This window comes from Tiliqua scincoides, chromosome 3, assembly GCF_035046505.1.
Source record: "Tiliqua scincoides isolate rTilSci1 chromosome 3, rTilSci1.hap2, whole genome shotgun sequence".
NCBI lineage: Eukaryota > Metazoa > Chordata > Lepidosauria > Squamata > Scincidae > Tiliqua > Tiliqua scincoides.
This window is the reverse complement of record NC_089823.1, coordinates 75,502,768-75,633,393: the sequence shown is the minus strand read 5'-3', so window position 1 is coordinate 75,633,393 and position 130,626 is coordinate 75,502,768. Positions and strand designations below refer to the sequence as shown.

General features: G+C 42.8%; 2 protein-coding genes and 1 long non-coding RNA gene across 3 annotated transcripts; 1 reads left to right on the top strand and 2 right to left on the bottom strand.

The window, feature by feature from the left end:
• Positions 1-15,493: 15,493 nt before the first annotated feature.
• LOC136645646 (uncharacterized) lies at positions 15,494-17,748 on the bottom strand. Its single transcript, XR_010794152.1, has 4 exons — positions 17,679-17,748; positions 17,113-17,367; positions 16,236-16,307; positions 15,494-15,589 (listed from the first exon to the last, which is right to left on the bottom strand). It is a non-coding gene; the product is annotated as an uncharacterized lncRNA (long non-coding RNA).
• A 1,937-nt stretch (positions 17,749-19,685) lies between these two features.
• PDK3 (pyruvate dehydrogenase kinase 3) lies at positions 19,686-80,574 on the top strand. The gene is made up of 11 exons (XM_066619034.1): positions 19,686-19,973; positions 42,185-42,326; positions 44,105-44,176; positions 55,335-55,519; positions 61,613-61,702; positions 64,325-64,402; positions 65,187-65,263; positions 66,147-66,248; positions 67,951-68,061; positions 74,280-74,393; positions 74,765-80,574. Exons 1-11 carry the CDS (start codon positions 19,868-19,870, stop codon positions 74,906-74,908), a joined length of 1,221 nt encoding a protein of 406 aa, XP_066475131.1. The 5' UTR covers positions 19,686-19,867; the 3' UTR covers positions 74,909-80,574.
• A 21,197-nt stretch (positions 80,575-101,771) lies between these two features.
• Positions 101,772-130,361, bottom strand: PCYT1B (phosphate cytidylyltransferase 1B, choline). Its single transcript, XM_066621886.1, has 8 exons — positions 130,242-130,361; positions 117,064-117,163; positions 116,191-116,307; positions 113,737-113,888; positions 111,776-111,854; positions 107,316-107,458; positions 106,319-106,507; positions 101,772-101,984 (listed from the first exon to the last, which is right to left on the bottom strand). Exons 1-8 carry the CDS (start codon positions 130,359-130,361, stop codon positions 101,772-101,774), a joined length of 1,113 nt encoding a protein of 370 aa, XP_066477983.1.
• Between the last annotated feature and the right edge of the window lie 265 nt (positions 130,362-130,626).

The window sequence follows — 130,626 nt, the reverse complement described above, 5'->3', positions numbered from 1 at the left end:
TCAGACTACAAACGCATGCCGTCTATACAGATGAATGAGCCGCAATACAATTTTATTTGTTTTTCTTACTGTTTCTAATTCCAAGCAGAATATCTGGTCTAGCAGATTACAGCAACTAAAGACCACTGTTTTCTAAAAACAATCCTCTATTCTGTGATTAGCTGATGAGCTCAACCCAGTTGCTATTGAACAAGTCTTCATGTCATACACGGCAATGGCTAATCTATGATCCTGTTCTCCAAATGACCTCTGAGAGTTGAAAAGAAATCAGAGACCTTATGCACACTTAACTAGGAAGAAATTCCAATGAACCCAGTGGGACTTACTTCTGAGAAAACATATATAGGGTTGAGCTGTTAAGACACTGGGGTCAGAAGCATCTTTCTTGTTATAATTTGTTTTTAGGTTCTGCTCTTGACATTTGGTAGATTCCATATTTTATCCAAGGATACACAGGTAGGGACTCTTTATCTGCAGATTTGACTCTCCACATGTTCCAAATTCATGGATTGCCCCACTAAAAACCTCCAAAACGTGACTGGAACCTTGTTCAGGTTGCATCTGGGAGGTTTTCTGAGCCTCGGAGAGGCCACGCGCCAGTGCTCGGATTGCGTTTGGGGCTCCAGTGGGCCCCAAAACAGCAGATTTCATTATCCATTTTTTTTTTTTGTATCCATGGAGGGTCCAGGAACAGTTCACTCATGGATAATGAGGTCCCACTTGTATTACATATCTTCTGCAGTCCTTTAATTCCTTTACTGCTGCTAGTTTCACTGACTGGAAATAAATCTTGCACTACTCTAGTAATGTAAATTCAAGGCTGGTTTTGGGGAGATTGTTTTTAAATAGGGCTGAATCTTTTCCTTCCACTTGTGTAAGAGGGCTTGTGCAGGTGCTGTTGTGAGATGTCGGTTGTTTTATGTTCTGAAATTTTAATGGAATCCTGACTTGGCTTGGTGCTCATACAACACATTGCACAAAACACCACACATAAAGTTGCTGATATTTCCTTGCTGTACCACTTTTTTTAACATTGTGCAAACACAGGCAGAACAGCCCAATATGTTACCTTATTGCCATATAAACTCCTTAGGATACAACCCATTTTTTTTCTAGTTCATTGCACTTTATTAGAGAATAAATTGTTAACATGAACCCACAATATAATTGAGCTAACTCTTGGTCCTAAACATGTTTATGTAGACAAAACTCCATACTTCAGTAGATTTCAGTACATTTGAAGATTTCCTTCCAATCAATATAGTTGTTAGTATACATCCAATCCAATGCATGTTTACATAATGGGATGGTAGCATGATGGGATGTGATAGATGGTTTGGCACAATGAGAGAGTTCAGGGATAAAGGAGCTAATAAGCTGCCCGTCCTGGGGCATTCCATGTACAAATGCTTTTATGTGAATGCCCAAAGTCTCCGAGCAAAGATGGGAGAACTGGAATGTCTGGTGACTAGGGAAAACATTGACATAGTGGGCATAACGGAAACCTGGTGGAACGCGGAGAATCACTGTGATACCGCAATCCCGGGCTATAAACTCTACAGGAGGGACAGGGAGGGGCATGTTGGAGGTGGGGTGGCCATTTATGTAAAGGAAGGGATAGAATCCAGCAAAGTAGAGATTGAAGGTGGGTCCGACTCCATAGAATCTCTATGGGTTAAATTACCAGGCCTGAGGGGTGATGTAATACTGGGGGCGTACTATCGTCCTCCAGACCAGAAACTGGAAGGGGACCTTGAAATGAGGAAACAGATCAGGGAGGTGACAAGGAGGGACAGGGTTGTAATCATGGAGGACTTCAATTATCCTCATATTGACTGGGTCAATTTGTGTTCTGGTCACGAAAAGGAGACCGGATTCCTAGACATGCTAAATGACTGTGCCTTAGAGCAGCTAGTCATGGAGCCCACCAGAGGACAGGTGACTCTGGATTTAATATTGTGCAGTACTCAGGACCTGGTTAGAGATGTCAATGTTACTGAGCCATTGGGGAACAGTGATCATGCTGTGATTCATTTCGACATGCACATCGGGGAAAGAATACCCAGCAAAAACCCTTGACTTCCGACGAGTGGACTTCCCTCAAATGAGAAGGCTGGTTAGAAGGAGGTTGAAAGGGAAGGTAAAAAGAGTCCAATCTCTCCAGAGTGCATGGAGGCTGCTTAAAAAAACAGTAATAGAGGCACAGCGGAAGTGTATACCGCAAAGGAAGAAGGGCTCCACTAAGTCCAGGAGGGTGCCCGCATGGCTAACCAGCCAAGTTAGAGAGGCTGGAAGCTTCCTTCCGTAAATGGAAGTCTTGCCCTAATGAGAAGAATAAAAAGGAACATAAACTGTGGCAAAAGGGATGTAAGAAGGTGATACAGGAGGCCAAGAGAGACTATGAGGAACACATAGCCAGCAGCATTAAAGGGAATAATAAAAGCTTCTTCAAATATGTTAGAAGCAGGAAACCCGCCAGAGAAGCGGTTGGCCCTCTGGATGGTGAGGGAGGGAAAGGGGAGATAAAATGAGACTTAGAGATGGCAGAGAAATTGAATGAGTTCTTTGTATCTGTCTTCATGGCAGAAGACCTCGGGCAGATACCGCTGCCTGAACGGCCCCTCCTGACCAAGGAATTAAGTCAGATAGAGATTGAAAGAGAAGATGTTTCAGACCTCATTGATAAGTTAAAGATCAATAAGTCACCGGGCCCTGATGGCATCCACCCTAGAATTATTAAGGAATTGAAGAATGAAGTTGCTGATCTCTTGACTAAAATATGCAACTTGTCCCTCAAAATGGCCACAGTGCCAGAGGATTGGAGGATAGCAAATGTCACGCTGTTCTGCCAAATCCCAATCCACTGGACCTTGTGCCCACTTAAGGCTGATCAGTCCCCCTTGTGCAACTCACCAGTGCAGCAAGCAAAAGTCAGAGTCCAGTTCCAGTCCACAGATGCCAAGTAAACCAGTCCAATCAATTAGAGTTGCCAAATCAGTGTCCAGAGCCAATAAGCCAAGTTACAGTCCAAGGTCAGGTTCTAGGTAGGTCAGTCAAATCCGTCAGGGTATCCAAGTCCAAAGCCAAAGTCCAGTCACACCCCACAGTCAGATTCCAAATTCAATAAGCCAAGTCAGTCTCCTCTCCTACCTCCAACCTGCACTCCTTCAAAACCCACAAACCCTTTCTGCCTCAGGTGCTCCTTATATCCCTGAGGCCCCTATTGCCTTCCAGTGGCTGCAGCTGTGCAGCACACTCTGCTGGATGCCCAGACCTTACCCTTAAAGGGGCCACTGCTGACACCACATCTACCTCCTCACCAGTTCTTCTGCGATTCCAATACACACGCTAATCTTTAAAAAGGGAAAGAGGGGGGACCCAGGAAACTATAGGCCAGTCAGCCTAACATCTATACCAGGTAAGATGGTGGAATGCCTCATCAAAGATAGAATCTCAAAACACATAGACGAATAAGCCTTGCTGAGGGAGAATCAGCATGGCTTCTGTAAGGGTAAGTCTTGCCTCACAAGCTTTTTAGAATTATTTGAAAAGGTCAACAGGCATGTGGATGTGGGAGAACCAGTGGACATTATATATCTGGACTTTCAGAAGGCATTCGACACGGTCCTTCACCAAAGGCTACTGAAAAAAACTCCACAGTCAGGGAATTAGAGGACAGGTCCTCTCTTGGATTGAGACCTGGTTGAAGACCAGGAAACAGAGAGTGGGTGTCAATGGGCAATTTTCACAATGGTGAGAGGTGAAAAGCAGTGTGCCCCAAGGATCTGTCCTGGGACCAGTGCTCTTCAACCTCTTCATAAATGACCTGGAGACAGGGTTGAGCAGTGAGGTGGCTAAGTTTGCAGAGGACACCAAACTTTTCCGAGTGGTGAAGACCAGAAGTGATTGTGAGGAGCTCCAGAAGGATCTCTCCAAACTGGCAGAATCGGCAGCAAAATGGCAGATGCATTTCAATGTAAGTAAGTGTAAAGTCATGCACATTGGAACAAAAAATCAAAACTTCACATGTAGGCTAATAGGTTCTGAGCTGTCTGTGACAGATCAGGAGAGAGATCTTGAGGTGGTGGTGGACAAGTCGATGACAGTGTCGACCCAATGTGTGGCAGCAGTAAAGAAGGCCAATTCTATGCTTGGGATCATTAGAAAAAGTATTGAGAACAAAACAGCTAATATTATAATGCTGTTGTACAAATCGATGGTAAGGCCACACCTGGAGTATTGTGTCCAGTTCTGGTTGCCGCATCTCAAAAAGGATATAGTGGAAATGGAAAAGGTGCAAAAGAGGGCAACTAAGATGATTGCTGGGTTGTGTCACCTTCCTTACGAGGAAAGGCTACAGCGTTTGGGTCTCTTCAGCCTACAAAAGAGACGCCTGAGGGGGGACATGATTGAGACATACAAAGTTATGCATGGGAAGGATAAAGTGGATAGAGAGATGCTCTTTCCACTCTCACACAGCACCAGAACCAGGGGACATCCACTAAAGTTGAGTGTTGGGAGAGTTAGGACAGACAAAAGAAAATATTTCTTTACTCAGCATGTGGTCAGTCTGTGGAACTCCTTGCCACAGGATGTGGTGACCATATCTGGCCTGGATGCCTTTAAAAGGGGATTGGACAAGTTTCTGGAGGAAAAATCCATTATGGGTTACAAGCCATGATGTGTATATGCAACCTCCTGATTTTAGAAATGGGCTATGTCAGATGCAAGGGAGGGCACCGGGATGCAGGTCTCTTGTTATCTGGTGTGCTCCCTGGGGCATTTGGTGGGCCGCTGTGAGATACAGGAAGCTGGACTAGATAGGCCTATGGCCTAATCCAGTGGGGCTGTTCTTATGTTCTTATAAAAGTCCTACTGTTCTATGTGGGGCTAAGTTGTTTGTATAGGAATTCAGCCTTAATGGGGCAGAAAAAAAAATCCTGTTTTCATTTGTATGGATAAATGGTGATCCAGAGAGCACATATTATTTTTACAAATATGGACATCGTGGTGAAAAACACATTTTCACTTGAATCTTGAAATTACATATTTCAAATACAAAGGAGAATGTTTGAATTAATGTTATTCTTCCACGGATGAAAATGCACTGATCAGGAAAGATCAATTATTGTGAATTCTAGGTTTCTTTTGCTTATATATCTTTCCTGCAAAATCTACATGAATTTATTATTCTGATATATTTCATTTGTAGTTAAACAAATGTCACATTGGGAGCATCCCATTCAGGGTGACCAGATGCAATGGAGGACAGAGTGGCTATACCTTTAACCATTGCATAGAAGAGGGAATTTTGGCAGGTGCAGCTCACCATGAAAGTGCACCTGCCCAAATTTCCTCTTTTATAGAATGGTTAAGATATAGGTGCTGTATCCTCCATTGCATCTGGTCACCCTGATCCCATTGAATGGTCCCTTTCCTCTGCCTAATTATGGGACTAACAGAAGATGGGCAGACCAGTTCTATCCTCCTTGGTGCCACCGGTTACAGTGGTGCCAAAATGGCTACTGCTGTATCCAGTGGGTCAGGGAGGTGACCAGAGGTCTCCTTGGGGGAAGGGGACTTTCATCCCCTACCCCTGAGGAAAGCCCCAGGACCTGCAATGGGGCTACTTGAGTCAGTGCCAGCTGTTTTGCTGTGTAGACCTGCGAAGCCCCATGTTGGACTTTGCAGCCCGACACAGGGCATAGGATCCAGAGGAGGAGGCCTCCACAGGTCTCACCCCCCTCTCGGTCCAGTCCCTCCCCCTGCCCTGGAATGCCTCCTCCACACACTACTGTCTGGAAATGCTACTTACCACTAGAAGCTTATCGCGGAGGTCCTCTCAGCACTAAGGTCCAGTGGCAACTGACACTGGCCCAGCGCCAGAGCTCCTTCCCCCCTGGGTACCACAAATGTGCTTTATGGCACATTTGTGACACCCAGAGCTGGCGGTACACACGTTCCACCGGTGCTGATAATAGGATTGGGCCCTAAGATCCAAGGCCTTTGGTAATGGTGACATCGGTATAGCATCACTGGTCTAAAATGGCAACTTTTATCTAACCACATGAGAAATTTGTGTGGTCTTCTGCGCAATATAAATGGTCACTAGATGGCACACTAAATTCACCATTGTGGCTTTCTTGCCATTCCTACCTTGTTATTGTTTCCACCTTGCAAAACTGGCTTAGTTGATGAAGGTTAAAGGAAGTTAATACACATGGAGCCTTAATAAAGACTTGGATGTTTTTACTTGGTTTTGTTCTTTAACTGATAATTTGAAGGACCCTGATCAAGAATCAGCACTATTAGTTCTGCGCTCAAGAGCTGAACCATTGTGATGATAGTTAAAGAACTTTAAATCAGTTATTGTATTTCTTATTGTCCAGTAGGACAGCTCATTCCTATAGCCTCTTTACAAACCTGACATGTCAAATAGTCCTTGCTATTTGAGCTGAAATCTAGATAAGCTGTGATTTGCTTTAGGTAAAATAAGTTGGGATACACAAATGACACCATTTAACAGTTGACACCTGTTTTGAAGAGATACCTGTTTTGAACAGAATTTTCACTACCCAGTTTCCATGCTTCTCAGATGCAAGTTTTGAGCAGAGATCCAAAGCAAAATCTTGTTCAGCTTTGTGGACCAAGCATACAGTTGAATGCTTGTATAAATGCGAAAAAGAAAATATTTGTGATTTTGCTTTTTTTCTGAACTTCTGTTGCAAGGAAGACATGGGAACTTGAATAGTGGACTTTTGGAATTTACAGTTTAAGCCATTTCTGCCTAATGTTGCATATACGCAACAGGGATAAAAAGTGTACAACTTTTACAATGGGCAGAAATGGGTTAACATATTCCACATTGTCATATTTAGCATGTGTTATTGTAGTTGCATCAAAACTATACATATTTTGGAAACTAATGTCTATGAAACATTCAAATCCACTCCTGAATCTTCATATTAAAGTAACTACTTACTTATGTATTGTTTATGTGCCCAAAATAAAAATCAATAAGGCAGTGGCAGGGAGCACTCCCTTCTCCAGGAGAACCTGGAATGTTACATCATGACATCATGTAACATCATGATGTTACTGCCCCAGGTGCTGGGACAATGCATTACACCTCTATCGGGTGTCTACTTGGACTGAGCTAGTTGGTGCTAGTGCAGGTCCATGTGGACCTGCACTGCGGGATCAAGTCCAGGGAGGGGATTAGGCTTTGGAGGCTGCTAAGACTGCCAAATTCACCCCCTTCCCAGACATCACCCACCCATCCCCCTCCTATTCCACTCCTAACTCATTTCACCTGAACCCATCTCCATTCTGCCATCCCTCCCTCCTTCACCACCATCTAATTATGATAGGCAGGTAGCTTTGGATCCACTGACATAGCAGGAAGGCTCCGGCCTTCCCTCTAGCGTCCAGGCAGCACAATACTCAGCACATTACTGAAGTGCCTTTTACAACCAGCCTTTTACAACTGTTTTATGGCAGTCAGCCCCAGACAATGGCTGGACCCTTCAGATTGGGCCATAATAGGGATCTGAATGTAATCCTATGTGCACTTTCCTGAGAGTAAGCTCCATTGAGTAGAATGTGATTTATTTTTGAGTAAACATACATAGGATCGTGCTGTTTGTTGTTTTGATGGCAACAGACTGACAGCCCAATCCTCAGCTGCCCAGACACGTAGCTGCGATGGCACCAAAAATGGCTGCTGCCGCATCCTGCACCCCCAAGGCAGCTGCGGGCGGCACCTTGGGATAAGGGAACTTTCACCCCCTTCCCCCACGTAAAGAGAGTAGCCCTGCAATGATAAAAGCCTCCGTGCCATGTGGTGAGCCTGACACGGAGGCTTTGGATCCAGTGGAACAAAGCTCCACCGATCCACCTCCCGCCCTCCCCACTCCCACCCTCTGGCACACCTCCCCCCCGTCCTCTCCCCGCCTCCCGGTCATGCGTCCTCCCAGCCCTTTCCCCGCCCTCCACCCACCTCCCCCCTTCCTGGAACTCCTCCTCCTTGCCTCTACCCATGTCCCCGCTTTTCTTTCCTCTGCTCAGTGGTTCATGCAACTGCCGAGTGGCGGAGGCTGGGCACCTGCCCAGTGCTAGCCCAGCGCCAGCAAATGCTAGGCTACCACAGGCGCTTGCCCGGCGTTAGGGCTCGCAAATGTGCCTTATGGCATGTTTGCGACAGTGTGCACTTGTGCTAAACTGGCGTGCGGCACTCAGAATTGGGCTCTGACATAGCTTCTCCTTTAAATGTAGTTGTTATAGACATTGTTCCCCTGGGGGCTGGGGATAAGAATAGGCCCTCCGTTTGGCTGTACTTGTCGTAAGAGGTGACTAAACAGCCACCGGGTAGATGGGATTTGTTAGCCTGGGAAGGCAGCTCATCTGAGAGAAGGAAAACTCTGATCCCAAACCTCCACTGCCTTGTGGCTACATCCAGTTATGGAAAAGGCTTCAGGAGTCAACCTCGAGGCAAAATCCGGAGCCAGAGTCCCTGAGGCAGTTCATGGCTGAACACAGTCACGTTCTGGCAACTCCTGCGACGCCGCTGGAACCAACCGTATTGGCTTCTGCCTTTCCATTGGACCATTTCAGCGACGTGGAGAGGGGCGATTTGCTGCATGGGTAACAGTCTATCCTCCATATCTACTTTACCCAGGCTTCGCGCACTGGAGAGGACACTCTGTTCCAGAACCACCATTCAGAGCGTGATACCATAGTCTTCCGAGACTGAAGGATGCCAACAATATAGACATTGATGTAGGGGTAATTTGGACAGGTTTGTAGGAGTACCTGCTTTGCTGCAGGAGTCTCCACCCTTACTGCTTGCCCTGCATATGTTCACGAGAACATTTGTAGTGTCCCTATACATATACACAGCTAGTTGCTGGTTAAACGGGCAATAGTATCACAGACATTATCTTGGGTCAGTACCTGTGAGGTTAGTGGAACTTCCATCCCACAGGAAAATGTGAAATAGTTACAGCAAAGTAAACATTTTGTGTGGCTGTGCTTGCTCTGACCTTTCCCTGTTCAAACAGGAACTGTTTATTCTAGGATAAGCCAACACATTTCTAGTGAATTTCTTCTCAGAAGCTGCCATGTGTTATCTGAACTGAGTGAATGGGTAAAGTGTGAGAGAGAGAATGGGGCTATAAGCTTAGATGCTATGACTTGAGTGACAGCCCAATCCTATCCACACTTTCCTGGGAGTAAGCCTCATTGACTGTAATGGGACTTACTTCTGAGTAGATATGCATAGGATTGGGCTATAAGTCCCGCTAAATTTAGTGGAACCTATTACATTATAGTTATTATTAAGAATAAGAATATTTATGCACTACTTCTCAACAAAAAGTGTTCAAAAAAAGGTTTATTTTTGTAGAGCTTCAAATATTTATTGTTGTATGTTTTGGTTTTGTATAAATCTAGGAACTGTTTTTCTGACTAACACAAGGTTATCAAAGCAACTTGTAACAGAATAATAAAAACATCATAAAAACAATGATTAAAACTGTTAGAGTGGGTTCATGCGATTAAATGAAGGCCAAGAGATAACAGCTTCATCTTCAGAACAGAACCAAGCAAGGAAAACACAAGGCAAACACCCCTTGCTTTATACCTCTTAGCTCCACCCAGTTTCCTCATGATTGGTGCTGTTGAATCAGTCTCAGTACACCTGATTGGCAGGTTAAACTAGAGGGCTAATCGGACAGTAGGATCTCAATCCACCTCCTGATCGGCCAGCCATAAGACTGGGCGAATCGGTTATGCAGGATTTTGATCCTGCATAACTTATACATTAAACTTGCATGCATAACAAAACCATCAATAAATCATACTAAAGGACTACAAAAGCTAAAGCATGAATAATCAAAAGCCCTCAAAAGATTTGGTGGAATTCATAATTTCTAAGAAGCTTCTGAAGACTGCAGCAGTGTGGGCCTAATCGCCTAGAAAAGGGGGGGTCTAAACTTTTTGGCTGAAGGACTGCATCAGATATCTGGCACAATGTTGAGGGTTGGAAAAAAAATTAAATAAAAAATTTAAATAAATACATATGGAAGATTAATGAATGGGCTCAAATGTCCAGGATTTCTCCAAGCACCAACACGGCCCAAGAAATAAAGCACACACTTAAATGGACCCCCATTCCCTTACCCCACAAGCACAACTCCAGTTGTATTTGGTCAACTGGGCCAGAGGCTCTCAGGGGATCACGAGCTGGCCACAGGTTGGATAGAGGCTTGCTGCATCTGGCCCCTGGGCTGGAGTTTGGAGATCCCTGGCCTAAAAAAAGAGCTTCACAGTGCAGATGCCCTCACCATCCAAAAGCCATGTCCTCTTCTAGGAAGAGACTGATGGTGGTGGAATATAGAAGGCTAGTGTAGCATAATGACTAAGAAATGGAGCTATGACACTTACCTCTGCCATGAACTCATCAGGTGGCCTTAGAGCAGAGGTCTCCAAGGCCAAACTGGAGACTGCCCATACACTAAAAACTGGAAAAAACAGCAACCGGAGCTTACTGTTCTGCTGGGAAGCCTCATCTTCGTTCCCCATCTCACCCAAATCTTGTGCCTGCCAGCCGCGTCTGCTTGGAAATCTGGGTGGAATGCAGAAGCAGCTGGCTGGTGCGAGGTTTGGGGAAGATAGGGAATGAAGATAAGAGGCTCCTGTGCAGAATGGTAAGCTCTGTTCACACGCAGATTAGCATGGGCACTGGTCTGGGCTGTAGGCCGTAGTTTGGAGAGCTCTGCCTTAGATAATCCATTCCCTCTCCATCTCAGCTTCCCAGCTGCAACATAGGGGTGTGTAAGGGAGATGAAACTTGTGTGGATCGCAAAAATCTTGACCACCAACCCTATACAGTACTTCTTCTTTATAGAGTACCCGGCTAGCAATGGAAAGGCCTGACACCCCCCGCCCCATCCAGTCAGGTCTCCATAACATATAATCAGCCAAATGAAGTCTCCTAAGTTTTCAAACAGTTATTATATTTCAAATGCTGTGAAGATACTACCACTGCAACACCAATCACATCTAAACAGATAAAAATACCATCACATATCCACTATAAAATACTATCTGATATTAAATGCTATCGCATGTTATATTAACACCAGTCTGGTTCAGCCAGATGCTGCTTCAGATTTGAAAGCTAACCAAAGAGAACCAGATACTAAATTGTTAGAAAAAATAAGATCAATATCCAAAATAAAAAATGGTTTTCACACTGTTGACAATGGTTTCCTTCTGGGGCAGTTGGCTGAGTTGGGGCTTGCAGGTACTGTTTTGCAGTGGTTCCACTATCTTTGTTGACATGTCCCAGAAGGTTGTGCTGGGGGATGCCTGCTTGGCACCCCGACCTTTGGGACATGGGGTGCCACAGGGGTTAATCCTGTCTACCCAGGCTGTTTAATATCTTCATGAAACCTCTGCGAGAGGTCATCTGGGGATTTGGACAGGGATGCCATCAATATGCTGATGGATCTAGCTTTCTCTCCTTTCTGTCTAATCCTGGGGGACCCACCAAAATCTTGGAGCACTGCCTAGAGATGGTTGGAAACTAGATGTGGGTTAACAAGCTGAAATTCAATCTGTACAAAACAAAGGTCCCTTTGATTTGGAAATCTCAGTTGGTTGGACCTGGCCACAGCAGCCCATGCCTTGGTGACATCTCATTTAGATTACAGAAGGCACTCCATGTGGGGCTGCCCTGAAGACTGTCAGGAAATTGCAATTCATGCAGGATGCAGCACTCTGTGCGGTTACTGGGGATCAATGTTTGGAGTCTGTAGGACTGCTGCTTCAGTGGCTTCACTGGCTGCTGGTTTGTTTCTGAGCCTAATTCAAAGTGCTGGTTTTAGAGCCCTTTACGGATTAGGACTTGGGTACTTAAGGAACTGTTCCCTCAACTACACATGCCACCAGCCCTTATATGCTGGCTGGCCCCCTGAGATCTTCAGAGAGGACCTTTCTGCATGTGCTGCCCTGGTGGAAGTCAGGGGGGGCAGCACCAGAAGGAGACCCTTCTCTGTGGTGGCAGTTAAACTCTCTCGCTTGTAATTTAAGAACTTTCCCCTCCCTTGAGGTGTTCTGGCAGGAATTCAAAACTTTCTTGTTTGTGTTTGGGTTGTAGTTTGGTTTGTGATGGTTGGTGTTTTGTTGTCTTTACCACGGCTTATTGGCACCTTTTATCAATGTTATCTCTTATGAGCACCTTTTACTGTTGCTCTTATTGCCTTTTATTGTTTTCCAGCTTATTGCTGCCTTTTGCAATTTTATTGCTGCTCTGTTGGTTTCTGCTAGTTTTATTGTTTACTGCTTGAGGGCCCAATCCTATCCAACTTCCTAGTGCTGATGCACCTTTGCCAATGGGACATGCGCTGCATTTTGAGGTGGGAGTGTAGTCACGGACGTAAGGAACTGTTTGTTCCCTCACAAGGGGTTGCACTGCAACTGCATCAGCCCTGGAAAGTTGAATAGGATTGGATCCTTAGGGCACAATCCTTTCTAGCACTGACCTAGCTGCAGTGCATTCCCAAGGTAAAGTAACAAACATACCCGTGCTTTGAGGCCCCCTTGACTGCCTCCCCATTGCAGGATGCAGTGCACGCCACATTGGCATAGCTATGTCAGCGCTGGAAAGTTGGTTAGGATTCTGCCCTTAATGTTATTTATATTTTTTCATTATGATTGTATACTGTATTTATATATTTTGTTAGCTTCCTTGGGTGCCTGTACTCAGGGGGAAATGCAGAGTGTATATGTATTTATTAAATAATTTTTTTTAAAAAGTAAAAGCAACATCCCTTCATCTTGCTGGGGACTCCTGACGGACAGGTGACAGGCCAGCCTCATAGGATAAGGGCACAAAAAGCAGTATCTGTCCCTTTTTCTGCACTTTTGCAGAATTGCTACATTTTTCAGAGGTCTCTGCAAGGAATTCATCAGCACAGCTGAGAGTATAATTTTTTTACTCTCCTTAGTACCATACTACATTTGCTCTTTTCTATGTTTTGGGAAGATCTGTAAAGAAATACACGCTATCGCCCACTTAAGCTATTTTAGACGTCTTATTTTCAAAGCAAACATCATATCTTCTCAACTTTAATCCTCTGTTTTATTTGGAATAAAAAGAATTCTAAGCTTTCTGTAGTCTGTGAGGCAAAACTATTTCAAGTTGCATGTCAGCTGGATGTTTCAACTAGACATCGGGAGCACAGTGATTAAAAAACACTTCCATGTTGCGTTACCATTGAAAAGATGGCAGGAGGTGCATTTAAATTATACTGCTTAAAGGCTCTACAGCTCTTCTGTCTCCTCAGTAATGCTAATATTTATATTCCTGATGACTTTTTCCTGTTCTAGCAATTCCTTTCTTAGATAGAAATAATGCAAATCACTTAGCAAAATTATGCTTTTTAGTTAAGAAACTGTAATAGGAGACAAAAGAAGTGGACAGAGGGTGCTTTTAATACAGGAGGTTGAATGGTGAAGCTGCCTTCAATAACTGAATTCCATAAGGGGGAATCTACAGGTGGCACAGAGCCAGCACAGTTTCCTACACAGGGTAGGGCCTACTCATATAGGCATGTATCTGAATAGGCCCTGGTTCACATAGAAAGGCTCTAAGCACAGTTTTGGGGGGAGCATAATCCCATGGCTTTTCTTTGTCCTGCTGCATGTACAGTCTATAGCAGTGCTTCCCAAACATACCAGGCCAGCGACGCCCTGCTCCTGCCAGTTGCCAAACCCAGAAGTGCCAATGACACAACAACACGCAATGTGCTGATGTCATTGGCACTTACTTCCAGGTCTGCACCTGGAAAAAATCCTAAAAATCACCATGACTCCCCCATCCCCGGGGACAGTGGGGTAGGTCCATACAAAGTGCACACAGCCCTCAGCTCACAGAGGAGCTGGCAAGAGCTGGCCAGATTGATGCATCTGTGCTGTCACACAGGCTCAGTCTGGTCAGCCTTGTGCTTTTACTCCTGAGTGATAGTACTGTTCCAACTTACATTGTTTATGGGCAAACGTCTAGTGGAACCAGGATGTAAGTTGGGAACTACCTGTATATTTAAAGGTCATAGTATCAGAATAAAGGTTAGAGATAAAATTTTATCTGTTTTTATAGCAAACCATATATTTTTGTTTCTTTGGGCGCAATCCTAACTGGCAGTTATGCTGGCATAGGTGCCCCGGGAGGGTCACAAACGTGCCATAAAGCACATTTGTGCCTCCGTGGGAGGAAGCTGCGTCAGCGCATCTAGATGCGTTGACACAAGGCGGTTGGCAGAAGCCTCCGCAGCAGCTTCCTCCCCGCTGCTTGTGCCAGTGCACCCATGCTGACACAAGCGGCAAAGGTGTGGGGGGGGGGCAGGGAGGAGGTGGGAGGGGGGGCATTTCTGGGCAGGGGGAGGGCGGGAGATGGGCAACCCTGCGGGCAGGCGCACGGGGAGCCAGGGTCGGGGCTGGGACCCGGCGGTTATGCCAGATCCCAACACCTGTCCCTGGGGAGAACAGAGCAGCTTCAAGCCGCTCCGCTCTCCTCTAACTTGTGCCACCTCCAGAGGTGGCGCAAGTCCGAGGAGACCCATTGGGGCCAGCAGCCCTTACCCAGGGATAAAGGGAAGAGTTTCCCCTTGCCTCTGCTGGCCAGTAACCCGCTTTGGATGCAGTGCAAGCCGCCTGGTTTGCCTGCTCCAGCGCGGGTTTGGATTGCGCCCTGAGTGTTTTGTAAAACAGACTAGATGGATGAAACAACAATACCTGACCACGCTACCATAACTGGATAGATTCTGATTTAACTCTGTTTTATGCAGTGGTGATAATTTATGGGCAAGAATTTAGAGGGGGCTCATTCCTCAAGTACATAGTCAAATGAGGGCGCAATCCAAACCCCTTATGTCAGTGCTTTCCAGCACAGTGCTTTCCAGCACTGACATTAGGACAACGCAGCTCTGAGGTAAGGGAACAAACATTCTCTTACTTTGAGGAGGCTTCTGTGAGTGACACCCAGCTGCAGGATGCAGCACATGCCCCATTGGCACCGCTATGTCAGTGCTGGAAAGCACTGACATAAGGGGTCAGGATTGTGCCCAGAATGAAACAAATATATGTACAAGGACATAATAGCTCAAAAGTCTGCAACCGATAAAGGCAACACACAGCCCAATCCTATCCTGCACTGTACCAGTGCAGGTTTGGATGGAACATAACTCTGAGTAAGGCAATTTATGTCCTTGAGTACCCTAAGTAATGCCTGAGTAATGCCTCAGATATCACAATGGGGCTACTCAGATCTGTTGCAGTAACCCAATGTTACTAAGTGCAGGGAGGCTGGTCCCACCCCCTCCTTGCCCCACCCTGCCCACTGCCCCACCCTCCCCCACTCTTAAACACCCCCACACCACCCTCCCCAACCCCCTGCACTGACTGCCCTTGGCCAGTGCAACCTTACCTTGTTGGGGCAGCACAGAGGCTGGATGCAGCCTCTACAGACCAGTATGGCGGCCCATCTACTTTTCAGGACTGCACTCTCCGTTGATGTATTGCATATTGACTAAGCAACAAATCTGGATTAACAATACTTGACAATAAGAGGATAATATTCATACAATAATAATATCAAATGAATATGTGCAAGATGAATAATTATGCCAGAAGGACTTTTCCTATTTAGTTTACAGTACGAGTTACACTTACAGGCAACATCAGCAAAAATAATTTCTCTTGTATGCCACCAATACTTTTTTTTATATAAGGCTTGATTTAGTAATTCCTGGTTTTGCATATATATTGCAAAATCAGCAGATTAATTGTTAGCTCCAAATCCTTTTTTTAAAAAAGAAAGAACCAAAGGAAAAGGGGTTCTAGTCTGTACTGAGGCAGAGAGAAATAACAAATGATCCTTTTGGGCAGAGATTTGTCAACATATTTGATTCTGAAATGCACATGGAGCTGATGATGATTCTCCATGTTGATGGCTAATCCAAACAGAATAACAGGATCAGGTGCCCTAGCATGGGAAAGCACAAAACTAGAGACAGTGACAATAAATGCCTCTATTCATCAGAAGGTTTTCTGCCTAATCTTAACCCCCAACACCAGCACCAATGCAGCTATGCCAAAAAGGCGTGCATTGCATCCTATGGTGGGGAGGACAATCTAACAACCTATAGGAGATAAGTGAAACATTTTATACTTACCTCTTCGTAGACTGTCCAATTGCCAATGTGTCCTCTTGGACATATGCCACCTCGTATTTTGGTGGTGTATGTCTAAGGAGAAAAAAGGTGCAGGGAGGTTTTAAAAAGAGAGATAAGATCCAGCATGCACTCTTGTTGCCAGATCCAACCCTTCCTAACTCCTCCCTGCCCCGTCTCTTCCCCTTCCCCACCCAGAAACATCCATTGCCCTCCCACTCCCTCCCCAATCGCAGCCTGCCCCCACCACTGACTCACTTCACTTCCTGTTCAGACACTACAAATTGGGTAGCTTAAACAGGTTCTCAGTGGCCACCTGACAGTTATGGAATGTTCTCCCCTTGAAAACTCAACATACTGTAGTTTATATGTTTTTCAGAAGTGCTACAAAATCTTTGGGTTGGCTTGTTGGGGTGGGGTGGAGGTGACCTGATCGAAGTTTTGGCCTTTAGTATTGTGTTTAGACATCTAATACTGCAATCCTAACTTGCGCTGGAACAGGCAGACCAGCAGACCTGCATTGTATCCAGTGCAAGTTTGGAGCTGGAGTCCCACAGTCCTACAGCCAGAAATAATTCCCCTTTATCCCAGGTAACACTGCAGCAGCCTCAATGGGGCTACTCAAACCCGCGCCACCTATAGAGGTGGTACAAGTTTGAGCAGCCCAGAGCTGCCCGGGGCTGCCCAGGAACGGAGCTAGGATCCGGCATAAGTGCTGGATCCTGGCCCAAACGCCCGCTCCCTGCATGCCCACAGGCCCACTTGCTGCCCACCCTCCCCCACCTCGAAACACCTCCTCTCAGATTCTTTCCTGCCTTTCCCATGCCTCTCCCAAACCCCCCCTCCCCGTGCTGGCCTGTAAAGGATGACACAAACTTACCCATCCCAGGGCCTGCGGCAGCGCAGGAAAACCAGCGCATGTCCTTGCACTGCCCCCCCAACTCAACTTATGCCAGCCCAAGGGTGCTTTAGGATTGTGCCCTAATTATCTAAGCTCAGGTTTTATGGGAATGAAAGGCTGAGTTCCTCAATCCAGCACAGATCCATCCTGCCCCAGATACTGATTGAAGTAGTTGCCTCAGGTGGCAGATTAGCAGAAGCACATGACCCCTTCCACTTCTCCTTTTCCTGAGATCTGAAAAGATGGAAAGAGAGAAAAAACAGAAGTGTGGCAAAGAGGAATTTTTCTTCTCTATTCCCCTTTCTTTTTCAGCTCAGGGGAGAGGGAGCAGGAGGAGGAGGAGCTGGCACAATGCCAGGAAGGAAGGCAGCATTTGGTGTGTTGCTTTGGGTACTAGGAGATTTGAGTTGTTTTTGATACAGTAAAAAGCAATATCCACCCCTCTGTGGAGAGAACTACTGTGTGTGCATGCATGCAACACACTGCTGTGCAGTGAAGAAAAAAAAAGGACCCTGTTTCCGGAGACGGGACAATATGGGCATTACCTCATTTGGATTTCAATGCTGCAGTCTTATTCTGAACTGTAGTCACTGTTTTCCTGATCTTATTCATCCTGGAAAAGGGGAGGTCATATATCTCAATATATGAATACAAATAGACAGGCATAAGATACGTAATACAAGGGAAGGATATGAAAGATTTACAGTTCATTTATTACTATTTTATCTGAACTTCCCTCTCAGCAGCATCTTGCCAGTCTTTCAAGTATCATAAGAGTGAAAAAAAGAAGTAGATTTTAAAGTTGGGAAAACCTGAGGAATGACATTGTCTCCAGTCTCTGGAAAACACACAAGAAATATCTGCTGGAGGCTTTAACAATGTGTGCTTTTCCTAGCAGCGTTGCAGAGTATTGTTGAGAAAAATGAACACAGTAAAGACATAGCTTGTGAGACAGATGCTTCATGTTTCTAAGGGGTAGGCAACTGTATATAGTAGGTCCCTAGTACTGTATTTGTTTCTCTACTTTTTCCTCTAATTTTGCAAAATGCAGTTTTGAACTGTAATTCTTGGTGCAAGTCTTCTCTCTTCTCGCTTGCTGTTTCGCAGTATTGCTAAACTTTTCAAATGTAGTATTATTATTGCTATCCTCAACTGTTGAGAAATCTTAACTTGAAGAAGTTTGAGAGAAATTACAATTTAACAGCTGACATTTCTCAGGATGCTATGAACTAGACACAGAAGGTTTGACAAGACTTAGTGGTAAATGTTCAGCACATTCTCCTGGTGTTATGGTTTAAACCTACAATTTTGACATCACATTCAAACTTATTCCACCAAATGCCCACTGTCAGGCTACCATGTGCTTTAATAGTGCTCCAATCTTTCAAGAACGAATGATCTGAGAAAGAACTGTTGGAGTACTGCTGTTCCACCTCTTGGCCTTTGGTCTGTGGCAGTGGTCTCTAAACTGTTTGGTCAAAGGGCCGCATCAAATATCTGGCACAGTGTCAAGGGCCGGAAAAAAAATTAAGTATAAAATTTAAATAAATACATTAGATCTTGGATGAAATGAATAAATGAATGGGCTCAGATGTCCAGGATTTCTCCAAGCACCAACACAGTCCAAGAAATAAAGCACACATTTAAATGGACCCCCATTCCCCTACCCCAAAAGCACAATTCTGGTTGTGTTTGGTCAACTGGGCCAGAGGGGATCAGAGGCTGGCTGCTGCCCAGATAGAGGCTCTCTGCGGGCCGCATCTGGCCCCCAGACAGGGGTTTGGGGACCCCTGGTCTATGGGATGCTGCTGGGTTTCATCTTGTCCCCCATGCTTTTATCATCTACATCAGTGGTTCTCACAAATTTAGCTCCGGGACCCACTTTCTAGAATGAGAATATGTCATGATCGGAAGTGACATCATCAAGCAGGAACACTTTTCACAATTCTAGGCTGCAATCCTGCGCATACTTACCCACGAGTCAGTCCCATTGACTATCATTGTTAAAAGCTTATATATGGTAGCCTGTTCAAAGTACAGGTCTGTCACATTTCCCCAGGTGCAGTCACATGCCAGGGGAGCATCAAGTCTAATTAAGCTACTAAAAATAAAATATTGAAATGAATGGGGACCCACCTAAAATTGGCTTGCGACCCACAGTTTGAGAAACACTAATAGATGAACTCATTGGGCTTACTCCCAGGAGAGTGTGGCAGCACCCGTGCCCACACAGGAGGCGAGGAGCGCTGGGGGGGCGGGGGGCGGGCTCAGAACGCCCGTTTCGTCCCCTCCACGGCCGAATCCCGCCGTAGGCTGGGCGCGTGCGCAGAGCGCTGGGCATCAGGGCGACAACAGCCAGCGCCTGGGCAGTGGGCGGGCAGCCCGGAAAAGGAGGGCCGCGGCGTCGGCGTGCTCGCTGCCCAGTCAGAAGGCGTGCGGGGGTTCGGAGGGCGGGCGGTTGCTGGGCCGCCGGGGGATGCCAGCCGTCGTCGGGGCGGGAGGCAGGCAGAGGAACGTGCTTGGCCGCTTGGCGTGAGGGGCGGTAGCAGCAGCAGCTGCGAATGTCCCCGCCCCGCCCCCTCCGCTGCCTGCTTGGAGCTGGGCGGCCGTTGTGACAGTTGTGAGTGCCGCCCCTCCCCCCCCCGCTCTGCTGGTGAGCGTGAGCCTCCGCACGCGCCAGGCGGTTGCTGGGCCGGCCGTGAGTGGCGGGCGCGCGCGCGCTCTCCCCTCCGCCATGAGGCTGTGCGGGGCGCTACTGAAGAGCTCCATCCGCCAGCAGATCGAGTACTACTCGCGGTTCTCGCCGTCGCCGCTGTCCATCAAGCAGTTCCTCGACTTCGGTGAGTGGGGGCCGCCTGGGAGGCGCGACGCCCCCGCCCCGCGAGCGGGACCTGTCTTGTCTGCCGTGCTTCACCTGTGCGGGCGTGACGTCACGCTTCACCTGTGCGGGCGTGACGTCACACCCCGCGTGTCCTCCTGTGGGGGGGGCGTCGTGTGTCGAAAGCAGGTGGCCAGAGGAGGAAGCGGAGAGGCTCCTTGTGAGCATGTCTCTGGGGCCTCCTGGTGGGGAAGGCCTCCATGGAGGGCCAGGGCCAGCTGAGCACCAGTGGAGGAGGCTGGGCACCAGGGAATGGCAGTAGTGGGGGGAGACTCAGCACCTCTGACACCTGCAGCACAGGCAGCCCTTCAACAGGTGGGCCTTTCCACACCAGGGGAGTCTGGCAGTGAGCAGCATCCTTCCATCTTGTGCTGTCGGTGCGTCATGCTCCTGGTAGAGTCCCAGTAGAAAGCCCAGGTGAGGACAATTCAGGGAATACTTGGCTGGCTTCTTTGCCTCAGTTTCCTACCCGTTTCTGCCCAACCCACATGTGCACCCATTTGATCCCTGTTGTGCATATGCAGCATGGCATATATGCAACAGGCAACGGTGGACCTAGTGCTGGGCAAATGCCCTGGCTGCTGAGTCCATGCAATGCTAGGACCATGTGGGAAGACTCATTGAGGCTGGAAACTGTACTTCTGGTTTTCCCGCAAGCCTCAGAATGCTTCCCCAGCTGGTTTTATAGTCTCATGAGGCTCTGTCGTGCTTTGGAGGTGGGGGGTGGCATCACACTGGGGAACGGCTTTGCAGAGCTTTTCCCCAGAAGTGGGGTGGGGTAAGTCCACCACTGGCAACAGGGACCAAATGTTACAGCTGTGGGCTGAGCAAAAATAGGTTAAGGGCCCAATCCTGTCCAACTTTCCAGCACTGGTGCAGCCATGCCAATGGTACATGTGCAGCATCTTGTGGTGGTGGGGCAGTCTTGGAGGCCTCCTCAAGGCAAGGGAATGTTTGTTCCCCTACCACAGAGCTGCATTGTGCATCAGCACTGGAATGTTTAATAGGATTGGCCCTCAGTCTTTCCAAGGCAGTGCAGATGGGCTGTGTAGGTAGTCTCACGTCCAAGAGAGACTAGTAGAGACCAGATTCCTACCTCCTTAGCTTCAGCAAGATGACTGCATCATATGCTTCCAGACATGATGTTCTGGTTCTCTGCATCATGGAAGGTTGAGGATGTGCCATGGTCTTGTGTGCCCTCCCAACACTCTTTCCTTTTCCAAGTGTCTTCTAATCATAGTTTGCCACATGACCCAAACTAGGCAACAGTTGGTAAAACTGACTTCCATAAGATGGTTTGAATTAGGATTCCAGCTCCTGCTTTGTCAGCTGCTTAGTTCAGGTGTAATGGAAAAGTGTTGGTTAGAGGGAATTGGTATGTGAGCAGGGAAGATGGAGGGGGAGGAGGGAGCATGTGAGGCAAGCCCATGGCACATTCTCAGCTGTAGACTGGAGAATAATCTGTAACTCTGGCTTCATTCCTCCCTACAGGGACTATTATCCTAAAAGATATAAATTCTTAGTAGAAAACTGCTGCCATAGGGGTCCTCAGAAAACTATCATAGGGGAGAGATTTTTTGTTCATGTAGTAAAGTTGGGGAGAAACAATTGGGGTAACCTCATGAAAAGCCAATTTAGACCCAGTTTAACAATTTTTTTTTTTTGGACTGCAGTGTTTTTGCATTACTGAGACTGTGGTTTAATGTGATGGTCAGAAAATTTGTTCTCTGCATTGGTGGTATTTGGTGTAGCAAATAACCAAACCTCTTTCTATTATTGCACTATTCCCAAAAAGTAATGTCACTGTGCTTCTGTGCCCTTTTCAAACTTCTTTCTTGGTTTGTTTTTCTTCCTTCCTCTTTCATTAAAAGTGTTTTGTAATTCTCTTTGGTCCTGTTCCTGTCGCTACATGCCTTTTAGTGAAGCTCCTGTAAGTTGCTCCACAGGGCTACAAAAGCTTACTGGTATTCTTATTTTCTTCAGTATTCTGGATCTGCTATTTGTTTGATACACACAATCTTTTGTGCATGCCTATTATACTTTAATGGCCAAATGAGACAGTAGTACCAAACTGAAGTCTGAAAAATTGTCAGCAGATGTAACCTTGGCAATAGCAGGGTTACCTAAATGCAGAGTTTGCTTAGATTACAATTTAGACATGATCTTGAACCATCTGCCTAAGTCCACAATCTTGAAGATGTGGTTGGCTGGTGCAAGTCCCTTGTGCTGGCCCAGGAGTGTCACAAACTTGCAGTAAAGCATGTTTATGCCTCCTTGTGAGCAGGGTGGGTTCCTTGTGAGCAAGGATTTTTGCTGGGCTCCCCATGCCAGATCCAGACCTGTGCTGGCCAAGGAAAGCCAGCTCAGGGAATGAGAGAGGGTGGGGGGAGGGTATTGCGGGGGATGGGCAGACCAAGAGGCTGGTGGAATCGTTTGTGGCAGTGTAGGCTGAATTCTAACCCCCAGTCCTGGCCCAATCGACCTTACACAGGCCACTAGGATTTCTGCCAGTGAATTCATGGGCACAAATTCAAGTAGCACCATGGGGTGGCTAGTGTGCAACATGGAGTAAGGGGACAAATATTCACTTACCCCAAGTTGTGCTACAGCTGGCTCCTACCTTGTGCTGGATACAGCACAGGCCATTTGGCTAGCTTGTTGCAGTGGAAGTTAGGATTGGGCTGTAAGTTTATTAAATGTATATTGTCTTGAGCATGAATTGGAAGTAAGTTTTGTCCTGCTTGAATAGACTATTCTCCTATTGTCTATGTCACTGGTATACTGGAATAAATCTCCCGAAATAAGTCTTTGCAGGGGAGGGAGGAAGGTAGTGATGCGACCCCCAGGATCACATCACTGTGGGGGTAGGGGGCTATTTTTAAACTTGCATTCTGCGGGGGGGGGGGGGAGCCCCGCGGAGTACTCTGCAGAGCTCCCTGAGGGTTAGAAAAAGTGAAAGTTGCAATCATGACAAAACGAAGTGGGTCATGATCACAATTTTCACTTTTTGCAACAGCGGGGAGCCCTGCAGAGCACTCTGTGGTGCTCCCCACACGCTCCCCCAGAACCTGGCAGCATGTAAGTTAAGTTTAAAAATAGCCCCCCTTCCCCCCCTGCAAAGGTGCAGTCCTGGTGACTGCATTGCTGCTTTCCCCCTGCCCTGATCCTTAAGGGAAAGGGGCAGTGTTACATGGGTTGGTAGGTCCAACTTGACTTCCGACGGGCGGACTTCCCTCAAATGAGGAGGCTGGTTAGAAGGAGGTTGAAAGGGAGGGTAAAAAGAGTCCAATCTCTCCAGAGTGCATGGAGGCTGCTTAAAACAACAGTAATAGAGGCCCAGCAGAGGTGTATACCACAAAGAAAGAAGGGTTTCACTAAATCCAGGAGGGTGCCCGCATGGCTAACCAGCCAAGTTAGAGAGGCTGTGAAGGGCAAGGAAGCTTCCTTCTGTAAATGGAAGTCTTACCCTAATGAGGAGAATAAAAAGGAACATAAACTTTGGCAAAAGAAATGTAAGAAGGTGATACGGGAGGCCAAGAGAGACTATGAGGAATGCATGGCCAGCAACATTACAGGGGGAATAATAAAAGCTTCTTCAAATATGTTAGAAGCAGGAAACCCGCCAGAGAAGCGGTTGGCCCTCTGGATGGTGAGGGAGGGAAAGGGGAGATAAAAGGAGACTTAGAGATGGCAGAGAAATTGAATGAGTTCTTTGCATCTGCCTTCACGGCAGAAGACCTCGGGCAGATACCGCTGCCTGAACGGCCCCTCCTAACTGAGGAGTTAAGTCAGATAGAGGTTAATAGAGAAGATGTTTCAGACCTCATTGATAAATTAAAGATCAATAAGTCACCGGGCCCTGATGGCATCCACCCAAGAGTTATTAAGGAATTGAAGAATGAAGTTACAGATCTTTTGACTAAGGTATGCAACTTGTCCCTCAAAACGGCCACGTTGCTAGTAGATTGGAGGATAGCAAATGTCACGCCTATCTTTAAAAGGGGAAAGAGGGGGGACCTGGGAAACTATAGGCCGGTCAGCCTAACATCCATACCAGGTAAGATGGTGGAATGCCTCATCAAAGATAGGATCTCAAAACACATAGACGAACAGGCCTTGCTGAGGGAGAGTCAGCATGGTTTCTGTAAGGGTACATCTTGCCTCACAAACCTTATAGAATTCTTTGAAAAGGTCAACAGGCATGTGGATGTGGGAGAACCAGTGGACATTATATATCTGAACTTTCAGAAGGCGTTCGACACGGTCCCTCACCAAAGGCTATTGAAAAAACTCCACAGTCAGGGAATTAGAGGACAGATCCTCTCATGGATTGAGAACTGGTTGGAGGCCAGGAAGCAGAGAGTGGGTGTCAATGGGCAATTTTCACAATGGAGAGAGGTGAAAAGCAGTGTGCCCCAAGGATCTGTCCTGGGACCGGTGCTTTTCAACCTCTTCATAAATGACCTGGAGACAGGGTTGAGCAGTGAGGTGGCTAAGTTTGCAGACGACACCAAACTTTTCCAAGTGGTGAAGACCAGAAGTGATTGTGAGGAGCTCCAGAAAGATCTCTCCAGACTGACAGAATGGGCAGCAAAATGGCAGATGCGCTTCAATGTCAGTAAGTGTAAAGTCATGCACATTGGGGCAAAAAAATCAAAACTTTAGATATAGGCTGATGGGTTCTGAGCTGTCTGTGACAGATCAGGAGAGAGATCTTGTGGTGGTGGTGGACAGGTTGATGAAAGTGTCGACTCAATGTGCGGCGGCAGTGAAGAAGGCCAATTCTATGCTTGGGATCATTAGGAAGGGTATTGAGAACAAAACGGCTAATATTATAATGCCGTTGCACAAATCTATGGTAAGGCCATACCTGGAGTATTGTGTCCAGTTCTGGTCGCCACATCTCAAAAAAGACGTAGTGGAAATGGAAAAGGTGCAAAAGAGAGTGACTAAGATGATTACGGGGCTGGGGCACTTTCCTTATGAGGAAAGGCTACGGCGTTTGGGCCTCTTCAGCCTAGAAAAGAGACGCCTGAGGGGGGACATGATTGAGACATACAAAATTATGCAGGGGATGGACAGAGTGGATAGGGAGATGCTCTTTACACTCTCACATGATACCAGAACCAGGGGACATCCACTAAAATTGAGTGTTGGGCGGGTTAGGACAGACAAAAGAAAATATTTCTTTACTCAGCGTGTGGTCGGTCTGTGGAACTCCTTGCCACAGGATGTGGTGGTGTCGTCTAGCCTAGACGCCTTTAAAAGGGGATTGGACAAGTTTCTGGAGGAAAAATCCATTACGGGGTACAAGCCATGATGTGTATGCGCAACCTCCTGATTTTTGAAATGGGTTATGTCAGAATGCCAGATGCAAGGGAGGGCACCAGGATGAAGTCTCTTGTTATCTGGTGTGCTCCCTGGGGCATTTGGTGGGTTGCTGTGAGATACAGGAAGCTGGACTAGATGGGCCTATGGCCTGATCCAGTGGGGCTGTTCTTATGTTCTTATGGGTCACTTGTGACCCACCAGTTTGACCACTGGTCTGTGTATTAGAAGGACTATCCCTTTTTGTCATGGCTGTTGTGATGTTCTCTTGGACCTGGTACAGACATAATGCTAACTAGTCATCCAACTATGATCAGATGATTCTGAGTGATATATAACCTCCTTTCCTCTCATGTGGACATTTTCCCGTTTTCCTTTGAGTCTTGACACCAGTTTTTCTTTAACCATAGTTTACCCAATCCATAGTTTGCAACTCTACTATTTCTAATGATTGTTGCAAATAATGGATTAGTGCTAACCAAGGTTAGTGATTATGCTGGTGGAGACATAATGCTTATCAGTATAAAAGTGAAAGGGAGGCCAAGATGTCTGCAGGACAGGAGGAAGTGTGAAAAATTTTACAATTGCCTAATTATGGTTCAGTAAGTTTAGTGCAGTGTTATATCTGCACTGCACTCTGTACCCTGAAGGGTCACTCTGTACCCTGAAGGGTCAGTGCTTGTATCTTCTCCCCAGCTGAAAGTTTGCTTGAGACTTTGCTTGATTTGATTTTTTTTTTTTGAGGCAATGTAATACAATTTTGTTTTTTTTGGCCTACAATTTTTTTTGTTTTTTTAAATAATTTGTATATACTATTGTGGCTGTTCTCTTTTTAATATAAATTTGTTAAAATTGTGCTGTATGTGCCCTGGATTTTTTTTATGAGCATAAACATTTAAAAAATCAGTATGATTCAAGTGATTGACACTCAATAGCATTTTGGTTCTGTATCAGGTTAGAAAGCAAACTTAACCAACTCAGAATGGTTAGGAATTGGTATGGATCAATCTTTGAAAGATAGACAAATTGGATGTCTTGGAAAAATACTAAAAAATGTTTAGCATTATTGATCTCTAACTTTTCAGAAAGAGACAAGATATTAACCATAAAAATATATTGGACCCAGCGAGATGGGGGGGGAGTATAAAGTGCTCCCAATGCTGCTGTTACAATTACAATGTTACAATGGATTTGTGCTAGGAAATATACAGTCCTCTGTGATCAAAAGGATCTTTGTACACTTGGGCTTGGTATTAAGTTACTCACAACTCAATTCTAACCTGTGCTGGAACAGGCAGGCTGCAGTGCGCTGTATCCAACACAGGTTAGAAGGTGGCTGGAGGTCACTTTGGGGTAAGAGGATATTTTTCCTCTTACCCCGTGTCGAGCCCCAGTCACTCCTATGAGGCTACTTGGATTTGCGCCAGCAATTTCACTGGTGCAAATCTGAGCAACCCATGTAAGGCTGCCAGGCCCAGGAGTGCTGGTTGGAATTTGGCATGTGCCATGTCTGATCTGCCTTCTGTTCTGCCTGCCTCCAAACTCCCCCTCCCTGCCTCTGTTCCACCCTCTCCCACCCTCTGCGCTAGCCTGCCCTGTCTGGCACAAACTTACCCCATCTGTTTGATGCAGTGACTGGATCCTGCCTTTGCAATCTGGTGTTGTCCTCCACACCAGCCCAGCTGACTCCCCTGTCAGAACAGATGTGCCTTATGGCATGTTTGTTACACTCAGGACGTGGATTGAACTCTTAGTAATATTTAAACAGGTAGTAACGAAAGCCAATATTTTGATATTAGTGGTGTGATCTATACATTGAGGGTGTATACCAAGGAATTACTTTACAGAATTTGAAAAGCAAAGTGGAAGAACATTGTTTGGGAGAATATAATTTAGAGCAGGGTTTCTCAAACTTTGAGTGAGCTTTACTCCTTCAGTAAGTTCTTGCTTGGGAGGGGCTAGGGCAGTGACGCGATCCCCAGGATCACGCCACTAAGGGGGCAGGGGGGTGCTTGTGACTTACTTTACATGATGCTGGGCTGCAGCAGGCTGCAGGAGGTGCAGGGAACCCTGCACAGCCCTACACAGCGGTCCCTGACACTTGGAACCTGCAAAAGAAGTGGGCGCAGAGCATCTCCTGCAAAACGGAAGTGCTTTGCGCCCACTTCTTTTGCAGGTTCCAAGTGTTGGGGAGCGCTGTGCAGGGCTGCGCAGGGCTCCCTGCACCTCCTGCAGCCTGCTGCAGCCCAGCATCATATAAAGTAAGTCACAAGCACACCCCCTCGCCCCTCCTTAGTGAAGTGATCCTGGGGATTGCGTTGCTGCGTCCTTCCCCCCGCCCCTTAAAGGGACAGGGGAAGAGTTACACAAACTGGTGGGTAGTGACCCACCAGTTTGAGAACCACTGGTCTAGAGTATTGAATAAGAAAAAAGAAATGGGTAAAGGATTTATGAAATTGGATGTAGAATACTTCTTTTGCAGATAAATCTTGTTCCACTAATGTTATTGTAACTAACTTGGGATCCTCACATGAAGTTGCCCCTTGTGCACTCTGAAGTGTGCATGTCATAAGACTGGAATAACATAACTGCAGACCATGAAACTTGTCATTTGAGTTATGGGGAGAAATCACATTATATGCGTCTGAGTGTGTACTGTGCTTGGGTACAAAATTTGAATTTATGATCTGTCCTGGAGCGATGAGGACACTAGGAAGAAGTGGAAGCAGTGTATTTTGCCTCATTATTGAGTTTAGTGGGTGATTTTTGTTTCCTGTTTTTCCTTTTTTAAATTGGTAAAACAACAATTGCATCAGAATACAGTAATACAAATACGATTAGAGAAAAAGGAATTATATAAGACACACACACTTTTCAGCAATCTATACTATGTACCACAATCCATAAACAGTAACTACACTATACATATAGATCTAAAAATTGTAGTGGGAGATTTTAAACTTGGACTACATTTGAGTGTAATATTTGTGCTGATCTAGAAAAACATGGAATTTGATACAAGTTCACTTTGCTCACATCATGCCTCTATTGCTGCCTCATTTTGGCCCTCTGCTGCCAGAATTGCATCCACATATCTGTGATGTTGAAGGTATTGATTCCAGAAAATCTGTTTAGAATTTGGGGAGTGAGAGATATAGTAGAAAATAAGGTCCTAAAGTTGTTTGTTAATCTTCTGATAGGCAAAAATGTCAATTTCTTTTGGGGGATGGGCAGGGAATTGTACTTCCCTTATCAGAAGGTTTCATAGAATTTGGTACATGTACATATGCAAGTTTTGTCATTGTAACTGTCTGAAGGAATAGCCATTGCTATTAGAAATGTTTTTGAATATGAGGATTATATGCAATATTCACCATGGTTTAAGTTGTTTATACATGAACACATGGACCAGGAGTTTATCTGCATATCATCTGCAATGACTTTTTACCTTTGTTTATGGTTCATAAGGAATGCTAATTTGTTATTTAGAAGGTGTGTTTGTATGTTGATTACATAATAAAAGATTTTTTAAAAGTCAAGTACTTTTGAGTTTTGTTTAGTATAAACAGTATAGGGATTATACAAAAGCAAGCCAATGTTTTATATTCCAAAGAATTTCATTATAGTTCAGTTTTGTATTAGATTCATTGTTTGGAATCCTTGAAAATTAGAATGTCAAACATACCGTATTTTTTGCTCCATAAGACGCACTTTTCCCCCCCAAAAAAAAGTGGGGGGAAAAGTGCGTGTGTCTTATGGAGCGAATACTGCAAAAAACAAAAACAAAAAAACACTCCGCCCCTGGCCCCGCCCCCTGCCCGCTCTGCTCCCCAGGAAAGTGTGGGTGTGGTGGCAGTCTCGCTGCACAAGCCCGCGTATCTACTCAGAAGTAAGTCTCAGCATCACTGGGGCTCTCTCCCAGGAAAGCGTGGGTGGGGTGGCAGTCCTGCTGAGCAAGCCCGTGCGTCTACTCAGAAGTAAGTCTCAGCGTCACTGGGGCTCACTCCCAGGAAAGCGTGGGTGGGGTGGCAGTCTCGCTGCCCAATCCTGTGCATGCCTACTCTGAAGTAAGTCCCATTAGAGTCAGGGGGGCTTACTCCCAGGAAAGCCTCTCTCCGCCCCCCCCAAGCCTGGAGCATCACATCCTCTCTCCCCCCCAAGCCTGGAGCATCACAGCTTCTCTCTTCCCCCCCAAGCCTAGAGCATCACAGACTCTTCCCTCCCCCCAAGCCTGGAGCATCACAACTTCTCTGCAACACAAACACTTTCCCCCTCTCTCACACACACAGGCTGCCCCCTTCACTTACACACACAGATGCTCTGCCCCCCCCCACAGCAGGAGAGGGGCACTTTCACTCACCTCATCCAGCATCTGAATGTAAGCCCCCCCCATCACAAAGAAAAAACTGTCTCCTTGGTCAGAATGCCAGTGTTTGCTTATTGCACAAGCCCCAGGTAAGGCTCGGTTCTCACCATAAATCTAGAGGTTTGTTGTGTCTTGAGAATTCAAGTTGTGGTTGGACTTTTCACTTGTTCATTTGTATTGGAATCACGGAAGAACTGGTGAGGAGGTAGATGTGGTGTCAGCAGTGGCCCCTTTAAGGGTAAGGCCTGGGCATCCAGCAGAGTGTGCTGCACAGCTGCAGCCACTGGAAGGCAATAGGGCCCTCAGGGATATAAGGAGTACCAGAGGCAGAAAGGGTTTGTGGGTTTTGAAGGAGTGCAGGTTGGAGGTAGGAGAGGAGACTGACTGGGTTTATTGAATTTGGAATCTGACTGGATTGTGACTGGACTTGGATACCCTGATGGATTTGACTGATCTACCTGGAACTTGACCTTGGACTGTAATTTGGCTTATTGGCTCTGGACTCTGATTTGGTAACTCTGATTGATGGGACTGATTTACTTGGCATCTGTGGACTGGAACTGGACTCACTTTTGCTTGCTGCACTGGTGAGTTGCACAAGGGGGACTGATCAGCCTTAAGCGGGCACGAGGCCCAGTGGATTGGGATTTGGCAGAACATCATTGTAGCAGAAAGATAATGTGATCCCCTATTTGTGTGCACCTGCTTTTGTGAGCTTCATAAATTCTGACTCTAGCGATGATGAGTTCTTGGGGTTTCCAGAAAACTAGAGTACTCAAAACTTTAAGTCTCTCCATTTGTTAATGACAGTGATAATGGTTCTTAATGCCACTGTTGACTGCTGTTCACTTTACATGGTTCAAATGTTGTTCTGTTATAGTTTATTAAATATTTTATTACACTATTTGGTTCAGAATATTTTTTTCCTTGTTTTCCTCCTCTAAAAACGAGGTGCGTCTTATGGTCAGGTGCGTCTTATGGAGCGAAAAATACGGTAATCTCTCTCCCTCTCCCTCTCTGTGTTATCTAAATTGTGTGCAATTACGTGGAACACCAGAGAAAAGTGTTGGAAAAGGCTTTAGTTCATTGCTAGTTATTGGAGCTTAATTTTTAAACGTAGATTTTATTAATTAACTTGACACGTACCCTTGCAGAGTCCCTAAACTGTTAAAAGACTAAGGAGGAAGTAAGTTAGAAAACTGGAATGCAAATATTTTTAGTCACCATACTTGTAGCAAATTCATTTTAAAAATTTCACTTTAATTAATACCAATTGTTTATAGCACTGTCATTGGCACTGAAGCCCCTTCTAAATGGCAAAAGCTGTAATTAGTGTTAAAATACAATTAATTGTTTGATGTTGTTGTAGAAACTTCTGTGACCTTTTGCTCAGCTATTTTACTATTTAAAAATGGCATATACTGATTTTGAGCAGCATTTTAACAAAAATGAGGTCACTAATCACATACACCAACTATTTACTACTAATATAACATTTAGAGTACAATCTTATGCATTTTTATTCAGAAGTAAGTCAAATTTTGATAAATGGTCAGTGTATATTGGATTACAGGCTCAGTTTGTTTATAAATGCAATGTTCAGCTTAGCTGGGAAGCTGATTAAACACCATTCATCTAATCAATCATGGTTAGCTATGCAGAAATCCCTCAATTTAACAGACCTCAATTCACCAGACTTTGGAAATAATGAACACTTTCTGAGATCCCAGAGGTCTTTTGACATTTCTACTCTTTAAGGTAGTTAAGGATTGGGGCTGGGTTACCTATCTTTCGAGGCTGGTGCTGAAGCTACTGCTCTCCATTCTGTCTTTGAGCTGGCAGCACTCTAGAAATGATGTTTTTCCTTTCCTGAGGTTGCTCTAGGAGTGGAGAGTTCCTCAGGAAATGAATTTCAGTGGGGTCCACTTCCTGAGGACCTTTCCATTCCTAGAGCATCTACTCATGGGCAGAATTCCTAGAGCACCTACTCATTCCTAGAGCACCTACTCATGGGCAAAATAGAGAGCAGCAGCTCCAACCATGGAAGGTAGGTGAGCTTGCCCCCCAATCCCTTCCCAACCTTAGAGAGCTTGATTGGTCCTACTGCTCTACTGCCCTCAGAGCTTTCTAAAGAAGGTGTTTAGTATTTGAGAGAGTACAGTATGGTATTTGGATTAAGTGAGCTTTTGGCATTAACAGACCTGATTAGTCCATTAAATTGAGGGTTCATTGTATTGATTATTGCTACAAGGTTTAATTTATATTTAATTAGTTCTTTTGTTTATGTAGCAATTGGGTTATAAAAATGGAAGGCATGTCATTCGTTTATATTTCTATCATATCCCATTGTTTGACCATGGGATAACTTGCAGTTTAAAAACATAACTAAGATCAACAGACAAAAGATCTATGTCTAAGCACCCCACCAATCCCATTCATAGTTGAAAGACCTTTTCAAGTGAAAAAGTCTTAAAATGCATCAGAAAAATTCAAATTCATGACTTTGGAAAGGCTCCAAGTATTTTTGGGATGGGAAAGTCATCATGGTGTCCAAATTTAGGAAGCAAAATTAATCTTCAAGATCTTACGCTTATGTCTTGTATAGCTTTAATTCTAAAAAGTGTTAAGTCAAACAGCATGCTTTAATCATTGCCAGCCTCTGAGTTACCATTATATTCATAAATGTTTTCAGGATCAGATCTTGTTAAACATAAAAGACCTTGTGTGTATATAAGATAGTCCTGTATATAAAATAAAAATTACATGATTCACTATGTAATATGTCCCATTTTATTACTTTTGCTGCTTTTCTTTTAAATTTATGACATGTTAGCAACAAGCGTGATTCTGTATAGGATTTTATTTATTTTAAAATATTTATAGCTTACCTTATCCCTGAACATTCAAAGTGGTTTGTAACACATGTTTAAAAATACAATAAAAAACGAAGCACATGAGCTAGGTCTGACTGAGACAGGATCTTGTGTAGCTAGCGCACCAGCCAATGCATAGCCAGCCAACACCCCTGACCATAGCTACCAGGAGCAGTGCTGGATCCTGAAGTGTCCCAAGGTATGAAAGTGCCAAGAGCTTTCTCTTTCAAGGAGAATGCAGCCCTTTCCTACGCAGTTTACTGACAGCTCAATCCTATGCTTCTTAGCACCCGCTGGAGCAGTGATGCCAAAGTGGCTGCTGCTGGGGTGCCAGGAAGCTGCTGGGAGCCTCCTTGGGGGAAGGGGACTTTTATCCCCTTCCCCTGAGGAAAGCCCCAGGCCCAGCAATGGGTCTTCTAATGTCTGTGCCAGTTATTTTGCCAAAAGGGGCAGTCCCTAAAAACAATTTAATTCATTTTGGATTATTTTTCACACACAGATATAGACTTTAGTCAAGTTACAGAAAGAGCATGTATGGTTTTGGGAAGAACCATGGCCAGAGAGCGGATTATTTAGCAAAACTATTGCAACTGTATAGCCAGTATCCAACTAATTGACAATGAAAGCTGTGATTTTCTGCAGATTACCGATGCCATGTAGAAATAATATTATGTAAATGTCAAAAAGAATGTTGGATGCATCGGTGCAAGTGTAAAAATACAATCATGCAGCCTGTTAGTTAAGTGAGCAAAGTTAAGTGGTGTAGAAGCACTGCCTCCAACTTTGTGGGAGAGTGTTGCAAGATAAGTTTGAGTTAAAGGAGACTCTGGAGACTCTGAGGTAAAAGTGAAACTAACCTCCTTACATAGTGCCACCTAGTGTTTATATACGTAGTTAACATCACATTCCCCTTGTGAAAGAGAGAGATTATGACTAAACATGTAACACAACAAACCTGTTAACAATATTTTTAATATGGAAAACTAATCTTCATATGAACTATTGTAATAACCTGTGAAGGTCTAGGTGAGGAGTGTCAAACATTAGGCTGTATCTGGTCAGTGGAAGCTCTTTTTCCAGCTTGCATGATAGTTGGGCTCCCTCAGCACTACCATCAGCTGCTGAGCTGTGAAGTGACACATTAGCAGAAGTAGTTCTGCTGAAAGGGTGGTGCTGGGAGAGCCCACAGTCTGCCTTTTCAGCAGCACCTTCTGCCAAGGTGCAGGGAGGCAGCGGTGACAAGGTCTCAGAAGGCAAGGAAACAATATGGGGGAAGAGGTGTGAGAAGGGGAGAAACCGCGGATTTGCTGGGAAAGACCAATTATCATGTGAGCCACTCTTTCAGCGGTGCTGCTTTTGCTGAGATATTACCTTGCAGAGCACTTTTCCCTGCTGATGTGCCAAGTGATGCCTCAGCAGAAGTGGTGCTGCTAAAAAGGCAGCTCACATGATAATTAAGCTCTCCCATATCTTGAAAATATGATCAAGATTTCCATATTGTCTCTTCTGTCCTTTTCAGCTAATGAGTTCCTACATGAGAACAAAACACTTATTTCTGGCCATCATCTGCTTTTTAATGTCACTTTCAACCTTCAGCAGGCACCATGAATGCTATTTGGCTTGCTGTTTGAAACTAGTTTGAAACCCCTGCACTAGACTTTGTTCTTGGAACATACATCTTCCGTATTCACTGTGCTTCTTGTGCTGTAATGCAATCCACAGTATGGTGCAGCACTGTGAGAAGTCTTCTGCTAGTGTATATGCTAGCATTCATGGAACAGCATGAATACATTTTCTCCTTCTCATAGTTTTTTTTATTACAAGCCATTGACTTGGTTGTTTAAAATATGTTGGTGCTCATTGATTATTTACCACGTCTCCAGTATATACTTACAGATTTTTTTAAAAAAAGACATCTTAGATGGCAGTAATTTTGCACCTAAATAACAATTATGTGAAGTGATTCTTATTCATGCACTTGGATTCAGCCCATCCTTAAGACTTGTGAGGAATTTGCTTAGTGGTTTATTGCCTGGGATTTGGCCTTTTCTGGATTATTGAGTAGAGACTGGTGTGTGTTCTAATGCAATTTCTTGTTTTCAAGAGAGAATTTGGGACATATAGTTATTATCCTTTTCAAAAAAAAATCAGCTTTGTAACAATCTGGCAGTCAGAGGTCTAAATCAACAATTTTTCATCACATTTTGACAGCAGCAGTAGAACTGCTTTCTTCAGCATAGAGGTCTTTTGTGATGGTGCCCATCAGATTTCAGAATGCTGTAGGTCCACCTCAGTGATCACTTAACATTTGTGTATGCTCTTTTTGGAATAAGTGAGAATGCAGTACAGTACTTGGTCTACAATGTCAGTGAATTGCATTGATGTAATCTTCCAGCCTACCACATTCACTTAAATGGGGATTGCATAGAATATCACTATCTCAAATAAAAATACTTTAAAGACACACAGTGTACAGGCGTTCCCCCGATATCCATGGGGGATACATTCCTGCTCCCCACGCATACCAGAAACAATAGCTGAGGGGAATCTTATCTCTGTTGTTCCCTGCACCCCCCGCCATTACATCTGTTTATCTTCATTACATTTGCACAAAACAATAACATGTCTTGCTTTAACCAAATGCTATAAGCAGAAAGTGTATAGCAAGACAAGTAGGTAGGCAACCTGCAGGCTGTAGTGGAAGTTAATTGTTTGCAGGAAGCAGTCAGTCAACATTCGCTCTTAGTCTCCATTCTAATCTGCAGGCTGCCCGCCTGCTTGTCTTGTTACAAGGTTATAGCATTTGGTTAAAACAAGACACATTGTTTTGCATGAATGTAATGAACATAAACAAAGGTATTGAGCACAGGGATAACTGGACTTGTAGATACCAGAGGGTACCTGTAGTAACTGTTTTCATGGTATTGTTTTCAAGGGAACTTAATGCAATGAATTTAAAGCAACTAAAAGTGTATTAGATTGTAAAGGAAAGGTATTGTAGTTGAATAGTTCTTTGGTACACACTTCAAAGTTAGTTTATGTGATGATAAAGCTGATTTGGGGAGACAAAAGCCTCTTGAGGGACGACCTCACTCCAGCAGGCTGCCTGGTCTCTATACCCCTTCCCAAATTGGAGCGATATTGGAACTGAGGAGTGACAGAAGGCAGGTGTTAGCTAGCATCAGTGTCCTGCCAACCACCGCCTTGTGGCCCTGGCATCAGTGTCCTGCTCGGGTTCTCAGGACTGCAAAGATTCAGGTCATGCTTCCGCCCCCTTGGTGATGTAACTTCAATAAACCCATTTCATTCTGCACCTGTGCTCATGTGGTGGATTAGATGGCCAACCCCAGGTATGTCCAGCCCAAACCCTTTTATTGCCCCCCCTTTCCTCTGTGGGATGGGGCTGCCACTGCCAACGTGACAGGGGTATTTATTCCTGAATATGATCCCATCAACCCCTTTCCAACCAGTAATGGACTGCTTCTTGTCTCTGAGCTAAGAAAGGAGCCAAGGCCTCAATGGTCCTCTGCAGTGATTCTTCCTTGGCAGTGGCAGAAAATTTCTTGCCGCCTTGAATGACTTCAAGTTCTTGTGGAGAAGAGTATGAAGAACATGGTAAAATCCTTACTAGGTCTGATTCTGTCCTGCAGGTCAGAAGCCATTTTGCAGCAGCTATGGGAAAAGAGCTTGTTAGTAGTCTGAGAATAGCTCCTTATAAAATTCCTTGCACTGGCTGAGCTGGCAGTATGATAAATTAGCTAGTACCAAGGTGTCTCATTAAAGACAGCTGTGAATCTCTAGTTTGGAGGGGTCAAAGTAAGTGTCTGGCAATTGCATCAGCTGATGATGTAATATTCTAAAAGCTTTGGCTGGTCCAAGTCTCTGGTTGGACAGGAGGTACCTTCAAGGTATAAAAAGCCTGTTACTAAGGTGGGGTTAGTTGCTCTTTGCCATTTCTATCATGGACATCTGTCCATATCACTGTTGGAATGTCAGATAGAAGAGCTACCCTTTATCTATGCTCAGGAGTTGGAGGATCCAGGTGAGCATTAGGAATAAGTAAGCTTAGGAGCTCACTTGTTTTGGCATTGTATGTGTGCGTTTATTCTGTCAAGTACTTATGCCTTTCAAATAATGTGTAACCATATTTCTACCCTTTAAATAAAACCGTCAGTGTTTACTGGCTTATGTCTGTGTATATAGAAAGGAATCAATCTAGGTCTGGCTGAATCAAACTAGAGCCTTGAAATTTGAGTCTGTGGAATTGGGTACTCGGAGTCTGCAAGAGTAGGGAATTAGCCTGTACAACTTCTGCTTCCCCTTAGATGGAGGACTAGATGTTAAAAGGGATGGTGGCACCTAGGGCAGTTATCCTTGAGAAGTTGCACTTCCAGCTGACTGGGGCATTTGGCCAATAGATGGTTGGTGCATATGAACTTGTACTCAACATAAGGCTTACTTGCCTGAGAACTGTACCCTACTTTCTCATGTAGTGTTAAGACCTCTGAGATTGTAGGGTACACAAGAACATTTGAAGAACATGCATTTCTGACTCACTTGGAAATTTTAGGCTAGTGAGCTGGGGGTGCATATGATTGTCCCAAGACTGTGGCAAGGAGTTTGTCATCTTCTGACCTGTGCCTTGAAATAATGGTTCAGATAATTTTTTAAAAAATATGAATACTTATAGTGGGCAGAAATGATATCCTTAACTCAACAAGATGGAAACTTGGTTCAAGTTAGCTGTACTAGGAAAAGTAGGAATAAATGATTGCAGGCAGTTCTAATGACTTGAAACATTTCTTTCAGTTTAAGCCATTTTTTCCCAACGTTGCATATACACAACAGGGATCTAATGTGTACACCTGTGGGCTGGGCAGAAATGGGTTATTAATTATGATAGACCAGGACTTTGATTTGTGCATCAGTTACTAATTCTTGATTAAAAAAACCAGACCTGACAAAATGTCCTGTACATAATCTGGGGTGTCCAAAGTTTTTGGCAGGAGGGCCACATGGTCTCTCTGACACTGTGTTGGGGGCTGGGGGAAAAAGAATTAATTTACATTTAAAATTTGAATAAATTTACATAAGTTTACATAAATGAATATATTAAAGATGAATTTATATGAATGAATGAAGGTCTTGCAATAGCTCGAGGCCTATAAAAGGCCTTTCCTTTGCTGCTGCTGCTGCTGCATCACAGACGTGAAACAACAAGCAGTGGAGGGAGCCCTCATCCCACAGCTCACATGAGAGGTCTAACAGTCACCCTCACACTGAGAGCAGTTGCGTCTGGCCAGAGTGGGCTCCAACAAATCTCTGGAGGGCCAGAGGCTTATTGGAGAGTGGGGGCTCCTTGAGGGCCACACTGAGGGGCCTCAAGGGCTTCAAGTGGCCCCAGGGCCAGGGTTTGGGCACCCCTGAATTAGATGAACAGGCGAAGGCATACATCAATAAAATACTTGCAGGATTCTATCTAAAACAAAAAATTACTAAGCTATAACAAGCCATTGTCAGGCATGCCTTAACACAGGAGTGAGTGAACTGAGTACTCAAGGAAAAAAAAAGCTGATTGGGCTCTATCCTGCCAACGTACATTATCTGTGAACAGATGCTGAATGATGTGCTGTTGAACTGATTATAATGGGACTGCCTTAAAAAGTATGACCTTGATTGTGCCAGTTGCAGTACACTTAAGGATTTTTCAAATTGCAAATCTTAGTTATTATATGCATAGCAGTGCTTTTAACATTATTTCCTGGGCTGCATGAACATAACTTAATCAGTACCTTGCAGCACTTGTTCATTTTGCAGGCGGGTTGTCTTTTGTGACCATGACTAACACATTTGCAATCTTTCTCTTGCCTAAAGTGGAATACTGACAGCTCATTACAGGTAAAACACAGGTCTGTGAGTTTACCTGGCCTTTTTGAATATTACTGTAGAGTTGTCTGTTCTTAGGGAGGGGGTGAGGGAAATGAAAATATGTGTAGTCTCCAGTCTGAAGTTAGATGTCTGACTGTTAGGTAATCAGTCAGCTAAGAATATCCAAGTTGCTTTAAAATAGTAGTGAACTAAACTTAGTCAAATTTTTGACCATTTGAAAGGGTTTATATTGGGTTAATGCAGTGAAACCTAAGCACGCCATTGGCAATTAATGAGAATGAAGTAAATGGTTAAATACTTTACTTGCATTTCAGTGGGACTGGCATGATACTGATACCCACGGATAATAAAATCTGCGGGTTGGCCCTCACAGGATCTAAGGCCTTGTGTGGCTTCCCCAGGTGTTAGAAGGCCTGCCAGAGGCCTCCAAAAGGCACATCCAATTTTCAGTCGAAGCAGGAAGTGCCTTTCAGAGGCCTCCCTCCTGATGCAACCGGAAGACTTCCAGTTGCGTATGGGAGGTACATTGAGGCCTTCCTGACCTGCATTGGGTTTAATCTGCTGATCCCCCACCCACAGATTAGGAGGGCTGACCTGCATTCTGCAGCAGGGAATACAGAGATCCTTGTGTGCAGCCTGCTGCTATCTGCAGACAGTAATATGGGCCCAACAGCGGCATGAAAATGAAAATAGAACAAAATACCTTTTTCTAAAAAATCATCCAAATACCGAAGTGTAAAGACTCAGTTATATAGTGATGAATTATTATAAGCATATTATGCCTAATATGTGCCTAATATTATGCCTAATATGCCTAACCCCTAAATCAGTGGTTCCCAAGCATTTTAACATTGGGACCCACCTAACAAAAAGTTTCGCTTTACCAGCCATTCAAGCCTCTGTGGCTATAATGGTGATTGGACAGCAGTTCTCCTCCAAAGTAGCAGGTTGTTTAACACTTGAGGCACATAACCTAATCTACCCTGTCACTTTCGCGAACCACCAGAAATTGGGCTGCGACCCACTGGTGGGTCCAGGACTCACAGTTTGGGAGCCACTGCCCTAAACATTTATAAAATAAAGTTAATCAAAACTACCCATATTGGTCCACTTTGTTAGATACTTCAGCTTTGAAATAATCATATGCAAATTAGTATAGATGCTTGAAATTATTTGTTAGACCAATATATGTTAGACCAAACTTTTTAGCATTAGGACCCACATTTTAGAATGACAGTCTGTTGGGACCCACAGGAAGTGATGTCGTGGCTGGAAGTGACATCATCAAGCAGAAAAATGTTTGAACATCTTAGGCTGCAATCCTATTCCTACTTACCCAGGAGTAAGTTTCACTGACTATCATTGTTAAAAGCATATACATAGTAGCCTGTTAAAAATTACAGATCTGTAACATTTCCCAAAATGGACTCACATACCATGGTAGCATCTAGTCTCATATATTAGAAATAAAATATTGAAATGAAGGGAGGCCCATCTGAAATTACTTGTGACCCATCTGGTGGGTCCTGACCCACAGTTTGAAAAACACTGTGTTAGATGCCAGATGTGTTTTCAGTCTCTGGTTTTCATCAGTAACTAATAATAGTTAATTGTAGATCTTCAATAATTTTAGAAAATATTTCTGAACATTGGAGCAGCTTTTCTTTTAATATTGTGAAGGAACTTCTCACACTATTACAAATTTGGGATACGCTCTTGGGTGTTCTGTGTTGGAGGCAATTAAAAATAGTTTCCGCTTTGGTGGGAAGCAGAGTAGCTTAAGCAGCAGACCCCCCTTTGGGTATTACCCCAGGGAACCTCCCTCACCCGGCTGACTGCTAATCCTGGCCTCCTTCTTTTACTGCCTGGAGTGCCCGCAGGCTCGGAGAGCATTCACACTTGCAAGATGTAACGCTCTTCCATCAGCCTTGTTAACGGGCAGGTTCAGTGGTATTCCCTACACAGAGAGGAAATGCAAGTGTGGTAGGGGTTGCATTGAGACTCGAATACATACCTTTTTCTACTGCCAGCTACATAATGCTTCACGCAAGAAATATCTAGGCCCACTGTTAGCTAGGATGCAGGGCTGGGAGGATTCAGTCATGCTTGATTCCACACATGATTCTGAGACCCTGGATAATGTCGCTTCCCTTTTATCTGGGGTAATAGCCAGGCAGAGCCCTAGGACTCTGGGCAGTGTGTGAGGAAAAGACTGATGTTTATGTTGTGTTGTCTTTGTATACTTTTGTTTTGTTCTTTCTCTGTATTTTATGCCAATAAAGGTCTTACTGAACTGAACTGACTGCTAATCAATAAAAAAGACAAAGAGGCAATGGCTTGTTAAAGTTGCAAAAAAGAAGTTATTTACTTACAGTTCCATTGAGTGTATATTTTCAGCATCTGATTAGCATCAGAGGTTCAGCTAACACTTAGATAGCAAGGCCCTGGAGCTGCCTCGTCCTGCGTGCCTTGTGCTCAAGATAGCGTGGGCATCAGAGCCCTGGTGTGCGCCATTTTAACAGGTTGGTGGTCAGAGGACAAGAAGAAGTGCTCAGAGGAGAAGGAAAAGGGTAAAGGGTTAGGGCCACACCCCACAAGGATCACAGTGAGAACAGGTAGAAAGGTCAGAGTCACTGGGCCATAGCTTGACCCCTTCTGGACAGCATCCTGCCCCCTCTGGATAGAAGACGGAGTTGCACCAACTCCAACATTCTGATGTTAACCACTGATGATTCCAACTAAGGATGGAAAGGTGTTTGGAATTTGGCATAGCAGTCTCAGTTTAGTTTCAGGCAGTGGTTCCTAAACTGTGCACTGTTCCACCTGAGGGCACTGCAGGATGTCCCCAGCAACCTCTTCTTTCTGACTCTCATGGGATCCAAGGTGGCAGTGCCGAGGAGAGCTGGGAAGAAGAGGCCACCATGATAGAAAAACACAGTGTCCACAGTAAGTTTGGGAACTGCTGGTTTCTGGAGTGCTGATAGAATCTAATTCTGCCCTCTCAAAAATGACAAAATCCCACAGACAACAATCTTTCCATATTATCCCTCCCCCCTAATTACAGGGGGTGCCCAACCATCATCATTCATACCTTGTTTGAACTCAGTTTTATTTTGATGTTCTTTCACTGCACTAGTTTCCAGATAGTGATTGTATGTAGACCACTGTTCTTGGAAATACCAATTTAGGTATGATAATTGGAGAGACATTTGTTAGGCGTTGAAATCACTTGTATACATGGAAAAAGTGGCACAGCCCATATGCATTGAGTATGCTCCCTATGAAGAACTCTTCTCTTTCCTTTTATTGGAATGAAATCCTTTGATCTAGAGAGACACTTGGGATGTGGCCAAGCCCAAGTATTTGTTTAGAGTTGATCAGCTAATTATAACATCATTTAATAAGTAGATGGACACAAGCATGAAATTAGAAAGGTTGGCTGCAATTTGTTGGTGTTCCGACTAGTAAAAAAAAACCTTAACAGTGGATGTTGAGTAGTTTCAATATGCATTACAAAGTTTACCTGGAATCTCTAGCTATTAATGGGATGTATATTTCATAGGCAAGGAGAAGGCCTGTGTTTAAGATATCCATAGTCTTGGTAATGTGATATTGTTGTATTTCTTTTTTTTAACCATATGTGTATCTTCTAAAATAGCTGGAAAAATCTAAACTAAATTTATTTTAATGAAGCCATGTTGTCTTTTCTTCCCATAGGACGTGACAATGCATGTGAGAAAACATCATATATGTTCCTACAAAAAGAACTTCCTGTGCGGCTTGCTAATACCATGAGAGAAGTCAATTTGTTGCCTGACAACTTGCTGAATAGACCTTCAGTTAAGCTAGTCCAGAGCTGGTAAGTGTTGAAAAAAGGCAGGGAAGCTATATGAATTTAACCCTGAATTTACTGTTAAGAGTAGCATAACCGCAGCTTGGACAACTATAGTAGTTTTGCATATTCATATAGCTGCCTTGCATAGTTTAGGGGTTGGTCTGTAAAGCTCTCACTTCATTATTTATGCTACAATTTTCTCTCTTACTCTCTAGGCCCAATTTGCCAGGGTTGCTATTCTTGTATATACTTGTGCATCTAGAACTATCCATTAAAATAAAGGGGATCCTTTACTTGCTCTAGGGTTCTGTGTTTGCACTGGTAGTCCTAAATGGACTAAACTGGGGATAGTCCTAAATTGGGGATATCATAAAGTATATGAAATTATTAGCATCAGTGTACATGGTGTTTTACAGAGCAACATATGAGGAAAGTTTCTTGCTGTAATACATACAGTCTGAGTTCAGCAGTGTGGGGGGGATTGCAGAGGGAGGGGAAGAATGGGAGAAGTAAGGATGACAGGGATGAATGTAGTCAAATTTGATTGCTAGCAGCATTCTGCCTCCCACGTGCCATGTTGAGGAGGCACTATGAAATCACATATAATTTTTCAAAATATTCCAATTTACCATTAGTGAAATAGATGAACACTAGAAGTTGAAGCTGACTACATCATTTTCAGTTTCAGAGAATGTATAAATACAATTACAGTCATAAATAGTTCTTTTTCACTTGCCATATGAATTGGAGAATGTAGAGTGTAAGTTATTGGTTGTAAATAACTTTGTAATTCTTCAAATTATTTACGCAACTGTTTAATGCAGAGGAATTAATCAAAATGAAGCTGTTATTAGTGTTGACTTATTTAAATAGTTATCCTTTTATTGTAATGGGGACCCCTCTATCTGCGGATTCACTTATTACTAGATTGGGTCCACATGGCCTCCCACGCACACCCCTGCCAGATCCAAGGGGAGCAGAGCACTCTTCACTTCCAGAAGGATCTTCTGAGCCTAGCAGAGGTAGCGGACGTCCTTAGAAGGCACTATCCTTATAATGCCTTATAATGTGTTGTAAGACATTAAAAATGTCACTTCTAGTTTCTCTGTGAAACTGGAAATCACTTTTTTAACCTTAAAGCTCAGTATGAGCCTGGCAGAGGCCACGGCTGGATGTCTGCAGCCTCTGCTGGGCTCAGAGGACCCTATGGAGGAAGGCATTCACCTGTATCCATGGTTTCACTTAACCGCGGGGGGTTCTGGAATGCAGCCCCTCAGATATGGGGTCACACCTGTACTTGCATTTCAAGGATATAACAGCTAATACTAGGCAACATTTCCAGTTAATATGTTGCAAAAATATGTGCTTTAATGTAGGATTCTTCATTAAGCAATTTTTGTAAGGTCTAGTAGTCTATTTCAGGGCCAATTTTTAAAAATTATTATTAACAGTGTTTATATACTGCTTTTCAACAAAAAGTTCACAAAGTGGTTTACAGAGGGGAAAAAATCAAATAACTAAATGGCTCCCTGTCCCAAAAGTCTCACAATCTAACAAGATGCAAAAGAGCACTAGCAGGCAACCACTAGAAAAGGCACTTCTGGGGTAAGGAGGGCCAGTTACTCTGCCCCTGCTAAACAAAAGAGGAGCACCCACTTGTAAAAGTGCCTCTTACTCAGTTAGCAGAAGTTAATTGACAGAAAATGTTTTATGTTTGTTTCTTCAGGAAGTGATGTATTTGTTATGCTTTTCTTCCCATATGAATGATACATATTAATTTTGCTATTCATCTGTATTTTTAGGTATATGCAGAGCTTTCTTGAGCTTTTAGAATATGAAAATAAAAGTCCTGAAGATCCACATGTCCTAGATAAGTAAGTGATGCATTTTCAAAGCTAGTTGCTGCTGTGGTGGACTATGTAATCTTCATCTATAATGCAAATAGAATTGGAATTTTAATTCACAGAATTTGGTATTGTTCCAATAAAAATTGTTCATTAAACAAGTAGCTATGTACACCGAAGAGATTGGGAAACAAGCAATCATATTTTTTATGCTCAAACACTAAATTTGATGAGCATAAAATAAGGTAGTACTCCCCGATTTGGACAAGCATAGTTCAAATGACATAAGATAATTAAAAATGTAAGGAAAATACTAAGACTGTGATGTGAGACCCTGAAACATCCATATGCAACCTTCAATTATGAACTTTTAGGAGTAGTCTGGTACGAGTCTACATTGAAATCTACTTTCAAAAATAAGTCCTGACTTTCTGTCCACTAAAAGAGGAAGAATTTTTCCAAAACAGAACAAATATTAGGAAACCAAATCCCATATATGATTTCTCTGTTTGCCATATCTCTTTGTGTTAGAGAAATAAGGTGTTCCTTTGATATTCAGATCTTCTTACATAGGAAAAAAATATACATTCTTTTTATATCTGAAATGGCTAAGTAGAGGAATGGTGCTCTGGTCTTAACTCCCAGATTCTCAGAGAATCAGCAGGATCTAACCTAACTGAAGCTTTTAAGCATTAAATAATTTTCAAGAAGGGGTGCTTGTCCAATCAGCAAGGCAGGTGAGTAGGTTAAAACTCTCCTTGTGCAATTTGAAGGTTTTGAGGTTTGGGATTAGGTTGTTACTGTTCAGATTTCTCAGTTATTATTTTTAGAGTAATGGATCATTTGAAAACTGCATGAGGAATTTGCAAAGGTCCTTAAGCATTGCTGATTAGCCAGGAAAATGGCAAGTATGCCTTAAAAAGTGGAGCACTCTTTCACAATCAGAAATGTATGTTAGAAAAGTACCTGCAAAGAAAATGGACATGGTTTTATTACTTGTTAGGAAAGGTTATATTTACATCTCAGCAGTCCTATGGGCAAGAATAACTTTTCAATGCAGGCTTTAGAGAATAAAATTGATAAATATGGAGAGTTTATATTCTATATGGAAATAAGATAATGAACTTAAGCATCACTTTTTCTCTTGTCAAGCATTTCATGTTCTCATAAAACTTAAACTTTGTAATTATTAGGAATGAGGGTGTCACTGCTAATTTGGGCCTTCAAAAAGAACATGCACACTTCCACAGTATGGGGGACTGTATGCCTTCTGTTTTTTGAAAAAATGGATTCTGTAGCATATATACAGTTCAGCAAATTTGCATCACATTTGCTTATTTGCATAGTTTTGCTGAGTTGTGATGAGAACCGAAGCTCTGCCTCCTGTTCACGCACACTTAAGCCTTATATTGGCTTGTAGGCTTTGAAAAGAAAAGAAAAAATCTGAAATTCTCAGGTGCTGATTGCTGTGACCTATCCTAATTTGCATGTAAAGGGCACTGTATTATTATTATTTCTGTCTCTCACAGTTATTGGGGAGATTTGAATGAAGTATGGTTCCTAATTAACCATCTATGTTACTACTTCATTAGATCCCCTTGCTTCCCCCTCCTCACTGGAGTATTTCAGGTGGAACCTCGGTCGGTATCTACTGATTTGACTTACCACTGATACTGAGGCCCACATTTAAATGCCCTGTAACAAGGAAAAAAAGCACCAAAATCCAATTTCCTGCTAAATATAGTTTCATTCCATTAGATTCTATTATTCATCCCATTTAGTGGCTGAATGCAGTATACTGTTTAGACCAATACATTCTGGGGTGACAGTAGACTAGCAAGAAACCTCAAAGTGTATCTTTAAAGCTATTTTAAACCCTGAGAGCCTCATCACTCTGAGAGCCGGAGTTGTATAGTGGTTTGGGAGGTTGACTTAGACCTGGAAGATCCAGGTTTGAATTGCCATGAAGCTTCCTGGGTGACCGTGGTCCAGTCATTTTCTCTCAGCCTCACCTACCTCACAGGGTTGTTGTGAGGACGGAAGGAGGGGAGCAGCTGTGTACACCACCCTGAGCTCTTTGGAGGAATGATGGTATAAAAATGTGAATAAATAAAATATTTTTCCATTTATATGGTTGCTGATCTTTTTATCCACTGAGGGTTCCAGAATGGAACCCCAGTGGATAACAAGGCACAACCTGTACTATGCTGCTATTAAAAAGATTGCTACTGGTTTGATTTTCAGTTTTACATTCTGTTTTGCACAGTAGCTAACAGTGTTGGCATTAACAATGTTAGGATGTGTTTATATATATATATATATATATATATATATATATATATATATATATATATATATATATATTTAGTTAGTTAGTTAGTTAGTTAGTTAACCTTTATTGGCATTATAAATATTACAGCAAACAACTGACAACAAAGTGGAACAATACAACCGTTATCCACTAGACTAGTTCAGGAAAACTAAATAGAGAAAAAGAAATAGGATCTAGAAAGAAAAGGAGCCAGAAGGGACAACCTTATCCTTTCAGTAAAACAGGTGTTAGATGGAAAAAGGTGACTACAAAAATTTTAAAGAAGATTTTATAGAACTAAAGTCCGGCGTTTTTTGTAATGTATAGGCCAGGAAACTAGCCACTGAATACGTCAAGGGAGCAATAGAGTCTTCCAACAACTGGGGAAGGGGTGATACCTGAGGGGGAAAATTAGAAATCCAGGATTCTAGATAAATCCTACGATGAGAATCATGAGAGGGACAAAAAAGCAAAATGTGTAAAAGAGTATCCGGAGTCTCCCCACAGAATAAACATAATCGTTTCTCGCGAGGAACTCGCATGAAACGACCATAATGAACAGCTGAGGGAAATATGTTGAGTCTAGCGAGCATGAAAGCTCTCTTCAGTCTAGGATTAGTGAGATGAAAAAAGTAGTTTGAAGTGGCAACAACATGTTGCGGAAAAAGACCTAGGGAAAGGGGGGAACAGGTCAAATTAAGAGAATTTTTTAAAGTATTGAATTCAGCTAGAAAACGGTGGTCTTTGATAATTTTATAAGCTTGAGATAAGTTTAGATCAGCAAGTAATTCTACTGATAGGTTAATAGAGTGGAGTTTAGTTTCCAGTATTTTAAACCAAATAAAGATATACGTGTCACTCATTAATTCTGTAATTAAAGAGTCAGGGGAAGGAGATAAATGAATCCTTAACCAAAACTTAAAAGTAAAAAGCCAGGCATAAGTGGAGGGAAGGTGTAAACCAAGTTCTAACAGAATAGTGGACAACCGTATAAGATTAGGAATACCTAATATCTTTCTAAAAAAGGAAGAAGCAATATGATCCAAATCCTTAGAAACTGCCTGTATCCATATCGGGATACCATATAATAAATGAGAAATAATTTTTGCTTTAAAAATTTGAATCGCTGCTGGGATGTATTGATTTCCTGCATTAAAATAAAAATTTGTTATAGCCAAAAGGTGGGTAGTTGTTGAAGAAATAACTGACTTTTTATGTTGAATCCATGATAAATTATAGTGAAAATGTAAACCTAGATATTTAAAAGATTTAACTTGAATGTAAGATTGGGAGTTGATTGACCATATAGAAGGAGTCCAGGAGCGGGAAAAAACCATAATTTTAGTTTTGTTGACATTAATTACAAGATCATTTGAATGACAATAAACTTGAAATTTGGAAATGAGCTCACGAAGACCGGATTTTGTGAGTGAGAGAAGTACTGTATCATCGGCATAAAGAAGAATCGGAATTGGCTTTTTATTTATTACAGGAAAGGAATGAGAGGTGGTGGTTAAGCTGGCAGGAAGATCGGCTATGAATAAATTAAAAAGAAGAGGGGCAAGGATGCAACCTTGCCTCACTCCTTTATTGATAGGAAAACTAGAAGAGAGAATATTGGTAAAAGGAAGACGGATTTGACATTTATTATGGGAATGAAGTTGCTGTAACAAAAACAGAAGCCTCTGGTCAATGCCCCAGTTGGATAACTTTTTCCATAAAAGGGCTCTATTTATCGAGTCAAAAGCACCTTGTAGGTCGATAAAGGCTACATATAGATTTGATTTATGATGTATGGAATATTTCTGGGCTAAAAAAGAAAGTGCAAAGGCATGATCCAGAGTAGAAACACCCTGGCGAAAACCTGATTGTTCAACTCCTGGAAGGTTTTTCAAACGGGCCCAGGATGACAGCTTTTGAAGAAGGAATTTGGCATAAAGCTTCTCTATACAAGATATAAGACTAATAGGACGATAATTTGACGTAGAAGCGGGGTCACCTTTCTTAAAAATTGGAAGAAGAAATGAACAGCGCCAGATATCTGGGAATAGACCTGTAGAATTAATCGTGGTAAAAAGAGAAGCCAAGGGAGCAGCCCACCAACCAGGATTAGTAAGAAGAATTTCATTGATGATAAAATCTGGGCCGGGGGCTTTGGCTGATTTTAAGGAAGTTATGAGTTTATAAATTTCCAGTGGGGAAACATATATATATATATATATATATATATATATATATATATAGGTCATTTTAGTGGAACCACAAATGCAAGACCCTGCTGTGGAAGCACCCCACAGTAGAGGTGTTTCAAAAAATATTATTTATTTTACTCAGAAGTAAGCCCATTATGTTCAGTAAGATATAGGCTGTGATCCTATCTTACCAGAAATAAACACCTCTAACCAAGATGGTCAGATGTACAATCTCAGGGGAAGTTCGGGAGGAGGGACCCATTCTTTAGCTTTGTAGCAGAAGCTGGATTTGCGCAATACTGAATGTCTGCCCCCTTTTCAGTCATAATGGAACACCCCCCCCCCCCTTGAAGCAGACCTCTGCATTATACTATTTGGCTAACTCTTGCGGTGTTCACAAAACTTCCTCCCTGAGAAGTTTTTCAAGTGTTAAAAATCCCTGTGTGTCAAAGCATGTGGAAAGAGGCGAAGAGGAAGAGGCTATATGGAAGCATGCACATGTGTCCTTTGAGGAGAAAGGGGCAGGGGAAGCAACAGAATTTGCCCCACAGTGTAAAAGCCCACATCTGTTCTTGTTTGCAGGTACAGCTGTGAGGGGGTATTGACAATGACAGTTACTGTTGCCTGAATACATGTAAACTCCCCCCCAAAAAATTTGTGCTGTTGATTGTACTTTAAAATAGGTTACTGTATTTCTGCTTTTCAGGCATCCTTCCTTTTAGAAGAGTTACATACTGGTTTCTGCTAATTGATTGTCTTCCTACTATATTGTTTATTTCTAAGTGTGTTGTGTCCATTTGTCCTTAATCAGTGTCAGTGTATATCAGTGTAATAGTTATAGCAAACATCTGTTCTCTTTTTATACAACTTGTATAAAGGTTTTCATAGTTTTATAGGCAGCTGAAGCAAAACACTTCATTTTGGTTGGTCTTTTGAGTATGATAAACACAAGAAGCAAAATAAGTAGTTGGTGGTCTCAAAAAAGTGGAAAGTTAACGTGGGGTACTACAGTTTAAAATATCAACTCATCTGTTGTGTTCAACTATTCCATTCAATAGGTTACTTTAAATAATCATGTATAAGCAAGGCTAATGGTTAACCAGTATGTTTATACTTTCATCTGTTTCTTGTGTTCTGAAATACGCACGCACCTTATCTTGTTTGTTTCATGGTTGCCATGTGTCTTTGACAGTAATCAAATTAGAACTTAAAAGCCTCGTGCAGATCATGTAACACTGCCCAGTTGTTAAACTGCAAGATTGCCCTTGTACAAGTGACTTTCCATTTCAGAGATCACCATGGATGACATTCCCTCTGAGCTAGAGTTTTCCTTATAGCCTCAAACCACTCTTCCCATTTCAGGTCTCAAACACTATCATCATTGCAGCACACTGATTTTACAGTCTTTTATACTGAATCAGTGTACAGTAATACTGAATCTCCAGCCTTTTAGACTTGGAACCCATCTTTTATTCCAAAATGGCAACATAAGACAATTTGAACTTGTACATGTGGTATTGGCTAAATTGAGGATGTAATGCACTGTACGCTGCAGTGCCCACTGTATGGGTCTAGAGGGAGATTTTTACCACAGCATCTGTGTCTGCATGCAGTCTGGTCTACAACTAACATTATTTTCAGTTTGCTAACTGTATTATGCATAGAATGACGTTTTTTGCAGTAGTAGCCAAAAACCAAAATAGTTTGGCCAAGTGTCAGAGAAAGAGACTCCCAGGAGAAGTCTGGAGGACTAAAGGAGTAGTTTGAGTGAGCACTGGGAGCACTCCATCCTGCTTCCTGCTTTCCTATTACTAGATCAGAAGCTGAACAGAGGAAAAAAATCAGTAGTTTGTATCTATTGCCAACATCCCAGCCTACAGAGACTAGGCAGAGGGGGGCTGCCTGGGGAAACCCAGGAAGAGCACTGAACCTCGGGTTTCTTATTAAAAACCAAAACCTCAATAGGGTCTGCAGGATAAAGAGATGTGACAATTCACTGAATTACCTGTGAACACAGACCAGTTAGACCCAGGATCAAAATTGCAATCCTAAGCACAAAATTGCAATCCTAAGGGTGCAACCCTGAGAATGAATTGGGCTGGCACAAGTCCCTTGCTCCTGCCCAGGAGGGTTGCAAATGTGCTGTAAAGCATGTTTGCGCCTCCTCAGGAGGAAGCCACGTCAGCGCACAGAGGTGCGCCAACACACGGAGGCCAAATTCAACCTCCGTGGCAGCTTACTCCTTGAACCTTGCGTTGACCTGGCTGGGCCGATGCAAGGCTCTAGGGTGGGTGGGACGGAGGTGTTCCTGGGCATGGGGAGGCAGGCAGTGGGCGGCCCGCGGGCGGGTGGGTAGGAACTAGGAGATGGGGTCTGGGATTTGGCAGTTATGCCTGATTCTGATCCCCATTCCTAGGGAGATGGCTTCAAGCTGCTCCGCTCTCCTCGGACTTGTGCCACCTTAGGAGGTGGTGCAAATCCTAAGAGACCCATTGAGGCCAGGGCTCCTTACCTAGGGGTAAGGGGAAAAGTTTCCCCTTGCCTCTGGCTGAGCCGCCTTGGGCCCCTATCCTGCGCTGGATACAGCAAGCCTATTAGTTTGCCTGTTCCAGCGCAGGGTAGGATTGTGCCCTAATTCATTTAAAGTTCAAAAGAAAAGGGAATTAAACAAGATGGGGGAAAGGAACATGGTTAGTGAAAGTACAAGCAGGCTGAAGGAAAATGCCTGAACTTGGCTGGAATGCACAAAGAAACATTTCCATCAAATGGATGATGTAACCATTAATCCCAGCAGATGGAGCTGGGTTACTACTGAATACTCTCAGCTCACAGACTCACCACAACACAGTGCTTACCAATGAAATTTACAAGGATGCTGGGTGAAAAAAAAGTATGGATAGACAAAAAATGGATGAACAAAAAATCTTCAGTCACAATCTAGGTATCTGGTTCCCTAGCTTAAGCTACTTATACTGCTCAAGGAATCCCCTGACCTTGCACTTGCAAATGACCTTTCTGAACAACAAATAGATCATGCAGGCAACTGGCAAAGAACAAGTGCTTTCTGGGGGCTGGAAAATATATAACATTATTTTAATGTCATCAAGCTACCTGACTGGAGGAATGGAACCCACTTGGCTTCTCCAATCCCCACTCCAGACCTAGACCAACATGTTTGCTTCCTAATTGGCAAGGTAGTTCAGTTGCTAAGCAGAATAGTTGTCCCAGACAAAAAGATGGCTCCTGAATCTGAATCCAGTACTTGTTTGGGGAATAATGAAGTTTCCAAACAAAGTATGTCTCAGTAGTTTTTAGTTGCTGAACAGGGGCTTCTGGGAGGTTAAAAGTGTCCAAATAAATATAGGCAAGAAACCTATATGATGTTCATTGCATCAAGGCTTTTAATAACCAGACTTAATTACAGTCTTGCCTCGCAAAACGAAATTAATTCGTTCCGCGAGTCGTTTCGTATTGCGAAATTTTTGTCTTGCGAGGCATCACTGCAAACTGAAAACAAACCAAAACAAAAAAAATTTGTCTTGCGAAGCACAGCCATAGAAAAATTCGTCTTGCGAGTCACCAAAAAAATCGCAAACGCTTTCGTCTTGCAAGTTTTTCGTTGCGCGAGGCATTCGTCTTGCGCGGCACCACTGTATTTAGGCCAGGCATCTGCAATCTATGGGCTTGATCTGGCCCACCAGCCAAAGTCATCCAGCTTATGGAGACGAAGCCTCCTGTCAAGTTGCTGTGTGCCAGACGAGGAATGGCGAAGCTGTCCAACTGTGCAGTACAGGGACTCCACTAGCCTGGGTAGGCGGCTCCACCATTCCCCATCCAGTGCATGACAAACTGGGTAGGAGGCTTTGCCTCCTAAGCAGATTCCACAGGTGCTCGGCAACCATGAGTTTGGCAGTGACATGACATCACTGCTAAATGTCCAACCCTGAAGAAAAGGTTTGCTAATCCCAGGTTTAGGTGATTCTTTAGTCAAATATTCTACTGTGTATTGCAATTAATGGTCCTTGTAGAGTGAAGATTTTGTTGTAATGATCTATGCTGACTAAACATAATAAAGTTGGTTTGACTTGCATATGACTATCTTTGCCTTTCCCTTCATCTTACTGTGTCTGACCTTTTTTCTCCGAATATCTTTCTTTTCTAAAGGAAGTAATGGTGACAGTGCCCCTTATGCAATTGACCTTATATAAAATCATGACCATCTTGTGGGTGTCAAACACTGATTGAAGACCCAGTGGTATTGGATATCAGACAACATTACAACCTGTTACAGCTCCTTGACTGCTAAGTGGCATTTCAAGAAAAATCACTAGAGTTACTTAAGAGAAATACTTCACATGTGCCTTGTTCTTTAACAGAACCATCATGATGCATTTATTCCATATTCTGCCACATTTAGAAGTACTTGAATTTGGCAGGAGTATCTTGCATTGTGGACTTTGGTTGAATTGCCCACCTCAGGAATCCTTTTCTTGTCTCTGCAGAAAGTGAGGAGTACTGATGGCCTACAGCTGGTTGAAAAAATATTTTATTTGCTGCTTTTAGTTGGCTATGCAAAAGCATTTTGAAACATTCCAAATTATAAAATGTATTTTAAAGTATGTATGCTTCTGATTAAATCTTCAAGAGATTTTAATGTATAGACTTGCTTTTTATGAATATAATTAACTTTCTGACATATCTGTATTATGCTCAAAAATGTGGTGGCAGTAGCTTGTTGAAGTCTCTGGTAGTAATTGGCTGACAGAGGAAAGATCTCTGTCTGCTATTAACTGAACTGCTTAGATCCTAAGAAAGGGCAGATCAGTTAGAAGAGCTTATGAAAGGAGGAGCTAGAGAATGATAAGAGTACTATAAGCCAAGAAAGCAGTGAGATTTAAGGAAGGAAAACTGGAACAAGTGGTTCAAAGGAGTATGAAGGCAAGAGTAGAAGAGACAGGTAGGAGTAGATGGGGGTCTCATAATGCACATGCCTCTCAGTTAGTGGTTCCCAAATGTTTTACCACTGTGACTCACTTTTTATAGGACCCACCTAGCTTCATGACACTAAGTTTTGCTTTACCAGCTGCTCACGCCTTTGTATTTATTCTTTTTACTATGGGGGAGCCTTCTTCTGGAGCATTTGTTGCGCTCCATGTTTATTGAATTGAGTCCATCCTACTGGCCTTGCTTTCTCCTTTTGATAAGAGCTGAAGCACAGTCGCCTACACACAAGTAAATGTGCAAGTGTGGCTTAGTTTCACTTTCTATAGGGCTTGATATATTTTCCTTGTCAGCTTGCAGGGAACTTCCTTCTTGACTGTCTTTGGGTCCTGCATTCATTGAATTGGGACCAATTGGTGGTGTTGCGTTCAACTCGACCTGCCCTTCAAAGGGGCTGAGGCATGATTGCCCACTCATGAGTAAATACGCACATGCAGCTCAGTTTCACTTTCCATAGAGTTCAATACCTTTTCCTTGTCAGCTGTCAGCTTGTTTCAGTTTTACAACACACCAACAATCGGGTCCCAACCCACAGTTTCAGAAACACTGCACTAAGCTACAGAGCAGTGTTTCTCAAACTGTGGATTGGGACCCACTAGGTGGCTCATGAGCCAATTTCAGGTGGGTCCCCATTAATTTTAATACTTTATTAATATATTAGACTAGATGCTACCATGGTATGTGACTGCATTTGGAGAAATGTTACAGACCTGTACTTTTAACAAGCTACCATGTATATGCTTTTAACAATGATAGTCATGGTGCTTACTCCTGGGTAAGTGTGGGTAGAATTGCAGCCTAGGATTGTTAAAAATTTTCCTGCTTGATGATGTCACTTTGGTCATGACATCACTTCTGATGGGTCCTGACAGATTCTCATTCCAAAAAGTGGGTCCCTGTGCTAAATGTGTGAGAACCACTACTATAGAGACAAGAAAGAATGAAATTCAAATAACAATTTGAAATAACTACATTATTGTTACTTGCATAGCCCACCTGATGATGGCTGGTGTTTTCTAAAGAAGCTTAGCAGCTTCTTTCTGGATCATTCCCTGCCCTCCCATGACTCTACTCTGTGTGTGTGTGTGTGTGTGTGTGTGTGTGTGTGTGTGTGTGTGTGTGTGTGTGTGTTTTAAATGACTTATTGTTATTGTACATTTCTTATGTAACTTTGTAAGCTGCCTTGGGTATGCGAAAGGCAGGATATAAATTTTTCAAATAAATAAAAATATCAAGTCCTTCCCAAGCACCTGGGATAGCTAGAGGTATTTTCATAAAATATGTGCAGTTCTGAGAAAACTTGCTTTTTGCAGCTCATATGTGGTTATTTCATTTACATCTGAGTTGTGCAGGTGTTTTTCCGAGTTTTTGGATATGGCTTCTAAAGCCCCCCCTACTATTGGCATGATCTTCACCTTTGCCAAAGTTGTTGTTCTTCAATCTGAAGGTCTTTATATTTCACTACTTTCCATGTTCTTCAATTTGTGCATTATTAGGTGTTGTCGCACATATAGGATCCAGACCATTTTCATTTAAATCTGGTGTATTGTAATATAATAATAATATGCATTATTATTATTACCTTTAATATAACAAGATGGAACTTAAGCTCTTTTGTGTATAGCCTGAAATACTGCTGTTGTAATAACATTTTGTTTCTGTTTCCTCTCCCCCTTCTCTCCAGCTTCTTAGATGTCTTAATTAAAGTCAGGAACAGACACAATGATGTTGTTCCTACCATGGCCCAGGGAGTGATTGAATACAAGGAAAAATATGGCTTTGACCCTTTTGTGAGCAGTAATATCCAGTATTTTCTAGATAGGTTCTACACCAACCGCATCTCGTTCCGCATGCTGATTAACCAGCACAGTAAGTAACTGCTTTCCATTTCACTTTGGAATTCCTGCTTAAAAAAAACAACCCACCACCCAGCACTGGTTTGGCTTTGCCTCAGCATAACTAACACATCCGTGGACAGGCATGTATAGCATATCTGTTTTTTAACCAGTTTGGATTTTCAGTTCTCAAACTCTTTTGCCTTATCCTAATACAATGCAAAGGATAGGTTAGCAACGTAATGAATATTTCATTCAGTTTTCAGTACTCGTTGCTTTCTGAAGCCTTGCATACTGAGAGTGCCATTATATTTAAAGCTGTATCTTAAAATGCAGAAGTGTGCACTTTGCAGAAGTTGTAGCTAGTGATTTCCCCCTCTCCCAGATATTTAGACGTGTTCATTAAGTCAGTAATGATGTCCCTACCTTAGTCCAAGATATGATTGAATACATGGAAAATATTGACTTTTATCCTTTTGTCAGCAGTTACATCTGATAATTGAGTGCTTTAGCTTCTGAAGGAACCTAGGCATGAGTCTAGAGTGTAGTGTCTGAAATATTAGTGGAAAAGAAAGAGATGGGATTTTATTTGATGCAAGGGAAAAGGCAGTGGTGAACCCTGGGTTGCAGAAAGTTGTTGTCACAAGCTTTTCCTGAGTACTTTTCTTGCAGCTGGTAGGGAGTGGTGGAGGAATCTGAAAAACAGTTGCCTCTGAAGAGAACTTGAGGAAGGAAGATATGGATGGAAAAAGATAAAGGGCTTTATTTAGGTTTCAGAAGTCTTTGCCTAGCAGAGACTGAAAAGAACACCTAATGGATGTCTGTGTTTAGTTTGGCATGAAGCAGTTGTTGCAGCCTGTTCATTAGGCAGCAGCAAGTGGTGCCATGCAGGGTGTTTCCAAGAGCTGAGTGCCAGGATGGTGTTCAGCTGACTGTGAAAAACAAGTCACATGAGTTACTGCCAACTTGTATGCTGCCCATCAGTTAAGGATACCAGGTCTGCATTGTTTTGTCAACCGTACTTACTGCTTTCCCCACCCTAACTTCTCCAGTTAGCACACATATTATTTTTTTATTATGATTGTCTTCAGGTTTTTATTATATCTTTCTAAATTGGCTTGAAAATTTTCATTGAAAAATTACATCAGTCCAGTTCAGCTTACCTAGGCTGACAGAGCAGTGAGGCAGCACCATCCCAACACTTGGGTAAAGCTGACAGAGATGTCATTGAGACACTTCTAAATGGAAAAGGGCAAACGAAAAGCAGAGGCTGAACTTGTAGCAGGTGTGATCTGAAGTCAGATCTTCAGAACATTTACAATGTTTTGGATATTGAGCCCAAGATAAGCTGTAAAGGTATTGGTTGCCAACAGAGGAGGAGGAGCTGTTTCTATAGGAGGTAATTGAGATATAGGACCAGTGAGAATTGAGCAGATCCTAGCTCAGTAGGTTTGATGGGAATGATGTACTTTGGGGAATGCAGTGACAGTATTTCTAGCGCTAAGCAAAACTAGGACAATTTTCATGTACATTGTGAGGAGCACAGCACCTACCTTCATTTTTTTGACCAAAAGTGCTCAAAATAGTTGATTCAGCAGGCCCAACTATTGCTCTATAAAGCTCATTTTAATGCACATTTCAGTATACATTTTGGCACTATGAGAGCTAATTGGGACTTCAGCTAGTCAGTGTCCCATTGTTTGTCCTCTGCCTCTGAGTATTTGTGATGTCACTGCGTTCCTTCTTCGGTTGTCTGTCTTAGATTGTGAGCACTTTTGGAACTGGGAGCCATCTTCTCCTTCTTTGTAAATGACTTGCATACAAATGGTGCTGTATAAAAAAAATATTGCAACATAATCCCTGATTGGCTGAGAATGTGAAGGCCAAAGGGTGCTCCAATCGGAGGGGGAGGGGAGGTTTGGAATGGTCAATATCTCCTGCTCAAGGCCGGGATTAATTGAACAGTAAACATGACCAACAAGACCCGAACACCTGGCAAAGGGAGGAAAAGACTGAGGAAAAGCCTGTGCACAGAATGCCTCGATTGCCTAGAAGGGGGAAACCTGAAGAAGAAGAGAAAAAAGAAACAACTGAGAATGGAAAGCTTCTTCCCCTCGTCCACCCCCACTGGATCTGAGTGTGCTGTGAGTATAAACAATAGACTCACTGCCCTGGCAACTGAACCTGTGGAATCTATAGATGACTCGGTAATAGGGGTGCCTAATATCAGTATGTGTCCAACTGAAGTGAGGGGGAAAGCTGGAAAACAAACTTCCCCCAGACAGAATCATAAGACTAATGGCATCCAGATAAGGCAGCCTGCCTCAGGCTGTACTTTTCAACAATTAGGAGAAATCTACTTTATACCTGCAGAGACAATGCTAGTGATACTAGGTCACCTAAACAAAATAGAAGGGCATTTAGAAGCCTTAATTCAGAATCCAGCTCAGCTAACTTTGAATGCTGCCAGGTTGCAACCCCCGGTAATTAACGCCACCGAGGATGCCATTAAATCATCCTCCTTCATATCAGAGACAGCAGGCTATAGCAGAGCACAACATGAAGAACAAAGGAAAGTGCAGCAAACACTCCAAAATAATCAGATACTAATCCACTTCCCCAGAAGAGATGCCCACCTTTGGAAATCTAAAGAAACAATACTTTTGTCCTTCTCCCAACTTTTGAACTTTCGGGTTGCCCCTTCGGACATAAAACATTTTCATTTTTTACCCTCCCAATTAACGTACAAAAGACTTTTTCTTGATTTCGGCTCAGCAAGTGTGCCCCTGCAGATATTTCACTCAGCACAGTGGCTCAGAAGATTTGATATCTTCCCTCAGCATGTCTTTAAAGAGCTAGGCACCAGAACATTAATCAGGAAAAAAGCTAAAAGTGCTGGAGTTAACATCACTGGGAAGTCAGATATGCCAATAACACGCAATTCAGATTTTCATGGTACTTCATCTGCAAGACAAGCTATTGAGAAGGGTAGATATCAAGTACATGGACGTGATGAACAGGTGGATCTGAAGATAGTCTCTTGGAACAAAGCAGACAACCTAACCACAGGCATGAAGGAAAAGATCTGGTATCTGAGATGACAAGTGAGGTGAGTGAGCTGATAGTCTGATATCCCTATAGGTCTGAGCCCACCTTCCATAAAGCTGTCAAATTCTATTATAGAAGCTGCTGATATGGTCCAAGATCCTATGGCAAAGGAAATGTGCTTTGGAAAACTGTAGGGGAGCCCCAGTCTCCCTTTAACAACCAGAGTGGGAGAAATAGAGATAACAACTAATCGTCCAGGATTGCTGTTGGTTCCAGACCCTCACTTGGATAATATAACAGCTCTTCTTGCCCCAGACTTGCTTCTCTCACCATATAACCCACAGCCTGCAACTGAGGGGGCAGATAAAGAACACGCTAAGGAACACTCTTTAAGGACTCCTCTGCCCAGCTCTGAAGAGCCTTCAATCTTTGATAACGCCTCCCAAGGTTTGTCCTATGACTCCTTACGAACAATGAGGCCATCTGTAAAATCTGGTTCTTTCAACTGTGATACAAGCTTCCAGCTTATGGACCTGTTGCCTCAACTGAATGTGGATGAGGACAAGCTGACTAGGGAGGCCCTGGAGGCATTCGGAGCTCTACCTCATCAGGAACAACGACAGACTGTGCAGAAAGTGGGAATGCTCTGGAAGGAGCTATCGGATATGATGCAGACTACACATCCCCTCACATCATGCGAGAGTATATCTTCTCCACAGGATTCTCCAGTGGTTCCTTTAGACAGTGACCGCTCTTTGAGGGTGTCTTACCAGACTGAGATATACCAGGAGTCCCCAGTTAGGGGAAGCATGCCTTCCTCCCTCTCTCTTGGGAGCTTTCCCTCTACAGTGCCACCTCTTGTTAGCTCATTCCAGGCACCTGAGTGTGAGAAACAGTCCTTCAACCATCTGGTCCCTCCACTAAAAGAGACCATCGTTAGCGGTCACTGCCGTCCAGATGATAAAATGGAGGGCATGGTGATGGAGATGCCCAATACACCCATTCAAATTAAACAGCAACCTGCCTCTACTGCTTTAGAGGAAGCCATGGCACAACCATCTCAGCTTTAAACAGCAGATACTCAATCAAGCCAACAACCATTGATTCATCCTTTTCTGATGGCATTCCAGCCATAGCAGTAACACGCAATGCTCTAGAAGAGACAAATCCGCTGGAGCGATTGGAAACCAGGCTAAGATCATTGGAGACTATTATGTTCAAGCCTGGGCCACAACCACCTGCCACAAGTATGCAGAGGGGCCCAGAAATTCAAATTCCCTTAACTCCATCAGACTGACTGTTACCACATTGACTTCCTGGAGCCCGCCAAGGCCAGTTGAAAATCCTATCCTGGAATATCGCTGGCTGGTCTGCAAAGTCACAGGAGAAAGTGCTAGAGGAAATCTTAAGGGATAGAGATGTTATATTGTTGCAGGAAACATGGGCTACCACACCCATTGAATTTGAAGGGTTCTCCGCAACACCACTCCCAGCACGGAAGAGTGCAGTAAAAGGTCGTCCTGCCAGCGGTCTTGCCGTATTATTGAAACCAGTCTTTAAGCATGAGCTGCTGTTTATGGCTGATAGCTATTGTAAAATCCAGGCAATTAAGCTGTGGTTGCCACATCAAAGCTTTATGGTTATAAATTTGTACATGCCACCTGTAAACAATAAAGTGGTAACCGAAAAGCAACGGGCATATTTCAGTGGCCTAATTAATGAACTGACTGGTAAATTGCCTGCTCTTATACCAATAATCTCTGTGGATTTTAACTCTAGGGTGGGACACAACAATGATATTTTCCATCAACTTTTAGATCTGCCTATTGATATGACCTTACCAGAGTTCTGTCTCTTTGAAAGGCAGTTGAAAGATAAAACAATTAATGTGACCAGGCTTCTACTGGCTAAATTTTGTATTATCAGTGGCCTTACCTGGCTAAATGGCCTAAATTTATTGGGGGATAAGGATGAATATACCCATATTTCAACTAGAGGTATGAGCGTTTTTGATTACATTCTGGTTCCTACTCATTTCCTCTCACAGATAGTGAATTTTAGAGTTGGATACCCACAGTCTAGTGATCACTTACCTTTAATTTGTGATGTGGCCTACTCCTCAGATCGCCATCATAATTCCTACACACAGGTGGAAGATAGCCACCTTGACATAATTAAAAGAATTAAATAGGATGCAGACACTAAAGAGTCCTTTTGTGCGTTGTTCCAAATTGAGGACATGATCCGGCTATCCACTCTGGATCCAGATAACCAATTAGGGATTGTGACCTTATTCGAGGTTTTAATATGAACTCTCCAGAACAAATTGGGCCGGATACTTCTGCCTCAAAGAGCAGAGGGCTGGAGAAATAATTTTACCAAGATAGAGCAGGCTTGCTTGACACTGAAGATCGCTGTACGCAGTGCATATAACAAATTTCGAGAAACTAATGGCAGATCAAATTTACAACACTATTTTAAGTTGTCTGCCCAACTTAGGGAAGCTATCAAAGCCTCGTTACACTGCAATGCAACAGCGAGATGGTCACTTTTAATTAAATCTGTGAGATCTAAAAATGTCAAGAATTTCTGGCAAATTATATCAGGCTGTTTCTATAAAAACTGAACTGGTTTCACAGCAATTCCTGCCAAAATGTGGGAGGCACATTTCAAATCAATTTTTTTTGATGAATTTAAGCCTATTCCCATTGTTAACATGCCACTCCCGTCAGTTCTCCCAGATTGGCCTGCAGTCTCAGTGGACGAAGTTCTTTTACTCATCAATCAGTTAAAACAGGGTAAAGCAGCGGGACCAAGTCTTCCTGAGGGAAGAAGCTATCTCCATTCCCCAGACTCACACAACTGTAGTATTTTCTGTCTCAGGGATGAATTTTGCAAAACAAACAGTGGAATCCTGTATGTCTACTCAAAAGTTCGGCTGAGTTCAGTGGCACTTAATCTCTGATATGTGTGCATAAGATTGCAGCCTAAGTGTTGCCCAGTGCTTGTAGTTAGTTTTCCTTATTGTTTTGCTGTTCCACAGTTCAAGTCAATTAATTTCTACCTTTTTTCCCTGCAGCACTACTCTTTGGTGGTGTCACAAATCCTGCTCATCCGAAACATATCGGGAGTATTGATCCTACTTGTAATGTGGCTGATGTGGTTGAAGGTAGTATGACTCAAGATTGCTTTTAAACTTTAGATTTAGGTCATACATGTAATCTCTGAATTGGTTCTAAAGTAGAGAGGTATATGTTTTTCTCTCATTTCCTTCTGACTTTAAGCCAGGAGTGACCAACCTTTCTACCTGAGGGCTCCTGTACCTTTAACAGTTGTATAGAAGCAGGAATTTCAGCAGGTGCAGTCTCTTATCTCAGATGACAAGCTGCACCTGTTGAAAGTCACTCCCCTATATAAAGGGTCCAGGAGCCCTCAAGTTGAAAGACTGCCAACCCTGCTTTAAGCTATGCCTTAGCATACATTGTACCAACACTTACTATGGTTAATGCTAATTTCAGTTACCACTTTAACCAAGATTTGCAATGGCTCTCAAATCTTGGTTCAGATAGGAACCCTGGTTAGTACTGACCATGGTTAACTGGTGCAGATGTAATGCTAAGCCATGGTTAAAGTCAAAAAAGGGAGAAAGGAAGGGGAGATGTATGCATCTTTGAGGCTTACTTTGATTTGTAGACTGTATGGAAGGAACCAGCATTATGTCTTAAAGCTCTTTTTAATATACTTGTTGATCTGTGAATATTATATTTAAGATGATATTTCAATCCACTAAAGAAATCTGTTCTCTAGACTTTACGGGCTGTGCAGAAATAACCAGTTGTGTGTGTGTGTGTGTGTTTTTGTGTTTGTATCCCTCCTTTCCTATGCCGAAGCAAATGCCTAAGGCAGCTTACAAATTCCTTAGCAAAAATATATAATATGAAAAACAATAAATAAAATCATTAATAAGAACAATTACACCATGGGGAGGCAATTATTTCAACCAAACAATTATTACAGAGGGCAGGCATCAACCCATCACCCAAATTCCAGACAAAATAAAAATGTTTTGAGCTCTTGCCATAAAACCTTGATGGAAGGGGTAGTTCTTAATTCCCCCAGATATATTTTGAAACTTATTTGTTGATTTCTGATACTTGTTGAAGTCCTTTTCTTCACTATTTCTTTAATACATTATATAGTACCTAATATATATGCTTTCTCATGTTCTTGTTTCATAGGCAGCTAATTTACAAAATCATTGCCAGCTGCAGTTTATTTCTGCTGTTAGTGTTTATGTTAATTTCGCAACCTAGGAGGAGACAATCATTGGGCGAAGCCATTGTTACAGAACTAAGTCTATATTGTGCTGACACTTTTTGTCACTAGATGGAGATATAGCATAGTTAAGCCACCGAGAAATGTAATATTCAAGGCATGCTTGGAGTTACTTAATTTTTTAACTTTGCCCAAAAGTGATATATTGAGTCACAAAACCAAATCACTTGCACTCTTAAGTGCAATGTTAATATTGAGTGTTGTACAATCAAGCTTAAGTGCGCAATCCTAATTGCACCCATGGCCAGTGCAAGTTCCTTGTGCTGGTCTGGAAGGATTGCAAACATGCTGTGAAGCATGTTTGAGCCGCCTTAGAAGAAAGCCATGCCGGCACACGGAAGTGTACTGGCCCACGGAGGCCAGATGCAGCTTCTGTTGCAGCGAAGGAGGGTAAGTCTGCACTGGCCGAACTGGGGGGGCATGGGGAGGCATTTCAGGCACTGGGTGGGCCTGTGCATGGACAGGTGGGGAGTGGGAGGTAGGGTCAAGATCTGGCACTTATGCCGGATCTTAGTTCTGCTCCTTGGCAGCGCAGAGTGGCTCCAGGCAGTTCTGTTCTGCTCAGATCTGCGCCATCCAGTGAGGCAGCTGTGGCTCTCCCCGGGTTAAGGGGAATTTTTTCCCCTTGCCTCCAGCTGAGCTCAGCCAGTCTAAAACTTGCACTGGATACAGCGCAGGCCTGCTGGCCTGCCTGCTCCAGTGCAAGTTAGGATTGTACTGTAAGTTTCATTGTTATCTGTGGGTAAGCAGACTTGAAGTTTTTTGTTTCTAAAATTAATAATTTTTATTTTTGAACCTTTATGTTTAGGTCAGGGGTGGCCCAACCATACATGCCACCTGATGCCATCCTTGACCTACTGCTGCATGTACCCCTCCCCAAGACACCTTGTTCCTTTCCAAGTGCTCCTTTTAGACAACACAGGAAGTGCAGGTCATACTGGGAGCTCCCAGCATGTCCTATGCTTCGTTTCTTATTTAAATGAACCATGAGGAAGGAGCAAGGTGAATGAACAGAGAAGTGGATCAGTGTGATTCCATCCATGGTGGGTTGGAGGGAGGCAGTGGCAGATTTGGAGTGTAGGGCCTCTTGATCTGCTGTTCCGTTGATGTGAGTTATCTGCTTTATGGTGGGCTGGCCGTGGTTTAGGTTTAAGGTGCCTGCATTTTCCCCAGTGGAGTTATAATATCAGCTGGGGTTGGCAGTTTAGATGAGGGCAAAAGTATTAAATCTTCTGTTTAGCACTTGCCTCTACACCCAATTAGTTCTCACATCCATACTCATACCTATAGCTGATTTGAAGTAAAATGCTTCATTGGTCTATTGTATCGCTTGTCGTTTGATTCTCACAGGCCAATTGTCTTAAAAATAAAGGCATATCTTATGACTTGAGATTTAAGGTACAGGATATATTGTCACAGAGTTGCATAGATTGATATATTTGTGTTTGCTTCATAGATGCCTTTGCAACTGCAAAGATGTTGTGTGAACAGTATTATCTGGTATCACCTGAACTGGAAATTGAAGAATTCAATGGTAACAATAGAACTTCATTGAGCATTAATGTTGCTTTAGAAGACCTGGGACTTTGTGCATTATAGGGAGTTGTAGGTGCTTTTGTTTTTAATAGAAATTAATCACTGCATCTATTGTGTGCTGTAAGCTTTGACAAAAGCTTCACTCCTGAGTAATGGAGAAAGATGGTTTCTGCTTTTGTGCTTTTCCTTCTTTTTTGTTGCTAAAAATTTAGCCAATTCAACAGCTGGAGATGGCAGAGACATCTGGAAATAAGTGAATTTGTGAAATATCTCCCATGTGCAGATACCTGAGGCGTGCCCAGTGAAATTCTTATATTTTGAATTGCACGTTCCTGTACCATATCGAAAACTGTTTTTCACTTACATACTTAATCTAGTAATCTAAAAATTACAATAAGTGCCACTATTTCCAGAGCACCCTATGAGTCTGTGGTTCTATGCCATGTGTTAATAAAACTATTTTAGAGCTGGAGAATCAAAATCTATAAATAGCAAAGGCTGTTACCCAAGGTTTAAAGAGGCCTTTCTTTGTTTATGCTAGACTGCTGGTGATCTGTTTTGGTGATTGGGTCTGCCTCCACTTTATTTAGCCGAGTGTTCCAAATTCTTTTTACAAAACTTTCAAATTGTTACACACCAGAAAGTAAAGGAAAATGAAAAATCCAAGCAGTTCTGTTTTGTTATAGGTTTTTCATATAAGGGATGAGTAGACTGATATTGCAAGGACTGTTTTTATCTTGAATTGAATTTTGAGTTAACAAAATGGTATGTGTGTTTTCTAGCTAAAGCACCAGGCAAGCCTATTCAAGTAGTCTATGTACCATCACACCTGTTTCATATGCTTTTTGAATTGTTCAAGGTAGGTAGAATAATTACCTTGAAAGGAGTCTAATTTTACTTGCCTGCTGTATGTCTTGTGCAGCTTGAGGAGAAAACACTTTTTTCTTAGATTCTGGGTATGTGAACTTAGCTTCATTTGGATTCATTGGAAAACATATTGTGACCCAGGGATGGGCGCTAAAGTCATGGTGACTCAACTTGCCCAAAAATGTATTTTGGACTACTTGAGTCATGGATGTTGGTGACCTCAGTTCATGACTTGGGACCAGTGACTCTAAAAATGAGTTGAGACTCAGCTGTCTCGGGGGGGGGGGGGTTGGTTGGTTTTTTTTCTAAATTGTCAACCTGCACATGTGTGTGTTTTGATATATGTCAGAATTGAGCAACCTTGAAACATAATACTATTTCTGATAATGAGCTAATTATTGCAACTTCTCAAAAATATTTACCATCTATATTTTTCATTACTCAAATTGAGTTCACATTAACTATCTAATAAAAGGGCAGATGATGAGGCTGTTGCAGAGCTCAGCAGGTGCTTGAACGCATGCATGGATTTCAGCATAAGCATAGGTTTTTGCATTGTGTGCAATCAATATTTGAGTAGTCCTGGGTATCCATGGAGCAGCTGTTGACATGTGCATCATGTACATTGGTGATCCTGTGCTTACAAGTAACTTTGGTATGAAAACAGCTTCTCAGGTTTACAAATATATGCACTTCCTTGGGGGGGAAAATAATGTATACCAATTTTTAGGCTAGCTCACATGACATCTTTTGAATAATCCCCCCTCCCAAAGAACAAATCTAGTTGAGGCCAAGGATTTGTAACTATTAATGTTCTGCTTAAAGGCAGTAGCTAGAATCATTAAACTTTTTAAAAAGTTTGTGTTTAATTTCAGAACTCAATGCGAGCTACAGTGGAATTGCATGAAGGCAAAAGTGAAGGCTATCCATCAATTAAAACGTTAGTTACATTGGGTAAAGAAGATCTATCAATAAAGGTAATTAACTTACTAAACAGTTCCTTCAATTTCTAGTACCAAGTCTTGAAACCAATGTTTTTATATGTAAAGTGAGGTAAAAACCTACATTCACACATGTTTGTATGTACTGGCTAGGGACTGCTGAGAATTTAATTTATATGAATAAGTTGAGAATTTTGGTGATTGTGTTGACTAGCATATGGACGCTGTGGGCGAGATAAATTTGTACAATGAAACTAAGAAAACTTTTTTTCTCCTTAGAAAGGACTCTTCTACAGAGTTCTTATTACTAGCGGTTCTGGATATTTTGTATGTTCCACTGTGGCCTATACTCTTATTGGGTTATCATTTTGGATACCTTTTGACTTACCAGCTCAGTTCTTGGAGTATCTGTGACATGGGAAATGTTCATCTGCCCTTTGCATAGAATGTGCTATAGGATAATGTTTGGAGAACAAGGCTCTCAGTGGCTACTAGTCACTATGGCTATGTACTTCCAGTTCAGTGGCAGTGAAAGAAAGAGTTATCACCACTAGATGCCTCCTTATACCAGTTGCATGGGAGCAATGGTAGGAGAGAAGTATGTTTTTCCTACTTGAGGATTTCCCTGAGGTAGCTGGTGGATCACTGTGAGAAGCATGATGCTGGACTAGATGAGAATTTGGCGTGATCCAGCAGAGTTTTTTTTATGTGGTGTGTGATGAGCAGGGTAAAAATTGTCAGGCTGGATTCCATTTTGTTGGGTTGGAAGATAAGTGGTCTGCCCTGGGAAAGTTGTGCTGTTTTGAGACAGGGTAAGGAGCCTTATTGGCCTTCTCAGTAACAGCCTGATAACTCCAAAGCCTGATAAGCTGTCCTTCATGCTGGGCACAGAGCACAATTAACTATAACAAGAGGCATCTATGATTTTCCAGCTGGGAGGGGGAGCAGGATTGCACCAGATTGCATCAGTTGGTGAGGTCGTCTTCAAGAAGCTTTACCTGCCCTGAGATTCTGGTGGATCAGAAGTTACCTTTAAGGTATATAAGCTTGTTGTTGGGATAGGAGATTGCTGCTTTCCAACCATTCTACCATGGATCCCTGCCCATATCACCATTGCTATGACAGGTGGAAGAGTCACCAGTTTAAGTATTTATCTGCCTTCTTAGAACCTGTGACCTATTTCTTACTTGTTAATAAACTATTGTATATTTACAGACCTGTGTCTGTGTTTGGGAAGGTATTGATCCAGCTAAATCCTGCCTTGGCCTCTTAGTCATTCTGCAAAAGTGAAACAGAGCCTTGACTCCCTGGGGTCTCAGAAACTATAGGGGCTGGAGAGTAAACCATTAGGTCTTCAGCTTCTCCTTAGCTGGAAGAGTGGCTGTTAAAAGGGGTGGTGACATCTACCGTTGAGAAAGGTACTGTAAGTTCACACCCATCATCTTGGTGTGGGAGTTTGGACTGAATGTGGAAGTGAGTGACATGGTGTTCTTGATGCTGTGGATGGAAGATGAAGGATCTAATCTATGAAAGTTTTGAAATAGCCAATTCTGCTTCTGCTTCTAGACCTAGAATTCCTTTTATTCTATAGAACGGTAATGTTTTCTATGCATCCCATAGTCAGCTGGTGAATGTTGTTGCTCTAGTGGTAATAACTTTCTTTCTTGTTAATAGTGTAAATTGTGTCAGTTCCTTGGAGAATATTTTATTTAAACAAAACTTTGATTTTATTCTGTAGATAAGTGATAAAGGTGGTGGTGTACCTTTGAGAAAAATAGACCGTCTATTTAACTACATGTATTCAACTGCCCCCAGGCCTAGTTTGGAGCCATCAAGAGCTGTACCTTTGGTAAGTCCTGTTCTGCAGTTGCTCACCATTATATAGCTTCCCCACTCCCATGCAAATCTTGTTTAGAAATTCTAGAGTTTGCAAACACAGATTCTTCTCTTTTATTATCAGTGACATAATGCAGTTGAGCCTAAATTAGATACGGTTGAGGAAGCACTAAAACAGTTTCATCTGTGGGGGAGTGGACACTTGTAAGAAAATATTATGTAATGAATATTTCTGTGAGTCCTTGTAGCATATAATTTGATAAAGGTATATACAGGTGTGCCCCAGTATCATTGGGGTGTTCCTGTGAATCCAAGGATACTGGGGTCAGCTCCCACACTCTGAAGGCAAGGGAGTACAGCACCCCTCACCTCTGGAGGGTGGGGGGGAGCACGGGTTAGCCCTCCCGGATCCGTGGTTAAGTGAAACCATGGGTATGGGATCTGCGGATACTTCCCCCCATACGTATATAGCAGATAGCCTATGCTAACTTTTCCTTCATCTTGACTCTGTAGTTTCTTGTTTACAAATTATACAAGTGTTTTAACAATTATGAAAAAGTTGGTATTTAAGAATCTTTGCTTGGTCTTAGTGTGTAACAGATTAACACGTGTGAATTTAATTTCTCAGAGATGCACTGTGATAAGCATAAAGGCTCTACTTCAGACAAAATAGTTTGTGAGGAAGTCCTGCACATTATCTCAGCAAATGTAGGTTTACAAGATAGGAGCAGGGGTTACAGTTGTAGGGAGGAATCAGTGGAAGGAAGAAGTGCTTAACCTTTGTGTCTCTCAATTTATCTGTTTTTAGATTTATCAAATTTAAAGATTTTTTTCAGTATATTTTTCAATTTATCTCTTCTTATACCTGCCTTTGGATCCAAATGACCCCCAAGGTAGCTTGAGGCAAAAGTGCAAACAAAGCAAAAGAGGACCCTTTTAGTCCCCTACTGATGTGAGACCCCAGAAGATGTTTCTATTCATTTCTCTAGACCAGGGTGCCCAAACCGCAGAGCTGGGGCCACTTGCGGCCCCCAAGGCCTCTCAGTGTGGCCCTCAGGGAGCCCCCAGTCTCCAATGAACCTCTGGCCCTCCAGAGATTTGTTGGAGCCCACACTGGCCCAACACAACTGCTCTCAGCTTGAGGGTGACTGTTTGACCTCTCACGTGAGCTGTGGGATGAGGGCTCCCTCCACTGCTTGTTGTTTTACATCTGTGATGCAGTAGCGGCAGCAAAGGAAAGGCCAGCCTTGCTTTGTGCAAGGCCTTTTATAGGCCTTGAGCTATTGCAAGACCTTCATTCATTCATATAAGTTCATCTTTAATATATTCATTTATGTAAACTTATGTAAATTTATTCAAATTTTAGGTGTAAATTAATTCTTTTTTCCCCCTGCCCCTGACACAGTGTCAGAGAGACAATGCGGCCCTCCTGTCAAAAACTTTGGACACCCCTGCTCTAGACCCAGACCAGATGGCAGGTGGAACAGAGGTCTTTTCAAGCAGGGAGGGGAAGTGAGCTCACTGTAGCTGCTCCATTCTCTGGCTGATGGTGGGGACCAGGTTAATCTTCCCTTTCCAATGGAATTCATTCATGATTTTCTCTCATGCAAATTCTTAGACACAATATATAGAACTCTGTCTCTTTGGGGTAAAGGTCCAATTAGGCCACAGTCAGAGCTATAGCCGAAATTAGAATTGTGGATTTCAAGCAGGGAGGGGAAGTGAGCTCACTGTAGCTGCTCCATTCTCTGGCTGATGGTGGGGACCAGGTTAATCTTCCCTTTCCAATGGAATTCATCCATGATTCTCTCATGCAAATTCTTAGACACAATATATAGAACTCTGTCTCTTTGGGGTAAAGGTCCAATTAGGCCACAGTCAGAGCTATAGCCGAAATTAGAATTGTGGATTTCTCTGGATAAAATTGATTCACAGGTCTGCCAGTAGGCAGCATCCATAATCTGTTACAAGTCTTAAGTTGCAATCCTATACTCACTTACTTGGGTGTAACCCCATTGTACATAGTGGGACTTACTTCTGAGTAAACATATATGGGATGGCGCTGCTAATTTACTACTTTGAGCTCCTCTCCTTCTAATGTCCCTTGCAACAGGCTGAGATGGTCCACTAGAAAAGAATATGAAATAATGCTGATCTAGTCTGCCTTGGCTGATCTAGCTGTTTTGCTCTTCACAATTTAGAGATCAAAGACATGGTTCTCATTTACATGTATTGATATTGACCCTTCTACAACTGTTACATTCTCTTCCTTCATCTGCTGGCTTAATTTCTTTATTCTGATTGTATGTGTTGCAATGCTGAGTTTTGCAAATCCTTGTCATCTTTAAATCTCCAGAAAAGGAAAGAAGAGTTGCACTGGCAGTAACAATACTGTACATTGTCTCCCCATTTCAGATTGCTTCTAACTTTTTACATTTTGTACTTGGCCCACCTACAAAATATACAGGTGGGCCCTCCCATAGCCACTGGGGATCCGTTCCATTTCCCCCCCCCCCACAGATATGGAAACCACAGAAACAGGAGAAGCCTGTCTCCACAGCCCCTGTACACACACTTGCCCGTTAACGTAATTTAGATCCTTACTAGGACGAAAATGTTCTTCCTTCCACAGGTCACTATAAGCATTCAAGCTTATAGTGATGTGAAGGCAGGCTGCCAGAAGCCTGAATGCTTGAAAAGACTAGATTAACAGAAAGCAGAAGTTGCTTTCATCCCAGTAAGGATCTAAACTACATTAATGTATGTGCAGAAGGGGGGATACTGGTGGCCTTGATCCATCAATCCACAGATAGTTTAATCAGTGGATACAGGGTCCTGCCTGTGTTAGTATTTTGATGTATTTGATCGCAGCCAAGTAACTGCTGTCATTTGGAAGTATCACATGTGCATTTAAGTCACTGCTTATCTCCATGAAAAGAAACCTGGCCTCATCCTTTCCTACTTCCATATATTTTGCAGGATATTATTTATTGTGGCTTATTCAATCATTTTACCACCATTTTCTGCCTTCAAAGAGGACTTCACAGCTGCTTACACAATATAAAAAACTTTGGTAAACAAAACTTTAAATAAGCAGTAACAGTTCAAACAATAAATCAAAGAATACCAAGCCAATTAAGACCATAATCCAAGTGCTTGCACACAGAAAATACATTGATTTAGATGCACATGTAGGCTGCTAGCAGGCTTTTTGTTCTGTTCAAAAACCACATTGTTTATAAACGTTCAAGAAGAATGTGTTCTGGTATTCATTTTGTTTCTCATCTTCCATATCTGGTAAGATGTTCCTTTCATACTCTGTATCAGTGAGCAAAAGAGCAGAAGGAATAATGAGCTATCTCTTCTGAACAGGAAGCATTCCTGTGGTTTATGTAATTATAATATATTCTGCCTATTTAGTTAATAAGGCATCTATTAGATACTGCTATAAAATGTTGAATAATTATTTTGATTGCTTTAAGTCCTTCCATTTTTTATCACTGTCTTTCACATGTAGACAACAGTCACTGATTGTGAATTCTGTTACTGGCAAATATTCTTCCCCACAACCTGGTTATCTTGCCAAATAGAAGCAGAAACCTTGTTTCCATGGCAGTGTTCCAGTCCTGGCAAGGTCCTTATTTCACCTTAGTTCTTAAAATCAGTATTTGCTATGGTATATATTGGCATCATGATGTGTCTGTATATATAACTGTGAGGTCCTTGAAGCCAAATGAGTTTGAAGAAGTTGAGTTCCAGCATATCTAAGATATCTTCAGTCTATACTGTGATTATCACCAGTAGTTCATGTGCAGGGCCAGCTAGGTAGGCAGAGGTGTGGAGAAGGTGGGTAGGTCTGATAGTGCTGTTGGGGGTAGGGAGAACAGTTCAGATTTGTTAGACTCTGGGGAAACCTTTGAGGATAAACCAGACTTGTAAAAGAGACAAATTTCACTTGTTAGTCATGTTAGAGCAGGGTTTCTCAAATTTTGAGGGAGCTATACTCCCTCAGTAAGTTCTTGTGAGGGGAGGGGCTAGGGTAGCGACACAATCATCAGGATGGCACCCTAAGGGGGGCGAGGGTGGGTGCTTGTGACTTACTTGGCATGGTGTAGGGCTGCATCAGGCTGCAGGAGGTACAGGGAGCCCTGCGCAGCCCTCCACAGCACTCCCTGAGGCATGGAACCTGCAATAGAAGTGGGCGCAAAGCACTTCCGTTTTGCAGGAGGTGCTTTGCACCCGCTTCTGTTGCAGGTTCCAAGCCTCCGGGAGCGCTGGTGAGGGCTGTACAGGGCTCCCTGCACCTCCTGCAGCCTGATGCTGCCCTACACCATGCCAAGTAAGTCACAAGCACCCCCCTCGCCCCCCTTAGTGGCGCGATCCTAGGGATCACGTAGCTGCCTCCCTCCTCTTCCCCATCCCTTTAAGGGACAGGGGAAGCGTTACACGAACTGGTGGGTCGTGACCCATAGTTTGAGAACCACTGTTAGAGGATGGGTGCTGATCAATTTCCTGTGTAATTGTATGTTGCAGGCTGGGTTTTTTTAAAAAAAAATTCATTTTATTCATCAGCTTGGACTTCGAGCATAGAGATGAGGGAAGGGGCATGGAGGCATAAGCAGTTGCACTGTTGAAGCTGTGTGCTTTTTGTGAAGATGGGAATGGAAATAGCTCTGTGGTGTATTGTATATTGGTAGGTTATAAGGTGGCCAGATTCCAGTTGCTTTGCAGACCATGCACTGAGAAAACAGTTCATTTAATATAATTATTTCAGTTTCTTTCAAAGTATTTTACAGTGGCCATTTTTTTGTTTGTTTGAATGGCATAGTGTTCTATCAGACATACTTGGTGCACAGTTAGGGTTCTGTGCATCTAGTAATACTTCTCTGTTGATAAAATTGTATGTCTCATTTTCTCTACAACTTTCTTTCATTGCTTTATGCTATCAACCATAATTGATCTAGCAGAGTGGACTTACTGAAGGTTGCAGTCCCAACTCTTGTTTCTCCACCCCTCCCAGCATCTCCTATGGGTTGACTCTGCTGTGAATAACAATCTCAAGTAATAAACTACCATCAGAATCTCAGTACCACTGAGTGGTGACTGGGATGTTGCAGCACTAACTGCCGCTGTGGAGAGTCCTGAAAGACTGTCAACCCCTTTGGATGGCTTATGGATCACTGTCAATTTTGCTAATATAACTGCATCCTTGGGAATGCAGCAAAATCAACACTCATTGTCATTTCTGCAGTCATATTTGCTGTTCATTTGTGCATGTTGCCAAAATGGTGTGAAATTTCTTGATAAAGTTTCTTATACATTCAAGATCCTAAAATATTTCTGTGGCTTGAGATAATGCAGATAGGTTTATGAAGGTTGCCAGGGGAAAGATGGCTTTTAAAATAAAAATACTGGTTTTTTAATTTTTTGTCTGTCTTCCATAAAGTTAAACACAGTGTATAAATATGTACTTTAACTATAAAAATTAATGTTACCATTAGCATTAAAATTAGTAGTCAAACTTAGATTTAAAATCACATCTAAAAATTGCAACAAAGCTGACAATAATGCATCAGTAATCCTATATAAAGCCAGCAGAGACCAAGATTTCCATTATACCAAACTGTCAATGCTTTTAACTATAAAAATGTCTTCAGCCTCTGGGAAAATGCAGTGATTGACAGCCCAATCCTATTCTCCATCAATGCAGTGACATCAAAATGGTTACTGCTATATCAAGTGGGGGGGGGGGAGTTGCAGAAGTCTCCTCTGGGTAAGGGACCACTTGTTCCCTCACCTGGTGGTAAACCTCCGTGGTGCAGAGGGATCTCTTCAGACCGGTGCTAGCAAATTTGTTGGTGCAGGTCTGCATGGACCTACTCTACACATTGCTGGAGTGGTTGTTACAACTGCTGTAAGGCAGTCGCCAGCAGTGGAACATATGTTCTGCTATCAGCTGCTCCAGATAGGATTGGGCCATGAGATTAAGATTGTTCCACAGAGTAAAGGCCACCATAAAGGGTGCCCTTCTTTGTGCACTACTTCGTAATATTGTAGCACATGGGGTAGGAAAGCTTGTCAAATTCTAAGAGCCCAGAAGAATGTGTGAGAGAAGACATTTCCATAGGTTTGCACTACTTGACCGCACTCCTGTGAGTATTTTGAATGTGAAAATGTGAATAGTGCATAACATATTGATTCCCCCCGCCTCATATTGATTTCCTTCTTTAGGCTGGATACGGTTATGGTCTGCCAATATCTCGTCTATATGCAAGGTACTTTCAAGGTGATCTCAAGCTGTACTCTATGGAAGGTGTGGGTACTGATGCTGTAATATATTTGAAGGTAATTTTTTTCGGAGGAACACTGTCAATAAGGCTATAGTTATTTCTCTTGCTTAACTATAAAAACCTTGTTGCACTCGGTACATTAATGCAAAGTATTAGCATTGATACATCTTAATGCTAATTAATATTAATATTTATTAAACTATTTGTATTCCATCCTTCTACCCCCAAAGGACCATCATAATGGCTCACAACATTTTAAAATACATTCTAATAAATGTAAAAGCTACTCTCAATGTGTCTTGACCATATATGCACTTTTTCAGTTGACTATGTTTTTCATTCTCAGTAGCAAAAACTCATTGTTTGTTTGTTGTTTTGTCCCAAGCATGATCTTGTAACTGTTTCCTGTTATTCCTTTTTCTTTAGGCTCTATCCAGTGAATCATTTGAAAGACTGCCAGTTTTTAATAAGTCAGCCTGGCGGCATTACAAGACAACACCAGAAGCTGATGACTGGAGTAACCCTAGCAGTGAACCCAGGGATGCTTCCAAATATAAAGCTAACCGATAACTTACCAGCTTTTCACCACCTGCATTCAGAAACAAGTCTCTGCTTTTTTCCAAATTTCAAACCTCTCTAATCTACGGTAGCCAATTATTTCCCTATAAAGACCTCTTATGGGACTGAAAAATAACATGAATGGAGGGGACTTTAACAGACTGACATGATGCATTTTTGGTGTGTTACAAACTACTTTGCCAAAACATGCTTGGTTAGTTGGGTCACAAATGACAGAAGAGGTTGCACTATGACTGCAGTTAGATTATATGGTTGTATAGTAAAAGGGTAATATTTTTTAAAGGTCTGATTCTAGTCCTAGGTATGAATGGGCAATTGTTTTGATCCTTGTTTGACAGTAGTTTTATATGGCAATATAATGTAATGGACAAATTCTAGTGAAGTTGAATGTGTTCTTAGAAAACTCACATTGCTGCATTTTCTATGACACAGTGTCATTTGTTAAGTTTAAAACAACCTTTAGGGGCTCTTCTGATCTTATCATCAACATTGGTTTAAATGCATATATGCTTCTTGTAGGGCTTTAAAATAATCCCTGCCACAATTCATAAAGCTTATTTCTTTAATGTATAAATTACATTCTTGTGAAGTGTTGGAACTTTCACTGTGGAATAGGCATTCTGATATATTTTTTTTAATCACCCTAATTATGTATTTGGAAAACAGTTCCCCTACCAAATCAACTTTAATATGGAAAAATAACAAGCCAATCAATTTTGGGTACTTAAAATGCTTCCAGCTGATAATTAATTCAGGTCAGCCAGTAATGTAAGTGGATTGGCTATAAAATGTTGGTCATCTTAAACCAGTAAATAATAAATTGAAACAATCAGAAAATGAACATAAAAATAAGATAAAACTTTATTGTATTAAACACTCAAAATCTTAGAAAACTTGTGAGAGTTAATGTAGCGGGTTGCTTCTGAAAAGGACTATTTCAAATTAGAAGCAAAAGACTAACAAGTTGAAAAGGCATGCTTGAGTGAGTCTTCCTCAACCACTTCCTCTTGTGTTGTTGTATTATGGATTTATATTGTGCATGATTTCTGAACAGTCAAGGAAAAGTTTCTATAGCACCTTTTCACAGAAGTGAGGATTGATGGCATCAGAACACTCAAACACATTCCTTGGTGTCTGTGTATTGTTTTATTAAATGTATATTGTTTTGACAGTAAGAGACTATGAACAGAATTTCTATTTGAATACCATTTGGGCTGTTGGAGAAGGAAGAAAAAAGTTATCATCTAGTTGGGTGGTGAAGCTTGTTTACCATGGTTTATTCAAAAATAGTGAGAGGTTTTATTAGTAATTACATCCAAGTTAACCCTATTTGAACTGAAAGATGCTAAAGGGATTGTTCGGAAATCAGTTGGGTTTGCACACCTTTGTGTCAATGGATAGATACATGAGTTTTAACTGTGTGTGTAAATGTTTACAGTGTTGGCACCCATATGTCTTTCTGAGCAGCGTATTCAATCTTTGCACTCTGGGGAAAAATGGAATCTTTTCCCTGACATCCATGTTCATTTTCAGTGAGTCATGATTTCTTTTAAGGGAAGTAAGTTTTAGAGTTATGATCTGAGAGAGTGACAAAATGTAATTATAGGTAAACTGTGTGGCCAACAACTAGAATTCCTAATTTATTTAGTACCTAAAGGCTGCCACTCATGTTGGTCAGGCAACATGTTATGGCAGCTTGAGTCAGACTATGAAATGGGTAGGGCGTTTCATCATTAAAATATTGATAACTTCTTCTGGCAGGGACAGGAATGGAAAATTCCATTTTCCAGTCACTAGAATGTAGATTCCAAAGCTTAATTTGATGAAGAACACAGATACCTGAAGTTTAATTCTATCTGTCTTACATGTGACTGTGCCAGTTGATGCTCATTTATTAAGTGTATTAAATAGTGGCTATTTTGTTGAAAGTGGTGTCTAGATGAAGAGCATATTATGTTCTCTTGACTCAGTCAGTGCCTCAATAAGGTTTGGGTTAAGTTTACGCTTCCAGGATTTGACATCCCTGCGATGTAATTCAAACTATATAACCTGGCTTAACTTTGATATTGAGCAGTGTTTTTCATTATTATAACTTATTGGGTTATATGCTAAGAAGTGCATGTTGCACTTCTTATATGTTCCATGTATGATTGCACAAGCATGTGTGGAAGAAATTGTGCAGCAGTAAGACCTGACAGTTCGTATATGCATAAAGCCAAGCTGGGTTCCATTCAGATTTCTCTGCACAAGAACTTCATGCTGTTGCTTCCACATGGTTAAGCCCCCTTAGATGAACAGAAGGATAACTTAGAATATATCCCAATATCTATGAAGCCCATCAGCAGGTCCACTTACAGTTTTTCTTATGTTCTTTTTTTTTAATAAGAACTGTGATTGTAGTCACTACAGAATGACTTGGGGCCAAAATAGAACTGACAGGTTCCAGGTCTCTGTCCCCAGCCTTCTTAATGAAAATCAGTCTCAGAAGGCTATGATCAGGCATGAAAGATCAACAAGGGCAGAACCTGTTTAACCCTTTCCCCTCTGCCATTCTTTTGCTAAACATTGCCCCACCTGTTGCTCTCCTCACATCTTTTCCCCATGGGGAAAGCTGGGGGAGGGATCATTTTAGCTGCAAACAGCAGGAGGGGAAAGAGCTAAGCACCTTCTTCCTCTGTTCTGCTGATTGTAGCCTCCAAAGACTCTCTACCTATGCTTTTTTTAAAAAATGAAAAGCAGATGTGGAACTTGTACGTTAATGAAATAGAGACTATGTACTTTTACACATTGGAAGAGGTAGATAGTGTAAACATTTCCAAAGCATCAAGCAATAATGATAATAGCATTTATTTAGCATGTTTTGATGGTTCATAGAAATTACCTTGGTTCATAGGACAGTGTAGTTGCAGTTGTTCAGACAATGGTTTATACCGTTAGAGCAACCACTTTAACCTCCCCTGGCAAATGAGGCAGGGTGCCATATGAAACCACTCATTTGGGGGCAAATCATTCCTATCAGACCAGCAACCACTGCAATGGGACACCTTAATTACTGGTGCAAAAGAATTCTTGGATTTGACATTATGGGATCAGTCTCGTGCCGGAGTTAAACACAGGTTTGCAAAGTTGCATGGTGCCCTTCTGTGCTGGTGTTCGGCAATTCGCAGGTGTCCTGTGCCGTCAAGAGAAAGCAAACATCTGATTCTGTGTGCTGGTGCAATAGGTATTAGATTGGACTTTAAGCCCCAGTGACTTTGTGACAAACCAGCACATAGAGGGGAGAGAGAGAGAGAGAGAGAGAGAGAAAAGTGGCTTTCATGATGTAGTTACTAGGTTGAGAAACACCAGTTATAGTGGGTCAAGTCATACAGCACTTAAAGAGATTCCTACCAATGCAAACACTGGTAGTAATCAAGATAATAGAATGGCACTCTTTGGTAATGCTCATGCTTTTACAGGTACTATTTAAAATGCACTTAAAAGTGGGCAGCACTCAGTGTATGAAGCTTCAGGTGGCAAGTGTTTCTCTTAACGATGTCATATACATTCCTTCAGGAAGCCACAGACTCACTGTTGTGACTGTTAGCAATTTTGAATAGGTCTTGTCTAACATCCCTTGACTTAACCTTCACTGGAAGTATATCAGAATATATTGAGAGTATTTTTTTAAAAAGCATCCATGTTAAGCACAGAATTTGCTAGGAGAAGAAGGAAGGGTGAGCTGTTGTCTTAGAGGTTAAAACATGTGCACAGTTCTTACCATTGCTGTTCTTTCCTGAGGCATTGGGTGAGTTGCTAAGAACGCTTGGGTAGCAACTTCTAAATTTAGCCCTGCCACAGAAGTTTGAAAGCCGTTATTGGTGGAGCATTTGTTGTAAATGACTCATAGCCACAAGAAAACTTCAAAGTGGTGGATTAAAAATATATGTGTATATATTTTGACCATTTAATTGCTATCAGTCCTATGACTAAGGATGCCTTAAACCAAAGTACACCAGCCAGTTGAGCAATAAAACTAGTTCTCTCCTGGCTTCTTTTTTAGTACAGAGTATGCAGTGCTATTGGAGATGTTCATATTTTGATTGCTCTTGTCTGTACTGCATGCCCTTTAATTTTCATTTAATTAAAATCATTTGGATATATGGTCCTAAAAGTGCTGGATTGATGTTGCATCTTAATGCACATTAAGTGTCGCTTTATGTGGCAGTAAGCGCTATTTGATTTGATAGTCTCAAAATGCCATCTTTTAAAATTATGCTTACTTTAGACCTCCTACCTAGCATCAAACCCCAATTCTGCAAGTAAATGTGCAGAGATCTTCCAGCAATCTGTATGCAACCTGCTACTGTATCTTAGACTGAACTGGAGTAATGTGAGATTTAGCCAATACTGGCTTTAGAAGTAGAAGATAACAGGACCTCTATAACTCCCTCCTAAAACCAAACAGAGGGGTACATCACTGTAACAACCTTCTTGAATTTCATTTTTCCCAGATAAGGCTATCCGGGTTTTTCTAGCCACACCCACCATGTGTAATCTCTGATTGTTCTACATATCTACCTTCCTTATGGCATTTTGTTTTTTTTCTGGTGAATGTGGCTGCATCACACTGTTCTTCTGCCTGAATTCAAAATGTGTTGTCAGAATAGAACTGGAAGAAGTTATCACCTGAGAATGAGTATAAATGAGTGGTGGGAGCAGAGAAACTGCCATCTGTTAGGGTGTCCTCAATAGACAATATAGTGTGTGCATGTATGTGCATGCACCCTCAACCCCCCTCCCAGCCCCAGGGTAATTTCACCTCTTCCTTAACAGACAGTGGCAGCTAAGGTGCCAAATCTTAGCAAGGAGGAGGGGAGAGTTTTTTTTCCTTGTGGGTCTCTCCTTCCATGGAATATCATACTTCTGGTGTTCTATGCCACTCATTGTTTGAGAACCTAGGACTTAAGGGTATTTCAAAGCGTCTTCCATTATTGCCTACTCAGCTAAAAATTATCCCCAAGGCTAGATTTGTAGGTTATATATTCCATTGAAAATCAGGCTATGGCTGCTATTTATAAACCACTTAACTCCAATGTAGGCCTCTTGACCGAAGGGCCAGCTTGCTGTTATGCAGTCACCTTGTAGAGATATCAGTTGAAGATTTTGGCATATCGTATCCATGTAAACCGCCATAATGTGTCATGGCTTTTTAGTTTTGTTAGAACCAGGATCAGAGACATTTTGCGGCATATTTATTAGACCAAATGCCTTGAAAGGTTGCTCAAAGTGACTTAACTCGCGAGAGGCCATAGCATTGCATTCTAAAGGTGCCAGGTTCAGTCACAGACATTGCCTGTTAAAAAGTTCACAGGGGGGAAGATTTCTGCCCAAGACCTTGGAGAGCCACTGCCAGTCCGAAGAAACAATACTGGACCACTCTGACCAAAGGTCTGTCTGGACAGAAAGCAAGTTTTTTTGTGCTTGACTGCATAGCTGAATAGTGAGAAAGAACAAAGTTGATTTTTCAGGGGGTTCCAAGCAGATGGGGTTCTTCACAGTTTCATATAACTTGTGCTGCAATTTCAGATCTACCCTATAGACCCTGTATTGTTTCATTGTAAATGCTGCTTCCTCACTTCTCCTTTTCACTGTGCAATAAAAATAAATTAAAATGACATGCTTTGATCCTCTATGTAGACATTTTTCTTGCTGCAGCAAATGAGCATAGACTGCTGGCGCCCAGTAATCAGACACGTGGCAAAGTGAGATCTTTCCTTGATCAGCAGGTTCTGAAAAAGATATGTGGATGGTGTTTCAAACTTCACCTTAGTAGTGCTGCTGTACCTTTGATGGTTGTAGAACATAACGCAAAGCAGTTGGAGCAACATTCTCTGAGTTGCCATTGTTATGAAGGGGGCCAGTGGAGGGGCCTGTCTTTTCACCACATGCTTTCCTGACTACAGAAGTGGCCAAGTATGCCTCTGCAAGTAAGAGACAGCAGGAACACACTTGTATTCTGTGGAAACTGGGAGATTTGAACTTATCTGTGAATTCCCCTTCTCAGTGGTCTCCGTGGCAGGGTCAGTCCTTGACATCTGGGAAGCTCCTGCCTCTCAGGCAGGCAGGTCAGGTTACAAAGTCTTCCTGAGGGGAAGGACTCCCTCAATTCCCCAGCCTACAAAAGCCTCGATGGTACCTCCCCAGATCTGTCTTAGACTTGCTCAGGTAGATATCCATCCTTGAAGTCCAATGTGTCAAAAAGCCATCCGAATGAACTCCGATGACCTAAATCTCACCATTCTGAACCAAGAAAGGTTAGGACCATACTGTAACCCCAGTTCAGGGAGCTAATGAGGACCTGTCAGGGATGTTTTGTCCTTCTACCACCCCATTGTTTTGTGTTTGCTGACTTTTTTTTCCATATGCTTCAGGCTGTGAGGGTGAGCAGACTGACCCTGCCATGGAGACCACCGAGAAGGGGAATTCACAGGTAAGCTCAAATCTCCCCCTTCTCTGGTGGAATCTTCATGACAGGGTCAGTCCTTGACATCTGGGAAATACTCAAGCCTGCCTCCTCAAGGGTGGGAGCTTTCTGAAGCATCTGAAACTATGCTCTGCAGCATGTGCCTGGCAAAGGCTGCATCCCTGGAAGCATAGGCACCTGCCTAGTAGTGTTTTATGAACATATGGGGGGAGAGCTGCAGGTGGCTGCTCTACAAACCATCTCCAAAGACAAAAAACGCCTTGAATGCTAGAGGAAGCAGCACCCTTAGCGCATGAGCAACTATGCCCTGAGGCGGCTCCTTTCCATGAGCCCCGTAGGCTTCAACTATCACATCCCTTACCCATCTGGAGATGGTGGATGGTGAAACCTTAAGTCTCTGCCTTGTGCAGCAAAAACAGCTTTCATATGTCTGAAGGTGGAGTTTCTGGAGATATACTCCCTGTCCAGCACACATCCAAAATGTGCCAATCCCGCTCTCTAGGTTGAAAGGTTTGGAAAGAAAGACAGGATCTGGGAAACACAGAATTAACCTTGGGTTGGGTTGGTGAGGAGAATCACCCTGTTCTTCTGAAACAGACACAAGTCCTAGCTACAGAAAAATCTGTCAAATCAGGTACCCATCTAGATGATGTTGTTCCCACTAAGAGAGGCAGTTTTCTGGGGCAAAAAATTATGTAAAGGACAAGTAACCATCGGCCTGAAAGGAGGCTGTGTTAATGTCTTGAGAACTAGACCTAAGTCCCACAAAGGGGCCCTGGTCACCGGAAGGCGGTTGGTCAAGACCACTCCAATAGTGAATTTTCTAACAAGACGGTAGGAAAACAGGAGTCAACCCTCAGGCTACCCCAAAATACATGAAATTGCGAATACTTATTAGAGTGGTTGTACTCAGACCCTTATCCAGACCTGACTAAAGGAACTCTAAGAGCTCCCTCATTTTATTTATTTATTTATTTAGTATATGACACTCACTTAAATTTTCTCTGTATGGACCAGGTTTTGGGAACACCAGCCCATCAAGCCCCTCTGGGTAGAATATAAACTCTCTAGGTAGCCTTCCTATCAGCAAGTAGGATCTTGAGAACTAGCTCTCAATATCTTAAGTTAGGACAGTGTTTGTCGCTCTAGTTCCATGCAGTTAGCTGCAGCATAGCTATCTTAGGATGGATGCTAGGACCCTGAGATAGCAGGCTCAGCCTCAGTGGAAGGTGAAAAGGATGGTATACGCAGGGCACTTTGAGGTTGGAAACCCCTTCTAGCTTTATTTTTAGTAACACCTTTGGAAGATCTCTGTTAGGAAGGAAAGCATACAGAACAACTCAGGGCCAAGTGAGATGAAGGGTGTTCATCCCCTTGGCATCTCCCTTGGAAAAGAATCTCATCAGCTGGTTGCAGTGCTGGCTTACAAAACACCAGCACCAGTGGCCTGAACCTCCTGCTCAGTAATTAGAACACCTGGCTGTGAATTTACCATTCAGCCTGGTCTATCTTCTGGAAACTTAGCCAGTGTGCTTTGCTCTTATAGGGAGTAACCCATTCCCTTGCCCAAATGGCTGAGGGACAGGAAAGCCTTGAAATGCCTCCTGATGTGCTGGAAAAGACTGCCAAAGCACCCCATATAAGAAGATTCACATATTAAGCTCTGTTCCTCCATCAGTACAAGACCACCGTGATAGGGTCCTACTAACCTATTCAGGCAGACTCAAAGGCAAACCTGGCATCAGGTGTTGCATTATCTGTTCGACTTGATGCTCTGGCTGGAGGATGCAGAATTTGGAGATCTGCCCAAGGGATGATGGGGCTTAAATTCATCACTGAGATCTAAACTTGGATTGACCCTTGGGAGGAAAGGATAGCTTATGACCATGAAAGGACTGATGTTGTTTATATTTGGAATAGTCCTTTCGGAGAGTGGGTAAAACCTCTCTCTGACCCCTGCTCTCAATGAGAATGAGATATTGTGCTCCCCAAAAGGCTTTATTCCCTTCAAAGGGGAGGGCAACCAATCTGGCCTGGGAACCTGTGTCAACATCCCAGAGTCGGAGCTAGGCATTTCTTCTAGACACCAAGGCAGAGGCCATGGATCTTGCAGCAAACTGACAAGTATCAAGAGGGGCATCTGTAGAAAAGGCTACTTACAGAGCAGTTTTCCTCAGCACCTTCTTGACACTCCTGGATAGGTTGTGGTCTGAAATGGCCAACTCTTCTGCTCCCAAAAAGGTAGTTTTAGATATTAGGAGGTTAGTGACAGCTGCCTTGAAAGCATAAGAAGAGGTTCTGTCTTGAGAGCCACCTCTGTATCACAGGGGTCCTTTGGTTCCCCTTCACCCTCTGACAGAATCGCTTCCTGTGAAGACAAGGTAGCAATGGGAGCATTGACTTGGAGTTTGCAGAGTAATCTGAGGCAGAGAATAAAGCTTACCAAGCAATTTGGAAGTATGCTTTTTCTGAGATGGTGTCGCACACTCTGCTTCCAAGTTGGGCTTAAATGCCTCTGGAAGGGAACCTCAGGTGACTTGGTGGGACCCTGAGGAAAAAACAGACACTTGGCCTCTGGCCTGGTTAGACTGGCAGAGGCAGAAGGTGACCCAGCCTCTGAGCCAAGATTGAGAGACCTAGTTTCCTTAGGTAACAGTTTAGGAATAGGACACTGGTAAAAGCCTGTTCAGGTTATTCTGTGTTAGTGGCTTCTTCCCCCAAGAGTTATCCTTCCTCCCTAGAGGATATGGAGTCTGTTGTGCCCATTTCAAGAAGCCAGTTACCTTTAGTAGTTGGAGCCCTCTTATGTTGACGGCCCCTGTTGGAGTTCTGGGGCTGGAGGGAAGATGAAGAGGATGACTGAGACTTGCACATCTTAGTGGAGTCCCCTCAGAGTCAGAGAAAATAAAACCCAATGAAGATTTGGGGGGGGGGAAGAGGTGAACACTGGTGCTTGAAACTATAGGACCTAAAGTTCTGTCCTCTCACCCCTTGCTGAGTCCTCATGAGCTGCCTCAATTTGTCAGCCGCAGTCTGATTCACAAGCCCTTAAACCCAACTTTGCACTAAATGTTGTGCTTCCTGGGACACTGGCAAGGCATCCTGTGCCTGGGGAATCCTGTCCTGGGGGAGAAACAGCTGCCCCAGGGTGTCCCAGATCCCCTCTCAGACTGATCTCCAGTCAAACCAGCACTTTCCCCAATGCTCTGGGGAAAGGGAACTTGACCCTGCATAACACTAAAGCAGAGACTTCAGGCATGTTGTCATGTCCCTGGTAGCCATGAGGGAACCATGACTCACCAAATGGAGTCCTTAAGGCTCCTCTGCAAATGCTGTGGAGAAAGGCGAAGGTTGGGGCATGGAACAGGCTGGGCGCCATATTTCTTTTAAGTCTGCCTGACCCTCAGCGTGCCAAAGCACAGAGCATGCTCGAAAGGAGGTCTGCAAGCTCCCGAACTGTCCACCTCGCTGCTTGAGATGTGAAGGGGTCTCAGGTTGGGGTCTCAGATGCCTCTCTAGAGGGGCTTGCCATCTTCCACAATCACCCCCTTATTGAATCAAAAAACGCCTCACCTGACTTCTGAAGGTTTGTGTCACCCTCTGCCTGGCCCTCACAGGGTCTTGGCAGCACCTTACCTGCTGTGTGGTGCTGTGCCAGGAAACAGGCTTGTCTTGTCAGCAGGATTCTGGAGAGTAGATCTGCCTTCTCCACACAGCTTCTGGACAGCAGCCTACTGCTGTGGTGCGGTTTTGGCAGCAAAAATACAGTCTATTGCCATGGTGCAGTTTTACTGTGGTACAGTTTTGTGGCAAAGGGCTTGAGCTGTCATCCACTGCCAAGAACTGCCCTGCAGCCAGGCTCCTATGCTGTTCCCTAAACCAGGGAAGAGCATGAGCCCTACCCCATTTTCTGCCCCAGCAGTCAGGGGAGCATGGCCAAGAATTGCCCTGCAGCCAGGCTCCTATGCTGTCCCAAAACCAGGGGAGAGCATGAGCCCTATAGTTTTCCGACTGCTTAAGGGGCGAGAAGCAACCCCATTTTCTGCCCCAACAAGGACGGCAGTCAGGGGAACTCAGGCAGGATTTCCTTGCAACTTGTTTAAAAGTAAAGAAGGAGCCAAAGCCCCGGAAAAAAGGAACAGTTTTGAAGGTCAGGTAAACTGACCAAGGGAAACCCAACCTTGCCTACCTGGAGGCAAGGTCAGTCTGGGGAATTGAGGGAGCCCGTCCCCTCAGGAAGACTTTGTAACCTGACCTGCCTGCCTGAGAGGGAGGAGCTGCCCAGATGTGAAAGACTGACACTGCCATGGAGATTCTATCGGAGCTGTTGTTCTGTTGCTGCAGAATGGGTGACACAGCTACAGCCTTGAGGTGGGACCTGGGGTTGCAAGCCTAGGCATTGGGGTTGGGGGGTATAAAAACGGGAGGCGGACCAGAAGAGGGTTGAATTGGTGGGGGTGGTGCATGCCACATTCTAACCCCTGCTCCCACGTTCTAACCCTACACCAGCTTCCCGGATTTGTGCCAGCCAAATAGGTGGTGTGGATCTGAGAAGCCCCATGGGGATGGCTGGGGCTTTACCTGGGGTAAGGGGAAAAATAATATCCAGCCACCTCCTAATTTGTGTAGAATGTGGCCTAGGTGCGCCAGCATAACTTAGGATGGGGCTACCCATTGTTTTATTTGTAATGTCTCTTAACCAAGAATTTTTATAAAGGCCATAGATGCTAAACTGAATCTGAAAATGCTTTTTGTCTACAATTCATTTTTCCATGAGGTTAATAAAGATTAATTAGTCATAGACTTTTGGCAGATACTGTAAATCAGTATAAGATTTAACTATGTGGAAGGTAATATATTCTGATGGAATGTTTATTAAGCAGTTCTGGTAAGAAATAATAAGGGTGACAAATTCAACCTCAGGAAGGTTAATTGCCATAAGTGTTTAGAAGATTGTTTTTCATGTCTAAATTATTTTTGTGTTGCAGACTGAATGAAGAAGCATTTTTGTTTTCCTTGAAGGTTTTTGTTGCTTTGGAGAGGGGGAGCAATCATCCCTGTGAAACCAATGTAATTTTTTAAGTATTGTTTAGTTATGAGTGCATATTTATTGTCCTTTTAAGGACTATTCTTACTTGTGAGATATGAGTGCCAATATATCCTAAATAAAAATTATATGTGGGTAGCCAATTTGATTCTTGGAGTCAGAGGCATTTAAAAGGAAGGTGTTTCTGGGTGCACACAATAGTGACTACTGTTTGCTGTAAATCAGGACAGGTTTCCTCAAAGTAGCATTACTGTTGGCAGGGCTATCCTGTTTTCCCAGCACTCAAGAAGCAATATTTGGGGCTCTTCCAGACATGCAGACCAAACCCAGCAGTTCCTTGCTTTTCTACTGGCAGTCACTTGCAGACCTGCTGTACTCCTTCCTCAATGCAGTATTCTGGGGACCCCTTTTTCCTCTTCCTGTTGTGATTTGTTAAATATGAGGAATCTTTCAAGGTATGAGAAGGAACTGAAAGCCTTCAGAGACATTTGGAGGGAAGAGGCGCTGCTCAGACAGCTCTTGCCAAAAGTTACCAAAAATGTAAAGGAGTTCCCCTACTTTTCAAAGTTCAAGGAAATAGGCAACCTGATGGGCCTTGACACATGCAAGAGCAATACCAAGAAACTTGGGAGGTGAAAGAGAGAAGGTGAAAGAGGAAAAAAAACCATTCTGGCCACTCAAGGACATACCATTCTTGACCAATTTCTCTGTGGGGACAACAGAGTAGTAGTTTCCCAGATGAGTGGTACAAAGGTGGTGCAGGAGAAGAGATGCACTACCATGCTGAGGGACATGGACAATGAAACAGATGCTGAGGAAGATGCTGACATGCCTGGGAGGTTGCTGACATCAGCAGGAGATCGCAGTATCAGCCCCATCTGCCACAACAACAGAGAGATGGTTGCCTAGGTTCCAGACTGTGATTGCAGACTTCTGATAATGTTTAGCTCTCTTTCCCTTATGAGGGAGTGTTTATACCTCTAAGGGCGCAATCCAACTTTCCAGCACTGGCATAGCTGTGCCAGTGGCATGTGCTGCATCCTGCAGTTGGGGGACTGTCACAGAGATCTCCTCAAGGTAAAGCAATGTTGGTTCCCTTACCTCGGAGTAGCATTGCCCTTATGTCACTGTGGGAAAATGGGTTAGGATCGCACCCTAAATCATTTAGACTAGATGCTTGGGCTGGGCTGAAGGGAACATCTTCAGCTCCAAAACTACTCGAGGTAAACATGATAAAGACAAAAACTATGCTATTTAAAACTGGACTTTCCTTTGCAGAAATTGTCTGTACTACCACAATGTGGGGGGGGGGGAATATTAGGAAATTATGTCACCGAGGGACCACGTGATCCTCTTGTTGTGAACCATGCCACATTAGCTGTCAACCTATTTGCTTGAATGTGTTCTATGTGCATTTACAATGAGCTGTTTACAATTTGAATCCATTTGCCACAAACTGAACTTTAGATTCGTTCAGGAACATTTATTAATAAGTAAGATGACAGTAAGTTAATGGAACAATCTAACCTTTGTTTGTTTCAGAAAACCCATCTCTTTTCATGAATTACAAATTACTTACTGATGAAGTAGCTGCAGAGAGCATCTCTGATCTTTTCTGCAGCCTCCTCGGGCGCTCTGTCTCCAAAACAGGCTCAGGGCAGGGTGCAGCTTGCATCATCATCCCTCTGTGCAAGGGGTGGGTCTGGGTCCAGAAGAACCTTTCCCTGAGAGAGGCCAATGTTGTGCAGAATGCAGCAAGTTGTCACCATCACTGGCACCAACTATTTGTTGCAGTTTACCCTTTTAAGCAGAATCCTTCATTGTCCCTTTCACTGTTCAAAGACTCTCTTCCCTGCTATCCTGCACCAGCTGAGGATGTAGCTGAAATGTTTCAACTCTGGAATGGGAGATAATGGCTTCATAAGGCAGGGTTGCAGTAGGTAGGCAGCACCCTCCCACAATTATCATTGGCAGAATAGCAACCCCATGTATCTCCTCTGCCACATTGGGCGCCTAAGCACCCTCCACCATCTTCTTGAACAAAGGGGATGTCCACAGGACCCAGGCGCTATGACATCTGCTGGATGCCCTGCAAAACTATCCATGAACATTGACCTAGAGTCCACAACTGCCCTGGAGATTGATGGAGTAGTACTCTTGCAGTGCAGGTAACTGTTGGACAGCAGTTTTTGGCACAGGATGGAAATGTGGTTTCCATTCAGGGCCGCAATGCAATTTGCAAAGCCTTTCATGCAGAATCCCTCAATTACTGATTTAGAATCATCAAATCTTATAACTCACCCCATCATGGTCTCTGTGATGGCCTTACAGACCTCTGCAAAGAGAGCAACAGCTGTTGAAATGCTGACTGCATACAGACCTGACAGTGTCCTGCAGTTTGAATAGAACACCAGTCTGAAAATGGTCATGGCAACTTGTTTTTCAAGGGTGATCATCTCCCACATTGGGGTCAACTTCTGAGTAAGCTGGAGCCTTACCTTGTCCCCAATTTCCATGGTGGACTGTACTACACATGTGGTATTCACTTGTCCACGGGACATCATCCCAGACCTCAAGCACATTGATTTTCCCACCAAAGGCTGCTGCAGAGAATTACCCAAAGAATTATTGGGCAGAAGCTCATGAGTTGGCCTGTATATGGAGTCTATTGGCTTTCCATCTCTGCAGTGGTCCTTACTGGCAACACTGCCTTCAATGGGCAAGTGAGATGGGCACCTATGAACTGCTGCATGGAGAACTTGCAGGACTTAAGAGTGGAAATGCAGTTACAGTCTCCTGCACCTATCTATCACTCCCAACACAGCAGTCAGAATAGATTGGAGCAGCTTCAGATAAGTGCATTTCATAATTTGCCAGCATAATCTGGTGCACATGATGTAATGTTCTCATGCTCGTTGTTTTTTTTTAAATTGATTGTATTTTTTCTCTCACTAATAAAGGTTGGGAAAATTTTTTTTAAAGTTTCCATGCATGGGGAGGGGAAACAAAAAGTGTGCAGATGTCGCTGTACCATTCTCCCCACCACATCACTTACTTAACTAGGACATTTACTGGTCTTACAAGGGCAACACCTTAAGGGAAAACTCCCACTCCTTTTGGTAGACAAGTGCGGCCAAGAGGCAGGCAGACACAGGAGAGCAGTTGAAGGATGATTGACAGCACAGGAGGAGGGGCTAGTGCAGCTAGTGTATGGATAAACCTGCACATGGGACTGAATGTGAGGTTTGTAAGTCCCACGTGGGTTGATAATCACGCATATGACTCACAAATGTGATTTCCCATGGATGTACTATGCATGTGGCCTGGGTCTAAAATCCTGCATGGAAATGCCCTTGGTGTGTGGGGGGAAAATGCAATTCTTTTGTTCCTCAAGCTACTGCAGTTGTGGACGGTTGAGAAATGTTGTTGCAGGAATAACCCAGAGATATCTGTAGGACAGTGCCTGTGATATTGTTAGTGGCAGTTACCCATGTAAACATGCACACTTACCAAATGCCTGTCCATGCTGTGATCTTGATTGCACAAGCTCACTTGATGCTTGGATTTTGTTCAGCGTAGCAAGACTTCATAACTGACGTTAAACTGTGCTGCTGATTTTTGTGACAGAAGAATTGTTTTGATGTTGAACATAGCCCAGCTGCATTCATCACCCATTCCTTGTAATTTGATCTTTGTATATTGCCTTCTGAAGGCTTAATATTCAAATGGAAATTAGATATCTCTGCTGGGTAAGCATTCCAAGGAATTCACTTTAAATCTGTCTCCTGTCTGCTTTTTGGAGACTGTCTGTTCTTGGTTTGAGTAGTCATTTGGACACTGTCAATGAAATGATGCTGGAGCAGATGAGCAGTGCCTTGTCCTGCAGATTCGCCTACCACAAGTGGCCTCCTTAAATACTCGTACAACTTCATGACTTTTGATGAAATGTGTACTATGATTTGCATCCGTTTGACTTACAAAGAGTCTGATTAGGCTAATGATCATCCTTAAGCAAGAAGTCTTCTCTTTGCTGCTCTTAATTTATCAACATGTACAGTATGAATATTAAAAAATACTCTCCTTGTTGGTTATATTCCCAATAATATTATGCACACCTGAGGCCCTTCAGTAAGCCCAATCAGAAAAGTCAACTCAGCATAAATCACCTCAGTAATGATGAATAGCTTTACATCTTAAAATAAGCATCAGATTCCATTTGTTGCAGATTTGCATAAATAGGATTTGTTGACACTTGACGTAATCATAAATTGTAGTGCTCCAATTGCTGGAATGCCTGTAAAAAACTGAAACTCCTTGACTTACATACTGAGGGCAGCGAACATTCTTAAAATCAGAAGTGCTACAGAAAGGATACTGTCCTTTTGTCTGCTGGCATCCTGTGGGATTAGAAACAAGCCCCAGATGCATATGCTATGTATGGAGATGGTATTGATTGTTCAGTAGTACCCTTTTATAGCACTGCCAACCATTCAGTGATAGGGAGGAGATGATAAGGAACCTACTTTTCATAAGTGGATGATGGCTTTAATCATTCACATTTAATTTGTTCAATTTACTGTTTAATGAAAGAATTTGGGAAACGTGATTAGAGGTTGATATAGAAATGGGGAAAAAATTGGTAATTTGCTCGATAACATTTTTGCCATGTTTATAAACTATGTTCTTTCTCTTGGCATCCTCTGTTTGAAAACTGAAGGGAGCTGGTGGGGCAGGGTGGCTGATCTGTTCTGTCTGGGTGTGGGAAATCCAGGTTCATATCCATGCCCAACCATGAAGGTCAGAAAGTTGCCCTGGGGTGGGACTGGCTTGCAACTGCTTGGAGTTCCATGGAGGAAAAAAATGAGCTCCAATTGTACCAAATAGAAGATAGTATGGGAAGAAAAGGAGATTGATATGGGTTACAAAGTCACAAAAATATAACGAAACATTCTAACAAATCTATACTCTGTGATTTACTGACTTTTCAATGACTTTGAATTACTTTGTGGTCATAATATTCTTGGAGCGCAATCCAAAATTGCTTTGGGGTTTGCAAACATGCTGTAAAGCATGTTCGTGCCACTGTAGGAGTCAGGAGGCTGGTGCAAGGGTGTGTGCTGGCCTCCCTGTGCCAGAGCAAGCTGGCAAAGATATGCTCACTCTGTGGGCCACTTGCTCAGGAGTTTGGAGTGGGAGGGGGGAGGGCGTTCATGAGCATTTCGGGGTGGGGGGAGGGTGGACAGCAGGCAGACTGGTGGGTGGGGCGGGCTTGGGGAGGGGGTGAGGTTTAGCCCCCCTCTTGAGCAGCCTGGCCTAACACCAGGTTGCTCAGCTCTGCACCAGTGATTTAGCTGGCACAGATCCAAATAGCCCCATTGAGGTGGCTGGGACAGTGCTCAGGGTAAGGGGAAAAATATCCCCTTGCCCTGAGTTGTGCCACAACCACCTCCAACCCTGTGCCAGTTACAGCACAAGCCAGGCGGCCTACCTGCTGTCACTTTCTAGACTTGTAGCCCAAATCGGTGGAAAATCCCTAAGAACATTCTTTGAGCAGAAATAAAACACTGTTACCCCAATTAGTGAGAATTTCCAGGCAGAATGAATGCTTCTGTGGGCAAGAAGGCACTGAAATTTAAGCTTTTTCTAATATTGCTGTTATATACAAGCAAACATAGTGGTGGCAAATATACTCTTATAAGCAGCTAGCATAGTTGCCCCTACACTCCAGTTCATCCCTGCTAGAAACACTCAAGTCTTTTATCTTTGGCTCTCTTCAAATTCAAACAGGTTCCAAACTTTTTTGTTGCCTCTCCCCATAGCCTCAGATGGGTATCACATTATGAAAGCTGAAGGGAGCTCCCACTGTCCACCATCATGATTAGAAAATTGTGACAATGGCAGCTCTGCTCATGGCTCTGAGATACTTGGGGGGAGTGTTGATGGGCTGGTTTTGCAAGACCAGCTGTGAGATTATGATGTCATCCCTTGTGGCTGGTTTGCAGAGACGCAATGGGGGTGTTGAGAAGGGAGGCAGAGGAAGAAGAGAAGGCGGTATAAGAAGAGGACAAGGGGATGGGTTGGGAGAGGAGAAAGCAGGAGAGAGAGAGAGAGAGAGATGTGGGGAAAACTATAGTGGAATGAAAGACAGAGCGTGGAGAATGACAGCAGGTGGAGCAGAGAGGTAGCAGGCAGAACAAGACTGGGGAGAACTGATCAGGCTGAAGAGGAGGGGATTGAGTTTGACGCTTATGCATAGCTGTTTGAGAAGGAGCACCAGAAAAAGGAGGAGTCTCAGCATGAAGGAAAAGAAGATGGAGACAAAAGGAGACTGGAAGGTGAACGGGACAAACGAGGGAGGTAAACAGCAGAGGAGGTGAGACAGAGAAAGGACTGAAGAAAGAGGGATGAGGCTACTGACAGCTTGAAGTGAAAGGAGGAACTGAAGGAGAGGAAGGTGGAGAGCTGAGCCAACTAGGGGGCAGATGCAAGAGAGGATCATGGTGGAGAGGGTTTGGCCAAGGCTTGACCCTTTTTGGGAGGGGACAGCCCCAGGAAGCTAAGTTTGCACCATCAATGGAAAGTAGTGGACACAGAAGAAGATCGGTGTGATAATCTTACTGAGGGAAAACCCAGGCTGGTATTAAGGATTGGTTAACAAAGGAGGCCTTTGCGGCAATATATAAGTTTCTCCATGTTTGACTTATGAGACTATCCCACCCAAACATACAGTAAGGTGTCCCAGCCAAGTCCTTTTGATGTGAGCCTTCCTCTTTGAATAATGTTCAATTATGAACATTACATAATGGAATAATGTTACAGCAACCCATCAGCCTAAAAAGAATACTCTCCAAGCATCATAACATTATACTTATGGTACTCTTTGTATGGTCAGAGAAGAAGAAAACACTATTGTAAAAGAGGACAAGGTTAATATTGTATCAGATTTATGAAATAAATGATCAAAACGCAAAGTTTCTCTTCTTTTAGCAGATACTGCTAGGTTGTTTTTGGAGTCTCTTTCCAGCTTGGTCTGTGGCGCAAACTTTCAAGAATGCGTGGCAATTCAGTAACTATAGCCCATTACTTAATTTGAAATTGTGTGCCGCAAGGGACACTGATAGACATTCCTAGGTGGCCTTGCAAAATGAGCTGACAGCTTGAGTCAAATACCTGCGTCCCGCTGACTCCATGCACCAAAGTGTTGATTGATTCAGAAGAGAAAAGGAAGCCCCCCTGGCTGATGGCAGTGCTGTGCACTGTGATTTCCAAGAGATGCAGGCCCCAGGACAAGACTGATTTGAGGAATGATGTAACTGTATTTCCACTTGACTGACAGTGGCTTGGGAAGAGTTGCAATCCAGGAAGCAAACGAGGTGCTGTACGACTCTTCTTGCATTAAAAAAATATTTCCACGTCAATGGGAAAATAATTTCCAGATTTCTTAGCATTGTAGAGCAAAGGGCCTTTTCTGGGAGGTATCGCTGATCTCGTGTTCAGCAAACATGTGATTATTATCGGAATTATTTGAGCAGAATGCCATTCCTGGCCTTCCTAGGCTGAGGGAGCATTTTGTGCCCTGCCTGTGCTGTTATGCGAAGCAAGGAGAATTTTCTCTGCATTGGAATGGGTGCTTTGAATGAGGATGTAGAACTTAGTGGCTGTTACTAACTGGTCTGCCCTCATCCTCTTCAGTGTGCCTCATGTCTTTGCCAAGAGTACAAACATGACATGGACCCCTGCAGCAGAACTTTGGGAAGATCAAGGCTCATCCTGGATTTTTCTCTGTGGCTTTGCCACTTCTATCCTTTTTGTATATTTTTTTTAAAAGGGAAACATGTATTTAGAGAGTTGGCGGGGGGGGGCATTTAAGGGGAACTGGGGTTGGGTTGGAGTTTTCCCAGCTCTTCTGAGGCACCTTTCCCCCAGTCTAATTTTAATTTTGTTTTCCTCATGCTGCCCATTAGGAATTTGTAGGTATCCCCCTTTGGGGGGGAAAAGGCACCAAGAGGAATTTCATTTATTGCATCACCTGCCCTTCCCTAGGGGTAATCGGTCAATGATGGTATACTGTCACACATGTGCTCCATCTGTTACACTTCTTTTGATGAGGCAGTTACAATTCTTAGGTCTTGTGGTTCTAAGGCCTTCATGGCCAAATGTGACATCAAGTCAACCTTTAATTTGTTGCCTGTTCATCCTGATTGCTTTTGTCTTTTGGTATTCATCTTCAACTTTGCTTTTGTGTAGACAGAGTTTGTGCTCTACTGCCCACTATCTTGATGCTACAGGTTGAGTCTCATTATTCGAAGGGTTTCAAGAACTCAAGTGGATGGCAAAAAACCCACTATAGCAAATCAATTTAAAAACAAAGTGTTTTTGCTCCTTTGATTTAAAAACAACCTTGCTGACCTTTGTCATGCACACAAAGGCAATCAGTTTCTCTCCAGGTGCTTAGGCTTCATTGGCAGCAATCCCTCCCTTCACCAGGAGCCCTAGCAAGGGGGAAAGAATGGAGAAGGTGATGATTGCTGCCATTTAGTCTTCTTTCACGTGCTCAGGGGGAAGGGAGGAGTGAAGCCTGCAGAGAGAAGATTGATGGATTGTCAGTGGGCTGCCTCTCTGGCATTATTCAACAACTCTGCAACTGAAAAGCAATGGGCATATCTTAGTGGTATAATCAACTGTTTTCCTTTAATTTAATCCCTTCTCATCAGTTTGAGATAGAAAATCCTAATTTTCTAATTGGGATTAAATCCTAATTTAATCCCTTCTCATCCGCTTGAGATAGAAAAATCTGTAGATACTTAGGTTATACCTGCAATCACTTGTATGACTGTCTCTCTGCAACAGTAAAAAGCAGTTTTTTAAACTGTGATTTTAAAGGGGTGCATTTTTTCCCTTCTGCAGGGATCAGCACATTCCTTCTCATTTGCAGGGGCCATTCTTATTGAGTCAAATCCTTGTATAAAAAATCCACGTATAACAAGGCTGGACCTGTACTTTGTTTATGAACCCTGCCTGTTTTAATCAATGCCAGCGGCTTTTGGATGGTTTTGTGGTCCTTATGGATTCCCTTGGGATTCCCACTGGCCTATGTCAAAACAGAGGGTCGATCTCCTTGCCTGATGTTTTGGGCATTGAGCTTGACACTGGCAGGATATAGATGGCTTCCAGCAGACTTGTTGTCTGCATTAGTCTTCAAATGTGAGGGCTGGCTAGGGGTTGATTCCACCATGGTGGACAGAATGGACTTTGAGGTGTAGTTCAGAGGCCTTTGTGCTCCACTGCCTGTGCATTAGTGCTTTATTTGTTGCCAGGCATGTTCTGGGTTTGCAAAATGGAACTGCCAACATTCTGTCTTGTGTTCTGAAGGTGCACTTTTGGAATTTGGGGCTATTTGCACATCTGGTTCGAGAAGCTATGCCTCAGTGGTTTTGGAGCTTTGGTTTGCCAAGGCAAAGGGAGCCATGTGGGCATCTTTAGCAACCAATACACAGGAAAACTCCAGGAATTTCTTACCTTTCGTATTCAAATTGGCTTAGGTAATATTTGGTTAATACCTCCTGTGCATCTGATGCATTTTATAGTGCACCTTAAAGAATTTGGGAGGGCTTCATGCATTCTGGCAGGTTGTTTGATGGTACTTGCCTTTTGTGCTAAGCCATAAATTGGAATTTTCCCAATTCAACCAATGTTTTTAGGAAAAGGAAGATGCTGGAAGGTTGAGATAGGGGGATTCCTCAATTATCCGACAGAGGCAGCCCCATCCCTCCTCACATATTGAGTAATTTGCTTGATCTCTTTGGAGTCGTCTAAGCACAAATTTGCACTTTTTAGGGCTGCGACCCTAGTTCGTTCATTCGTTCTTTCAGCTTGGTGAGCTCATTTGTTAGGAGCAAAACAAACACTGGTCATTTTGCTTTGCGACGTGATCATCTTACTTGGATGCCAGGTGTGGTGGAACTTTGGTTGTAGCATTCAAATACAGACCAGAGGGCAACAGGTTCATACTTGGAGGGCTAAGGTTTCAGATCTGCATCCTGTGCATGCCCTACAGGTGTGCCCTGCCAAATGGAGGGTGTGTTTCTTCTTCATCATTTGGATGGTTCTCCTTTAACATTTTTCCAGTTTGGGACTATTGTCTCCAAAAGGCCCTGTGAAGCCTCCCACGTATGCCTATCGTGTCTAACCTTCTCCCTCTTCATAACCTGCTTTTAGTGTGTCGACTAGAGAGTCTAACTAGTGCTGGCAGAGCATATTTATAATTAGATTATAAAAAGGTGATGAAGGGATGTTGAGGGATGTTGTCTATTGTTCCTGTTGGAAATGGGTACAAACCAAAGAACAGAGATGTTTATTCCATTATTGGATAACTTGAGAACTCCCATGGCTACCACAGGCAATGCTCATCATAGCTATTTGTTTTGCATGTTTACTGGCCTCCACTGAAAACAAGTATGGAGGTTCAACTACAGTATGTATTTGAAATGCATGAATTCCAATGGGAGTAACATGAGGTGAATGCACTTTCAGTTGGACTCTTGGCATACTCTTACAAATGTCCCTCTTTGAGAGACCCATGTATGAGCCAGGGGAGGGTTCTGGTGTCCATTTGTCTCTTGGCAAACAAGCACACACCTGTTTCTACCTTCTGTGCTTCACCTCTTTTGGAGAAGGCAATTAAAAAAAAAAAGTAAAGGACTCTGTTCAGTCCTTCTGTGGCCCATTCAGTGAAATTCACCAATATTCTCATGCCCTCTAGGAATCAGGGACAGGCTATAGGAAACTAACTGGTTGGCAGATGTCTTTGTAAAATCATCAGCCAATATCCAACTTCCATTTCTTGATGGAGACCCATTATATTTCCCATTACCAGCACTTACTGAAAAGTCAATTGAAGCGGTAGGTTGCCAAGCGCCAGACGACTGGAACCTTGTTTAATTCTCCTGCATCTACCTTTTTGCCCATTGCCAATTAAATGGGACATTCAAAAGGCCATCTTGGTCCAATCTGTGTGTGTAAGTGTGTTTAAGTAAGGATTTTTCAGAGCAACAATAAACAGAGTAAATGCACTTCCCATTGTACTTTATTTACTTTCCACATGGAAATTGGGCCCATAAATAGCCTGGAACACATTCAGACAATGCTCATTAAAAATAAAAAAGACCAATGATGACAAAAAGGTTTAAAAACATCACATGTGGCTCAACATAAGGTAGGATATTCTTTCAGTGCTGGAAATTGCTTATGGAAGTTAGCGTCATGGCAACAGAAGTGTTGGCCTCTCTCTCAGCCAAAGACATTGTGTACATATATAAGGCTTTGCTGCTGGGTAAATCACATTATGATTATGAGGTATACAAAATATTAAATGGTGGAGTCGGTGAGTTTTTTTCCTTTAGATTTAAGAGCCACACATGCACATTCTCCCATCTTCCCCGCTAAAGAGCCCCGCTAAGAAGAAATATTCTGAAACGTCAACATTTCCTTTCTCATTCCAAGTAGGGCTCTTGGTGAACAGCACCAGTGAGGTTCTCATCATGATTTACAGTATTTCTAATAGGAAGACTTATAAAGGTGTGTAGTATAAGCAAGTCCCCCTTACCCAGGAATAACATGACAGCCCCTTGAATGCTTCGTGAACACGGGGGGTGGGGTGGGGGGTTAATTTTAATCAGACCTTTCTCTCACATGCAGATGTCCATTACCACAAAGGCTGTGGCATCAATAACATAAGATGCAATGTAAGTGATGTAGTAGTTAATTTGTTATTCCTGTAAACAGCTCAGATTCATCTTCAGAAGAGATATATATAAAACTGTTTCCGCCTATTCTTGCTATTCGGGGACATTTCTTGAAAAGTTATGCTCCTTAGTGAATTCTAAAGCCAGCCACAGAGTCTTCAATGGACACCAAGCAAAGAGAGACTCTTAGTACAGGTGGGGCCTTGGTATCCATGAGGGATCCGTTCTTGGACCCCAAGTAGATAACGAAAACCATGGATAAGAAAATCACAGCATCTTTCAGCATCTTAAAACCTCCAAAGGTTACCTCCAGAGGGCTTTCTGAAGCCCGTAGAGGCCGCGTGCATCTGCCCACGACCTCTGCAGGCTTCAGAATGGCCCTTAAGGAAAATGCTGCTTCCCCGGGCTTCAGAATGCCTTAAAAGGCATAAAAACATCACTTCTGGTTTCCCAAGGGAAAGTGGAAGTAGCGTTTTTTTCCCCCCCGTAAGCCCGCAGAGGCTATGAGCAAAAATTCACAGCTTCTGTGGGCTTCAGAAAACCCTCCGGAGGCGGACTGGGCCAAGTCTGGCTCAACGTGTATCCAAAGAGCCCACGTTGAGCCAGATATGTGGATGTAAAATCAGTGGATAAACAGGTTCCACCTGTATAAACATTATAATAGTGTGGAATTGTAACTCCTCACAGAATCAACCCAAGACAACCTTTCAGTATACAGTATACAAAGGCAGCTGGTGCGTTCACATGCTAAGAACTGGCTGAATTCCATGTTTAGAAAACATGAGCTAACCTTATGATACCTGTTCATATCTAACAACCTGCCCCTGTTTATGATCTGCTTCTGTGACATCTGAAGAACTTGTTTCCCTCTATTTCTGTGACATCTGAAGAACTTGTTTCCTTCTATTTTCAGACTCTGGGTTCTTTTCTAAGAACTCACCAGCCACATGAATTGATTCTAGATTGATGGACTGAGCCAAAAAGAACAGCTATTCTTTTGCTACCACTACCTTGAGGTGTACAACCACACCAGTTAGGCACTGGAATTTTACAACTGTCACATGCATTTTCTCTTTTTGCTTTTCTGAAATACCACCCCAATTTTGCTTTTAATGTTTAACTGGCTTGGGGCTCATTATTATTTCATTTGGCTGCCCTAAGGTTCTATTGTGTGGATAAAGTAGTACAATGCAGAATTTGACTTCTGAGATAAGAATGGGATCAACCAGTTGGCCATAGATTGTTTTGAGTCCTGCCTAGGTAGTTTTGTTCCTAAAATGACTTTGATGCTTCAAATCTCTGCCTTTTTCTACACTATGTATAGCAACCTCTGTGAGTATGAGCCAAATCTTTAATCTCTAGAACAAACTTGCACAACATGTGACCTACAAAGTCAAACACAAGCCAGTAACCATTTATCGTAATGTGACAGATGCTTGACAACTCCTGAGCTCGTGCATTACAAGCTAGGCAGCAAAAATAGGAGGTTTCCAGAGCTCCTAGTGGGCTGCTATAGGTAGATGATGGGTTGCATTCTGTTTGATGGGTCCTTTCAGAAAGGAAGGAACTTGGAAGGCAGCTTGGAGACACTTCAGTTACTGTTACAGTTACACTTCAGTTCAGTTAGAACTGCAGTTCTCAAACTCTCAAGGAGTTTGAGGACCACAGTAAGTGCCTGAGTGGGAGCGGGGAAGGCAGTGGGGACGGGGGAAGGCAGCAGGGACTGCAGGGACTGGCATTTACTTACCAGTTCCTGAAGCAGCCTCTCAGGGGTGTGAGGAGCCCTGTGTGACCCTTTGCAGGGCTCCCCAGCCTTCAGAAAGTGAAAATGGAGCGATCAAGCCCCAGTTCTGCAAAGTTGGAAGTGGAGCGTGATTGCTCCGCTTTCACGTTTTGAAGGCTGGGGAGTCCTAGGGAGGGTTGAGCAGGGCTCCCTGCACCCCTGGGAGTCTGCAGCAGAGACTGGCAAGTCCCTGCACCCCCATTAGTGATGCAATCCTGCCTCTCCCTTGCCCCTGCCCCTGAAGGGGAAAGAGTCCAGGGCCCTCAGGCTGGGGTGTCGTGACGTCCTAGTTTGAGAAGCCCTGTGTTTGATCAATAACCGCCACCTCTCTTAGAGGTTCCTATTCCATGTGGCATAGCTAACATGATGGTGACTTGAATATATTACACATAAGAGAAGAGCCATTCTTAATTCTGTTGTCTTAGGAGACATGAGAATTAACTTGGAAAAAAACAAAACCCCAATATCCATTACTCTCTACCCATTTACATGATTTTACAAGGCAGATTTCTCATGTTTGGCTTTGCCATCACTGACAGGCATGGAAAGCCCAACAAGAAAAGTTACTGCAATTTCAAAAAAGAACCTAGGCTGGGTCTATACAGGAATATTCAGTTTCTTTTGTGCACTTATGCACTGCATAAGTGAGTGTACAGAGCATATGATGTGGGCATGCTTTCCTGTTAAAAAAACATTTTTTATTATCAGATTCATTTGTACTGCAGAGATGTTCCAGTCCAGAGATTTGCCTAATGAAAAGCCAATTCTAAAGCAATGTTTTACTTTCATGGGACTACCTGTGCACTCCTATGGATTCATCTCAACATAATGGGTCAGCATCCCCATGACTTTGATCTCTTCATGAGCCCAGCTTTGGCTTACAAGAAAATCTGACCATGTGCTATGGATGAGCCATTTTCTCATTTGTCTTTGAATAGGCAAGTATCTCTCAAAATGACTGAACAAAGCCACTCTGTAGCAATGAAATATTACATTGGAACCAGCCTGGACCTTGGATTTACTGTGGAGTAATGTTAAAATAAAGGATTTTTCCCAGATAAGGAACTGCAACAAGAATAATACTCTCTGACATACAGCTTTCTAAGCAAAGCTAGGGAGAAAACACAGGAAAAATGTTTGCATTGAGGCACTAGTAAAACATAGTAAGAGTGGACAAAAAAAAATTGTGTTCACCTTAAAACAACCTTGCCCTGTACAAAAGCCTGTTCAACAAGCAACATTCAACAAAATCAACAGATCCAAAGTATGGCAGTTCTGAAAGACAGGGAGTTCAGTTCCAGTGGCATGGCTTGAGTTGGGGGTTTCTTGTTCTCCCTTGTGGCAGCTTTTGCTGCTTTTATACAGTGTCATTTTTTGTTTGTAAGGCCCAGGTTTTAGCAAACATGGAGTTCAAAAGTAACTGTGTCTTGTCTAGCCAAAGGAATTGCCATCAATACCACATACCAGCTTGGGTCCTCTGAAAAAAAAGTGTCAGGTTCTTCTTCAGTGCAAGTTTCCTTAGAACTCCTTCAGTGGCTCCAGCAGCAGCAGCAATCGCACAGTAACGTGTTCATAAGTATTGGGAAAGAGGTCAGGTGTTTCACATCCTTTCACCATTTGCTGCTGGTCTTGCAACTCCCTTTCAGCATGTACCTGTGCTATAGTTGAGACCTTCAGTGATCCAGTATCCATGTGGCACTTCTTCCCTTGTCAGAAACATCCCATGCATTGATTTTCTTGCTTCTCCCCGCTTCATGAGTGAATCTGTGGGCCATCTGTGTCTCTTGTCCCTTTTTTGTAATTATTACTTTTTTTTACTTCTCATCCTCATCTCCTTCGCTCATGCTACTAATGGATGCTGAGGCAGCTTTTGGAGATGAAGGAGGTGAAGTCTTCCTGAAAAGCCAAGGAGAAGGGGGAGATGGAGACCTTGATGGGGATCGTCCACGTGTTGGACTACTTGTGGGGCTTTGCCTGGGAGACAAGGCTTGGAGCATGCGCCCACTTCTCTCTTGAAACATCTGCTTCTGGAAGGAAAACAGAAAAGTAAAACAGACATGCATGGACATAATAGAGTAGGAGAGTCACTCTGAGGGGGAAAGATCAGCAGTTTATTTTGCAAAAATGACTAGGGCAATTTAGCAGAATGAGATCCAGAGATTTCATCCTTGCTCACACGCAGTTCCCAAGCCCAAACATTTTATTTTAGTAATGTTCCTGCTGTAAATGTGAAAGGCTTTTTCATGGTATTCATGTGCTGTGTGATTGTTGTTCATGTGGAACAGAAAACTGTTTCTAAATTAAATAAGGATGTGTATTTGCATTGTAGATTTAAAAACAAAAGGCAGCTTTTGGTGTCATATGCAAAAATACTCAGACTGGATAGTAATATTCACAACAAGCCAAACATTTGACCACTGCTCTAAAACACTCTGTGTGTGTGTGTGTGTGTGTGTGTGTGTGTGTGTGTGTGTGTGTGTGTGTGAATGTAAAATGCCCCTCCAGTCCTTCTCACTCTTCCAAAAAAGACTTTTCTTATCAGAATTGTTTTGCGTCTATACACCTGTAAGTTTTTTTTTTTGCTCAAGACAGACTTTTCCTGAACAAACATGGGAAACGTTCTTCATTTATTGACCCCCCTCCACAAGTTTACTTTTAGAGTTTGGAAGAGTAAGAACAGCCTGCAACCTCATAGTGTTTCTTCATATGTTCCAGACACGCTTCCGAGGACCTCATTCTACTGCATCCTGGCAGTGGGAGTAATTGAAGGATCTAATTGCACCTGATGCATAGGTGCAACAAAATTACTTGCTCCAGTAGAGGCTAACTGGAAGAAGGCAAAGACAGACTAGTCAGTCATGCAGAGAAGGGGCAGGGAGCGTCCTCTATAGGTGGGCATTTGGGTTCAACAGGAAGCTTTAAATTGGCTGGCACTGTACATGCAATAGACTTGTGCAGATTGAAGTATATGCACATGACATCCTCCCCCCCCCCCCACAAAAGATAGGAAAACAACAGTTTAAAAAATGCACTGGCCACCATTCTATGTTTATGCCCCAGAGTGCACCTGAAATGGGAAAATGAAGCTGCTGTTTCCTCAGTTTCCACATGCCTCTCATACCATGTTTTTAGTGCTGACCTCAGAATGTAACCCTCACAAAAGATGTGGGCTAATTGTACAATAAAAGCTTCTAAGATTTTTTTTTAAATAAAATGCGCTACACACTCCTCATGCTGCCTTGTAGAAGTGGTATGAGCTTATTATATATTTCACAAATAATTATTAGAATAATAGCATATTAATGGATGCATATTTCTGATATGAGAAATGAACATGCTTGTAACTATTCCTGTATATCTCTTGTCAACACTGAAAACAACATCTGATATGGACATGTTAATAATAATTTTGACAGTAATAATAAGTTATCGTTAAAAGTTCACCTTTTACAGTTGCTGACATGGACTTAATTTCCCTCTCCCCTCCAACACCTCAGCTTTACTGTCATTAAGCTTTCCTCTGGAACAATGCCAGTTCTGATTTCACTCTTCACTGGATAATTTTACATGACTTGGCTCTACAAAGGCCTTCATGTAAAATCGCTTCCAGTTTGCTGTTCTGTGGCTGCTGCTGCTATCAGTCGCAGGAGAAACAAAAATGCTTTTCACTTTGAATTTTCAGTCTAAAAAGAAGCATGCCGCCAAATCCATAAAAGGAACCTGAACCTCCTCAGGATTCATTTCTGTGTGAATACAACATATAGATAGCAGCTTTTAGCATGCAAAATGACTTTTAGTCCTGAGTTATTCCCTACAAAAGAAGAAACTGGAAAACTGTGGAAAGAACTGGGAAGGGGGAATAGCTGAGGGGCAATCTGCACATTTGTTTAGCACATGATATGCTTGGTTTTTGTTTTCTTAATAGCAGCTGGTGGGAGGAGCAATTAAGACTACTGAAGCAATGTACGAGGGGAAAGGAGATTGAATGCTTTGTCCCACTGCAGTCTTTTTCTAGGTCACTGGATCCCCACAACTGCTATTTCCCTCTCCACTTCGTTACTGCTATTTGGTGCTAACAGCAGCTTCCCTACCAGGGCCTACAGCAGTCGTGAGGAACCCTGATCAAGACTGCAGTGAGTAAATCCCTCTCTCCTCCCACATTGCAATCCTAATCCTGACTGGACCTTCCATGGCTATTTAGAAAAGCAAGCACACAAGTGTCAATAAGGTGCTTAATGTAAAACACAGTTTGGCCCTGGGGGAAATAGATTCTATGCATTCATAGAATCATAGAGTTGGAAGGGAAACGCAAGGTCATCTAGTCCAGGGGTGCCCAATCTTCGGCCCGTGGGCCACTTGCGGCCCGCTGAGGGTCCCCATCCAGCCCCCAGGGGGTCCCCCCACCTCCAATGGGCACTCGGCCTTCACCCCATCCCATGCTGGCCTGCTGCGTGAGCTCTGCACCTTGCTTTCCCACGCTGCCGCTGAGCTCAGTGGCAGCGAAGGAAAGACAAGCCCAGCACGTGCGCAGGGCCTTTTATAGTGGGAAGGTAACTTGAGACTTGCAGGTCTCACGTTACTTCCCACTATAAAAGGCCTGTGCACTTGCCTGCTGGTCTCTTCTTTCTTGCCCATGGGCTGGGCTGAGTTCTGTTTGGCTCAGCTCTCCTCCCCTCCCCTCCCTCCCCTCCCCTCCTGCAAACTGAGCCAGGGGAGGGCAGGGGAGAGAGAGAGAGAGAGAGAGAGAGATCCTGAGGGAGGGTAGCCCAGCCCAGCTTGCAGCACGTCTCCCTCCAGAGGGAGGGAGGGAGGGCTGGTTGGCTGGTCAGGCAGGCAGGCAGGCAGGCAGCAGCAGCACATGGGCAGGCAGGTAGGCATGCAGCTGGGCAAGCAGGCAGGCAGCCCAAGCAAATGGAGTGAAGGAGGTAGGGTGAGGAGGCAGGTGAGCAGGCAGGTATATGTATGTGAAAGTGTGGAAGATCCCCCCTCCATTTGTGTATGTGTGAATGAATCATAAACTGGCATGAGGATCCCCCCTTAATAGGGTGAATGGGATCATAAACTGGCATGAAGATCCCCCCCCCTTATTAGGGTGAATGGGATCATGAACTGGCATGAAGATCCCCCCTTATTAGGGAGAATGGGATCACAAACTGGCATGAAGATCCCCCCCCCTTATTAGGGTGAATGGGATCATAAACTGGGATGAAGATCCCCCCTTATTAGGGTGAATGGGATCATAAACTGGCATGAAGATCCCTCCTTATTAGGGTGAATGGGACCATAAACTGGATTGAATTCATTCATTCACCCTCTCTAATATATTCATTTATGTAAATTTATTCAAATTTGAAATGTAAATTAATTCTTTTTTTTTTTCTGGCCCCCGACACAGTGTCAGAGAGATGTTGTGGCCCTCCTGCCAAAAACTTTGAGCACCCCTGATCTAGTCCAACTCCCACATGTAGCAGGAAATCCTCCTAGAGCAGTGTTTGAGTGGAACTCATACCAATGGTGGTACTTAAGGTGGTATCCGGTGATACTTCCAGGACCCCCAGATCCCAGCTACTTGGAAGCAAGATCTGTAACACAATGCAACAAGCAGCAGTAGGAAGCTTGGTTTGGCAGGCAGAGCTTCAGTGTGCACTCTTTGCATGATTGAAAATGCCCTCCTCTCCACCCTGACCCTCTTACTGATGTTTGTTGTGTTGCATTTGGTCTCCCAATCTGGAAGTAACTGGTGATGACATCATTGCAGTTACTTCTGGTGGTACTTCCAATAGGTGGACCATGCAAAGTGGTATGGTAGGGGACAAATGTTGAGAAATGTTGTCCTAGAGATTTTAGGGGGGCCTGTGTTCATCAGATTGGGACAATTCTGGTGGTACTGCATTCTTCTCAGACTGCCCTTCAGCGTGGACTGCGGTATGCGTGCGCACAGATACACACAGAATCCAAAGCACATAAAATAGCATATAGTAGTGATTCTCACACTTTTAGCACCAGGACCCACTGCTTAGAATGAGAATCTGTTAGGACCCACAGGAAGTTATGTCAAGACTGGAAGTGACATCATCAAGAAGGAAAATTTTTTTACAATCCTAGGCTGCAATCCTACTCACACTTTCCCAGGAGTAAATCCCATTTACTGTCATTGTTAAAAGCATATACAGAGTAGTCTGTTAAAAGAATAGATCTTTAACATTTCCCCAGAGCAGTCAACATGCCATGGTAGCATCATATATTAAAAATAAAATATTGAAATGAATGGGGACCCACCTGAAATTGGCTTGCGACCCACCTAGTGGGTCCCGACCCACAGTTTGAGAAACACTGACATATAGAGTAGTGAAATACGTACCCAAGCTCCATCTGGGCCAAACAGCTCTAAGAAGTTGCCAATAAACTCTCTGGACTTCTCTTCCCATTTCTGGATGAGATCATGACTTTTTTCTTCCACTCGATTCACAAATTCTTTAGACTTTTCTTCCACATTCTTGACTTTTTCTTTCATTTTGTCTACCTGATTCTGAAAGCGGTATTTCTTCTCCTGGTAAAAAGAAAGAAAATAAAAAGAAATCAAGAAGCTATAAGGCATGACCAACACAGTGGATGCGACACTACCAAACACTTGTAGTCGCAGATTGGCTTATCTATCACCCATAAGGTTCTGCTGGCGACAATCATAAGCCCATTGTACATCGAATAACCTATCATATAGTGAGCTTTATTTTGCCATGGAGAGTCCATTGTAAAGTGATTTGATTGCATCGTGAGCCCACTGTAAAGTGGGGACCTACTGTATTATGCATTCCAAAACAGGATAACTGAGGGCAGGCTGCTGGAATAGGAATCATAAGATATGTCCTAAACAGAAGCTGATAACTTCACCCATCACTTTTTCTAGATAGTTGTACAGGAGTGTAAGAAGGTCAATTTGTGTACATCTCTGCCCATTATCACTTGATAGTGCAGAATGAGCATGGGTCTGTTTTCACACATATACATATAATAGGAAATGAGCACAGAAGTAGATTTCCAATTCATATATACTTAGCAAAACAAAGGTGTAATATCAATATATGTAACGGCATACACTGCCTCCCCAAATCCCATTAAAAAAAATATCATGAATGAACGGAAGACGTTCAGAAGTCTAACATGAATGGGAAATATTGATTCAGAGTTCTAGCATGAATTCATAATTTCAAATGGAATGGGAAACTGCCAATACAGTATCTCTTTAATACCAAAACAAACTGGATCTTAGTTCTCCAGCTCATCTCTCACTTTTTTCTAACCCAGTTTAGACTTTGCACAAGACTTAAGTCAAAAAGAAGAGCAGGTGATGCACTTACATTTATAAAGCTAACATTTAGCTCTTTAGCAGTGTACCCTCTCTGAAGATTGCGACGAGCATAGACGTCATAATCACGGACAATTCTAGTGATAATGTCTGAGGTTGAGATGCCTTCAGTTCTCTGAGTTGGTACAAACATACCTGATTAAGTGGAGAAGAAAAAGAGAGACAAGATGAAAAATCTCCAACTTCTGTATGAGCATTTTTGGTTGTACTGTACATTCACGTTAACAATTCTTGCCTGTTGAGCAAATATTTAACTGTAATGGCCTACAGCTAAAAGAGAGAAAACAACTTGACTGTATGCATCACTGTTTGAGAGCCCAGTCCTATCCACCTTTCCAGCACTGATGCGACCGCAATGCAACCCCAAGGTAAGAGAACAAACATTCCCTTACCTTGAGGAGGCCTCTATGACAGCTCTTCTGCTGCAGAGTGCAGCACAACCCCCATTGGCATGTCTGCATTGGCACTGGAAAGTTGGATAGGACTGGGCCCTGAGTCAGAATGACCTGGTTCTGGATACTGATTTTCATTTCAAATATTTGGTTACTATGGCTGTGTCATCATAGCCTACAGGTGGTTGTGACAAAACTTCACCACATTGGGTAGCCGTGGAAACAATCACCACCCACAGGTTGCATGAATTGACTTGTAACAACAACAACACTTTTACTCTAAGATTCTACATTCCATTATAATGACATCAGCTCATGTTCTCATCTCATATTTTCCTCAGCCTAACATAAATACCATTGTCCTTTTAAGCCAGTTTTCCATGCATATAAAAGATACTCTGCAGAATTATAGGAACTGACAAAGGGCCCAATCCTATCCAACTTTCCAGTGCAGATGCAGCTATAATGCAACCCTGAAGTTAGGGAATAAATGTTCACTTACATTAAGGAGGACTTCATGACTGTCCCTGCACTGCAGGATGCAGCACATGCCCCTTTGGTATGGTTGCATCAGCACTGGAAAGTTGGATAGGATTGGGCCCAAAGAAACCTTGAAGCTTTTGGACAGAAAACCCCTAAACAATAGCTCTCACTGTTTTTCAAGTAGCAGGCATGGGCAGGGATGGCTTAACAGAAGAAACAGAGATGAGTATATAAGCTGAGTCATTCATCAAAATCTCCACCTGGAAGCCTTCAGCAATCAAAAGGACAAATTATATTTTGCTTCTTTATAATCTTCAGTTCCCAAATGAGGCAAACCTCGGCTCAACAGCCTGAAGTGGCATTCTCCATGAAGCTCTGGGAGGAAGGTTTAATTACTTCCGTCTTTGGCACTGTTAATTGTGTTGATAACAACTTAAGTTAAAGAGGTTTCGGAGATTACACAGCGATATAATTTGTTCTCCTGGGCTCAATCCTTAGCCCAATAAAGACAGTGGAAAGATGAGCGTCCTCCTTAAGAAGGTATGGAGTTCACTGCCTCACAATCCAGAGTATCATCATTGCTGTGATGAAGGATTACAACATGAAGAAAAGACAGCAAAGCATCTTTTTTAAAAATATATATATAGTGTTGGAGAATGAAGGAATACTTTCAGTATATAATCAATATGAGACAATAAAGTATTGTTAATGTACTGGCACTTTGAAGAATGGAACCTCAGAAACGATCACTTTTCAGGGTGGCACAAGAAACAGAGTTGCCACTGCTGTATCTCTCTCTCTTTTCCTCAGTAATATGTAATTGTAAGGTAAGAAGAGTCTCAAAGGTGAAGTCTGGCAAAAAAGGCTCAGGAATGTTACTCTCTACACCACTGAGAAATATTGTAAGGCGGAGGACTGGGTGACTTGAACCTTGCTGTAATGCAGTACCCCCTTGACAGCAGTCAGCAGGGAAACTAAAGACAGTCACAGATAGATAGATAGATAGATAGATAGATACTTTATTTACGGTCATCCGACCAGCTAAACACAGACAAACAAAACAAAATACACAGAAGAGATCACTGCAGTCACAGAACAGATCACTGCAGCAGCAAAGTCCAGCAGACAAGGTATCACTCACCCCACCCGGCCCCACCGGGTCCCCCTCAAAGCCTCTACCCCTCCTTTTCCTTTCTTTCTCCATTTGACTCCCTCTTTTTTTCCTTTTTCTTCCCCCACTGTCGCCTCGTCTTCCTCAGCAGTGGCAGACTGAAGCAGCTCCACTACTGCTACCACTACATAGCTCTGTCCTTGATTCCAGCTCTGAACAAAGGGCGGGGTGGATAGTGGCATAGCTAATGATAGTGTAGCCTGGTTCCAAGCTCAAAATTATGCCCGAGAAGTGACGTCACACCCAGGTTTTAAAAAAAGTGAAAATGGGGGGAAATCCATCTCTCCTCCAGCAGCTCACCACCCACTTGTTCTGCAGCCTCCCCCCCCCCCCAGGCTTCCCCCCATATTAACACCTTACTGGTTCCCTGCGGTCTCATAATAATGCCTAATTGGCTCTTGGAACAATCAGTCACATTGGTCAGTTTTGAGTTAAGAAAATCCAGTTTTTGTTACATAATGGAGTTGTGTTTTTATTTTCTGGTTATTTGGCTATAACTTTTGACAGAATAGAAATATTTTGACGTGATCTATTTCACTGCATTCTGTATTAAATTTTGCATTGAATGGTATATAGCATGATGGTATTATTCAAAAATATCAAGGTTTTCACAATTTTGGCTACTAGTGTCAAGCTCAGTTGTTGCCCCCCCCCAAGCTTATTGCCCGGTGCAATTGCTACCCCTTGCACCCCCTTAGCTATACCACTGGGGGTGGGAGGAGTAAAGAAATGGTTTTCGTGTCAAGATGACCTGGAGAACCAATAGGGTCTCTGTTGGGCCACTATAAGAACTTCCTGAGGCTGGATTCCTCAAGGCTGAGCTTTATGTCTGAGATAGTGCTGAACAGACTCAACTCACTTTGTCTTCTTGTCTGACTGCTTTAGAACCCAATCTTCAACCACATAATCAGCCTCTGGCCCTTCAGGATACCATCACTAGAATCTGATCGTCTGCCTTCTTTTTGCCCCAAACGAGACCATGACAGCAGTATAACATCAAGCGTAATTTGACATTATTGAAATACATGTTGCCATGTTCCCACTTCACACAACTAGCTGTCAGAAGATGTGGGCAGGAAACAAATACCAGGATGACATCATGCCATTATTAATGTTATGCTGCAACTGGGAAGCAGGGTGAAAGAGACATGGGAAAGTGGCAGCTCTGTTTCTTGTAATGTACAGTTCCACCCTATGAACAATCAAGCTTCCATGACTTCAGAAGCATTGAATATCCATGCCTCCTTAAATTATCGTTTTAGGAAGTCTAACATTTAAGAAGAATAGAAGAGCCCTGAACTTTAAATGCACCCTATTTTTAAAAAACAGTTTAGACTGCGATCTTGCACATAGTTATGCTCACTGAGATAAACAGCCCTTGTATAGGCACAGTTTTTCTCATGACTGTATCTTCATGCTGAGAAAAACACCACTAATGCTCAATTTTTGTCATTCAACAGTTAAAAGGCACATAGCCTCTGTCAGGAAGAAAAGTGGCCAGCCCTATAAAGAATCATGGCCACGGATGTTGAGGTTTGGCCATATACTGAAACAGTACCACAGAAATACAAATCTATTTCAAAATCTCTTAATAGACAGAGTCCGGGAGTCATTGATTAAATAAAATAATTGCATACAGTATTCCAGTTGACTGATGAAAAAGACACAGGGCCAGTTTTGATAATACTTTAGAGTTTGAATGGGCCCATATGAGTAGCAATGTGCATGCTTATGCTCAGTGCGTATTCTGACTCCTCCCCTCTTTTCCGAGTTACATGTTCTAGTTGTATATTCAGACGGCTGATTCAAACCACCCCTGTGCACATGCTGCTAACCCTGTTAGACGGGAAAAACTAATACAAATGCAGGAGGAGAGGCCAGAATGTGTATGTAGTGCGCATTGCATGGGGTCAGTTTGAGTGCTAAAGTATCAGGCAAACTGATTGTTTTTTTTAAACTGGTGTGCTCATGTGCCACCATGCTTACAATTATTCTCTTACATTTGAGTGTGTGTCACTAGCAAACTAAAAGAAGGGCTGCTACTGGCTTTACTGTTGGTACATACAGATCCTGAGAGGTCTCCAGAAAGGTCTCAAAACCCCCCCCCCACCCAATGTGGATGTCAATACATACTTAAGCAAAAGTACTCAGAAGAATTTCATAAAGATTACAATAAAAATGTGTTAAAAACCAACTAAGATCATGGTTCATAGTTTAAAAATAAAAGTCTTATATTTCTGCTGAATTAGCACTCATCCATAAGCAGGCACTTAAAAGAGAGTTTGCATCTCTCTTGCTTACCTCTGCCTACAGTAATGGTTATGTGAGGCAGCAACGTGGCTGAACAGACGTCTAAAAAAAGAAGAGGCTAAAAAGACAAAGCAAAATTAAAAACAGGTTCCCCACCTGCCTCCTTTATGTGCTTGTAAACATCATCAGAGCCAGCAGAGGAATATGGAATGTCATCATGGGCTACAAAATCAATCTGGAAGACATACAAGAGAGGAAATTAAGTTGCTCCTTCTGAATTCTTGGTTAATATTTTGAAGATACAATTTCTCCATGTCCATAGAAGCCTGCATATGAACTTCATAGACTGACATGTTGAGCAAGAAAATTTTAAACTAGTGTAACAGATGCGTGTGTTCATTATGAATCAAATGTACAACTCAAAACCTTTGGTTCAAATCTGCTTTGAACCTGTGTCTGAGATACCAATGATTTATTGCAAGAGATTAATTACAATAATAGGGTGGAAAACTTTAAAGCAACAGTTACAATAACTGAAATTGTCCACGAAACTGGTGCCATTCCTTGATCTAGACCAGTGGTGAGCAAACATTCAACTTTAAGGATCCTAGACCTTTAACAATTGTATAGAAGAGGGAATTTCAGGTAGTGTCATCTGTGAGATGACAAGCTGCACCTGCTGAAATTCTCTCTCCTACATAATCATTAAAGGTCCAGAATCCCTAAAGTTGAATGTTTGCCCACCCCAATCTACACAGAAAATCATAAGGTGACACTGCCATTTCCCCATGTAAATATCTTGGCCAAAGGTTGGTTCTGTTTGAACAAACTTTAATATGGCAGTCCATACATACCTAAAACGATGTTTGGCAATCAGGCACTTGATTATAAATACAATGAAGGTGCTCAACTGGGGTCTAATCTAAAAATACAGAGTGACCACCAATGGTAAAATTACTGGCCAAGATTGCTACTTAATGAGCAAAGATTTTCTGACAGAAGATCTTGAGGTACAATTAAGGTGTAGAAACTTTTTTGGATAAGCAAGAGAATAGGAAAGACGCTATTAATCCAGATTGTTCTATGTCTGTAGGTAAGTCTGATCATTCCACTCTTGATGATACTTGATGACATAACACTGATGAAAAACTATATTTGTTAAATTGTGTTTAGGCTCCCATATATTATAGTTGGACAGTAAACAGATTTTAAGCAGGGCCCATGTGTTTGACTTCTGACTAGATCAGAAATTCTAACAGTTCTCATGTTACATTTGTGCAAAATGCTGATCCTTATTAAATAATCATTTGTTAAAGTATGTGTAGAAAGTTGGCTCTTAAAAGATGCTTTGGAATGATAAGTTGTATTGCCAAGAAGAGTAGGATTTCTGTCACTGTGCAGAGAGCAACAAAGGGCACAATCCTAACCAACTTTCCAGCGCTGAGATAGGGCATTGCAGCTCCAAAGTAAGGGAACAAATATTCCCATACCTTGAGGAGGCCTCCACCAGTGCCATCCAACTGCAATATGCAGCAGACGCCCCCTTGACACAGCTATGCCACTGCTGGAATGTTGGTTAGGATCTGGGCCAAAGTTATTAAGATGTGCTTAGAATGGAGGAGGAAGACACCAGATCTGTGAGCTTTACTGCTTGGGCATGTATTATTTTACTTACTAGAAACATCTCAATTGGCATGGGAGTCTAGTTACATACCTACACCACTCATTTTACAAAATGGTGCTGATGTAGAATAGCTGAACTCCTTGTCACTCTTAAATTTGGAATCAGCCTCTGCAAATCACGCTATTGGACTTTGGGGAAATTATGTTTTCCAACCTCCCTGGTGCTTGTAGTATTGCCATAGCAGTGTAGCAACACCAGATAATGAACGAGAGGAGGAGAAAGCCTCCCTCTCTCCAGCTGTTGCCACAGATAGGCTGGGAGGGAGTCTTTACTAGCTCACGTTACAAATCTTGGGGGCAGTAGAATGGCCAAGTTCAGAATATTGGTGCATTTTATGAGCTTCCCAAATTTATATTCCAAACTGGTTCTCTGCTAAATTTCAGCAACTTTGCTAAATAACCTATTTTTTCCTTGTAGTGAATGAGGAAAGTACCTTATGCTTTTCCAGAAACTCGGGTGTGAGTGTCCATGGTGCATCTCTGATGACTTCGTCAACGTAGCGGCAGTGTCTGAGGGCTTCATACCTCTCAGTTTCATTCATTACAGTGAAGCCTTTAAACTTATGAGTTAGATCATCACTACAAACTGGTAAACACACAAGAAACATTGAAAATAGAGTGACACAGTTCTTATAAATTGTAGCTTGTCTGTCTGGTTGGAAATTCTTCAAAGTTATGTTGTGAGTTAAAACTTGCAACTGAAAACCAAATCACAAAAGTACACTTATTCAGGGTTGTAAAATGCTAACAGAACTGCCTAGAAAACAGAAGGTTGCTAACTACACGCAGCAGGAAATAGTTGTGCCAATTCAGAGCCTAGATACAGACTTGGTTAAAGTGGAAATTGCTACCTGTAGTTCAAATGCTCTGGTGTAACAAGTACAAACAAATCATAGTTGTGATGATTCCAAACAAATCATATCTAAGCTGTTTAACATATACATGAAACCACTTAGAGAGGGCATTTGGGGATTTGGAGCAGGGTGCCAGCAGTACACTGATGATACCCAGCTCTATCTCCCCTTTCCACACATTTTGGGGTGGCTCTGGAGGCTGCCTGGAGGAGGTTCGGAACTGGATGAGAGTTTACAAGCTGAGATTAAATCTGGACAAGACAGAGGTTGTCCTGGTTCGGAAATCCACGATTCAGGTGTTAGAGTACTGAACTGCACTGCACTGAACAGGGTTGCACTCCCTCTGAAGGAGCACGTCCACAGCTTGGGGATTTGCCTGGATTTGCAACTGCTCCTGGATTCCGAGGTGGTGGTGTGCCTGCTGTGATCATACTTGGACCTGACCATGGTGATCCATGCCACAGTGACATCCAGACTAGACTATTGTAACATGCTCTACGTGGGGCTGCCCTTGAAGATGGTTCAGAAACTGCAACTAAAGCAAAACGTGGCAGCCCGCTTGCCTGCTAGAGGGTGGTGACTCTGCTGGGTCGCTGCTTTGGTGGCTGTACTGACTGCCCATTCATTTCTGGGTTCAATTCAAGGAGCTGGTTTTGACCTTTAAAGCCCTATATGGCTTGGAGCCAGGATATTTGAGAGACCGCCTTCTTCCATATAATCTGGTTTGTCTTCTCCGGTCATCAGAGAGGGCTCTTTTACAGGTGCTGCCACTTATAGAGGTGAGTGGGGTGCCAGCAAGGAGTAGCGTCTTCTCCATAATGGCACGAACTTTATGAAATTCCCTCCCTCTTAGTTTACGAACTGCTCCCTCCTTAGAGGCTTTCCAGCGGGGCTTAAAGACATTTCTTTCTACTCTTGCTTTCTGAAGTTCTGGTTTTTTAATATGGATATTTAAAGTTTTTAAGCATTCGTTTTATGCCCTTGTGTTCTTTTTAGTTTGCTGGTTCTTCTGCTGTTTGCTCCTGGCTTTCAATTAGATTTTTAGATTATATACCTTTTTAGGGTCTGTTAATATTTATATTTTTTCTCTTGTATTTTATGTTTTTATTGTCCTTTTGTAAGCAGCTTTGAATGCCCACTTGGGAGATAAAGCGGGATATAAATGAATAAATATCTTCCAATTACAAGTGCCTTGCAATTCCCCTCTTCCATCCCCATTGCTCTGTTCAGTGCTTCAAGTACATATGTATGGAATGCATAGCAGGCCCCTGGGATCATACTATGCTGATGATGCACTCTCCAAACCTTGCTTCCACCCTCTGCAATGACAAACATTGAACAGATGGAAGGTGGGACTTTGGGAGTGTGATTCTGGGGCCATCCATGCAGCCCTTCTATATGTAGACTTGAAGTTCTAAACAGAACTTATATGTCTTTCACATCATAAATCAGATTTTCCTGAAATCCATTTAACAATCCGAGTCTCCATTTGATATTTATTTATGATATTTCTTAGTTGCTTGTCTACTATGAGTACCCAAAGCAGTACACTACTCTTATTTATAGAAAACAGGAAGGAGGTCAGGGAATACAATGGATGCACATTTACTACATAGAGACTTCTGTAACTGTACCTTGAAGTCTTCTGCTCCTTTCCTGCTAAGATGCAATGCATGGTCCTGATGCCTTGACTTTGACTAGGCCTTGCTTTATTACAGATTGCTTGGTGATGTGTTATTCGTCTGAACAGGCTTCTCCCAGATCTATTCATTATTTATCTCCACATCTTTCTGTGGAAGAGGCAGCAGTATCAGCCACCAGGACCACCTCTCCAACCCACAATTTCTACTATGCCTGGTCAAGTAACACTTGACTCTTCATAGCATCTAGATTTAAATTATTTCCTGGTTTTAGTTGGATTGAAGACTAGCTTTCACATCCTACTAGCCTGTAATGGCTTTGTATACAGCAAAATAAATATTTACTGAAAATCATTGTCCTAATGGAAAAGACTTGATCAAATGGTGACCTTACCTCCTACTAACAAGTAGCTATTAGGGAACAGAGTTTTGGCTTGCATAAGAGCTCTAGCATGGCCAGCATGGAAGAGATCAAATATTCCATCTGCATAGATTCTGACAGGTCTGTCCACTGTGGGAGCAAAGAAAATGTCCAGGTCAAGGAAGTTCTTTAATCCGTCAAACTCTAGAGAGATATTTGCTTGTTATATTCAAATCAGAATGGCTACATTCAGCATGATTTCTTCCTACTCCATATTTGACAAGGTTATCCAGATGAGAAAATGAGTTCACTCTAAATTAAAAGGAATGTAAAAATAAACTATTGAAATAATATATTTTTTTTATTCACATTTTATATAGCATTCTTCCTCAGAGGATCTCAAGGCAGTGAAGACGGCTTCTTCCCCTCTTTTTATCCTCACAAAAACCTGATAGTATTCACCCACAAAGCTTCATGGCTGAGCAAGGGATCTGAACCAGTGTCTTCCTAGCCCAAGTCCAACACTCTAACCATAATGCCACAGTTGTGAAATTTCTGTATAATAAAATGCAAAATCCTTGGATTGTGACTTCTAAAATGTGAGGCATTTAAAGATGATTAATAATATAACAAATATACGTTCTTAAAGATGATCCAAATATTTGGCATTTTGGTTGGCAACGTGAGATATCAACATGCCACTGCTATTCAGTGAGCATCTAAGTTGCCTATAATGTTATCTTTCCCCCCTACAATTTTAAGATATTGTGAAATTTGATCCCTGATGCTCTGTATTTTCTGACTGTAATACTATCTCTGTTGCCTATAAAATTTTCCTAACTGCAAGGGCAGGCACAAAAGCTGTATTCCATCAAATTCATCTATATCTCATCAATTGAGACTCACCTGGTGTTCCCAGGCGGGCCTGAGTGACGGTAAGCTTTTCATGAGGGGCTCTGCACTGACAACTTGTTTCACCTGCAAATGGAGCAGGTGCAGACAAAGTCTAGAAATTGGAAAGAGAGTGGGGGGGGGGGAGAAAGGGGAAGTATATGCTGTTAAGTGACAATAAATGAAAGTCTATACACAAGGTAACTTTTTTTAATTAACACTTCCTCCTTGTCATTGCCTTGAAGCAAGCTGGGGTTTGGCAGATCAGGGACCCCTAATATCCTTCCCTACAACCTTTCCCTTTTCTAATTTCCTCGGATGCACCAAATACTCTTTACACGCAACCACCATGAAAGCTAGGTACACTGGATTCAAGTATTAGGACCAAGAAACATACACTTATCATTTCTCCATGTGCATTATGTTTACCTTTGTGCTTTTGTAATAAAACTATAATCTTTTATTGAAAGTTATCTTTCTCTCAGTCTCCTCTTTAAGTTAAAGGGAATTTCTCTGCATTACGCCGTCTTGTTATCCAGCCTACGACCTTAAGGTTCCAATAAGGGCAGTGTAATAATTTCCCTAAACAAAACAGCCCTTTTGGTAACAGAACAACCCTTCTGATGTGCAGTTTTTTAATGACAATACTTCATTTTATATAGTGGAGCATTTGAACTTTCAGTCTCAACCTGCATTTTGAAGCTTATAAAGAGCGCTGCGCCATTTTTAAAAAAATAATGTGTTGCCTAACTCTTATTCCATTGTACTCAAGATATTTTACTGTGTGCTGGACAGTAGAACATCTAGCCAGGTGCCATCTTTGCATACATTGCAATTTTTCCGATTGCTCAGGAGCTCTGGTGCCAAATCCCCAGGCTGCTTTTTACAACACTGAGAGTGAGTTAAAAGGTGGTTGACAAGGCAAGCTTCTGTATTGCAACCACAATCTTATAAGCACATGTTTAAAGTTATGTTCAAAACCTTTTTATGTATGAAAAATCTGAAGTACATATCACTAATGATGCATGCTGTATGGCTACATCAACCCGACTGTGTGGATTTGTAGAATTCAGTCCTTTTCAACTAACTGACCACGTAGCACAGTGTTTCCTCTCTATTATACATGATCATACAGTCTGAGCTGTTTCCTTTATCTTCTAATCACTGTCTTTTTCCCTTCTGTCTTTGTGGTAGTTGAGTGCTAAACTGCCTTTTTATTTCTAAGCAAGGTCAAGTTACACAACATCCAGCACAACGTGATTCATGCTGGGATAAAGAGGAAGGGAGAAATGTTAAAACAATAATGGCTATGGTCTGAGGCCTACAACTGGTAATCATGACCTAGCCAGGAAAGGCTGTTTCCTGGGAGATAACTTGAGGAAAATAGGCTTGTTTCGAGGTCTTTTCTTGTTCCTGCTGGTAGAGCAGGGAATGCCTCTTGATTGTGTATGCTTGGGAATTCTGAAAAGTCTTCCTTTGGTGCCCATGGAAGAGTTTACGCTAGCATTCAAAAGGAAGTAATCCTTGGGCCTCTTACTCCAGAGTTACCTGTAATACTGCCCATTGGTTTGGCTACTGTTGGGCAAGTGGTTGTAAGCCAAAGGGAATTCCTCCAGCTCAGAAAAGTGCTAAAAGAATACTTAGGGCACAATCCTAACCCACTTTCCAGCACCAACATAAAGGCAATGCAGCTCTGAGGTAAGGGAACAAATATTCCTTTACTTTGAGGAGGTCTCTGTGAGTGACACCCAACTGAAAGATGCAGCACATGTCCTATTTGTCAATGCTGGAAAGTTGGTTAGGATTTGGGCCTTAATGACTTTAAAATGTCATCCGAACCAGTAACTCAAGCTTCAGAATGTTTTCAATCAAATTAAAGGTAGTGTGGTTTACAGACGAATCACAAAACCATTATTTACAGTCAAGAAATAAAGCACTGGACATCAGCTAGCAAAAATGTGACACAAACCAAGAAAATGTAGTTTGTACTACCCCTTTTTGGGTATTGATAGAGCCATTACACTTTGCTCATCCTATCACTTCCTGTCAGAATAAAAGTGCAGGGAGCTATTGTAGGAATAGGTCCAGAAAGAGGGAAAAGTCTCCCACGCAACTTGCTAGCTGAGACTCCTGTCAAATCTGTGTGTTAAGATACGGCCCCTTTGGGGATAATTTATAGACAGTGTTAGTCATATTAGAGTATGAGGCAAAATGAGTGACCTTTATCTTTGGATGTCTTCTAATAGAGGCAATCAGTTGAAGACTGGGAAAGATTATTTTTAAGGGGAATCAAAATGAAGTTTAACACATTATTGGATCTTGCTGACTTAAATAATTATTGGTCCATTTTCAATCTGCCTTTTGGGGACAAGATGCTTGAGTGAGCGGAAACTGGTAGGCTCCAGGTATTCTTGATAAGACTTGTTATCTGGATTTATTTCAGTCTGGCTTCAGGACTGAGACTGCCTTGCTTGCCATAATGCATGACTTTTGCTGGGATTAAGATAGGGAGAGTGTAACCTTAATTATTTTCCTGATACCTTAGCTACTTTTGATACAATTGACCATGGTATCCTCTTGGAATGCATTTCAGAATCAGAGGTGAGAATTACCACTCTGTGTTGGTTCTGCTCCTTCCGGGGGTGCGGGAGTAGGCTTTAGAAATGATGCTATGAGACTGTTTACCCTATTAAAATGGTCCTGTGGGGGTTCTTCAGGGTTCTACATTGCCTCCTGTAGTGTTTAACATCTATATGAAACTGCTGGGAGAGACTGTCAGGGGATCAGGGGTTCAAGTGTCTGCTGATGACACCAAGCTCTATTTCTCCTTCTCATAAAACCCAAGTGAGGTAGAGTGGTCCTTGAATGCCAACAGTGAATGGTGAACTAGATGACAGGAGATAAACTCAATCCAGATAAATCAGAGTGGATAATGATGGTTGACTCAGTGGAATAATTGGCTGGGGATACCTTTTCTGGATGGAGTTACACACCCTGCAAGGAACAAGTTTACAGCTTGGGTCTACTGGCATTGCTCCAGAATTCCTGGGTGGCAGCTGTGACCCAGAGTATCTTTTACCAGTTTCAGTAGATACACCCACTGCTGGAAGATAAGAGACCTAGCTACTGTCATCCATGTCATCATTCCAGATTATTGTAATGTGCTCTATGTAGGAGCCCCTTTTAAGATTAGTATTTGGAAACTTCAGCCTAGTGGAATGACCTTCCTGGTAAGAGCTACGGATACATATTACAGCGTAGATGTTTTGAAGCATCTACGCTGCCTGCCCATTTACTTCTGGGCCCAAGGCAAAGTTCTGGTTCTCACCTTTAAATTCTTGTACAGCTTTGAAGCCTAATCATTATTGCTCCTTTTAATTATGTAAACCAGAATGAATTTTAATGACATGTAGTATATAAATATTTTAAAAATGGGTTAAAATAAGTAAATAAGTAAAGCCATTGTGTGCACTTCAAAATAGTCTCACAGGCCTTACTTTTGAAAGTGACAATACTGCCACTGAAAACGGCTATCAGTCAGAAAGAGATTACTAAGAAAGGGAATGATCAAACAACATGCCACTTATCTATGAAGAGGAAATACAACACAATATATAACAAAACAGTTATCCCAGCTGTCATTCTGTCTGTAACAGTTACAACAAAAACAAAGTAGTTCCGACGAATAAGCATTGTGAAATGTAGTTGTTAAGATTACAGTATTTTGGGATGTAGCAATGACATGCCAGTGCATTTAATAGGCAAATGAAAATGTGATCTTGATGGATCAAGAAACAAAGCCAGAACAATGGTCAGCGGGTTTAACTCGCAATGGCAATATCTGTGACACTTTTCCAAAGAAGTAATTGTGAGCATTCTCACTCATTCTTTAAATAGCAGAAGACACCTCCCCCCAAAGAACAGAAATATGCTGAAAGGATAATGCCAAACAATACATCTGGCTCTGAAATATGTTTGAAGGTTCAGATTTGATTTTTACATTATACTTATGCCAGTGAGTGAACTGGAATGGCAGACGCAACAATGAAAAAGGAAGATTAGACTTCTGGCTATGATGTTTATTTTGCATTATCTGGTAATTAGAATTGGAGGTTGAGAAGGACAGTGTACAGCTGTCCATCATAGTCATAATATTAATGTCTCTTGTGAATATTTTACTGTTTCATGTAAAATAATGTCCGTTCATCCACTTATGAACTTGAAGTTTCCTTTGTACGAAAGTAACACATGGCACAGTGAAAGGATATATGACTTCACATTTCAAAGAAAGGCAAAACCAAGAACATTTCAGTGTGCATCTCTTTTAAAATATACACTGCAATTGCTTTTTGTTTTTAACCTGTTGGTAATACTGACTGTGATGGTCTCCAACTTTGTGCTCCTTTTAAGGGGTACTGAAATATTAAAATGTTATAGTATGCCAAGAATATTCTATTAAGAATATTCTATTCTTAATTGAATATTCTTGGCACCAGTGTTTCTCAAACTGTGGGTCAGGACCCACTAGATGGGTCACGAGCCAATTTCAGGTGGGTCCCCATTCATTTTAATATTTTATTTTTAATATATTAGACTTGATGCTACCATGGTATGTGACTGCATTTGGGGAAATGCTACAGACATGTACTTTTGATAAGCTACTATGTATACATATATTTTTAACAATGATAGTTAATGGGACTTACTCCTGGGTAAGTGTGGCTAGGATTGCAGTCTAGGATTGTTAAAAATGTTCCTGCTTGATGATGTCACTTCCAGTCATGACATCACTTCCGGTGAGTCCTGACAGATTCTCATTCTAAAAAGTCGGTCCCGGTGCTAACTGTGTGAGAACCACTCCTATACACATTTTCTTGGAAGTACACCCCACCAATGGCATCACTAGGGTTCACGTCACCAGGTACGGGATGCCAGTGCGTCACTCCCCATGCAGTGGGCGGGGCAACACCCCAGGTGGTGGGTATGGTGATGTACCATTGCCCCCACTGTTTTTTTGCCTGTACTTTTTGATAGAACAAAGATAGAACACATTCTGCATGAAATTACACATTGATTGATATCTAACATGATGTTATTATTCCTCCAAACTTTGATTTTAGTGATTTTGGTCACTAGTGGTGTCACACACACCCCAGGGTGTCAACTTAGACTTTTAGCACTGGGATCCACTTTTTAGAATGACAATCTGTCCAAGACCCACCAGAAGTGATGTCATGGTGGAAGTGACATAATCTGGCAAATTAAATTAAGTTCCATTAGACAAGGACCATTCTGGTGGCTTCACGTTTCCTTTTGCCTGGCCTGACCACCAGCCAAGGCACGTTTGCTTACTCATGAGTAAATGCGACCATGAGGCTTAGTTTCGCTTTTCATAGGGCTCAATACATTTGTCTGCTTGGAGGGAGGAGCTTCCTTCACAGGTGTTTTTGGAGGGCTGCATTCATTGGATCAGGACCATTCTGGTGTCGTTGGATTCCTCTCAGCCTGCCCTTTCCGATGGACTAAGGCTAAGGCTGTGGTTTTCAAATTCTCCCGTAGTTTGAAACCCGCCTTAAGTCCTTGCAGGGGCCGGGGAGGGAGGCAGCAGGGAAGGGGGAAGGCAGAGACGCAATCCCCAGGATTGCGCCACTCAGGGGAGCTACAGGGACTGGGGTGCACTTTCACTGCTGCTGACCTAGGGAGCCCTGCAGAGGCTCACGCAGGGCTCCCCGTGCCCCCGGGACATTGCTGCAGGGACTGGTGAGTGCATCCCAGTCCATCGGGCCCTGTCAGAAATTAAAGTGGAGCCCTGTCAGAAATTACGCTTCGCTTCCGGTTTAGCGTAGGTGGGGTGCGATTGCCCCACTTTCACTTTGGAAGCCTCAGGGAGCCCTGCAGACGCTTGAGTAGGGCTCCTCGCACCACCAGGAGGCTGCAGGAGGCTGTGGTTAGTGCAGCCAAGCTCCTGCGTCCCTGAGCTGCGCGATCCTGGGCATCATGCTGCTGTCTCCTCCCCGCCTCCTGGCTGCCTCTGCCCCTTAAGGGCAAAGAGGCAAGGGCCCTCAGGCTGGGGCGTTGTGACACCGCAGTCTGAAAACTTCTGGACTAAGGCAAGGTTGCCTACTCGTGAGTAAACGCACAATACAGCTCAGTTTCACTTTCCATAGGGCTCCATGCATTTTTTGTTCTCTGGATTTTTGGCCATAACTTTTGATAGAAAGGAGATATTTCACTGTGGTTTTTTGCATTGCATTCTGCTGGAAATTCCACATCCAACTGTATATAACATGACAGCATTACTCCTAACCACCACGATTTTAGCGCGTCACCCCCCCAATGCGCGTCACCCCCAATGCGCGTCACCCCCCCAATGCACGTCACCCCCCTGTGTGCGTCACCCGGTGCGGCCTGCACCACTCACACCCCGCTAGCGACGCCACTGCACTCCTCTGAACAGTCATACTTGCTTCTGAGCATGCTGCATAGAACTGTGCTGTACGAAAAGTAAAATACTTGAAGAATCTTATAAGTAATGCAGATTCATGTGGCAGAAGGAGGTCCTTGCAATACTTTGCTCTGAAGTTGTTTAAGGCTTTAAAGGTAATAAACAACACTTTGAATCATGCGGGAACAAACAAGTGACCAATGCAGTTGGTAGAACAGGGGCATGTTCACATAAACTTACCCATTCGTACTCTGGAAACTACATTTTGTACCAGCTGAAGTCTGAAAAGGTTTTCAAAGGGAGCAACACATAGAACATGTCACAGTATTCTAGACAAGAGGTAATTAGGAGTTATGTAATCAGTTGTAGAAAGGGAATGGCAGAACTTTTATTCTTTTATTGGTATTTTTGTTGTTTAAAGAAGCTGGAAGGCAATAAATTAGGCTGCATACAAAAGTCATGAGGCAAGTATTTAACTGATGCAAAACTGCATAGCCAAGACTGGTGTGCACATTTTAAGGTATGGTCTGACCTATTTTTTACACTCATTATTCATTTTAATGTTTGCAAATGTCTTTATCATCAGGATTTAGTTGTAAGTCTGCTTATTTCTTGGATAGTTACTATTTATCCATGTTGGATAATGGACATTCTCCCTGTTCTAAGGTTTGGGTGTTACTTTTTGCTGTTTTGTCCCATAGAAAAACAGAATTATTAACAAAAAGTGACATCGCTCCTTGCCAGTCACTTGCATATTTCAAAGAGCATTTAATCAAGTGTTTGCTTTTATTTTCCACCCTTGCACCATTCATATTACCAGGATTATGCCAGCAAATTCCTGGATGTTTCTAAGAACAATATCACACAGAGCCACTTCAGTGCCAAAGTGATCACTCAGACTCCCTCATGCAGGCACAAGATCTTTAATTAACCTAATGAATAACCATGGGATTTGCACTTACAAAATCTGTGGACAAGATATATGCATTATCCCAACTGGGAGAGAAAAAAGGAAAACGCAATATAATACTTGCTAAAATGTTTATATCCTGCACTGGCTCAGCCTCACTTCTAATTTGGGTTGAGTTTGTGGCTCTGCATGAAAGCTAGATTATGAAGTACTTTTGATTGTTGATTTGGCTACTGACTTCTCAGTGCTTGTAAGTGTCCAGGAGCTTATGGGCCTTCTCAACACTCAGAGCCTTCTCAGGTGATGTAGCAATTCAAATTTCATGAAATATGCAGTTGTTTGGGGCATGTGAAAACCATGCTCAAAGTTCAAGTTTCCCACCATACCTTTCCTTAATACCTGCTGAAATGGAGACTCCCCACAAGATTCAAGGTATTCATATAGTGATTTTTTTTTTAACATTTGGGGTGCAACGACGCAAAAGTTACTTTGAGCCAGTCACTCTGTCTTTCAGCCTAGTGTACACTGCAGGGATGCTGTGAGGAGAACAACATAAGCTTATTAGGGGAAGGGTGGGGGAAATGAAAAAAATAAAAACAGCAAACAGTTTTAGCATCTTCCACATGGGATCCCTGTTTTAAGTGACCATAACCATTCAGGCTGCAATCCTAACCTCACTTTCCCCAGAGTAAGTCCCACTGAACACAATAGGACTTACTTCTGAGCAGACCTGGTTAGGATTGTGCCCTCGTTTGGATATTTACCTTGCTTCTTCTGTGATGTATTGTTCATGTGTTAAATCTCTATTTTATCTGTTAGATAAAACACATTATCCTACTCTGGACACTTTTCCAAAGTACCTTTTATTCTACTTCAGTTCCCTGGGATCTTAAAACCCCAGATAGTTGCATTTTTGAGTGCTGGTAGCCATGAGCCATTTCAATTCAATGTCTCCACTCTTCTGTTCATGTTATACAAATGTTTGTAAACTTGAGACTTAAAGATCTGCAGTGATCTTTTAGCAGCTAACTATTGATGATCTACAGCTGGTGCTTTTTAGAGTTAATTGAAAAACACCTTCTTTCATCAGTATATATAGGTTCTTTGACTCTAGGGCTTGCCAGTTATACTGGAGACATCTGAAGAGCCATTTGTTGTATCTATCTTTTGAGAATGCCTACCACAGCAGTAGGCAAAACATTAGGTGACAACTGTTTTATCCAACTGTTTTATTTTTATTATGATAAAAATATATTTTATCAGGTCACGGCTCAGGAAGGAACAGTGATAGGAGTAAATACTAAGGCTTTCGTGGCCAGGATCAATAACATTAAAAGTAACATTGTTCGGCCCATTAGCCCGAACAATGTTACTTTTAATGTTATTGATCCTGGCCACGAAAGCCTTAGTATTTACTCCTATCACTGTTCCTTCCTGAGCCGTGACCTGATAAAATATATTTTTTCTACTCTTTTTCATTAACAGCAGATTTACATTATGGAGAAATTACATTACACTTCAGAAATGTACACAATCCCACCTTAATCTCATTTCAGAGGTATATTGCATCCATGAACACATGGGATGGGAATGATTAATGACTCTTGATTCTAAGTGTCTCTCTTGTCATTAATTCATGTTTGTGGAAATATAAGAAAATCATTATAAATTTCTTTGATATTCCTATAAATTCCAAGAGCTATAATCACTTCCAGAGGAATGGTATTATAATCATCATAACACATGCACACTCGCACTCACACACATTATACTTATGCTTCCTTAACTTGTCAGATGTCTGCTTATATAGTTAGTCCTCAGCATACATGAATTTGCTATCCACAAATTCATGTATCCATGAGGAGCAAAACTGAGACCACCCCTTGCCATTCGCGAGATGAGTGCCACTATCTGTGATCACAGCTGCCTGTGGAAGATCTCTGCTGGCATATATTGAAAACTGCACTGCCAATCAACTCAGTTCACTGTGCTGCCAATCAGCTCCAAGGCTTTTCCCGGCCATTTCAAAGTGCTCCGTGCCAATCACGGGCTCTGTTTTGAATGTTCCTGCTGAATCAGGGACATTCAAAATGGTGCTTGTGATTGGCACAGAGCACATTAAAGCCTCCAAGGCTTTTCCTGCCCCCTTCAAAGTGCTCCGTGCCAATTGCAGGTGCTGTTTTGAATATGCCTGGTTCAGAAGGGACATTCAAAACAGAGCCTGTGATTGGCCCACAGCGCATTGAAGGCACTAGGAGAAGCCTCCAAGGCTTCTCCCAGTCACTTCAAAGTGCTTTCAATGCCAGCAGCAGGGAAGTCACACACACCCCCCACAACCACCAAAATCCCTGGTATGGAACCCCTATTGATCCTATGGAATCAATGGTTCCATACCCACAAATTTACCCGCAGGGGTTTGCAGGTAGTGGGGACTGACTGAATCTTTATTTAGAGAATTTATGAACCACATTTCACAGTAATCTTACAGAGGGAGATTTAATTGTATTCTTATAGTTAAAAGGATATAATAGTGTGATATTAATATACTTTAAGGGAGTTTGGTTGCACTGAGATTTCACCAGGAAAACCTTCACTAATAGCGATCATGAGCAAAATGCATAGTAAAATATCTGTTATTTTCCATGTTTTAAACAAGCCAGTCTTATTCCCAGAAAACTTGTCTAAAATAAAAAAGCCAATTTTTCATATCTCAAAAAGGACATAGTGGAACAGAAAAAGGTGCAGAAGAGACCAACCAAAATGATTAGTGGACTTCGGCACTTCCCTTATGACAGTGATTCCTAAACTGCTGGGACGTGCAATGTCCTCCAGTGCTGCGAATGCAGCATGCGGCTCCCAGAAGTGACTGGCAATGACATCATCTCCAGTTCCTTCTGGGTTTGGAGGCCCAAAATGCAGCTACAAACAGAGGTAAGGAGGTCTGGATGGGCGGGCGGTGGCCCTTTTCCCAACATACGAAAACTGTGCGCTGGAGCTCTTCCTGCTGTGCCAATTCTCCAACTTGGAGTGGAGTGGCACAGTCTACTTGCTGGGCAGCAAGCATCACGAGATGTCCCAGCAAGTGCCATGCAACACTCCAGGGCATTGCCACACAGTTTGGGAACTGCTGCCTTATGAAGAATGGTTGTGGCATTTGGGGTCTTCAGTATGCACCTCAGGGGGGACATGAATGAAACACATAAAATTATGCATGGAATAGATAGAATGAAGTTCTTCCCCTCTAATACAATACCAGAACCAGGAGATATTCACTAAAATGGACTGGGAAGAGAGTTAAAACAGAACAAAGGAAATATTTCTTAGGCTAGCACATAATTAATCCATGGAACTCCTTGATACAGGATGTTGTGATGGCACCTGTCCTACACTGCAACCCTATCTTGCGCTGGAACAGGCAGGCAAGCACTGGACAGGAAGCCAGCACTGCATCCAGTGCAAGTTTGGAGTCTGAAGTGGTTCAGCTGGAGGCAAGGGGAAATTCTTCCCCTTAAACCCGGTAAGCTGCCACAGCCCCAATGGGTCTCCTTAGACTTGCGCCACCTCCAGAAGTGGGATAAGTCAGAGAAGAGGGGAGCGGCTTGAAGCCACTCTGCACTGGTTGGGGAACGGTGTTGGGATCATAACAGCCAGGTTCCAGCCCTGCCTTCCACTTCCCACCTGCCCGCCCCTTGACCACCCTCTGCAGCCCTGGAACACCTCCCTCCCACCTCCTCCCTGCCCATCCCAGACCCCTGTGTTAGCCGAGCTTGGCCAATGCAACCCTCCTTCTCCAAGTCAGCACGGAGGCTGGAAACAGCCTCTGCAGGCCGGCACGCATCCCTGCGCTGGCCCAGCCGACTCCTGAAGAGGCAGAAATGTGCTTTACAGCATGTTTGCGACCCTCTTGGGCAGGTACAGGGGACTTGCGCCAGCTCAAGGCACAGTTAGGATTGCATCCTTAGATGCCATTAAAAGGTGACTGGACAGATTTATGGAAGAAAAGTCTATAACAGGTTACAAGCCATGACAACTATATACAACCTCCAGGTTTTAGAGGTAACCTATCTCTGAATGCCAGATGCAAGGGAGTGACATAAAGATACTTTTTAAAAAGTTAGCTTGGGAGTGTGATCATATGTGTGTCTATTCAGAAGCAAATCCTATTAAGGGTGCTATCCTAACCTCTAATGTCAGTGCTTTCCAGCACTGGCATAGCGGTGCCAATGGGACATGTGCTGCATCCTGCAGTTGTGTGTCACTCATTGAGGTCTCAAAGTAAGGGAATGTTTGTTCCCTTACCTCAGAGCTGCATTGCCCTTAAATTGGTGCTGTAAAGCACTGACATAAGGGGTTAGGATTGCGCCCTAAGTTCAATAAGGTTTACTCCCAGGTAAGTGTGCATAGGATTGTAGCCCAGGTCATGTCCATCACTTATTGTAGAATTTCTAAGGCTGTAACACTTGAAATAGAAGACTGAAGTTAAATGATCAGAGTTGATTTTCATTAAAAAAAATTGACTTGAATCAAGTTACTATTTCATCCTATTGGTAAACATTCTCAATGAGCAAGTGCTAAATTGCTGCCTACATTTCACAGTGACAGCTTGTTAAATTGGCTACTCTTCTGGGTTTTGCTCTTTCAGGAAGCACCTGCCCTAGGACACAGTGATGTGAAAGATGAAAGCTCTCTTTGGGAAACAGAACAAGAAAAGTATTTCAAAATTCAGAATAGCCTGCTCAGCCCCTGGGTGCTTCTTATTATAAACACCACACTTTTGTAGCATCATCAGAGAGCTGTTGATAAGATTCCTTTTAATCTGCCCATCAATAGTTTCAGCTTCATAGATCGTAACTATTCTCACTCAGAAACACGCACTGATTAATTGCAATAAACTGCACTTTTTTCAACTACTTAGTAGTTCATCTTCACTTTTGGAAGTAAACTTCCCATCCCATGCACATAAGCCAGAGGTCAAACTAGCCTTCCACTAGGATTCTCATCACCTGATATGCTGTTTCTTAGGACTGGTTCTTATAACAGCCAAAATGTAACTTATGGTTATAGAACATACAACTTCAGAGCATCACCAAACGGAATTATTATTTTCATAGACAGCAAAATTTTAAACAGATGAGCAAAATTCCTGGCAATTACAAAATGCACATACAACATTCATGGCAATGAAAACAGATTAGGAACAGATTTACTACAAGAAAGCAGCCATGCAGTGACAAAGGGGTGTTATTATATCTGGCTTCTATATATGCACTTCTATGGATTAATTATTGAAGAAATGCAGCTTTTCTCCGAACACAACTCTCCCAACTCACATGTCATCAGCTGCTTGGAAGTAAGATCTGAGACATGCTTCCAAAGGAATTCCTGAGAAATTTCCTGAATTTTCCCATTCTTTTCCTATATGCCTCTAACTAGGCAGGTTTTGATTTCAGATGGGAGATATTCTTCCTACCTATCTTTTCATTTTTTAAAGTCACCACAAAGGCAAAGAAAAGACAAGGAACAAACGAAGAGTTGTCTTACACATCCGAACCTAGCAAAAGGTAGAGGAAAGTGCCATTTTGACACAGCTTGATTTGCTTTGTTGAAACCCTTCTGGCCACAGAAGCATGCTGTAATCCTCAATGGTCTGTCATCAAGCAGTAGCATTATTAATGCTTTGTAATCCTCCTTCTCAATACAGACAATAAACACAAAGCTAAAATGGATTAGTCTGTTGTTAAATGCCTATTCAGACCATAAAGCACTGATTCCATTACATCCTAATAAGGCAAAGAGCTCTAGGGTGACAAATAAAGGAATCCTTTGTCTTTTACTTACCAACCGAGGTTGAGGACATGTGTGTTCTATCTCCTCCATGGTTTCTGAAGGAAGCTCATTAGAAAGGGATTTTGGGATACCTGTTTCTGACTCAGCATTAGTCGAGAGGAGCACTGGCATGGCCAGTGAATGCTTCTTCAGTGATGCCCTCTCTGCTATTCTCTTCGCAGTCAGATAATGTTTTCCTTCCTCATGTAATTCTCTCCCCCGCCTTCTCCCCCTTCTCTTCTTTTCCTTCCCTTGAGAAATTAAAGGTTTTTCTTTCAAGGAGAAGCCAAGAGGCAAGGCCTCAGTTTATCACTATAACAACCAGCTAGCAACAGAGCAGTTGGTACAGGATACAGTATTCTGATTTGCATGATGCCTTCTGGTTGGTTACTGTCAT

Coding starts and splice junctions, on each gene's coding strand:
- PDK3 (XM_066619034.1), top strand. CDS start 19,868: ATGAGGCTGTGCGGGGCGCTACTGAAGAGCTCCATCCGCCAGCAGATC. Junction 65,264..66,146: donor TGCTTTTTGAATTGTTCAAG/GTAGGTAGAATA, acceptor GTTTAATTTCAG/AACTCAATGCGAGCTACAGT. Junction 68,062..74,279: donor CATCAAGAGCTGTACCTTTG/GTAAGTCCTGTT, acceptor TTCCTTCTTTAG/GCTGGATACGGTTATGGTCT.
- PCYT1B (XM_066621886.1), bottom strand. CDS start 130,361: ATGCCAGTGCTCCTCTCGACTAATGCTGAGTCAGAAACAGGTATCCCA. Junction 116,308..117,063: donor GGCCCGCCTGGGAACACCAG/GTGAGTCTCAAT, acceptor TTGCTCCCACAG/TGGACAGACCTGTCAGAATC. Junction 107,459..111,775: donor CAAGCACATAAAGGAGGCAG/GTGGGGAACCTG, acceptor CCACTTAATCAG/GTATGTTTGTACCAACTCAG.